This window comes from Schistocerca piceifrons, chromosome X (assembly GCF_021461385.2).
Source record: "Schistocerca piceifrons isolate TAMUIC-IGC-003096 chromosome X, iqSchPice1.1, whole genome shotgun sequence".
Lineage (NCBI taxonomy): Eukaryota > Metazoa > Arthropoda > Insecta > Orthoptera > Acrididae > Schistocerca > Schistocerca piceifrons.
Window position 1 is genome coordinate 418,817,680 of NC_060149.1, and position 144,179 is coordinate 418,961,858.

A 144,179-nucleotide genomic window follows, 5' to 3' on the forward strand; every position below is an offset into this window, starting at 1 on the left:
AAAGGCAAAAGAATTTTTAAGTACTGTAAATAAAAATGAGAAAATTGTTACATTCCATTCATTTAATTTATTTATCTGTTCCACATATAATTGTAAAAAGTATCCTTACAGTAGAAACAAATTTCATTTGTGGAACTATGGGAGCTAATCTGCAATCTTCAGCTACAGTCGGCTATGGGGCGAACGCAATCGGCGTGCGGCACTCTCGCCTTCTGCTAATCACCAACAATGAACAAACCCAACCTCAGATACTTCACTGAAGAAAAAGCACTGCCAATTCCATGACATACATTGGTCAATGAGCATTGTCGTGATGTGTGTGACAATCACTGACTGACAGAAAAACTATTTCTGCTGTTGCATGTTCCGCCGTGGACAGTCAATTTGTTTCTCCTCTGATCTGGGCTACTACCATCCACATTGTTGGCAGGCATTTCCCAACTCATTCTTCTTCTTTTATTACAGTGTGTAAAAATTACTTTATTTAACAGAATCATCATAACTTAATCCTCAGTGTTTCATATGAAGGTTTTCACTAAATGACCTGTCCGCGTTTCATCTGTTATTTGCACTTTTTATGACAGGTAAATATTTCGAAAAATCATTTTCTCCACATGGTTTAAATCACTTCTTTTTTTTCCCCAACACAACTGTAAAGTACAGGTCATTTCAGCTGTTGCACAAGAAAACGATTTTCCAGCAGGTACTAAAATAGTAAGTACTGCAATTTATGTAACACAGTATTGATGAAACTGTACAATTGTTTTATGTACAAGGAACTCTTCTTTAGTTTAAATACCATGAAGATCAAAAATAAGTGAACAATAATTTATTTCAAAATGTGACCAGGCAGGGTGCACTTATATGAAATAACATTTGTTCATTCTGTTATACGAAATAACATGGGTTCATTCTTTCTGCATTATCAGTAAGTCTACATGGACACTAACATAAAATGTTGGGCATCATCCATCTTTAACAGATCTCTTACAGCATGCATCCATACAGGTATTCATGGCCTTTTTCTCTTCTCAACATACTGGCAACTACAATGTAAAGCACGACTAGATACATTCATAGACTCGGTACTTGGGAAATGGAATTTTCAAAAAAATTGTAAGTAACTTGAATTTAATTTACCTTACTCCAATGGCAACCAGTTCTGAATATGAATTATTCGTTCCTTCATTATAACACAACTGAAGTAAACACAAGGATCAGAAAGCCAGGGTGCAGGCCAAGAATAATTTGAGACCATCTCCAAGGTGACACACTTTAGGATACATAGTAAGATGTTACGGGGGAAGGAATAAATAAATTCAATGTGACTGAAAAATGTGAGCTTTTAAATTTCAGTTCTGTCTGTTACAGGGAACATGGTTTAAGCAATCTCAGCAATTACAGGGCCTGTAGGGGTATTCAACAAGTCTTTTTAGGCAGAATATAAGTGGAAATAATTGTTTAACTGATATTCCCACAATTCCGTTAAATAATTCTTCCAACTTTAAAAATAAACAGCTAATTTACAATTTCAAGGACTGTTAGGATATGTGATAGTTTAAAATGAGCTGCTGTGATATTTTACACTGAATCAAAATAGCTGAGAATAATATGCAGATATTCTAGTTCTGAACATAAGAAAACAATAAATTGTAAATACAACACACACACACACACACACACACACACACACACACACACACACACACACACTGTTGTCTTTCAACATTGCCAGCTGACTGTGTGTGTGTGTGTGTGTGTGTGTGTGTGTGTGTGTGTGTGTCATTTCCTCCTAAATTATTTACATTCTGCCAAAACTTTCCTAAACACATCTACAGAATTAATAATTCATGTCATAACAAAAAACCACCTTCAAAGGAGAACCCTATAACTACATACGAATTTTAACTGTGACTAGTAAAAGTCAGTGACATTAAGCTTATGACATGTTCTTCAGTATCAGACTATGATAAAGTACCCACAACACATCAGAGCAGCACATTGCGAGGCTACTTCAAATACTTTAAAGGACACTTATATAACTAAATATCCTAATTTTATAACACAGCATGCACACTAACAGAGAAATTATAAGCAAATGTTGCAATTTCCTATTCACTGACAACACAATAAAAATCAGCAGTTTCACCTAGTGCTGATACTGCTTTTTCCCCACTGATTTTCACTTCTTGGGGGACCACAGTCATGGGGAACTTTTGAAACAAGTTTCCACTAGTTGACGGTAAATTTCTATTCAGCAATTTCACACAACAATAATTTCGGCTTTATACCCAATCTCAGGTGTAAGCTGAAACATCATAAACAGTCGGACATGCCTAAATGACACATCATTGTCGAAGTAAGATATATCTTGTCCCAGATGTCGTATGTACTCATATCTTGTCCCAGATGTCGTATGTACTCATATCTTGTAATATGATAACTGGTTTAAAAGACCAAATATATGTTATTTCAATGATGACATGTCATTTAGGCATGCTGGACATTTTATGACATTTCAGCTTGCACTTGAAAACACACACACACACACACACACACACACACACACACACACACACAATAAACTGTATATATGTCCCTAGCAAGCACATTGATTCTTTAATGGATGAATATTATACCATATACTTCAGATATGTCGCAAAATTGTTTTTTATTTCCACATAACTTCTCGAGGGAAAAAATGCAGTATGGCACAGAATATTGCAAACCTCCGAGCAATATGGAAACACACAACATTCTCATATGGGCATATATTAGTACTGCCTTTCATCACAGGGCTGACACATCACAAGCATCTATTCATATTCACTATCACACACACATATTCCTTAAGACTATTCAAGTTCAGACCATTACAATTATGATCTGAGCATAATTTTGAATGAGCACATAGAAGCTGAGAAATCAGCATTCAAGAAAGACAAAAAAATTAAAAAACCTTCATCAGCTGTACCACAAATAAAATATCACTTTTTTAACAGAATGTTTGAGACCTTGGTAAGTTGACAATCCAGGTGTTGGAAAAGCATGTTGAGAATCACAGACGTCACGGAGCTAGCATATTATACGCAGCTCATTCCTGAAAAGAGATAGCTATGAAGTTCTGTGTTCTTGTACACTTACTTCCTGGATTAATTTGTTACCACACAATACAAAAATTGCAAATTTTTATCTGGTAATTACAAAAAATTCATTCACAAAAATTACACAATTTTCTCGAAACATTCAAGAGCACTATTTACTCAGATATAAACTGTGCCAGTAAAACATGCTCAAAGTAGCACATGTATGTAAGATGAATAACATTATGCACAAAACAATTTAATACAAAGTGTTCCACATTTTAAAAACACTGTGAAAGATGTACATCATACTAAATTACTGTGACACCTATGCCCAACATATGGCTAGTTTCATGCTATCACTGCCCATTTCCTCCAAAAGAAACAGCTGCATAAATGCACACACATATAGCAACAATGAATTTAAATAAGCAACATCCATAACAAAGCAAATTAATGTCTGAAAAGTAATTGCAAACATGCTGAATGGCAAGTGAATCTACTGTAAAGAATAAGATCTTGAGATGTAAGTGCTGCAGAGTAGTGTCGGTTGCCAAAAAGTACAGAATTATCAGATATCTTCACATTATCCTTCAAAAGAAATATTTCTGCAGATCGTCAATATAATATGTGGTATAGTAAAATCAAAAATTGACAAAATAATTGGTAATTATTCAACTCTGAATGTTCTACCTTCTGCATAGTGGTTAGCTTTAAAAACATTAATTATTGCTGTCCTTGTTGCACTACAGATTTCTCTCTCTCTCTTTTTCTAATACAGAAAAAAAACCTCCCCCCCTCTCCCCCCTTCTCTCTCTCTCTCTCTCTCTCTCTCTCTCTTTCGCATTCACAATTATGTGGAGTACAAACAAAAGGATGTGATGTAGATATAAACTGAACATTAACCATTACCAAGATATTCACAGAAAACCAGCAGTTTCCATTGAAAGTTGTCGATGCACATTATGCAGAACAGCATAATGCCTCTGATAAAATTATATCAACTAGTTAATTAGGTGTTCCAGTATAACAAACAAGGACTTTTAGAATGGGGCAATTGTGATGTTTCAAAGATTTTTGTTTCCAAATTAACTCTTAATGACAGGTTTGAGGTTTGTATTGGTGGCCATGGTGTACTGTTATTAAGTCAGTTACAAGAAAAACATTTGTATTTTTGCAAGAATGGGTGAGTGAAGGGTTTCATAATAAGTATAGAAACAATAAAAAATGTTTCTGTAAAGGAAAATATCAGCAGTTTCACACCACTACATCCCAAGAAACTTAAAGAGTTGTAAATGAGGCTATTGCATTGTTTATGGTGATAGCAACAGTTTTTAAGATTAATAAATCACAGTCATTTCACCATCTACTGCAAATCTGGTCAATGAAGAGTGTGAATAGATTTGTGCACTTATCTCTCACTTCACGTGTGGCTTAGTATTTTTACGTTTGATCCCCGGTCAATGCTAGGATTTTTATCCTCATGCTTGATCCTCGGTCAATGCTAGGATTTTTATCCTTCATTTATCACCTATTCCACATCTAGAAATGTTTGTCGATGTGAAAAATTCCGAGTTGCACTGTGGTTTGAAATCCATGTTAAACTGTTGGTCCCCCTATAACTGGCTGGGTGAGTCAGTTTAAAGATCAAAGGAAGGCAATGGCATCCCTCCTCCAACAGGACCATGCCTAGTGAAGCATTGTGGAGTTCAAAACAATCATCAGATTGATGACTGCTTTACTTATGAAAATAAATCACTACTCACCAAACAAAAAGAGTGTTGAGCAACAATCAGGCACATAAAGAAGAAAAATTCTTCAGCAGTTGGACAATATACTCCTCTAAATCATGCTCTCTCTCTCTCTCTCGACACACACACACACACACACACACACACACACACACACACACACACACACACACACACACACACACAGAGAGAGAGAGAGTCACTCACTTTTTGTCTTCTAACATTGCCAGCTGACTGTGTGTGTGTGTGTGTGTGTGTGTGTGTGTGTGTGTGTGTGTGTGTGTGTGTGGGTGGGTGTGTGTGTGTAGGAGGAGGACTTCGGGACTTTGAAAAGTATGCTATCTATGAGCTTGCCCATTGCTTGGAGAGTAGTGATCTATCACTTACACATCAATACGCATCAGCCCCTTTCTATAAGTAAAATGACCACATAAAAAGTTCCAGCACTAGATATTGCCATCTGTTCTCTCTGCTAGTTTATCTGCATCCCAATTTCACCAATTGTTTCAGTAATAGGTTCATAAGCGTGTTTCAGTAATAGGTTAATAAGCACATCTCTTTTGCCTAACATGGTAGTTATCTACCTCGTCTTTTCATCAAACTGAAGCAAACAGCTGTCTGTGATGCAAATTAATTGAACTAAGGCAAAAAATACCTTACCAGCAAAAATCGATCTCAATATAACTACCAGCAAAAATCGATCTCAATATAACCTATTACTGCAATGACACACTACAAATAAACCCATTAATGCTGCATTTTATGGAGCTATTATAAGACAGTAAATGCACACTCAACAATGTAACATAATACCAATGACAGAATTAGGTCATAATGCATGCAGCAACTATCACCCAGATAACATCAGAGCAACCCGCACGTGTAAAATTTTATCTATACTGCAAGTAAACTGCAGTGTATGCAACAGTTATCATGAAGTACAATCAGTGAAATGTTATCTTGGTACAGTTATGTTTAGACATATACAGAGAAATCTGTGCAACCCTTGGTTAAACAAATTACTGCTACCTACTGGAGTGCTTAGAGAAGCTATAATACACTACACATTGTGCAATTACGCCATTAGAAATGACTTTTGCAGTAATAATTTCCAATAACAAATAATTTATGAACACAGGGGAGAAAATTTTACAATTAAAAGCCACCCATTAAATTATAAACAGGAGAAAAATAAATAACTGACTGACATTCACATGGGTAAATAACTATAAAATCACATTCTACAAACAGGAACAATTCACTTCAAGGGGTAAAAATAATTTTATAAGTACGAGTCAGAAAGCTCATAATCAGATGGGTTGACTATTGTACTCCGAGTATACGAAATGCCTTTGCCAAAAGAAGAGACAGATGCGCGCTCGCTAGTACGAATATCTGTGATAATCAGAGTATCTCTACTGGCTTTCAGACCTGTAGGAGGGGCGTCATCCACATGCTGTTGGGGCTGCTGCTGTGCACGATGTTCTGGCTGACTTTGCTGCTGCTGGTGGTGAGAAGAGCTCTGTTGTGCCAAACTGACTCCAGCTGCTGCTTTAGCTGCTTCTCGTTCTTGGAGGCGCAGCTTCAGCATTCTGATTTTCTCTTCTTTCTGCATAGGGGAAACATGTATCATTTGAAATCAATTGAAAGTATAATTATGACCGGTAACGGCCAAATCATGGAAAATGCTTTACATTTTTGCTTACAAGAACATCACCTTGTGCATCACAATCTCAATTATAATTGATGAAGTAAATCTAAAGATATATGATTCAAGAGTAAAGGCAACACCTCACCAACCAGTAGAGGTGTTGAGCCACTGAGAGGCACATAAATGAGACTGAACACTTTGTTGGCTTTCTGAAATATCCTTTTTTTGAGAAAGGGTATGGGAAACTCCCACTCCCACTCCCACTCCCACTCCCACTCCCACTCCCACTCCCACTCCCACTCCCACTCCCACTCCCCCCCCCCCCCCCCCCCCACACACACACACACACATACCTTTATGGGTACATTGTGTTTGCTGAACAATTTGTGCCTGGCACACTTTGTTCAGCTGGCACAATGCACCCTTACAAGTTTGCACGTATACTCTGGCTCGAAATAAGACATGTCCAAAAATTCGTAAATTTTTCAGTCTCGTTCATGTACTGTTGATGACTCACCACCCTTAGTATTCACCGAGTTGTTGCCTTTAGTCTTAAATTATTTATACTCTATCAGAATTTTATGCTACCACATTTAAACATGAAGACAGCTTTTTATTTGAATTTAATATCTAGTGGTCGGTGACTGGAACTCGATAGTAGGAAAAGGAAGAGAAGGAAACGTAGTAGGTGAATATGGAATGGGAGTAAGGAAGGAAAGAGGAAGCCGCCTGGTAGAATTTTGCACAGAGCATAACTTAATCATAGCTAACACTTGGTTCAAGAATCATAAGAGAAGGTTGTATACATGGAAGAAGCCTGGAGATACTGGAAGGTCTCAGATAGATTATATAATGGTAAGACAGAGATACAGGAACCAGGTTTTAAATTGTAAGACATTTCCAGAGGCAGATGTGGACTCTGGCCACAATCTATTGGTTATGAACTGCAGATTAAAACTGAAGAAACTGCAAAAAGGTAGGAATTTGAGAAATTTGGAATTTGGATAAACTGAAAGAACCAGAGGTTGTAGAGAGCTTCAGGGAGAGCATTAGGGAACGATTGACAAGAATGGGGGAAAGAAATACAGTAGAAGAAGAATGGGAAGCTTTGAGAGACAAAATAGTGAAGGCAGCAGAGGATCAAGTAGGTAAAACGACGAGGACTAATAGAAATCCTTGGGTAACAGAAGAGATATTGAATTTAATTGATGAAAGGAGAAAATATAAAAATGCAGTAAATGAAGCAGGCAAAAAGGAATACAAACATCTCAAAAATGAGATCGACAGGAAGTGCAAAATGGCTAAGCAGGGATGGCTAGAGGACAAATGTACGGATGTAGAGGCACATATCACTAGGGGTAAGATAGATACTGCCTACAGGGAAATTAAAGAGACCTTTGGAGAAAAGAGAACCACTTGCATGAATATCAAGAGCTCAGATGGAAACCCAGTTCTCAGCAAAGAAGGGAAAGCAGAAAGGTGGAAGGAGTATATAGAGGGTCTATACAAGGACGATGTTCTTGAGGACAATATTATAGAAATGGAAGAGAATGTAGATGAAGAAGAAATAGGAGATCCGATACTGCGTGAAGAGTTTGACAGAGCACTGAAAGACCTAAGTCAAAACAAGGACCCGGAAGTAGACAACATTCCATTAGAACTACTGACAGCCTTGGGAGAGACAGGCCTAACAAAACTCTATCATCTAGTGAGTAAGATGTATGAGACAGGCGAAATACCCTCAGACTTCAAGAAGTATATAATAATTCTAATCCCAAAGAAAGCAGGTGTTGACAGATGTGAAAATTACCGAACTATCAGTTTAATAAGCCACAGCTGCAAAATACTAACGCGAATTAATTACAGACGAATGGAAAAACTGGTAGAAGCCAACCTCGGGGAAGATCAGTTTGGATTCCATAGAAATCTTGGAACATGTGAGGCAATACTGACCCTACGACTTATCTTAGAAAATAGATTAAGGAAAGGCAAACCTACGTTTCTAGCATTTGTAGACTTAGAGAAAGCTTTTGACAATGTTGGCTGGAATACTCTCTTTCAAATTCTGAAGGTGGCAGGGGTAAAATACAGGGAGCGAAAGGCTATTTACAATTTGTACAGAAACCAGATGGCAGTTATAAGAGTCGAGGGACATGAAAGGGAAGCAGTGGTTGGGAAGGGAGTGAGACAGGGTTGTAGCCTATCCCCGATGTTATTCAATCTGTATATTGAGCAAGCAGTAAAGGAAACAAAAGAAAAAGTCCGCGTAGGAATTAAAATCCTTGGAGAAGAAATAAAAACTTTGAGGTTCACCGATGACATTGTAATTCTGTCAGAGACAGCAAAGGACTTGGAAGAGCAGTTGAACGGAATGGAAAGTGTCTTCAAAGGAGCATATAAGATGAACATCAACAAAAGCAAAACGAGGATAATAGAATGTAGTCGAATTAAGTCGGGTGATGCTGAGGGAATTAGATTAGGAAATGAGACACTTAAAGTAGTAAAGGAGTTTTGCTATTTGGGGAGCAAAATAACTGATGATGGTCAAAGTAGAGAGGATATAAAATGTAGACTGTCAATGGCAAGGAAAGCATTTCTGAAGAAGAGAAATTTGTTAACATCGAGTATAGATTTTAGTGTGAGGAAGTCGTTTCTGAAAGTATTTGTATGGAGTGTAGCCATGTATGGAAGTGAAACATGGACGATAAATAGTTTGGACAAGAAGAGAATAGAAGTTTTCAAAATCTGGTGCTACAGAAGAATGCTGAAAATTAGATGGTTAGATCACATAACTAATGAGGAGGTATTGAATAGAATTGAAGAGAAGAGAAATTTGTGGCACAACTTGACTAGAAGAAGGGATCGGTTGGTAGGGCATATTCTGAGGCATCAAGGGATCACCAATTTAGTATTGGAGGGCAGCGTGGAGGGTAAAAATCGTAGAGGGAGACCAAAAGATGAATACACTAAACAGATTCAGAAGGATGTAGGTTGCAGTAGGTACTGGGAGATGAAGAAGCTTGCACAGGATAGAGTAGAATGGAGAGCTGCATCAAACCAGTATCTGGACTGAAGACCACAACAGCAACAACATCTAGTGGTCATCAGGACAACTGAAATGGTTCTTTGTTTTCTCCATGACAGTGGTTTTTATTCTCAGATATAACATTTTAAACTGCTTTCAGGATGGGGTGGGATGGCTGGGGTTAGGGGCATCTCCTGCCACATGCTTGGTCAGCGGGAACCGGAACCCTGGACCCTGTCTCCTTTGCCTGCTGACTCTGTCACTGCTCCTTTTCTCTGTGTTAATTGGTTTTACATGGTTGGCCTCCTTTTCTGCCACACCCTGTTTTTTTCTTTCTTTTTTTCCCTTATAGGAGTAGCTCTCTGTTGATTTGTGGGTGCAGCCCTCCTCTTTAATGCTTTCCCAATGATGGATCAGATATGGGGCAGCTGTGGGAGGGCCTGCCCTCTTTGCATGGAGATCTCAGGGGGACACTCATAAGCGGCCATAATTATTTCTCTCATTGTGTTTCATTATTAATCATTCAACTTACCTCCATTAAATTTTAACCCTTTCCCTTTTAATTTTCTGGAGCACTTGAATAGAAGGAATTGTTTACTCTGTAGCTGTCTTCGCCCTTAATCAGGCTAGTGGGGATCAGATGCTGGTGGGGTTTTCTCTCATCATAGCTGAGCCCTAAGAGGGACCACTTGTCTGCTCTAACCTACAAACGAATTCAATCCATATTCTTTTACTTCTCTGCAAATAGTTTCTTCAGCTCTGGCATCAGCATTTCCTTCAGAGCCTCGCTTTTACCACTCCTACATACTTTCTGCATCTGAACATATTCCTAGTGGACAGCATCTGTATGAACGAACACTTGACTGAGGGCCTGATGACCTTGCTGTTTAGTCGCTTACCCCTAGCCAACCAACCACTCGTATATTTGTTCGTCTCCTCCTCCCGCTGTTTCATCCATCTCATCCCACCCTCCCCTCTCTCAGTACCCATACCCTCTTTGCCCCATCTCTCTGCTCGGCCATGCCTATCTGCACGTATATCCCTGAAACACATTCCAACATTACCCAGTCATGCAGGCCAGACAAAATGTCAGGTGTTAGCAATTTTTTTCACCCCTGTCCCTACCCAACAACCAACAAGAAAGCGAGTTATTACTGTGTTGTCATCCAGTTCTGAGCTATTTTTAAAATTTCAAGTCTCTAACTCATCAAGAAGTTCGTTTAACATCAATTGCAAAATTTTAACTGAATAGACAGACAGATAAGAAAGTGATGTATAGAGTACATTTTCTGATGGAGGATAGGAGGTAGGAGCATGTCTGGAATAAAGCACTTATCTAAAGCCACTGAATTGACTGATTTTTCGTGTTACTTGTCACAGTTTAAGGACCCAAGTTCAAAGGTCAAAACAAAATCGTGCACTAATACACCAAACAAACAATTTGTTAGTAATGCAATCTGGTTTTTTTCTGTGAACACTGTATAAGAAACATGCACCATTTAACATAACCCCTATGAACTGGCAAGAACAAAATTCCAACAGCATTCTAGCATTTATATATTCATAACATAGCATTTATGTATATATAAATTTCAATATTATGAATGAATCACCATAAATTTATCAGACTTATGTTGTCCAATGTAAAAGTGATAAAAAATAAGTAACTGTTCACACCAGTTCAATCAGATTACTACCAAGCAGTCCTTAATGCCGTGTCATAAAATCCAAAATGCATTGCATATGTTCTTGGGTATTATCTGTCAGCATGTTCCAATACATGTCAAAAACTCAACAGTACTTGCTTTTTAAGTACTGGTTCATATATATTCATTGGTGACATACAAGAAGGAAAGGTCAGTATCTGCTATGAGGAGGGAAAAATGTTTCATAATTGTCAAAACCAATGTTGAATGCTATCTTAACAGGATAATACACAGATTGTTTAAATCTTCAGGATCTGTGGCTTCCCTGTGGCAGCAGCTGCTGAGCATATCCCAACAACAAACGTAGGAGGGTGCTGCCAATATTCATTAATAATCAAATATGCACACTCATACCTTCAGCATACTACAGCCTCAGTATTAAAAGAGAAACACCAGTACATACAGTCCTGAATCTCCAGGTATTCTTCACAGCATGGCAGATCTCACTTTTTACCAGCCTCACAAATTAACTTGATGTGTTACTGATTGGACAGTTACACAGTATAACAACTTGACAAAGGGACTATCATGAACAGTCAGTAACAGCGAACTATATAAAATGAGTTTGACATGCAGCCACCCAGCAACATACTAAATATATGTTAGATACACTTTCACACAATATGTAGGCTATTATTGCAGTTATTACTAGAGACAGAAAATTTCGAGAAAATGATACATGAAATTAGCAGTTTTTAGTGAAATAATGCAAAATTGGCAGTTTTTATGAGATACTGCAAAATTTTTAATTCTGCTGTACAAAAATTTTATAAGTGTGAAGGTGGCAGTTTACTAATACTAGTAACTGATAGTTATTGAATGTTAAAACTGCATTTCGACTTCTAATCTCCTCAAAGGTGAGTTTCACACATAATCTTAAACTGACAGTTCATCCCATGTAATGAGCTTTGATCTGATGACAAAAATGGTACCAAAATTAGCAAATCAACACAAAATTTGAAACAACACCAAATTTGGAAAAATGAACAACAACTAATCTGGTAAGAAGTAACACCGAGTCTGGTGAAAAAGATACTGAATTTGGCAAAAAATAACTTAGAACTTGGCAAAAAATAGTTCCAAATGAAAAAAAAACCTAATTTGGCTATAAATTACAATGATTTTTTCCTGCCCCTAGTTATTACTAACTATCAGAAACATTGAATTTGCACCAGCAATGTGCTTGTATAAATCTAAAACTTTAATTGTGTATCTGATGAGTAACACTTGGTAGAAAATTCATAGTTTTCTGCTTATTCCTTCAATGTATTGCAATTTTTACAATAATACACTTCATGAAGCAAACCTCTGAGCCAAACAGGGATAAAGAGAAAAGAGGCAAGAAAGGTACAGTTATATCACTGAGTCATTCTGAGTTTTGCCAATGACCTCAGTGAGTTTAATCTTGTAACTTCTGTTGAGAATGATAACGTTAGGGTGTATTTGGGTTTGCTGATACATGGAAAACAGTTTTGTCACACTCTCTTGCAAGAGAAGGCACAAAAATGTGGATTTAGACACATTCCCGCACCCTTTTAGGTGCACAAAATATGTCATTTGGCTTTGAAATCAATAATATGTACGTTTGACATTATTAGATATAGTGAATGAGAAAAGAGAAAGAGGGGAATAAAATATTTATTTTCCTCCGTGAAGTCATAGCTTTATTTCGCCATCTTGTTTGCACCCATATCTGAGGTAAGATTTTTACCACTCGGAGGCAAGGTGGTTTACAGTACACATCAAGAACTAAGGGTGTATATGAGTGACATACTGTTATAAAAATGATGTCCTATAAATTCAAATGATTAATTTATACATTTGTTCCAAATACCTATTGTAGCGTCACAGGCCATTATATAGAACATAGAAAATCACACTCAGTGTTTAACTTAGCTAACAAAATATTTCAGAAGATTTCTTAATGTGTAAGATAGGCACAAAGACTAGACAGCCAACTATGTGGGAAATGGGGGAAATTGTGTGCAGAGACAGAGTAAGCCACGGAAGCTGTATACGTGGTGAGTGGTACGAGTGTTAAAACATCGAAACCTGCTGTGATGTGGGACCGCTTTCTCCCTGCTGGTGATTTGTCAGAGATGAGCTCGGTCCATAGAACAGTGCCATGGATGACAACGTATGGCAGGCTTCTTCTCTGTGCAGAGGCATGAAATGGTGTTGATTTGGATCTTGAGTGATGATCTGTCACATACACAACATTATCTACTCTGGTGATTATGATATTAACCTGGTGCTCAGTAAGATGTTAATGTGAAATGCTTATGATGAATATATAAGAAAAAAACTGACGTCTGAGTATCTGTTGACTTGGTGATCTCAGTTGGAGAACAGCTCCACACACAACTTCCAGGTGAACAAGAATGATTAGCACAGCAGACCGGAACTGACTAGCGGGACTCGTCTACTACTGCAAACAGTGACTGAATTATTTAAGGAAATCAGTATCTAAAACATCAGAAGGGACAGTGTATGCACTTGCACGTACTACATACATAAGTACGAGGGGCTTTCAATAAGTAATTTTTTTTCCTGAAAGCAGATTGGCTTTATTCAAGATTCCAGTACACCATATTATTCCCCACTCTTTCGGCCCCTATTTTCTAACATAATCTCCGTTCAATGCAACATCCTTACACCACCTTACTGAGACGGTTTATATGCCCCCACGGTACCACTCTACTGGTTGATGCCAGACCCAACATCTTGCTGTATCATCAGTAAACTACCCATCATCCACACAACACACAAGCAATTCTGCACAGACGGTCCTTCACTGCTATTTATGGTCTTCTGCTAGGTGGCAAGGAACCTAGTGAGCACACAACTTTGAGTGCCCCAACTGGTGGGTGAATATGCCTGCACTACCAACAAAGATGTGCAGTTGTGCAGTGAGGTGTTCGATTGTGACCCGTCGATCACCTCGAATGAGAGTGCTCTCAAATTGCAACACTGGAGGAGTCACAGCTGTGTGCAGCTGGCTGGCACACGGAAGATCAGACAGGTTTGCGTGATCTTGCTGTGACGATGACAGATGCCTTGCCAGACAACTCCCGTGCTTTCGTTCAGTGCCAGGGCTCCGTAGACATCGTGTGAGTGCATATCTGCACATGAAATGCTCTGGTTTCTCATCAAATGAAACTTGATGACAGCTCTCCGCTTGGAACGCATCTCCGTTACAGACGCCACTTTGAAAGCTACATATAGATAGCACTGCCACCGATTAGAACTTCGTGAAACTATATGGGCTGAAGCAGGAATATTCCAGAATGTCCTACAACAAATTCCACTTTTTTTCACTGAAATGGGCTGAGAAAAAACAAAAATGTATTGCATTGCTTACTGAACACCCCTCATACGAGCATCAGTCGAGCTACCACAACACCACACTATTATGTCCCACACATCTGTCGAACTTGGATTTAAGTAATCCCCAGAGCATCAAATCAGAGAATAGAACAGTACACAACAAAATTACAATTTAACTGTTTAATAACAATAATAATGTACTGTGTAAATGACAGTGAAAACATACAAAGAAAACTTGTGGGCGAGGAGCTTCATATAAGCGAGACAGAAAGTGAAAAGGCCCTTTTGTCAAAAAGTTTAGACTTTGAGTTACTGTAATTTTTACTTTCAGCATTAAACTCTGAACAATCTGTAAAAAAATATATATCTATCTCTAAATCTGAGTTATGATAGGATGAATATTTGTGATGGAAATAAGGTGCTTTGAGATAATGTGTTTTAAAGTTTCACTTTATTACCACTGTTTAATTGGGCATATTTAAGAAATAAGTTCTGCATATATAATACCCTTAAGATGTCCTTCGTCAAATGGTACAGAGTTTTTTTTTTTTTAAGTTAACATTACATATTATGTAGTGAACCCCTTTAGACCTACAGCACACTACAGTATACATAAATTTAAAACCAAGTAAATTGGTCTCAAATTTAGAGAAATTAGTGCACCATGTGCTGCTTTCTTCTGGCAAAGTTTTGGTACTTTTATTCTATGTTATGGCCAAATGTTAATTGGCAACATCTGTAAGAATTTATAACTCTAATATAAAACGGGACTACTTGTCTTGTTTGCCATTACTGTAATCACAAAATTCTTTTATGCGAAACTACTCTGAGCTCCTTAAATGCTTCTAAAATTTAAGATATGCTATTTTGTGAAGCATTGTATACATAGCTGTAAGATTTTGAAAACAGGCCTCGTCAGACCAATGTCATTTTGCCATCATGACAAGAGATCTATTTTTAGAGGACTGACATAGAGTTCTTTTAAAGATACTATTGACTCCTGTTGGATTTAAACAATTTTCAAAATGATATGAACATGTACACAATGAAGTGAATTACTATAACACACAAAAAAGCAAAAATGGATGTTCTAGACATTACTGAACATTTTTGTTTGTACTGAGAATTTTACTTTTCTGACACAGCACAGCTCTAAACTGTAATCTCATGAAGTATGAAGTAAAAATGATTATTAAACTGGACAGCCTACCATCTTAAGTTAATTAAATCTGGCATTGTGCTAAACATAATGGCACCACGCAGACGTATGCAGTCTATCAAAAGTAAAACAAAAAGGAAGAAACAGAAATTCATCTTTCTATAACATGTAAGGATGCAAGGAAAAGGAAAGTACACACAAATACTTAGTTTGGGTGTTACTTACAGCAGCTATAAGCTTTTGTAATTCTTCGTTTTCTGCCACCAGTTTCTGGTATTTTTCCTCATCTTCTTTTGTCATGCCAACATCAGGATTGTATTTTGATTCTGCTTTATCACGTGGATGTCTGATCACCTCTATTACCTGTAATTGTATAGATACAAAGTACTGTATACATTCATACTGCAAGAGTATTGTCTATATTGAAAGAAACCTAAGATATCTGGCAGCACACAAAAAATGGGATGAAATAGGTGAAGGAATGAATAGCATTGACTAGCAGAGGAATAGTAGATATCTAAGGAGCAGGAGAAGGGAATTATGAGTCAATAAATAAATAAATAAATAAATGAAGACCAGAAAATTTAATAATGAAGGCAACAAATAATAATACTTGTGCTAATATCTTAAAAGATAGCAGCACTCTATCTTCTCCATAACTACCACCTCTTGACAGCAATTTCTCCACACAAACACAAAAGTGAAATTTTTGATGTAACATTAATAGTAACAAGTCCAGAACTGTGCAGCAAAAAACCTGGTTGTCTTTTAAAACACTCTTTCAGCTGAACTAAACTGAGCCTCAACTACAAATTGCATTCGTTCTCTTCTTTCAAATTCTGCTCTACTGTTAACCAAGTAGGGACATCATCTCTAAGAGAAACAATTTTGTGAATGGCTTAACCACAGCCTAAAAAGTAATTTCTTCACCTTATATGATGTGTGTGTTAGTTTTTTTTGTAAAGCTTGCTGATGTCACTCAGTTGGAAAAGGACTGAAAATTACAGAGAGGAAGAGGAGGAGGAGGAGGAGGAGGAAGAAGAAGGTGGTGGTGGTGGTGGCAGCAGTGATTTTTCAGGCCACACAACTATGATTTCTTTAGCTCTTGTATAAAATACTTAAGAGAAGTGTTATCATAAATAGGTAAAATATCAATTAACATGCACACTAAAATGGAATCTGTTCACACACACACACACACACACACACACACACACACACACACACGTGTGTGTGCCCACAGACAGGCACGCACACACATTCACAACTCTGTTCACACATGCACAAATAAACCTAAATGCATAAACCTAGTCTTGTTGTAAAAGAAAGACTGTACTATAACATAGGAGTGACCACTCATAAATGTGAGAAGGTATGGAGTGATATACTAAATCAAATGCTTTTGTCAGAGCACATAACATTCTTGCGAATTTTTTACCTTTTGCAGCCCCAGTCAAGTGCAATCGAAAGTAGTAGCAACAATTTCTGTTTCTGTTGTTTGGTTTAGTTTTTGTTCATGCATGCTTCAGTGGATTTGACTTTTTTAACTGGTGTTGATTAACTTTTTTAAGTGTTTGCATATTTTATGACCTAAATGAAGTATATGGATAACAAGAAGCAGCATAGCATCAGTACTTAAGACTACATCAAGCAATTGCTTGGGTTAGTGTTATATTCATTGTTGAATAAACAAACATGGACTAAAGATGGATAAAGAGAGAGCCAACTATGTACACAACAAGAGGAATTGTCTGCCTTCTGGAAACAGTCTGAAGCTGTGTTAGGCACAGTGTAGGGGTTTCATGCTGCTGCTCTGGACTGCGGTGGTGTTGAGGCAGCCGACATGAATGCTTTGAGATCTCTGGTGCCTATAGTGTCATCCACGATCCCTGTTGCAGTGTGTTCCCATTCACTCATCCTGATCAGCTAAGACTCACTGTGGTGACTGGCAAACAGTAGCAGGATTTCGAATCTCTGTGCGAAAGGTAAAAGTGTAAGCTGCCCACACAGTTGTCCCTTTATGCCTTAAAAATAGGTTTGAAGTATTGTCACCTGCTGAAAGTACATCTGAACAAGCACAGGATGCCTGATCTTTTGGGACTGGGGCAATCTTCTTGAAAGGTCTTGTTTTAACGTCAAGTTTAACACATATATTTCAGAACGACACAACACATATAAGTCACAGAGTAAGTTGACAAGCAAGACGTGTACACGTTAGCATTCGAATGAGCACTGAGTCCCAGTCTAGCGGCCGTTGCTCGGCTGGCCGCTTAGGTGGCGCAGTTGCTGCATGGCTGGCAGACAGCGCCGCACGTAGAGGACGCGCCTAATTGCGCGGCGGCGCTTTGAATGATCGGCGAGTCACAACACTTTTGCCCCTTTGAAATTGTTGCACTGGTCCTGATGGAGGTGTCCTGGAGATGGCTAATGTCCATAGGCGTTGTTTGACTCGCCGTAAAGTCTCGAGGAGGAGGCTTCCCGTATGGACGGAAGTGTCCCCGATGATAACGCGTCGAGATGACAGGAGACGTAGGGGTCGAATCTGCTGGGGCCCCATGCACCAATCAGTCGTGGCAAGTCCAGTTGATATAACAGGAGACATGGGCGATGTGTCTGCGTCCGTTGGAGGAGGAGGCGGCGAGTAGATTGGCTCTGATAGAGGATGGTCATCCGATTCCTGCATGGGCACGTCTCCTGGTGGCATCCGTTCTTGTGCTGGCATCGCGATGACAGTGAGAGGGCTGCGTTGTGAGTATTGAGAGATGCCAAGATCTCGAGCGTCAGGTAGAGCCGAAGTTGGTGTAGCGGCATTTGGAACAGGCGTTGCCGGCACACGAGGCCGAAGCTGGTCCGAATGACGCACTGCAACACCCGTGTCCGTCTGGATTTCATACAGGCGTCGGCCACGGTGTCATAAGATGCGGCCCGGGCTCCATTTTGGCCGCCTGCCATATCCCCGTACCCAGACGAGGTCGTCAGTGGTGAACCGGCCAAGTGAAGGCACCCGCTGCCGTGAGGTGGAAGGCCGCAGAAGATGAAGTAGCGTGCGGGGCTGTCGGCCATGTAAGAGCTCAGCTGGGCTGTGGTCGCCCATGGGGGCGAAACGGTAAGACTCCAGGAACTGGAGAAGCGCCTCATCAGCAGCAGAAGAAGCCAGAAGTTTCCGCATCTGAGCCTTAAATGTGCGGACCAGTCGTTCAGCCTCACTGTTTGATTGTGGATGGAACGGCGGGGCCGTGACGAGCACAAAAATCCGCAAATTCAGAAATTGCGGACCATTATCAGTAACAAGAGTAGAGGGGAGGCCTTCCAAAGAAAAAATGCAGGCGAGAGCACTTGTGGTTGCCGCGGTGGTAGGCGACGTGCAACGGACAATGAAAGGAAAGTTAAGAGTAGGCATCAATTACAAGGAGCCAATAAGTACCTAGAAAGGGTCCCGCAAAGTCAGCATGAATGCGCTCCCAGGGCTTCTCAGGTGAAGGCCACTGTGACAAAGATGACTTCGGGGCAGCGGCCTGTGACGCACAAGGGCCGCAGGCGGCTACCATGTGTGCTATTTCAGAGTCGATGCCAGGCCAGTACACATGACGGCACACCAGAGATTTTGTGCGAGACACACCGCAGTGCCTTTGGTGAAGGAGGCGCAAGACCAAAGCACGCAAAGACGCAGGTACCACAACACGCGGTGAAGCATTGTCAGTGGAAAGGAGGATAACACCATCCCTAGCCGTGAGGCAGTAACGCAAAGCGTAGTAGTTCCGCAACGGATCAGAAGTCTTAGCGGATGGGCGATCTGGCCAACCCTTCTGAATACAGCGTAAAACCCGGGAGAGGGTAGGGTCAGAACCCGTAGCAGCCGCCAGCCTGTCCCCAGTGATGGGGAACCCGTCCACAACCCGCTGCTCGGCAACATCCAGGTGGAAACACAAAAGCTCGTCCCTATCGAATGCCTGATCAGGACCCATGGGAAGGCGAGACAGAGCATCAGCATTGGCATGTTGAGCCATTGGCAGGAAATGAATCTCATAATTGAAACTAGACAAGTAAAGAGCCCAACGCTGGAGGCGGTGTGCAGCCTTGTCGGGAAGCAACGTTGATGGATGAAACAAGGAAACAAGTGGTTTGTGATCCGTAACAAGATGAAATTTTGAGCCATAGAGAAAAACACCAAACTTATGAAGAGCATAAATAATGGCCAAAGCTTCTATTTCAATTTGAGAATACTTTTGTTGGGCATCTGTGAGCGTTTTGGAGGCATAAGCAATGGGTTGTTCCGAACCGTCAGAAAAACGGTGCGCAAGGACTGCACCGACCCCGTATTGAGAGACGTCTGTGGCAAGAACAAGATGTTGGTCAGGTCCATAAGTAGCCAGGCACGGGGCCTGTTTCAGCATAGTCTTCAGTTTCTGGAAAGCCGCATCGCATGACGCGGACCAGTGAAAAGGCACGTTTTTATGCAACAGGCGATGCAATGGCTGAGCCACCGAAGCCGCAGACGGTAAAAACTTGTGATAGTATGCTATTTTCCCCAAGAAGGCCTGCAGTTCCATAACAGATGTAGGGCGAGGAAGGGCATCGATTGCCGCGACAGTTTGCTGAAGTGGACGAATACCCTCTCGAGAGAGTTGAAACCCCAAGTACGTGATAGATTCCTGAAAAAATTGTGATTTCTGAAGATTACACTTAAGACCGGCAGTCTGTAAGACATGAAAAAGTGTGTGGAGATTTTGAAGATGTTCTTCAGTGGTGGAGCCAGTGACAACAATGTCGTCCATGTAATTGATACACCCAGGGACAGGGAGCAATAATTGTTCCAAGAATCTCTGAAAGAGAGCAGGGGCGCTAGCAACCCCGAATGGCAATCGTTGGTATTGATAGAGGCCGAAAGGCATGTTAAGGACCAGAAACTGCCGGGAAGCAGCGTCAAGAGGAAGTTGATGATAAGCTTCTGAGAGGTCAATTTTAGAAAAATACTGGCCTCCAGCAAGTTTAGTGAACAGTTCTTCAGGATGGGGCATAAGGTAAGTGTCGATGAGGCATTGAGCATTTACAGTGGTTTTGAAATCGCCACAGAGACAAATATCACCATTTGGCTTAGCAACGATGACGACAGGAGAGGACCACTCACTGGAAGTGACAGGAAGCAAGACCCCTGAAGTAGTGAGATGATCCAGCTCCCGTTTTACCCGATCACGAAGGGCCACAGGAATGGGCCAAGCCCGAAAAAACTTAGGCCGAGCAGTGGGTTTGAGCGTAATATGAGCTTCAAAGTCGTTTGCACGGCCTAACCCAGGAGAAAAAAGGGACGAAAATGTCGTCGACAAGGAATCCAATTGGGCATAAGGAATAGCATCAGAGACAATATTGACAGAGTCATCTATGGAGAACCCTAAAACACGAAAGGCATCGAAACCAAAAAGATTCTCTGTGTTACTCTGGTCGACCACAAATATGGGAACAGTGCGAACGACAGATTTGTAAGATACCTCAGTATTAAACTGTCCCAAGAGAGAAATCTTCTCTTTATTGTAGGTCCGTAATTGCCGAGTGACAGGTGACAGGAGTGGAGAACCCAACTGAAGATACGTCTGAGAATTAATTATAATGGCAGCAGAACCGGTATCCACCTGCATGCGAACATCTCGACCAAGGATTTGGACAGTGAGGAATAACTTCCCTGAAAGGGAAGAAGTGCAACTGACAGACAACACAGAATCAGAATCAGCGTCATGTTCATGAACATCATGTATGCGGTCGGATTTGCAAACGGAAGACACATGACCTTTCTTTTTGCAATTGTGACACACAGCCCAACATTGGGGACAATCCTCGCGTGAATGTTTCGTAAAACACCGCGGACATGAAGGAAGTTGCCGGGGGTTTTGCTGCAGTTTCTTAGCGGGTTGTTTACGGTTAGGCCGAGGCTGCATGTGGGAGCGCACTGCAGGTACGTCGTCAACAGCGCACAGAGGTTGTATTTCCCCGACATCACCCCACGCCTCTATTTGCGCCCCAGTGGCGCAAGAAATTTCACAAGACTGCGCAATGGAGAGAACTTCATCTAGAGTCGGATTTGGCAACTGAAGGGCACATTGCCGAACTTCGTTGTTGGGCACCGACCGGATAATAGTATCCCGTACCATGGAATCGGCATAGGATTCTTTGTGAACGTCAGTAACAAATTGACACTTTTGACTGAGGCCGTCAAGTTCAGCAGCCCAAGCATGATAGGATTGATGTGGCTGTTTTTGACAACGATAAAAGGCAACACGAGAGGCTACCACATGCATTTGCTTTTGAAAATAGACAGACAGAAGTGAGCACATTTCAGCGAAGGACAAAGACGCAGGATCCTTCAAAGGAGCCGATTGCGACAACAACCGATACATTTGAAGTGAAATCCAGGAAAGGAACAGAGACTTACATGGTTGTTCGCCCGTGACATGAAATGACAAGAAGTGTTGTCGAAGATGTTTTTCATAATCAGACCAGTCTTCCGCCGTCTCGTCGTAAGGAGGAAAAGGAGGTATAGCCAAAGACAAGAAACGCCCCGCATTTGACGCCACGACGAAATCGCGAATCGCCGCTGTTAGAAGCGTTTGATGTTCAAGGAGATTTTGCAATAGTCGTTCCACAGTAGCCATGGAAACCTGTGGGTCAACGGTGAAAAGGAAAAATCCCATCCTCGTCGCCAATTGTTTTAACGTCAAGTTTAACACATATATTTCAGAACGACACAACACATAAGTCACAGAGTAAGTTGACAAGCAAGACATGTGTACACGTTAGCATTCGAATGAGCACTGAGTCCCAGTCTGGCGGCCGCTGCTCGGCTGGCCGCTTATGTGGTGCAGCTGCTGCATGGCTGGCAGACAGCGCCGCACATAGAGGACGCGCATGATTGCGCGGCGGCGCTTTGAATGATCGGCGAGTCACAACAGGTCTTGACAAGCACAATGGGTGGATTTGCTAGTCACTGGGAGCTACAATGTTAAGTCAGGTGATGGAGCCCCTTAGGGAAATAATGAGCAGGTCATAAAGGAAGGCCAGTCTCTACTCTGCTTGCCAAAGAGTCTCAACCAAGATGTAGAGGATGCTCTGTCAGTGGTCACTGATAGCACTAGGTGTAATGGGCTGCAAATTGTGGATCATTTCATCACAAATGACTCCTGCCACCTGGGTTCATAAGTCATCCTCAGTTCCTACAGTCAGCTTGCTGCTTTTGTTAAGAAATTTTGCCTCAAACGTGGTTTGGAGTCAAGTGGAAGTCTTAAATCAGATTCATAGACAATTCTGTGGTGATTTTTGATGTGGATTTCTTAATTTCCGCTATTGAATGGAGAGCTGCAGGACCCTCTTAACAGGTCAGTAATGCACCACATGCAAGAAGTGGTTACTATGATAACAGTATCTGTGATGTGCACATGTGGATTTTTTATGACAGAGAAACAAAGGATATCAGCTCCCTTAATGAAAGGGTAGCATCTGTCATGGCAGAATGAAGAAAGACAAAAGGCATAGGATAATGATATGCATGAATACAAATAGTGGTAGCTTTTTTATTTTTATTTTTTATTTTTTAGGGTTCAAAACTGCTACAGTCATAAGCACCCATTCTGTGGCTTAGGGAACGGTAAAAAACCGAATGTGAAATCAGCAGCAATGGGAGTGAAACTCAAGGAGGAAGGAAACTAAAAACGGAAGGAAATCTTAGAAAACTACTATTGAAGGGGGAGGGAGGGGGGTTGTATTCCCCAAAACGGAGCTTCAAATGACCGATGTCATCTCACTGACACTGATAAACTGAAGGATGTGATCAGCTGAGCACGTGTCATCAGCTAAAAGGGAAGATATATCAGGTGACAATTGTAAATTGGTGCATAGCAGATTAAAATAGGGGCACTGAAGTAAAAGTTGTCTTGCTGTCTATGGTTGAGAGCAGTGAGGACAAAGCAGGGGAGGATCACCACTTAAAATATGTTGACGGCAAAAAAGACAGTGTCCTATCCAGAGTCTAGTTAAAATTACGAGACCGGGAGGAAGAGGTCCAATCACAGGGAAGAGGTATAAGGCCTGTAATTTATTATCAGGAAGTGTAAACTAATGTGTGTGCCATAAAAGAGTAACATGACGACATAAAATGCTCTGTAGATCAGCAAATGGAACCATGTGAACAGCAGGCTGAGGAAGAGAGATTGCAGCCTTGGCTGCTATATCGGCTGCCTTGTTTCCGCGGATAGCAACGTGCCCTGGGATCCAGAGGAATGCCACAGAGACTCCCCCCAAGTGGAGGCTGTCCTGAATCTGGTGAACCAGAGGGTGGAAAGGATAAAGAACTTGGAGGTTGAGAAGAGAGTTGAGCGAATCCAAGCATATAATATACTGTAGCCGCTTATGGTGATGGATGTATTGGACAGCCTGGAGAACAGCATAAAGCTTCACAGTAAATACCACACTGGTCGGGAAGCTGAAATCTATTAGAAGTGTTGCCAACAATATAGGCACTCCCAACACCAAATGTGGTCTTTGAGCCATCAGTGTGAATAAATGTGGCATCCTTCATTTGTGTGCACAGGGGGTGGGTACTTGAGGGGCAGCTGACAAAGGGCACAGAGAAGGCAGGTCCAGGGACAAAGCCAAGGTGGCACCATACCACCATTTGTCAATGAAGTTTTAGGAAAGTGGAAGGAAAGAGAATGTAACAGATGACGAAAGCGGACTCCCGGTGGTGGTAGAGGAGAACAGCGGCCTCCATACCCCACATCCAAGGAGGCGTTGAAAAAAAGGGCACGAGTCAGAAGGGCAAGCATGGAAGACAGATGACTAGCATAGCGACTCAGTAGGACAGCTCGCCGATTGGATAGTGGAGGTACAGCAGTCTCAGTGTAAAGGCTCTCCACAGTGCTGGTATAAAAAGCTCTAGATGCTAAATGCAATCACTGGTGGTGGACAGAGTTGAGACGCAGAAGAATAGACATCTGTGCAGAGGAGTAAACTATGCTTCTGTACTCCAATTTTGAGCGCACTAAGGCGTGATATAGGTGGAGGAGGACTACTCGGTCCGCTCCCCAAGGTACCACTTAGAACACGGAGAGTGTTGAGGGATCGCATACAGTGAGCTGCAAGATATGAAATGTAGGAAGACCAGCACAGTTTTCTGTCAAACATAAGTCCCAAGAATTTGGTGATATTAGCAAACAGAAGGTCGACAGGGCCTAGGTGTAGGGAAGGCGGAGGAAACTCCGCACAACACAAAAAATTTACACAGGCGGTCCTATTGGGAGAAAAGCGGAAGCCAGTTTCGATGCTCCACGAGTGGAGGCGATCGAGACATCCTTGAAGACTTCGTTCAAGAAGGCTGGTCCGTTAAGAGCTGTAGTAGATTGTAAAATTGTCAACAAAGAGGGAGCCTGAGACATCGGGAAGGAGACAATCCATAATTGGATTTATGGTGATGGCAAACAGTACAACACTCAGTATGGAGCCCTGGGGCACCCCGTTTTCATGGGAGAAAGTACGGGAGTGAGAGGTGTGCACCCGCACCTGAAAGGTGCGCTCTGTCATAAATTCACGAATAAATAGGGGTAGCTGCCCTCGAAAGCATCGAGAGAACAGTGTGCGGAGGATACCTGTCCTCCGACAAAATGGGTCTGAGCACTATGGGACTTAACATCTGAGGTCATCAGTCCCCTAGAACTTAGAACTACTTAAACCTAACTAACCTATGGACATCACACACATTCATGCCCGAGGCAGGATTCGAACCTGCGACCGTAGCGGTTGCGCAGTTCCAGACTGAAGCGCCTAGAACCGCTCGGCCACATTGGCCGGCTGTCCTCCGACAAGTATCATATGCTATCTCCAGATCAACAAATATTGCTAGCGGTTGGCATTTCCTGAGAAAATTGCTCACGATATAAGTGGAGAGAGCAACAAGATGGTCAACTGCAGAATGATGCTTTCAGGAACCGCATTGGGCAGGTGTTAAAAGCCACCAGCCTAAACAGCAATTCACCATACACTCCAAAACCTTACCAACACTACTCGTGAGAGAAATGGGACGATAGCAAGAGGGGAGATGTTTGTCCTTTCCAGGGATTGGAACAGGAATGACGATAGCTTCCCGCCATCTTCTGGAAAAGGTACTGTCGGTCCAAATTCGATTATAAAGGCGAAGGAGGTAATGCAGACTACAGTATGATAAATGCAGCAACATTTGGACATGGATGCCATCCGGTCCTGGGGCGGAAGAGTGAGAGGAAGAGAGTGTGTGTTGGAGTTTCTACATAAAGAAAACAGTATTATAGCTTTCACGATTTTGACAGGAGAAAGCAAAAGGTCACACTTCCTCTGCTTATTTCTTCAGGAGAAAGGCTGGCAGGTAATTTGAAGAGCTCAAAATCTCAGCAAAGTGTTGATCCAATGAGTTAGAAATTGCAACTGGGTCCATAAGGTATCATGTGCGACAGTGAGCCCAGATATCAGGGAGAAACTATACATTCTGGATAACCGTCGAATTCAACTCCAAACTACAGATGAAGGAGTGAAGGAATTAAAGGACAGCATCGTGCACGTAATTGCTTAGAGCGGATACAATTGGCCAATGTAGGATGGTGGCAGAAAATGCGAAGAGCATGTCTCTGCTCGCGTATTGCATCACGGCACATCTCGTTCCACCAAGGAACGGGGGGATGCCGGGGCAAAGGGGAGGTATGAGGTATTGAATGTTCCGCAGCTGTATGAATAACTTCCATAACATGAGTGTACTGATCGTCGATGCTAGGAAAGTGACAGTCATTGAATGTCGCTAGAGAGAAAAAAAGTGTCCAATTGGCTTGGGAAAATTTCCAGCATCTTGGGTGCATAGATGACAGTTGTGGCTGTAATCGAAGGACACGTGGAAAATGGTCACTTGAGTGTTTATCCACTAGAGTGAACCATTCAAACTGTCAAGTTAGCTGAACAGTACCAACCGGAAGGTCCAAATGAGAGAAGTTTGACACGGAGGCAGACAAAAATGTAGGTTCCCCAGTGTTGAGGCAACGAAGATCCGTTTGGTGGAAGAGGTCAATCAATAGGGAGTCTCGCGGACAAGGACGCGGAGATCCCCAAAGCAGGTGGTGGGCATTGAAGTCGCCAACCAGCAAATGGGGTGGGGGGGGGGGGGGGCGACCAAGGAGATGAAGGAGATCGGCTGTTGCAATTGGTGTGAACGATGGAAAACGATGGAATGTATACGGTACAAAGGGAGAAGGTGAATCCAAGTATCCAGAAAGGGAAAGACATACAGTGACAGCTTGGAAGGAACTGTTTAAGGGGATTGCGTGATAATGGACAGTCCCATGGAGAAGAATCATAAGCCCCTGCGTGCCAGAGTGCCATCAACAGAGGGGAGATCAAACCAGACTGATTGTAAATGAGGGAAGACAAATAATCAACATAGGGCGGACAGAAAAGGGGAAAATCTCACCATGTTTGCCGTCAACTCAACGATCACTGAGAGCTGGTGGCTGATGGCGGGGAACAGCATTCAGCCAAAGGCAGAAGATCCTCATCCATAGGTTGCTTGGGGGCCGCTCCTGCCACCAGTGATTGGCTGGTGGATCGGCCGCCAGCGGTGTGTCTCGGCAACATGGAAGACGGCCGAGGGCGGCTACTGCTGGGTGGCGCTGTAGATGAGACACGCTGTGGTGGAGAAGGAGAGGAACTTTGTTTCTTTTGAGCATTCTTGGAAGTAGAATGGTGAGAGGAGGGAGGAATCAATGGTTGGGAGGTCGGAGTATGTAAAAAATCTTTGCGAGTAGGCTCTTTCTTGGAAGTCAGGGTGTCCGATTTTGGGGCCCGTGATTTAGCAGGAGTCGATGAAGGGTGAGCCTGAGAGTGAGCAGGCGATAGTGGGGATGATGAACGGGTGATCTTTGGGTTGGCCGATCTGACGACCGCAGCGCTAAAGGTGAGATCGTAAGTCTGTGTGGCTACCTCCTCAGCAGGCCGAGGAGATGCAAGGTCAGTGCTATATTTACCTGCTGGGAGCACAGTGGGCTTTCTACTGGCAAATAACTTACAAGCAGCAAATGTGAACACCTTTTCCTTCACTCTGATTTCCTGAATAATTTGTTCATCTTTGAAAATAGGGCAATCTCTAGAAGCAGCAGCGTGGTCGCCCATACAGTTGATGCAATGAGGGGATGGAGGTGGACAATCACCCTCATGGGCATCCCTGCCACATGTAACGCATTTGACCAGATTGGAACACGACTGGCTGGTATGATTAAACCACTGACACCGATAGCAACGTGTAGGGTTGGGGATGTAAGGGCGAACTGAAATGATCTCATATCCTGCTTTAAGTAGTATCATGTACACAAGGTATAAAAGCGCAGTGCACTGGCAGAGCTGTCATTTGCACTCAGGTGTTCAATGTGATTATGGTCACACACTGGGAATTAACACACTTTGGAATGGTAGTTGGAGCAAGATGCATGGGACATTCCATTTCGGAAATCACTAGGAAATTCAATATTCCAAGATTCACAGCATCATGAGCATGCTTAGAATATCAAATTTCAGCCATTATCTCTCATGATGGACAATGCAGAGGCTGACAGCCTCTACTTAATGTTTGAGAACAGTGGCATTTGTATAGAGTTTTCAGTGCTAACAAACAAACAGCACTACACAAAATAAACACAGAAATCAATATGGAAAGTAGGATGAACATATCTGTTATACCAATGCTGCAAAATTTGCTATTAATGGACTATGGCAGCAGACGACTGTTGCGAGTGCCTTTGTTAACATCACAACACTGTCTGCAGCACCTCTCCTGTGCTTGTGACCATATCAGTTGGACCCTAGAAGACTGGGAAACCATGGCCTGGTCAAATGAGTTGCAGTTTCAGTTGGTAAGAGCTGATGGTAGGGTTCGAATGTGGCGCAGATCCCATGAAGCCATGGACCCATGTTGTCAACAAGGCACTGTGCTAGCTTGTGGTGGCTCCAAAATGGTGTAGGCTGTGTTTACATGGAATGGGCTAGGTCCTCTGGTCCAACTGAACCAATCACTGATCATTTGCAGCCACTCATGGTCCTCATGTTTCCAAACAACAATGGAATTTTTATGGATCACAATGCATCATGTCGCTGGGCCACAATTGTTCGCGATTCATTTGAAAAACATTCTAAACAAATCAAGCGAATGATTTGGGCACCCACACCAACTGACACTAATCACATTGAACATTTATGGGACATAATCGAGAGGTCAGTTCATGTACAAAATCCTGTACTGTCAACACTTTAGCAATTATGAATGGCTATAGCACCAGCACAGCTCAATATTTCTGCAGGATTTGCAACGACTTGTTGAGTCCATGCTATGGTGAGCTGCTGCATTACACCAGGCAAAAGGAGGTCTGGAACAATAGTAGGAGGTATCCTATGACTTCTGTCACCTCAGTGTAGTATCAGTTAACTGCAGGAGTTTCCACCGAAAGGTCCCAGAACTACTTTTGCTTGTGAACAGTAATTATGCCTACATAGTACTTCGGACAGAAAGCTGGCTGAGGCCAGATGTTAGTAGCAATGAAATTCTAAATTCTGACTGCAACGTACATCACAAAGATAAGAAGAACACCAGTGGTGAAAATGCATTTATAGCTGTAAATAACATCTAACAGGGCCAGTAAAGATTCCAAATTTGAAATAATTTGTATGAAGGTAAGTGTTATAGGTAGATCAACCACAGTAATCATCCACTTTTATAAAAATCTTGCCTCAGGAATGGTGGTGGTGGATTGTTTGACGGAAAACTTCAAGAATATTGCATGTACATTTCCTGGTTCTGCTATAGTATTGGGGGAGGTTATAACTTACCAGATGTAGGGATATGTGTGAAATTGTTCTAAATACCTTACCTGAAAATTACCTTCAGTAGTTTATCAGAGAGCTGACTCACGAAGATAACATTTTAGATCTCCAAACAAGCTCTAACGTTTTGACTCAGTTAACACACAACTGATAATCTATGATCATAACAATACAGCTATAAATATGAATGTAAAGAAATGTATCAAGGTTATTTCTGCTTAGCAAGTGTGACAAGAAGCAGACTTCACATTACCTGAATGGCCGACAAGAAATATTTATCTCTGGGACTGAAAATGTTGAGTATGAATGGACAAAGTTAATGAGCAATATACAATACACCTTACACAGGTATGCTATGTGCGACACAAAGTTGTGAGGGTCGGGAAAAGCTTGCCATGGTTTGATAGCCACATTATAAAGTCGCTCCAAAGGCAAAGAGAACTTCACTGTTGTTTTAAACTTGGCTGAAGTCTCATTGACACAAAAACTGAACAATACCACAATTAGCATAAAGAGGGCCATGCATTAACTGTTCAACTTACGTGAAAGTAAAATTCTCTCTACCAATTTGACAAAAAATCCTTAGAAGTTTTGGTCCTACATTTCATCAGTAAACAAATGTTATCCATCTGTCCAGATACACTGTGAGTGTAATGGCACTGAAATGGAGGATGAGAGAAGGCTAAAATATTATACTTCTTTTCCCGACATTGTTTCACTGAGGAAGATGGTACTGTGGGTCCCCTTTTAAACTGTCACAGCAACATCAACATAAGTGACCACAGGACAGGAAAATAAACTGAAATCACTCAACAGAAGGGGTCAATTGGACCTGATAGGATACCTATACATTTGTGTACAGGATGAGTCAGTAGGGAAGGTGCATGCTTTGAGGGGTGATATTTTTAGTGATTCTTAACAACAAAAGTCATATGAACTCATCTCTTATTCTTAACAGTTTCTGAGGGAACAAATGATAACAATTGGGAACAAGATAAATGCAGGTGATAGTAAATGAAACAGTGTGATCTAATGTTTTGTTTGATTGTGTACACTTCCTCACAAAACATGTTCATAAAGTTCACTATCAGTTGCAATGCATTTTGCAGCCATTGTAGACAGCTGCTGCGTTGCTGATGTGAGCTTATTTGTATGGTCCTTTACTTGAGTACATGCATGTAAAATACAAGGTAGAATTTCCTCCTTTGTGTCCACTCTGTGCTTGTAGACTTTGCTCTTAAGCCAAACCCACAAACAGTAATGTAATGCAGTAAGATCAGCAGACCTCGATGGCCAAGAAATGACATCACGGCAACCAATCCAATGCTCAGGATACGTTTCAGTGATGTCCTCTGTCACTGGCCCTACAGAATGCACAAGTGAAGTGTGCATTGAAATGGTCAGTAAAGACAACACTAAGCACCCTAATGCCACTTTGGTTGTATTCACATGTAAGTGCTGATGATGATGGACATGTGATTGATGGCCGTGATTTTCAAACAGCTGTATGTAGGATACGGTTAAGAAAAGGGCATACGTTCATTTGAAGTTTTTTGTTCGAACTTACTCCTCTTCAAGCAGCACTGTACTGTAGATCACTAAAGGAGCGAAGCATTTCAAGTGATTAGAAAAATGTAGAAATTATACATTTTCCAGAAGGGTTGTTGGACAGATGAACAAAACTATAGGCCTATATCACTGATGTTACTACTATCTGGAAGTCTGAACATGTTTCATGCTCGCATATTACATTTCTGTAGGCCAAAATCTCTATAGGAATCAACATTGATTCCATAAACAACAATCACATGAAACCCAATTGGTTTTACCTGTCTATGACAGCAGTAGACACTGGTATTCAGGTTACTGACATGAGCTGCATCCTCAGGAAAGTGTTCGATACAGTTATGAATTTTTGTCTAATGAACAAAATATAAGTCTACAGAATATCAGACCAGCTTTGTGATTGAATTGAAGAGTTCCTAGCAAACAGAACACGAAACAGAATACAGCATGTCATTCTTAATGGAGAGAGAGACCTTCAGACGAAATAGTAACTTCAGGTGTATTGCAAAGAGAGTGTTATGGGACTAATATTTTTCACAATGTACACACGTGACATAACACATGATATTGGAAGTTCCATGAAGCTTTTTGCAAATGACATTATTGTAGTGAGAGAAATTGCATCCACAAGAAAATTGTAGTGAATACCAGATAGGATTGATACAGGAAACACATGACTTCAGGCAGCAGTTGGCAACTGACCCTCAACACAACTGGATCATATTACACATCAATAGGCAGAAAGACCCATTATTGTGTGATTGCACAATTGCATCACAAAAACTGGAAGCAGTCACACCCATGAAATATTTGGGAGTATGTGCAAAGAGGGATCTGAAGTGGGATGATGACATATAATTAATCGCAGGTAAGGCAGGTGCCAGAGAGATTCAATGGAAGAATCCACAGGAACTGTAGTCCACCCATGAAGGAGGTAGCTTACAAGAGCCTTGTTTGACCAATACTTTAATATTGCTTGTGAGTCTTGGATCCATACCAGATAGGATTGATACAGGAAACAGAGAAGATCAAAAGAAAAGTAACATGTTATGTCACAGGTTCATTTAGCAAGTGCAAAAGTGTCAAAGGGATGCTCATCATGCTACAAGTGGCAGACACAAAGTGGTTTACTGTTAGAGGGGTCAACTAATATACTGTTTCTTCCTACATGTATCTCACAAAAAAACACTGGCAGTATAACAGAGAGACTTGAATTCAAAGTACCCTCTGCAAAACATTGTAACATGGCTTATGGAATATAGATGAAGTTGATATACATGAAATGTATTCGCAGTTGCAAATATGCACAACCATCAGTTGTATAATGGAATGATGAGACTGAAAATTTGTGCCACACCGGGACTCTAACACCGATTTCCAGCCTATCACGAGTTGTCGCCTTGCCATTTGGCTACCTGAATGTGAATCACCGCCAGACCCAAACTTCCATGTCATCGAACATGTTTGTAACAACCTGTGCTCATACATCCATTTTGTATATTCCTGTACAGGGGAGACATTTTACTAGGAAGTTGCTTGCTCGGTGTTGGAAGATAAATACAATATTGCAGTGCCTGTGTTATTCCGAATTATGACGCAAAGTTCCTTGGACATGTACGTATGGTAAAGCAACCACTCATGATAAGTGGGAAACCCAGGTTCGAGTCCTGGTCCAGCACAAATTTTCATTGCATTATACTGCTGATGGTAGTCCATATTCGCAACTGCAAAAACACTTCATGTATTCCATGATGGCTGTAGTGGCCAGAGTGCCTGTTCCTTTGGACATGCATGTCCAAAGGAACCTGGCATCGTAATTCAGAATAACACAGGCACTGCTATATTGTAGATGTAGATGTATTATTAACTAACAAATTTCTAGGCGTCCTCTCAGAAGGACTTCTAAAAGACATTTCAGGTAAAGTTGCTTGTGAATACCACCTGATGGCCTATGTGAATAGTTGTATCTCTACTCAAGAGTTTGCCTGAGCAAAATTAATACAAAAGTGATGCACAGCACATGTTTCAGAGCTTTTTCCACTAATAGTTCTATAGATCCGCTTGAGATTTAGTTCTTGAAACATTTTATTTTCGACAGAGTTGCATAGTCTCCATTGTCTGAGACATTCAGTACTGAAGCATGTTCATAATGGTAACAGAAGACTGGCAAGTTATGACCTGAGGTCAGTTCAGAGAGCCCTTGTTTACGGAACTTGACACTAATCATTGCTGGCTGAGTCCCCCTTGATGATGATTTAGCACTGTCCATGGGGACACATTTAGCTTACCTGACATTGCAGATACAGCAAGCAAGAGACCCAATCATTATTTTGGTGAGTTAACACTCATGTACTGAATGCAGTTTCAATATTAGTAATGTTGAATCTAGCAAATACACTGATTAAGAACATCTCTTATGTGTAATTAAGTCATTCTCCATTAAATGCTAAGACTGAAAGGTGAGCAGAAGAACTTTCTTGATTGTGAAAATCAGTTTTTAGCAATAATGAGAATGGTCCTAAAAGCTGGTCACTTTACAACACCAAATTGTTGTCACTAACATTTACATATAGAGTCTACTACACAGTTACACAACTATCATGAAATCTCCACAAGGTATCAGTAATATAGGTTTCATACCAAAGCCAAAAATACTTGTTATTTCTCCTTCCTCAGTGCCTTCTCCCCCCTCTTCAAACAAACAAACACAAACACACTTCCTTTTCCAATTATTTGCAACATGTATCTACAAAGATTAATAATGTTTTACGTGATCACATTTTCATAAGACTTTACATAGAAAGCTGTAACACAATATTAAATAGCATAGAAATTGCTGCATGCGTGAGAATACAATCAGGTAACATCCTACACATTAAGTGGGCTGAAATAATTCAAATTGCTTTCTTACCTTTGGCACAAATATAAGAGCCATACTCAAGAAGCAACAGAATATTACAGCAAGAGCAACAAATGCAAAACTAGCATCTTGTTGTGATGCTATGACCATTGTAACAGGAGCAGTAATAAGACACAACACGACAACATTGTAAATAGACATTCCCACATAACGAGAGTCATTTATCTGTTTCACTTTGATGCTTCGTGTCTCATATGCCAAAAACAGTCCAAAAACCAGGACTAAGCCTTTGTAACCGTACATAACACCTGTGGAAACAAACACACATATGAATATGTATGGGAAGTCACAACTGAAAATACGAAGACATTTATAAAAAGTAAGTTTTAAAGACTAAGAATATTTTGTAGCAAACAAATCATTTTAGTCATGCATTTTGCCAGTGACTTCCATTGTTGGTTCAGACTTTCATGATAAAAATCAGGACAAGATAAATCATTTTTCAGCTTGGCAGAGAAAGTTTCTGATTGTTTATATCCAAAATCCACTTGTTTTTCATTGTAGCTGCCCACTTTTACCAATCGTTTTCCAGTGAGTAGAGTCCATCACCAAAGTGAAATTCGTGAAGGCCTTCAAAATACCTGTCTATAGCAGCTATAACCTCCTCTTTTGACTTAAAATGTTTCCTGGTCATAAATTTCTTTAACAGATGAAAGTCACTGGAAGAACAATTTGGAGATTTGGTAGATATTCCAACAGTTCTTATTTCATATCCCTCACTTTTCACAGTGCCTTAGCACCTCTGTGTGTAGGTAGTTTGTTCTGATGAAAGATGACTATTTTGTAAAGCAGGTCTCTCCTCACACAGTTTTTCACATAGCTGCTCTAAAGGAAAGAAATGAATAATAGACACAGACCATTAGCTTGGACTGGACATATATAGGGACAGTAACCAGCCACACATCTTACAAGATTTAAGGAAATCCAAAGAAGGATGGCCAGATTGGCATTTGAGTCTGCTTCTCCCACATGCCTGTTCAGTGTCTTAACCAATGTGCCACCTCAGAGATCAGTTGCTACAGAAGACTTGCCATACATACCAGTTAGTAGTTTAGCATTGTTAATTATTAAGAGTAATACTTTTTGCAACCCAGAAAATGCTGCCTATATGTTTTCTAGCAGATAAAACTTCCTTTGTCATTTGTATTGCAATGCTACTGGCTTCCACCCACCTGCTTTGACAGCTGTGTTGTTCCTGAATACAAAGGTGGAGCCAGGTCTCAATCACCATAACAAATTGGCACTTCAAATCAGTAATACTCTCTTTAAAATAGTCCAAACACCGCAGAAAAGTTACGTTTCTGCTTTAGCTTTTGGACAGCGCTCAACAGATGATGCATCCATCTTGAAAAAGCTTTTCCACAATTAATTCTTCTTTATTGAAATAATTAGCAACCAGTTGCACAAAACAAATTTTATTTCCTTAACTATTTTCAGTTACGTAGTGCCCTTCTTTAGAAGGTTATAACTTTTGCATTATTTGCAAGTATCAAAAATAAGATGCATGCAGCATATTTCTGTGGTCATGTGGCTATAGTGCCTGCACAAAAATGACATAAGGAAGCCAAACAACAAGTGCAGACATTACAATGTTTCATCACGTCATTTTTTGTACAGGCACTATGAACCACATAACCACAGCCATATGCTGCATACATCTTATTTTTGACACTCGCAAATAATGTGATAATTAAAACATTTGGGAGAAGGGCACTAAGCCACTAAACCCATCAAGGAAATAAAATTTCTTTTTGTGCAGCCTGTTGTTGATTATTTCAATAAATACACCTACAGTTGCTGAAGATGAATAAAATACTAAAATTAATTCTTCGTACAAAATGTCACACTCTCTTCCTTCTTATATGCCAATGATATGAGCCACTTCATACAGCTTTGCCTATTATACAATATCACATTGTGCAGTTACTATATGGGTCAATTTGTTGTTTTAGTTTTGGGACAGAGTTCATGTGGATTATATCTGATAGTACAACAGCCACAATTGAATGCACCTGGCCATTTCTTAACTGCCAAAAACAAACATACATACTCCATATAAACCTTCATTAACTTAAGTGAACTGCACATGATAATACTGCTTTAAAAAAATAGTTCAAAGACTGATTTTATTCCTGGCATATATGTGATGTCAGCACAGTAACTACATGACAGATTGAACTAACAACAATAAATAACTCGTGTATTCGATCAGTCAATTGTGAACAGGTAGTGTTAAGTAGTGGACATGCAGCTGTAGTATTTCAACACTGTTGTGTCACAAACTGCAACGGAGCAACATGGAGGCTACATAGAGCATCTGAAGCATTAAAACCACCACCTTAACTTTTCTGTACTTTTTAAATGTAGCCTCAAAACTTTTTTGGACCGACAGGGTAAACATATTGTACATACCAATTTGATAATGACCTGCATCATTGCACAGTACGTACCAAGATAACAAAATGAAATTTAATTGATATCAACACAATCTCTATGCTAAGTTGAAAAAATTGTACCTTGTCCTTGTATAAGCTATTTTACAGTTAGTGATACTCTGTGATTTTTAAGTATCCCCAAATTATAAAGTATATTACAGCAGACACACAGCCACTTATTTTAGGTTAAAATCACAAACACTTATTGACTATTAGGACATTTCACAGACTTGGGTATGCCATCTCTTCATGAAGGATGGTTCATGAGAAGCCGGTTATTTCTTTTTACATATCTGAAGTTTTATTTATTTTGCTGAGATGCACACTGGAATCCAAAGCAGTACAATAAAATATGTACTAAGAATTGGGGAACTGATTTCACCTGCTGCATTTCAACAAACTGCAAAAGTTTTACCTCAAATACTTATACAGGTGCATAACATATGATGCACTGAGCTCTTGTTTTCATTCAAACACATAACAAAAACTAAATTAAAATGTAGAGCAGCCACGAGTCACATGTCAATTTTCTTTATTTTACATGTTACACTCGATAATCATGAGCATCTTCAGAACTGTGGAAATACGTGTTACACCACCATACAATAAGATCAATTAAGAGATTCAACTTCCAGCATGACAATTTACACTACATGTCTGAGGACCACTCGTTACAAATATCAGCCTGTGTAAAACACTGCCATCGCACATAAAATGGAGTAAGTTGGTTGTGTACAGTTAACATAAACTCTGTGTTCAGGTGCATTCTGTTTCTTGCTGAGTGGGTCAATGTCCTATCAATATGGACTTTCATTGAAACTGCCTCATGAAACCTTATGTAAAGCTATATAATACAAAAACAACACTAATATCACTAAAGTATGGCAAATATCTGCTGCTTTTTTGGGCATGCACACACCCAAGTCTAAAAAACGCATGTGGTTATTAAAACAATTTTAAAGGGCTTGAGTAAAATTAAAATTATAACTGCCAATTTTACATGGGTAACACACATCATGTGTACAGCAGGTTATTAATGGCATTAAAACTGACCTACATTAACACAGACGAAACATGCCATTCATACGTAATGGCATGATTCCTCTTACATCTACAACTATTAGAGTGCAGTATACAGAGAAGGTGATTACAGCATGCATATTTATTTACAAAGCACATATTTGGTACATATATGTATTTACTCACACCCATGAAGGTAACAAATATAAAATTGCACAGAAAATGGTTCAAATGGCTCTGAGCACTATGGGACTTAACATCTGAGGTCATCAGTCCCCTAGAACTTAGAACTACTTAAACCTAACTAACCTAAGGACATCACACACATCCATGCCCGAGGCAGGATTCGAACCTGCGACCGTAGCAGTCGCGCGGACCCGGACTAAAGCGCATAGAACCGCTCAGCCACCGCAGCCGGCAAAATTGCACAGAAATTACGTACTTAAACCATACGGCAATTGGGAAGACTATTCATATTGGCTCAGCTGATGTCATAAACGTGGTAAGAGTTAGCACTTTCAAGGGCATGAATAAATTTTTAAGATTCATTAGAGGTTAACTTTTAAATTAATATAAAAAGAAATTAAAATTGCCTTTTTTCCAGACACTGACTTATGTATGTCAATTTGTAAATGCTCATTAAAATCATTAAAAACTACCTATTACTAAGTTTATATGATTCCAGAAATCGAAACATAGTGGAATTATTCATCTAAAGATTACAATTTATTAAGATGGAAAAACAAAAAAAATTCCATTTATGGTGCATGAAAGTTTCACAATTAAGCAAGACGGCAGGTACACCATTCAAGTTGGCAGTGATAACAGTGCAGGGGTCGTAATGATTCACCACTTATTGGCATGAGGGCACATATCTAAAATTAATCACTATTGTAACATGACATAGTAAAAAAGAAATCAAAACTGTAATTGCCATTTTAACGGGTATCATGGTGGCAAGCATAAGGTCCTATAACTGACTGCATTGCGCTATGTCTTCCCAGGAAGAAAGCTAATGTCGCATTTAGGACAAGCAACTCATTAGAAATTGTCAAATTACGAATATTGGCCAGACAGGAAGACCATTTCAGGTGCAATATCAAGAACATTGTAATCTGCAATCAAACAATACAGCACTGAGTGAGCACATGAAAGCAAACAACCATACTCTAGGCGACATTCAGGATAGTATGAGAGTTGTCAACATTGCGGATAATGGCCCAACATTGAACGTATTGGAATAACTGGAAATCTTCATTGAAAAGAAAAGAAACACACACACTTTGTTATACAGTCGTAACGAGTTTAATGTGAACGATTTCTTCCGTTTGCAATGATGTACTGTAGACAGGCACTTGTGACCTAGTTATTAACTGAACTTGTAGTTGGTCCCGCATGAAGCAGTTATGCAATGACTGCAGGAATGAATGTTACCCATGATTTAATTCTAAAAAGCTTTTAACTGCCTGCCATTTTATTCTCAAACATGTACAATTTATAGGAATTTTATCTGATACTTGTCTTTACCTAGAAGCATATACGCAAGCTGCGTTAGAAGATATCTCAGCAATTTACTGTATGCAATGCCTTTTACAGCAACTGCTGGCTCCTTGACACGTTGCCATGTTAGGTGATTAAGTAAAAGTGGTTAAAGCAAACCGCTGTTTAAATTGTGTACTTATTCCCAGACATTATTGCCTTGGTTACATACAGTGGAAATATGATGCTTATTACTCTGTTTACCTCACGAATGTTCTTGGTGCTTGCAGTTCAGATCAGTAGATAAAGTGTTGTACGTGTCGCATGCCCTTCATGTTTACATGCTGATAGTATTCGATGATCATAATCATTTTCCTACACTTAGCCATAATGGGAACAAACTATTCCACTAAATATAATCATCATCACATTATAATCATAATAACTGAAGAGTAAGACAGTTGAAACTTTGTTAGTGCCATCAGGACTCTTTTCTTGTACTCTCCACCATCACACCCATTAAAATGGCAATTACTGTTTTGATTTGATTTTTACAATGTCACGTTACAATAGTGGTTAATTTTAGATATGTGCACTCACATCCATAAAAGTGGTGATTCGTTACCACTCCTGCACTGTTATCGCTGCCAACCTGAATGGTCCATCTGCCATCTTCCTTAATTGTGAAAATTTCATGTACCATAATTGGAAAAAAAAATTGTTTTTCCATCTTAATAAATTGTAATGTGTAGGTGAATAATCTCACTATGTCTCAACGTCTGCAGACATACACATTTAGTTGTAGGTGGTTTTTAATGAATATTTACAAGTACGGCATATGTAAGTCAATTTAATTTAAGAGGTATTTACAAGTAGTTATGAATCTTATAAATGTGCTCATGCCCTTAAAAACTGCGACTCTTTACCATCTTCATGACATCAGCTGAGCCAACATGAACGGTCTTCCTAATTGCCATCTGTTTTCAATACAAAGATCCATGCAATTTCAACTTTGTTACCTTCATAGGTGTAATCAAGTACATATATATATATATATATATATATATATATATATATATATATATATATATATATATATATATATATATATATATATATATATATATATATATATATAAAAAAATAAATATGTATGTTGTAAACACTTTCCTCTCCATATACTGTGCTCTAATAGTTTTAGATGTAAGTAGTATTGTGCCACCACGCATGAATGGTATGGTACATCTGCGTTAATATAGGTCAATTTTAATGCTCTTATATACACAACATATGCATTACACCTTAAAAGTGGCAATTATAATTTTAATTTGTAATTTCACTATGTCCCTTATAATTATTTTAATAACTGGGTACGTTTTTAGACATGTAAGTGTGAATGCCCAAAAAAGTGGTGGAATTTTGCCATAGTTTAGCAATATTATTTTCTTTTTTTTACTGCACAGGATTTACATAAAGCTTCATGAGGTGGTTTCAATGAAAGCACATAGTGACAGGGCTTTGACTTGCTCAACAACAAATGGAATGTCTTGCTGTTTAATCTTACAATGTATCTGACTGCAGAGTTTACGTTAACTGTACACAATCAACTTTCTCCATTTTATGTGGGATGGCAGTGCTGTATGCAGGATGATATTTGTAAAGAGTGGCCTTCAGCTATGTAATGTATGTTATCAGGTTATAAGTTGAATCTATTAGTTTATCTTATTGTATGGTGGTGTAACACATTGTATTTCCACAGTTCTGAAGATGTTCACTTTGGTTGAGTGAAACATGTAAAATAAAGAAAAATTTACATGCAACTCTGAAATGGTTGCTGTTCCCCTGCAGACAAATTCTTGCACTTCCTACAAAATACAAACTGACCAAAACACTACTTTAACAGTAATGAGTATATATTCAGATAATGTCAGTATGAACATTTATGTGAAAATGGACAGTAAGATCCTTACTACGTAGTGACGATTACTAAAGATATATTAACTATACTGTTACTAGTATTATTCACAAACAGCATATTTCTTTCTTGTGAAATTCAAATAAATCACTACACATGTGGCTTCTTTAAAGCCAAAATACGTTTTTTGTTGTATTCCCAACATGTTTATCATCTAATTACATAGTTGCCAGTCATCATCAAAATTTCTTGCACATCTAAATACATTAAGGACTAAATTGAATTCTAGAACAAAGTCAGAAAATTGTGTTCTTTCACAAAATTCTAATCTGTTTGAAACAGCGGTAATGCAACATGCAAATTTTTTCACAATTCAGACATGATGAATGCTCTGCAGTCATACTTTACTACAGAACTAGGTCTATGTCATTTATGAAAACTATTATGCAAAAATTTAAAGAGGCAAATTTAGCCAGATCTTCAAGAAACACATAGTCATGCTCATTTATTGTCCAGGACCAGAATTCTGACAGCTGCTACAACCAACATTAGATTACGGAAGATTCCAACTTCTTTATACATACAAAATACCACATGACTACACACATGGCACATACAGGAGAGGAAACAATGGCACTATGGTGATGAAGACAGATTAGTATTGTCAGAATCAACTGCACACTCAGCTTGCATCAAAGGACAGGAGTACAAGTTGGGGGTTAAAGCATATTGTGAAGTGCTAAAAATATACTTTTTGTGCAGATCATGTGCTATGGCAGAGATGTCACACGGAAATAGAACAATGGTTTTGTGATAGCGCATTTTAAAGACTTTTGTGTTCAAATCTGACATGATACAGTTGCAACAACTACGTACACTACTCACATATATACTTTGTGCTACACACTGTAGATCATAAAGATTAGCAGCAGTGATATTCTTTTATATTTAAATTTTACACAGTGTACAGAAATTCACTGAACCGACTCCTAATAAGCTTGTAACGTCAACTGGGGAAGTAAACTCTTTTTTCATATGTCTGTTTCTCTCATCGAGCCTAAACTAACACCTTGATGGGCTGCAGCACATGAAGTACAGTGAGCATATGAAGTGTGGCTTGTAAGGACACATTAAACAATAAGAGCAATGGTGACAAGGTTTTTCACGAAGCACACATCAGCATTTATGCTTGTGGTTTAACCACTTAACTGCTGCGATATTTTATATCTGTCCTTGCTACTTTATTTCAGTTATATACAGCACACACAAATATATATATATCCTAACTTATCTTACAAAACTGGCAAAGACACTTTAGCTTGTAGCTGCTGAAAATTTGTGCATCCAGATTGAATCCTTTTCGCTGAAGTCCACCTCATCACATCAATTTATAGTAATTCTTTATTGAAATAGAACCCACCAAACATGTAAACTTTCATGCTTTGACAAATGGTACCCAAAATTTATGCTGTTAAGCTTTGTAAATTTTGAATGTAGCAAACCTGCTGAGGATCGAGTCTACAGTAAATCACAAGTTATGGACTTAATATTGGCTAAACATTAAATCTTAAGAGGATCTACACAAATGTAAAGTCACCACCCTAAAGCTGAATTTATTTTGAAAGTACAGTTCATAATCCAATTAACATAAATGTTCGCAATAATGTGTTGTGTTTTTGATGAATCTATTTTTTTAAATTTTTTTCTGATACAATGTGGCAGGTGGTATACATTAATGTAGGGGTGGCACGACTTTAATGATCTCTGATACACTATGTACAATGCTCTTCTATTTGTGTCTTATGTTTTTGCAGCAGAAACCTACAATGTGCGGTACTTTTAATCATTTTTGCTCAGTACACAGACAGTTACAGTTTTGCTGTGCTGCAATGAAGATCATTCAAAGAAGCTTCCGTTACCCTTGAAGTGCATAGTAAATTCTAATTCCTGGATGACTGAAAATTTTTGGAGACTTCAGCATCCAATTAGGTTTCCAAATGGGCAAAAAAATAGACAAATAATTCTATTTGTTATCCAAATTTTGATATGCTGAGAAATGTTAAAGTACAAGGGTGGTTTGAAAAGTTCTCGGAACAGAATAGCAAAAAAAAGTGATTACATCACTGAAAATTTTTATTCTTAAATGTAGTCTCCTTGTAGATTAATGCACTTGGTCCAATGATATTCCAGTGCCTTCTTCCCATCTCGGAAACGAATTTCCTACAGGACTGCAAAATAGTTTCAACTCTGGCTATCGGTTCTTCGCTTGAAGTGAATCTTCATCCACCAACAACAATTTTTAGTTTTGGGAAGAGATGGAAGTCTGATGGAGTCATATCGGGTGAATAAGGTGGGTGTGACAACAATTCATACCTTAGTTCATGTAATTTAGCCATGGCGATGATAACTGTGTGCGGGCGCACATTGTCTTGATGGTGGCACCCATATTGCAGATAATTTTTTCATTTCTAATTCTTCAGTTAAAATGTGATATACCCTTTCAGATGGCATCTGGCAAATGTAAGCAATTTCATGCACTTTCAATCGGTGATTCTCCATGACCATTCTGTGAACTTTTGCAATGATTTCAGGAGTAGTGACACATCTTGGCTGACCATTGCGCGGATCATCATCTAAGCTCTCCCAACCAAATTTAAAATCATTTGTCCACTTGGCAAGAGCAGAGTATGAAGGAGCAGAGCCCCCAGTGTATACTGGAAACCAGCATGAATTTTCTTTCTTTACGAAGCACTTAATCACTGCTCGAATCTCGATTTTTTCCATCTTCGCAAATCACTACGGAGGAACAACAACAGAGCCACGTTGCCACCACAGCTCTCTTCCAAGAGCACTGACGTGGCACATGTTTACAGGCAACAGTCCAATAAATATCATGTGAACGACTCGTTACACTTGTGCTGACCTCTTGTGGTGATTCCGAGAACTTTTCGAATTTTCGAAAACCACCCTGGAACACCCCCCCCCCCCCCCAAATTGGACTAGCCACTTGCAGCCTCTAGATTTCGCAATTATTTGTGCTTTTAAATTTAATTGCCAAAAGCAGATAGTGCAGAAAGCAAAGCATATCAGGCTTAATTGTGGTGTTACACAGGAAGAAAAGGAGGAGGAATCTGATGGAGAAATTACCGAGAAAATGAGTTTCTTTCAGGCACTACAGGGCCTAGACACTCTTGAGAAAATATGTGGAGAAATCTGACGTGGATGACACTATCATAGCAACATTATCAAATTTATAAAACATGCTCTATTTACTTAAGCGTCAGGAAAAATCCAAATGAACAAGTATTCTGGAGTGGGTTAGGAAGTGAATATTGTATCATAATTACTAAATAATTAACCTGCAAATAAAACTTACAGTTCTAATCTGTTTTGTATTTCATATACAGACTCTCAACAATTCAATTTAATAGTGTAATTCATAGATGTTGAGTCATGTGACTTTTCTTTCCTGTTTCATGTGCAAGGAATCCCTTCTCTTGTGTCATGTTTCCTATTAACATTTAGAGGCTGCTGAAAGAGCATTGTTTCGAAAATATCATCATCAGATTCAATTAAGGGAACAGACATCATGCAATGTACTGAGTACTGTATGGCAAACTTACAAATGTGATATTTAGAATAGGAAATTACTACAGCAAATGACCACTAACGACAGGCCAATTCAACAATTTATTTCATGTTATATCTATGAGTTGTAATCTGTGTGTTTCGTGTTTCATTTTTGCTATGGTCTGCATAAAGATGTGAGATGGTAGGAATACACAACCTGAAAGTTTATCTTTTTAAATATATTATGATATTTCCAGGTCCACACATTATTGCCCAGTGTCATTTTATGGTTTATAATAATATGTACATACAATATTCCCATCATTATGTTTCGTGCCTTCCCAAGATCTAGTCCAGGAACCTAAATAAATGTTTTTGATTGGCCCGACACCTACCCAGGCAGTTTACGACTTTAATTGCAAGATATAAAACTATATGTACATGACTTTTTTTACCATTATACTTATGATTAATGTCTTTCTGTGTGTGTTTTTTGTTATTCGTTGCCTTCACATGTGTACGATATGCTGCCACCTTGTGGCTATTTTAGTTTCCTTGCATGGCTCTCCAGCCATGGATGTTCAATTCCTATTCAATATGGCACAATGAAGTTAACTCAGTACATTGTGTGGTGTCTGTTCCCTTAATTGACTCTGATGATGGTATTTTCAAAATGTGCCATTAAAAAGAGTGGTCACAAAAATACCTGTGGCTATTTTACTATTATCAGAGAATCCATAATAGCTGTTCCCATACTCCTATCTACCACCTCATTACATTTGGATTACTTACCACTCCTGTCCAGAAAACTTGGTATTGCATTTTACTTTTCTTTTACATTACAGTACGTGAAGTGAAGAACGTGCTCTTGAAATTGCCATCTCTTGAGTGCTGACATATTGTGTAATTTACAGTCTTTGGCAGAGTACTGTCCCTGAGCTGTTCTGCATGAGAAATGTTTTTTTAGCCCTGCACAAGATTCTTTTCACCTCTCCTCAATGCTTATCCCTATTGCCAACTCTGTACCAGCCAACCCCCCACTTTGTTTACTCACTACATAATACGTTTAAAGACCTTTCCCTGCAAAATATTGAAAATTCCTGAAGTACTGGATTATAAAGTACAAACAGGCAAAGAAGCTATAAATCAACGTTGGTGTGAGAATTTCATTCTTCTCCTCCATGTAGCAATTTTACCAACACTCATAACATCAACTGACATAATCAAATTGCAATTTCATAAACAAAAAAGAAAGAAATTTCAAAATTTTCTCAAATAATAAACCTATTATGGAAAAAAGTGGATTTTGACACTAATAATACTCTAGAATACATAATTGAAAAGCCTACACCTTTTGTTTGGTTTGGTTGTTTGGGAAAGAAGACCAGACAGCGTGGTCATCGGTCTCATCGGATTAGGGAAGGAAGTCGGCCATGCCCTTTCAGAGGAACCATCCCGGCATTTGCCTACAGCGATTTAGGGAAATCACAGAAAACCTAAATCAGGATGGCCGGACGTCTACTCGTTTTGTTGATGATGTACGAGGTAATTGACACATTCCCAACACACTACTGTCACAAATTATTCCTAAAAACACACAGTTTTGAGTATTCTTTCAGTTTGTGTTCACCTCACAAATAGCAGAAATTTACAGCCTACATGGTGAAATTAACTGAAAACTGCCAGATTATCACATCTCAGATATTTGTTTTCCACCTGCAGCCAATAGCTGTATAGTATGGTGACATCACACTTATGCAGTGGTTTCTAGCATATAAAATGATAACATAGCAAGCTTACTTGGTGGCTTGTTCCAAAGTATGGCTGATATGATCAGTGTATAGCAAATGAAGTGACCGTGACTTCCACTTAGGTTTAATTTATGCCATTCACTAACCTGCATTATTTTTACTTACAATAGTTCTGCTCAGAGCCTGCCTATAGAATCCAGTATGTATCAAGCCTCTTGTGACGGCAGCCAATGTAGGCAACTCTATTTACTATGTGCACCACCACAATTAACAGGATGTGTTCAGTGAACAGTTGTGTGATGCCTTGTTTGTCTTTGTAGCATTTCTCTATGGTGTTTAATTTGTTGTGATGACAGACAGATTTTTATAAATGTAACGGATTGCTGGGACAGAGAAACACTGAAATCACAGCAGGCTTAAATTTATTTCATATTCGTTGGTATAAATAAATACCACATGCGAAGGAAAACTTGTTTGTATGTTCGTATATATGTGCTTTCACAAAACCTGCTGTGTTTACACAACAGCAAGCAATGAGGTCAAAGTGCAAATGGCATGATTGGCAATATGGCAGAATGCTCCACTTTGACCACTCAGCAAAATGAAAAGTTTTCAAGCAAAACACTAGAGTTCATTGCATTTGCTTCACCAGAGCAAGCTGCACTGCCATTGACTACTGAAGGAAAATGACCACCCTCACATGTTACATTCCAACATCTTTCACTGAACATCACAATTTTTAATTTAATTCATCATGTTTATCAATTTTTGCTTTTTTTCTGGATGAGAACAAAGGAAAAGTTTCTCAACAATGCATGTTTTGATGTATAATTTGTGGCTGTATCATGTTGAACAATAGCTCGATTACTTTTTACCCATATACCAAGTTCAATTTTTTTAATGAGTGTTTCCATACAGATTTTATACAATGTACTGGAGAGGATTGCAATTTTTAATCATATCTTCCAATTACATATGTTTTTGCTCATTTATGGTGGTTTTAACATTTTCTTTGATTCTGTATTTTACTCAATTTCGCATTTTTTAAGTCTTGATTGTACAAAACATAAAACAGAAGTTTCACTGTGCATTTGAAAAGGGAGACTTTTACATCAGTAGCAAATTTTGTTTCTGTGAATGTTATTTCATAGATGCAAGTCTCTTGCTGAAGCATCAACAGGAAAGGTACATGAAGACAGACTTAATAGGGTTTGGAAATTAGAGATATATAAGCACAACTGTATATTTTCTCCATTTTAAGGTACTTAACTATTGGTACTTTTACGAACATCTGAATAATTATCCTTACTTGTTTATATATCTTACATTCTACACAACTTTTATTTTCATGTAACCTATGATTTAAGTTATTAACCCATTTTTTAGTACAACAATATCACAAACAAAGATGTTAATTCAGTATTCTAGTGTGTACACAAGCATGGACAGAGTTACAAGGAAAAGCAAAAATTTGATGCTACTGTCTATGAGTACAATCACTGATAGAGCAAAACCCCTGAAACACTTCTAATGAGCTGTTAAAGCACTTTTGGCGTGAAAAATTAATGTGGTATGTAACAATGTATTTTATAAGAGTCCACTTGTGATAACTAATTTGGATTTGATCTTTAATATCAGCAAATGGGTCTTTTTCTGGCTCATTTTTAATTTCTATCCCAGTACTGTACCATCGTGTGTATCATGAATACAGATAATTGCAACACCCAAAAGAATGTAAATAAGTTACTGTAAACTGTATAGCTAAAATAAACAGAATCTACTCTCACTAATATTCCAGATCATATTAATGTAAGAACAGAAATAAGTCAACAGTTCATTTGAAGGGTTGTTATTATTTAAAATTTAAATTTAAATATAAAGGTCCTGGTCATACAAACAGCTGTATCTAATTGCAAATACAATAAATCTGTATTACTGATTCCTGGGCATTCATGTTAACAACAATCTTGATTAAAATATTTGCTATAACCTGACTGTACTATATGTTAATATACAAATAGAAATAAGATGTTAGATCCAGGGTGTATACACGGACAAGGAAAAGAAATTCCTGGATTTTTCCCAGATCTCCCAGTTAAAAATTCATTTTCCCCCGGGTGAAAATACACTTTTTCCGTGTTAAATGACAGTATACTTTCCCTCGGAACTGTAAAACGTATCCTTTGAATGAATATGGTTTTATATAGCAGTGTAGAATTTCCCGGCACTTTAGAAAACGAAACTCAGGGCAAAAAAACAAGTTTTGGAAAGATCTTTGATGTGCTGCAATATGTAAGCTGTGTATTTTCGTATTACGAAAGTATAAATTCGAATTCCACCAACAGGAAAATCTAATGGTTTAAATTAATATACATAGTGTTGCTACAAGAAAAGCAAAGCTTTCGTATATAATATTTGTCTCAAAGATTAATAAGCTACAAGAGAAGCTAACCTTTCACATGTAATGTTGATTTGTTTAGCGCATGTTACACTTTAAGATACATCACACAAATACGCCAGTAAAATTTTTAATACCGACACAAATCTCTGATCTTCTGGGCTAGAAATTCTTCTAAATGGCTCTTCATCAAAGAGTTGATTTTTAAAAGAGATTTAGGAAATTCATCGTACATTCTCGCACATAGTTCATCTTACGTAAAAGGAAATTTACTTTGAAAATAACGCTTTTCAAACAACAATTCGCAATATTTTCCCGCGACTTGTTAGAAACAGATTCATTTCAGAAACTGCCAGACAGCATCAGATAAGAGGCATCACCGTGCTTACACAGCAACAGTGACATAGGAAGCCAGTATGTTCGTACATGTAAAACATTAAAAGATCTTACATCTTATCATAAAAGAAACAAGACATCAGAGGATACTCCAAGAGCGTCGGAATTTCATGAACTATACTAAAATTCATAGTTCACCTTACATTGCACATTCGTATGTCCAGATTCCCAATGATGTAGGCCTCGATCTGATATGAAACTTTTCAGTGTGGTTTTCGAGACGTAAATTTTCTTCGAGTACCAGTACTCTATTATTTCATGTTTGGTTCTTTGTTATGGCATAATGCCATACGTGCTAGAAGATGAAAACATGCACTTGAAACGCAGCGAATGGTCGAAACTAGCCAATAGTGTGGAATTAAACACTTCGTTTCAAATAAATTCACTGCCTCAGCAGGAAAGCCTAATAAAAGCCAAATATCTTTAGCAAAACGACAAAAATAACTTTATTGTTCTGCAAGGCGATTAATGCTTGGCTGTCAAAAAAGTGGAAATAAAATAAAATCTGAAACTAGTAACATATTTTAGCCTTCCGCAATTATGTGAATATATTTTAATTCACTTGATAGCTCCCACCCATAGAAATCTGTCTTGTTTTCATTTGACGTGAGAGCAGTAAAGGAAGAGGAAACAGAAAAATCACTAAATGTGAACACGGGTCACGTGGAGGCTACCCCCTCTCCCTCTATAACTCAGACTGCTCTGTGCATCAGAACGTAAAAAAACTTTTCAAAAATAAGATCATTGTGTAGCATACATCTTTCTGAAGAGTTTGATACATAAAACATATATCTTTCAGGGAATGTAAGACACGTTATTTGCTCTTAAGTGTGCAGTGCAGTGCAGTGCCACGACTCTTCAAACATTCTTACAGCGCACGCCACTGTATTTCGCTCTGTGGAACTCAAACGTGTATATTTTGTAATGGATGCAATCAAACTATTAGAGGACAGTGGAAATTAATATGTCCTGTAGTGCCTATACTGCTCCCAGTCGGCCCGTTTGACGTTCTGCCCAACCCCTCGCAATTAATACTGGATAGGATTATTTGTAACCAGGAGAACAAGTACTCTTCAGAAAATCTAGACTCTTTATTGCCTATCAGCTAATAACTTGCTCCTCTGTGCAACATAAAATTAAATATAGAATACCTAAAACCAGTAAAGACAGGAGACAGGCAAGACAGAACACATTTCTTCAATCCTTTGGTCCTAGCGATTTTTCTAATCTTGCTACAGCTTTACATGGCGTTCTTTCCTTTCTGCGAAAGAACTATTACCTTATCAAAGTTCGTCAAACGTTTTGCTATGTGAAAAATGGAAATCTCGTCGTCTAATACTGAAAAATCTGTTAATACAATTAGTACCCAAGGCTGGTGTGGTTTCTCAATCTGATTACGTCTATTTTGTCACTGTGTGCCTGATAAAACAAAACAGGCCTTTCTAATATTGCAGCAATTGTACCACACGCCAAATACGCGACACTGTTTTGGCAATAATGATCATTTTTATAATACGACAAAATAATTCACCAAGTACCAATACAAAATACCTATTTGGCCTACTACAAGCAAAAAGCTTTACGTTAGGAAATAGTTTCACATTTCATTCATGCACTCCAGTTTCTCATGCACGAGACTGAAAAATAGAACGAAATTTTACTATAAATTTGGAATCATCATATTCTTCCATAATTTGTGTGATGTCCCTTCTTCTCCTTCCTCATTCTAACAAACAGTCTTATCACTAATTCTGTAACTATTCCTACCACTGTCAAAACTCATTCTCCGGTTAACTTTACTACCCCTGCCACAATCACCGGTTTAGTTATCCACAGATTATTCTCCGGTTAGTCGTTATTACGAGTTCGTACAATGCGTTTCCCGCGCTACTTCCAGAATGGGACTTAAACACCTGCTAGCTGGGGACTGCAACTGGCCCTGTCTAGCGTAGCGATCTGGCCAAAAATTTTCTGTCAAAATTTCACTTTCTTGGATACACCGAGAAGATAATACGTAATCTTTCGTACCTGTTATTCCTGTTAGTCATTTATTTCCACTCTGGTAGTCTGAATCTATGGATTTCACTAGTAATTATGACAACGCTTGACATTCGCAAACCGAATGAACCACATAAACAAGCAGCAGTTGGCATTCTCCGGTTCAGTTTTATTCCGCTCAGCTCGTAAAGCCATGTCCGTTTTGTCTGCAGGAAAGTTTGTTTCTAGATGTGAAGACTATTCTCCTGGCAGAGGCATCACGTACAATATGCACCCATTCAAAAATCAACTTATAATTCATTCGGAAATCAACTTAGAATGTGTTCAAAAACCAGCAGGGGTGTGTTTCAAAATAATATGAATTATCGATAGACTGACGTGCGCTGGATACTAGGTCCTTTGTGAAACAAGGATTTTTTCCTCAAGAATATGAATCCCCCCCCCCCCCCCAAACTGCCGCCCGGTTCATATACCCCGGTTTGCCCTCACCCCCCACTAGATCCGGGCCTGCTGCACACGCGTGAATCTGACAGCTTGGGCGTGCCAGTAAAATTTTTCCGGGTACCATGTAGCTGGTTGCTGCTATTGCAACTTACACAGCCAACAGCCACATTTTTGTAGCCATAATCAGGGAAAGGTACTAAAAGGCCTTTGACACATTCTGCTGTTGGCAGACACTTGTACGAGCACTTTGTTATTTTATATGGCGCATTTCCTTTGCAATTTAAGTTTTATTTTCGTTTTTTTCTCTCGTTCATGTTTTAACGCTGCATTAGTATTCTGCAGTAGTGGGATACAGTAATATCCTTTAGTTAGAGTATTGGTTCTTAGCAGTCAAAATTACAAAAAATTAACTGAAAACTTGATCAACGAAAACTTCTCGGAATTCTAAAAAATTCCCGGATTTTTCCCGGTTGAAAAAATTCCTGGGTTATTCCTGGATCTCCCGGTCGTCCCGGGACGTAGACACCCTGTAGATCACTTGAAGTTTGTTCTTGTAGTAATTTATTTATTTATTTATTTTGTGCTCTCATGTTATCACCAGTCTGACTAAAATATTTGTCCTTATTTCGACTTTAATGCATGTAAAAAAGAACAAATTACATCTCTGTGCAAAATAGGCCTATGCCATACCTTTTTGTCAACATATTTGTTACAAGCAACAGTTGTATAGCACATGATGGATGCTGGCAAAGTTTCACTGTAAGAGTGAAAATTAATACAGATTGTGTAAAAGTGCGTGAAGTGACACCAACTGGTCATCAAAATGGAAGCAGACAGATGGACACTAATGAAAAAAAGCCACCCATACTACCGCAGTAAGTAAAAAACTAAATTTACATCCACATCGACCAATAAACAAATGGTGATACATTAAAGCATGTTTCATCTTCTTATCACAGAGCCAGCACGTAGCATTATCCTAGAAATAATCATGCATCCTCAAGAAACCATCTGAAGGTGAACCTGAAAAGGTTCGAAAACCGGTTCATTGAATAAAACTTAATTACTCAAAAAATTGACTGGTTGCAATTTTATTTAACTTATTTATGCTCAATTAACAGTCATGGGTTCTAAAATATCCCTAATGGATAAGCTTAACCCAAAATAATGCCTGGGTGTATGCAACCTCAAAGGTTGTCTCCAAGAGTGTAGCAGCAATAATTAATTAAGAACTGCAGAAAATTTATGCACACAAACTGTAAACATGTAAGAGCCACTGAAGTGGAGATATGAAAGCAAGTGTAAACGCAAAGTTATGGAAAACTAATCCTTATGTAGACACAAATGAAAATATATTTGATGTGGGATGGAAGGCAGATTAATGTTTAAGATCCTGTTTGTCATGAGGTCATTAGATTCGAAAGAACAATCCTCTTGTTTTCCTTAAGTGGAAATCATGAAAAGCCTAAATCCAGATGGCAGTATGGGGATTTGAAGAGATAAGGTGACGTGGCCTAATTAGTCTCTGCACACATGAAAACATGTCAATGGTGGGGAATGAGTATTGTGAAAAACCACACAATGAGATACAACTAACTTGTTAACAAGGAACCATTCATCCACCGGCAACTGATACAGTAACCTACATCTCAGTAATGTTCTTTCATTTCTCCACACCATCCTGCAAGGCAACATTTAACTTTCATAAAATAATGAAACTATCTACTGTTCTCCATTTTTGTCTCAATGGTTTGGGAATACTCCATGAACATGAGAGTGCTCATGTCACAACAGAATTCTGTTGATAGGGTGTATATGCAAACAAGGAAAACAAATTCCCCGGCTTCTTTCCAGATTTCCCGATTAAAAAATACACTTTCTCCCCGGTGAAAATACAGTTTTTCTGTGTTAAGTGACAGCACACTTTCCCTTGGGATCGTAAAACTTATCAATCCTTTGAATGGTTAAGGTTTCATACATCAGTGTAGAACCTCCTGCCACTTAATTCCACCAAAGACAGAATGTTAGTTTCCGGAGCACTGAAATCGAGATCACAATACGCTTTTGAAAGTCAATCATATGTCACATCACATGATCTCACCAGCCGATGATAGCAGATATTCATCACATTTAAACAGGGCTCCCAAAACCAAATTTCGTAAACCAATCTCTCAATACTGCTTCTGGGTTGTCATATAGACACTTCAAAATAGATTCTGGCAATCCGCTTCTGGTTGCTGGTTTTCCAGTTCTGCAATTGATTTTCATTGCCATGCATAAGCAGCTGGTATTGAAACATGCTTGGACTGTTAGGTTTCGTCTTGTTTTTAAAAATCTCGGCTAATATTGACAGAGTGGCTTTTTGTACAGTGAAGGATAAGTAGATATATTAGACTGAAGCTGTTTACAATTTGTCTAACTGTAAAGAAATAGCGATTGTGCTGACTAAATCGTAAACTGTATCTTCTGTTTTCCAGGTGCCGTTGTTAACTGAGCTAGCAAATCTGCTTCAGACCTTAACATGTAAACACAACAGCGAAAAACAGCTTCCGAAATTCAGTTTTCGCCTTTCGGGAGATGTGTTGCATGTAAACATAGTGAGTCAGAGCACAGGACATATAGCAGCATCACTGTTAAGTAACATGAACAAACAAATAGGAAAAGTTAATGATTTAAATTAACATACATAGCGCAGCTACAAGGAAAGTGAAGATTTCACATATAATATTTGTCATTTTTGCATGTGGTTACACTTCGATGCATCACACAAATGTGCTAGTAAAATTTTGAGTAATGATGTAAATGTCTGGTCTTCTGGGCTCGAAATTCTTCTAAGTGGCTGGCCCCCAAAGTGTTAAGCTTTCAAATGAAAATCAAACACTCTGTGATTTAAAAAATTCAAAGCACGTTCGCACCTGTAACATAACTCACATTGCGTAAAATGAAATTTACTTTGAAAGTAAGGCTTTTCAAATGACCAATTGCAATACTTTCTCGCAACCTGTTAGAATTCATTTCAGCAGTTATTAGAGAGTGCCAGAAAGCAGCATTACTGTGTCTACATGGCTACGATGACGTAGGTAGCTCACATGTTCGCACGTATATGGCATTACGAGATCTTACATTATGTCATAAACAGAACAACACAGCAGAAGATACTCCAAAAGCATCAGAATTTCATAAACCTTACTAAAACCCATAATTTGACTTAAAGAGCACATTCGTATGTCCAGATTCGCAAAGAAGTAGGCCCCAAGCTGATATTAACTTTCCAGAGTGGTTTTCGGAACGCAAATTTTCTTGAAATACCAGTATTGTATTCTCTCATGTTTAGTTCTTTATTGTGGCTTAATGCCATACATCCCAAAAGGTAACAATGTGCACTTGAACTTCTGCATACAGTTCATACTAGCCAATAGTGTTTCAAATAAACTGGCTACCTGTGGGGAAAAGAAAGCGAAATTATTTTTGTAAATTGACAAAAATAACTTCATTATTCTGCAAGGCAATTAATACCATACTGCCAGAAACCTGGAAACAAAATAAAATCAGAAAACTGAAACTAATACCATATTTTAGCCTTTCATAATTGTGTTAATATTTTAATTCACTTTATAGCTTCCAGCCATAGAAATCCGTTTTGTTCTTGACAGCTGTAGACCACGAGGAAACAGCAAAATCACTACACATAAACAAGGTTCCCATGGAGACTACCCCTCATCCCACTACAACTCTGATTACTCTGCGCATGTGTGAATCTGGCAGCTCGGGTGCATCAGAAAAACGTTTCCGGGTACCATCTGGCTGCTTGTTGTTATTGCTGATACAGCTCGTGTCTAGTTACCTTGGATAAGCTTACAGATGCACTTCAAGTAGCCAGAAGCAGGAGAAGGTACTGCTCATACGTGACTCAACTGCACATGCGCACAAGCCTGCTGGCAACTGCTCAAATGAACACAACGTTAACCATTGTGACGTCACTTCCATTGGGAGCAGTTTGTTGTTATGAAGTATTGCATAGTATTCATCCAAAAACCTTCAACACATTTTGCTGTAGACAGATGCTTGTGTGTGCACTGTGTTTTGTTACTGTAAATGGGGCATTTTCTTTGCAACTTAAGTTTTATTTATTTTTTTCCCTGTATGTTTTATTGCTGCTGCAGTATTATATTGCAGTAACGGCTAAAGTAAAATTCTTTGTTAGAGTATCAGTTCTTATGAGTAAAAACTACAGAAATTTAAATGAAAACTAAAAAAAAAGAAAAAAGAAAACAAAACAAAAAACGAAAAATTCCCAGGTTTTTCCTGGTTTTCTCCCAGATGAAAAAATTCCTGAATTTTTCCAAATTTTTTGGTTGTCCTGGAGCATATACACACTGCATTGAGCAAGTTTGGGACATCATAATATGATATGTGCATGTCCTAGACAGAGCTGTGTTCACTCTACATTAGTTTTGCATGACAGTTAAGGTGTCATGAAGCAATGAGGCTCCTCAATGTTTCTGATGACTCATGAAATTCATGCTATAATCCACTGCCACTGACATCAGGGTAAATGATGGGTGCTATTAGCTACTAGTCTCTGGGAAAGTGTGTATTAATTTGCTTGCTCAAGAATGTCAGCAAAATAAATTTAACAATGACTTTTTTATGTAAGAGTTGTATTAATCTAGGTTAGCCCAGCTTATTGCAGGTATTTCCCTCTCAGTACAACACATGAAATTATAATTTAACAAGACATAGCTGACAGCAACTCACCAAGCCAAATGTTGTTATTTTCACTCTCACAGTGTTCTAATTCAGGTCTAATTTTGACATCATCCTCAGTTGAAACAGGATCTTCCAATGGAAAAACCTCAATTCGTCTCTGAAGGGGATCGTATATTTGCCACGTGAGTAACAACACCACATCAACAAGTAGAAATCCAGTTACCATGAGGTACAGTTTCCACGGTTCAACTTTCTACCACAGAAAAAAAGAAAACATACTTAAAACATTTTAGCTAATAATTTGAAGAAACTGCAATTTTTAACTGCATTAAAATTTTATTAATTAAACTAAACTAGGGCATAGATTAAAGCCCATTTTCTTTCCATTTGTCACTTTGTGTGTGTTTAACCTGGATTTTTTACTCAGGTTTCAAGCTAATTACTTTTTTTAATACAAAACAACAGGCAAAAGTTTTATACAGAGGAACAACCAAACCATGAGTAACTGATTGCATAATTTAAAAAATTATGAAAGTGTGTGTTAAAAAAGAAATGACATTGTTCATTAGGTATCCTGTTCTCCACTAATGCTTGCTTTTGCACATGTGATGTAAAGTTTACAAATACAAAGCATTGCTTTAGATAAAGCAGAGCCTGACATTGAATCCATGAAAAAGAATGTGTTAGGTCCCAATTCTGACATCTTGGCTAACAGTAGAGTACAAAACTGCAACACAGATGGCACAATTGTTTAATTTCTGAATATATTTTATGAGCATTTCTATAAACAGCACAAAGTACAGGTTCATCATACATTGTTCTATAACAACAGGTTCACCATACATTGTTCTATAACAACAAGCTGTCACAAAACATACCTTAATATCAGTCTTTGCTTTTGTAGTAAGACGATGGACTCTCCACACTTTACTAAACATGGCACCATAAGCAAGTGTAAATCCTGTACAAAGCAGCCAAGCACGAGCCTGGCAAATTACTGGGTACACATTAGGACTCACAAACTGTCCATCTAGGCCTAACAAGAAAACTGACCACAGGCAAGCACAGACACCAACCAGCATAATTGTGTTACACACCGGATGTGATGACTGAATGACCCTGTAGAGAGAAAATTCAGTATCAAGTCTAGTGAACTTCAACACCGTGACAGTATTTGAACTATACCTCTGCAATTATGACAGAGCTCACATTTCATCTTCCTTTTCACCATTCTTACGCCATATTCCTCAAGTATAATCTATACCTCCCTTTTTATTGTCACTCATAGCTGAAACAGCAACTAAGCAACTGAAAAATATTTATTAGAGAAGCATGTCCACAAAATGTAGGGCAGTGGGTGAGAAAGAGGGTAGTAGAGGGGGGGTGGGGGGGAGGTACTGGGAGGTAGTGCTATTGCTGTACATGATCCAGTAAAGTACACCTTTCCTCTGACTATATCCCGCACCCTCAGGAATGACATCAAAGAAAAGAAGTTTAAGGAATAGTCACATGAAAATGGGTCAGCATACAGACCTGAGGGTCCCCACAAGTTCAAAAATCTTTTACTCACAACAGATACAGTACTGAAATATGTGTAAGGTAGTCAGCATAACAACAACTTGCTTACACGTTTGAATTCATTGAATGTGAGCATAGCTGCCAACCTTGAGAAGATGATCTCAGTAATCACCCAGCAAATGGCAGATTTCCATACTCACCAGAAAATTTTAAAAATTAGAAGCCTCATTTAGGCCTTTAAACATTTTATTTCAGACATTTTCCAACCCTAAATAAAGAAGATATGTTTATTTGATCACATATTTATTTTTGCATTCATTCTGAAATTAATGAAATTATCATTCTGAACTAAGAAAACTTCATTTGCCATAATGTCACTCAGGCTTCCAATGAATGTGATGGGAGAATCTGCAGTTGATGATTCTCCTGTCACATCCTAGTTTACTGTCAACTGCTGCCTCCTACATACATTCATTTCTGCCTCATAGAAAGCTTTTTGCCGTCCTTTCATATGGCAGGAGGCCACATAACTTGCTGACAACAACAAATCAGGTGACTTGTTGTCGTTGTTGTTGTTGCAATATTTGGAAATGAGGGACTTAACTTTTTTAAAATCTATGTCACTGTTCCTGGTGAAAGGTAAGGAAGCATATTTTTTGCACAGAGTAATATGTCTGTTTGTTATTTTGATAATCAGGACTCCTGAAATTCCAAGGGCACTCCTTTGCCTCATAGAGAGTGACAAATTCATAAATTTTGCTTCTTGCCACTCCATTTCATAAAGGAACAATCATAAAGATGATACACAACACTACAAACAGAGCAAAAACAAACACTAGTGCTGCATAGTGGCATTTAGTGGTAGCAGCCCAGGAAAAGTGTACCTTTTATGTGTACGTACACAGCTGAGGAACACTGGTTCTGTGTTGCCAAGATGTTCACAACATGTTGCAAACATTGGTAGTCCAGTACTAGCCACAAACAATGCTGCAGAATGTGTTTCAAATTCAGTGTAAAGGTGCCTTTAGTAAGCTGTGGTGGTAAAATCATTTGTAGATAGGTTTACTGTGTACTCAGGAAATCATTACCATCTACAAGACATTTTAGTGACATATTATTAGTGAAATGTACATAGAACTTTTTTTAATTTTTTAAAACACCAAACTGTGCAATGTCTATTACTGTAATTTTCAGTAACTTCTCGTGACTCCGAAATTAAGGTGATGAATCCATAACAATTACTGACAATCCTTAATAGTTGGCAGCCATGTGGGAGTGAGGATAGTGATAAGTGTACACATTTGATTTCTGTTGGCATACTACTACCCTGCTATGGAATAAGTGTTAATTACAAGAAATGAGTGACTGCTTCATTCATTAACAGCAAAACCTAGTGAACATGTCTGAAACAAAATCAGCTAATACTAATATTTGGCAAGTCAAAACTTGGTCTGGCATGCCACTTCCTGACTAGTCACTATTTATGGTCACAAAATAGTTAAAATGGAGAAATCAATCAAAAAGAAGTCTACACTGAAAATCAACAGATAAATTTATTGCAAAAGCCAGTAACAGTAACATTTTAGCAGCAACAGGCATTACTATCTTTTTTGTGACTATAAGAGAAACAGTTACATATCTGGATTAGATAATTATAAATTTTTAGAGTTCTCTCTCTCTCTCTCTCTCTCTCTCTCTCTCTCTCTCTCAAAATTTATAATTATCTAATCTAGACATCAGCATTAGTCACACTAAAACAAGCAATTCATATAAAATGATAGAGGCATAATAACAATTATGGTTATGAAATATGTGGAAATCAGGGTGCATTAACTGACCTCCTATGGCGATACCAAACATTAAACACAATTAGAGCAATCGCTGCCATGATGCCCACACATGATATTGTCCACATGCATATAAAAAGGGGCAAAGAAACTGTACGGAGAACCCTTCGAACTATTGTACGGTCCTGTGGAACTTTCCCACCTGCAATAAAAATATAAGTGTTAATAAATAAAAAGTTTGATGCACATGTACCGATACACGCATGCACACACCAATGGCAAAAGGCATGAGAGAAAAATAGTGAAGCCAGTATCTGCATATCTTACCTATCCAACGCTCTTTGTTCAGCCAAGTCAAATTATCACTCTGTGTGTCATAGTAGCCCAACTTCACATAGTTCCCATCTATCACCTGTTCTATTTGTGTCAGAGCAATTCTGTCACCTTGAGAGCTGAATGCAACAAAACCCTGAAAGAGGATAAAATGCCAGTATCTCCATAATTAAAAGTCAAGGTGAACAACAAAGATAAAAATCATGCAAATTCTACCCAAAACTACCACACATAATTATCAACATACAACTGAGTATGATAAAAGTCACAATATAAAAAATTGTATGATTCATTATTTAAGCACTTGACTTTTTTGCTGTAAACAGTGAATTGGACTTTCATAAAACACAAACATAGTATTTTACTGTAAAGAAGTCAGAGACCCTTCTATTTATTTATTTATTTTCTCTCCAAATAACAGTCAGTTTTTGGACATTGTGATAGATTTAGTGCACGCAGACAAAACTTAAGTTCACATATATATAAATTCAGACATTGATATAAAGAATGAAGATAAGAAATTATTGGTTTTATGGCTATGAACACAGCTTTATAAAGAGAAACTACAACTTTACATCTTCTACTGAATAACAGCTTTTCTTTATTAATAAATGCTTTGGTTTATTCTTGAATATATTTAAATTAGCTATCTTGATATCAGATGGTAGTCTCTGTTGATCTATTGTGCATAAGGAAGAGTGACCAGTCAAATATTTACCAAGGAAAATTGCCAAACAGCCATATGTTTCGAGAAGTTATTTTATTCAATCAACCAGTTTCAGCATCTGAATAATGTCATCTTCAAACCCCTATGCACTCCATGCACAGACAATCATACATGTCAATATTATGAAAAGGATAGTTGCTACTCACCATATAGCGATGCTGAGTCGCAGATAGGCACAACAAAATGGCTGTCACAAAATAAGCTATCGGCCAACAAGGCCTTTGTCAAAAATGGACAAAACACACACACACACACACACACACACACACACACACACACACACACACGTGCAAATGCAACTCACACATACTTGACCACAGGTGTGTGTGTGTGTGTGTGTGTGTGTGTGTGTGTGTGTGTGTGTGTGTGTGTGTGTGTGTGTGCGTGCGTGTGTATTTTTGACGAAGGCCTTGTTGGCCGAAATTTTTGTGACAGTCTTTTTGCTGTGCCTATCTGTAACTCAGCATCTTTGCTACATGGTGAGTAGCAACTATCCTTTTCATAATATTATTACATTACAGCCTGGATTTTCCATTGTTTGAGATGTATCAGTACTTGCATAAATGGAGCCCTCAATATCTGGAGTCCATGAATTTGTTTTAGGAGTGTTTACTTCACAGACTTGAGTTGTGGTCATCTTTGAAATAAACACTCCTTCAAACGAATTCACGAAATCCAGATGTTGAGGGCCCCATTCATGCAAGTATTGATATATCTGATTGCCTATACATGGAGTGCATGGAGGAATGAAGATGGCATTATTGAGCTGCTGAAATTGGTTGTCTAAATAAAATAACTTCTCAAAACATACGGCTGATGGTGATTTTCCTTGATATACAGATGGTAGTATGTTGTAAAAAAAATTGTTCCTATTGTATGTGGGCTATGTACTGTTTATTATATTATGTTCTGGAATTAGTTTCACAAACACGAATGTCTGCAGGATGTGCATAGAGAATACAGTAGGCATTTTATATTTTCTGAAAATTTCTCTACAAGGATCTCTCTTGTTTACCTTAGCTACCACTCTTATTGCCCTTTTTGTAGTCTAAAAATCCTGCCTGTATAGACTGCTGGTGCCCCACTCCATAGCTTAGTATGATATGGAAGATCTGAATGTACCAATTTGAAACATACTTGTCTTAATCTATCATGGTCCAGGAAGGCTTGGACCTGTTTCAGCTGATACACATTTGTATTCATTTTCTTATAAATATGATCTACATGCTCGTTCCATGACAGGCGATCATCACCAATAATAGCAGCTTATTGTCAATGGAGGTATAAACTGAGTACTATTTATGTTCTGATTATAGCTCAGCATGAACTACATTGCCACTGTCTTCTCTTTCTTTACAAGTAGCTATTTACAGTAAGGTAGACAGACAGAAAACTGTAATAGATTTCACTACAATTGGCAGCAGTTGGCATATCATTGCCCCAACTGACAAAAGATTTGTCATCGGCACAGCTTAAAACCTTGCAATTTTGGGGTCCAATAACATCATTAACACATGAAAGGTACAGAAAAGGCCCTATTATATTTCCTTGAGGCACAGCATATTGAAGTATCCTGTAGGTCGATTTAGATGTTACCAACTGTTCATTCCTTTTGTAACTTAGCTTGACTTTAAAATAGGCAGTAAGTAGTTATAAGGCTACTCCTCTCATTCTTTAGTTTTCCAAATTATGCAATAGAACTGTATGATTCACAGTATCCAAAGCTTTACTCATATCCACAAAAGTGCGTTACCTTGTCTCCTTTATCCAGCTGGTTTAATATTTTGTATTTAGAAATTGCAACTGCTGTTTAAGATCTTTCTCTTCTAAAACCATGTTGTAGATTGCTGAATAGACTGTGTTTGATGAAATATGCCTCTAACAAAGTTAATGATATTGGCCTTTAGTTTTTTGTGTCAATTTTCATTCCCTTCTTACACAATGGTAGAATTTCAGTGACTTTCATGTGATCAGGGAATCTCCAAGGCAGAGGGAGCCATTTATTAGGTGTGTCAGATGATACACTCTGCATTCATTTAGCAGCTAAGGTGAAATTTCTTCCCAGCTGCAAGACACTGTAGCTTGAAGTTGTGAAACGAGTGCTAGGAGGTCCCTCTCAGTAATGCCATGGGTGAAAAAAGATTGGCTAGTGTTTCTAACATTAAAATTGGGTGTCAGTCATGTTCTCCAATTGTAATAAACTTCCGTATGAATGTGTCACAAGATTTATTATAATTAAATTTTCTTCTGTACATAAAGGTATCACTTTTAGTTATGTCTGCATTCCCCATACCAATTTCCATAGTAAGAGCTCTGTGGTCGGATATGTGGTTTTCTAAGGTAGTTCTGTTTCCATTCTCCTTTTGTTACATTTGTAAGGATGTGGTCAATGCAAGTCTGTACACCTACAGCAATTCTTGTAGGTTCAGAGTTTATATGGTTATAACTATAACACTGTAATAGGTCAACATAATACAAATAATTAAAGCTATTATTTAATGAGTCTATGTTGATGTCTCCAACAAACAACACTTTTTATACAATGATGTCTTCTCCGATGAGTCCTCCAGGGAAAAAAAAATTTCAGTGTTGTTTCCAGATGACCTAATCAGGCCATTGTCCCCTACTTTTAAATATTTTGCTGTAACCTCAAGTACCATTTTGGTACTCAGATCATAAATCCCTTTGACTTTTTCACGTGCTATATCACTTCTACTCCAAATGCCCACCCTGACACATTTGTGTGTCTTTCTAAGAACAGGTTTATGTGTTTGTAATTATTTAGCCTGTATCCATATGCTTCCTCTTCCTTTGCAACCCAATTCACTCACTATGAAGAAATGTGGTTTAGTTTCATTAAGAGATATGCTCAAGAGTTTGTTTTTATTATTACTGAATACTCTGGTATTTAAGGGTCCAGGTTGCTCTAGAGAAAGGATTCCTATTACCTTTGTGTTTGAAGATTTTGTTTAAGTCATCTTTTTCTGCAATAATTGTGTGTATCTTGTCACGTGAAAAATTTTTTGCCTTCAAAATTTAGACGCTGAAACAGGTACCCAATTGGATTATACTGACAGGTATCAACCTGTACACTTTCTCCATTTATTTACTGCTGCTGAAAGTACCTGTAATTTGTAGCAATCAAGGAGTATCCCACACAATTCAAACTGTCAGCTGTTAAGTCTGTCGACATTGGAACACGACATGAATCCTTGATGGATTGGCTATAATAACAGTGTAACTAAAGAGAATGTCATACACAATATGAGAAACTTGCAGTTCACCTAATTTTTACCATTTTTCTATGGCACATCATCTCAAATGCTTTGATTTGCCTATCTCCTAGTTTTTTTCACAGACCATGATTCACTTCCATACAATGCTGTGCTTTAAATGCACATTTTCAGAATTTTCTTCCTCAAATTAAGGCTGACGCTTGATAGTAGTAGACATATTATGGCCAGGAATATCATCTATGCCTGTACTAGTCTGCTTTTTACATCTTCCCAGCTTCATCTGCCATGTGTTATTTTGTTTCCCAGGTAGCAGAATTCCCTCACTTTTTCTACTTCATATTCATTAATTTTGATGTTAAATTTATTGCTAATCTCATTTCTACTACTTATTATTACTTTTGTCCTTCTTTGGTTTATTCTCAATCCACAGTGTGTGTGTGCTCATTAGTATATTCAATCCAGATCTGTCTTCATGACCATAAATAATGTGTGGCACTCATTTTTGCACCAGAAGACAAGCAGTCTTTGTAGTTGTCCTCATGATTTTCGATTAAATGCAGTTGGTTTTACACAATCCGGCTTTACTTGCTGAGCACCCATTTCGACAGATTTCTTTAGAGCAGTGCTGGATTTGTCACACATATCTGAATCGGTTTGTGGTCACTGTAGTGTATATCTCTGTATACATATTGTAGGCAAAGCTAAAACAACATTTCAAGTTACTGATGGACATGAATGATTCTGGGGCAGCACTGAAAGGTGTTCTCTGCCAGTTGTTCAGAAGACATACAACTTCTGAACAGACAAAGCTCTTAACAGTTTGACACTTAGGTGTAGATGGTGGTAAATTTCTATGGCAAATTATGAGCAATAAAATCCTTAAAAATGAGGAACGGTTTGGCAAGCAGTGCAATATCGTTGAGGGGCTCTTGATGCAGACTTCCATTGGAGGGAACATGCAAAGAACAATTACCCTATTTGATACAAGGGTACTAACCAGAGACAGTTGAGAAGCTGGTGACAAGGGAGTGAGATGATAAGTATCTGTTGCTGACAACTGTAGTGGTTCAACCTTTACCTCTCTCCAGTGATACCCTTACTATGAGGGACTTATCCACCTAGCAAAGGAGTGTCATGTGCCTCCGGGGTAATCAACCAAGTTCTTCCCTGTGCTAAGCTGAATTCAGTTCCACATGGGTCCTGAGCCCATTTATGTCCCATTGAACCATATTTCTTTCATCATACACTCTTGACATGTTGGTCACACTGGAACATTTGAGGGAGTGTCTGAAGGATCTGTCATTTATTTCAAGCATATATCAAATATGCATACTGTCTGTGGAAAGGGCACCTGATTCTTCAGGTAGTACCTGCAACGCATGGATGGATGGATGGATGGATGGATGGATGGATGGCTTGACTAACTTTCTTTTGTTTTTCCCTTCCCGGTACTTTTTTCCCTTCAAAGAGGATGTGATTGTCTTTCTATGTGATATGGAATTGCCTGATCACAAGGTTTCATGTGCTCCGAGGTACTATTTTCTGACAGTTTCTCTAATTGTATGGAAGAGACAATAGACTTAGCAAGTCCACCACCGCAAGTTAAATTTTAGCTGAAAGTGTGTGCCAATTTGAGCTGAGTGAGTTCAAACTGTGTAATCCATCTTCTGCACAGTTGTTTTGGTTACGGACTGTAATGAAAGTACAGACACACAATTTTTGAGCCTATTACTTTCTTTGTTCAGAACAAATCACTTTCTTCAAGACATTAATTTCCTGAATGTTCTACTCTTCCATAAATAATGGGCAGTCTGCACTCCAAATAACATGATTCTCAGAGAAGGTTACACATGTTTGTGGTGATGAACAATGTCCCAGTATTATGTGCAGTTGTGGCACATTTATGCCATGTTGCCTCAACACTGCATGATATGGTAGTATTTCCATGGTACTGACAATGCTACGAAGCATCTCCCTAAATTTGGAGCATAAGGTCTTACTTTAATATGGAGGAATACAGCCGTTATGGTTTCTGGCAGCACAGGACAGCTAAGTGATGGTGTAAAAATTGCAATTTTATTTTCTACTGCTGTATCAACTTGCAGCTGTTACTGCTGAACAACTGGACAATTTACAATTATGATAAATACAGCCCCTTTGCATCTTTATTACTTTCACAGCACAGCACTGCAGCAGCTTGCAGAAAATTAAATTTTCCAAGAAAAGTTGTCATCTGTTTAAAACACACAAGTTTTAGTTCTATGCCAATGGCCTTGCCATAGCAGTAACACCAGTTTCCATCATATCACTGAAGTTATATGCTGTCAGGCTTGACTAGCACTTGGGTGAGTGACCATCCAGATCTGCCGAATGCTGTTGGCAAGCGGGGTGCACTCAGCTCTTGTGAGGCAAATTGAGAAACTACTTGATTAAGAAGTAGCAGCTCTGGTCACAAAAACTGACAATGACCAGGGGAGTGGTGTGCTGACCGCATGCCCCTCTGCATCCACATCCACATCCAGTGATGCCCATCGGCTGAGGATGACACTGATCGGTCAGAAACACTGGGCCTTCCTAGGCCTGTTTGAATGAGTTCCAACTTTTAGTTCTATGAAAACTTTGACGTATGTATCACACATTTTCATTTTGAAAAGAGGCACAGTAATTTCAATTTTACCAAAGTATGTGAAGTGAAATTAAGGCTACTAGAAATATATAGCACAGTTGTTCTTATAGACGTAATCAACTGTTGAAAACAGCACCAAGAACATTTCCAACAGATTTCAAAGCTTTATAATTTTTCTGACCTTCCTTAAATACCTACATTCTTACTTTTCTTAGTTGAGGGGATTCAAGCAAGGACACTGACATTTCCATTCCTATTCCTTGATTTGAAAGCTACAGAAATTATCAAGTTTATTATGTGCACTCACTTTAATTGTTGAGATTTTTGGAAATGTATATTTACTACAACTGTGTGTATCCAATCTTACAGCTTCTATTGTTATTACTAACATATTGTTTATCTACTATCAAATTCTGAAATATATAGGTATTAACTTACAGATACTCCTAAGAACTGTGTGCTGTTGATTGCAGAGTAAATGTCATTTGCTATTTCTTTGTTGGTGTAAGTAAAATTTTTTAAACTCATCCCACGGTGGTGAAGGTGTTCCATTGTCTTATTGAAAGCTAAGAAAGAAACAGAAAGAAAGAATTTACTTAAACATTAACAACATTAGAGACAATATAAAATTATCCCTTTTATATAAATCACACCACACACACTAACAATAGCTTAAATAAATGCACACAAAAATTATGTAAATATGTGATGAAGAATCTACACCTCCACAACTTTTCAGATTGCTAAAAGAAAAGTGTTTACAGATGCAGAAACAGTCAGTTTTAATTTTTTGCCTATTTATTGAACAAAATGACTTTATATTCAATATAAGAAGTAAAAATTACAAACTTTCAAAATTATGGTGTTCCCATTACTGTATGCACACTTACAGTAATTTGTCATAAACAAATGTGCAATTAAGCCATGCTCTGCAATACGTAAAGTAATAACAGATGCAAACTAAGTGCCTCAGTAAAACGTAGTAAGGTGACGGTACTGGTGTGATGACATCATTATGCACAACTGCCAATCTTAACAGTTGGAAAATTCACTTCATTAAGGCAGGTGCAAATTTCCAGAATATGTCATAACTGTATATCAAAAATTGAACAGTGACACTTTTTGCTTAAGAAGTGATCTTCATTGAAAGTTTATTCATAAAGAAGTATCAATAATGTTTGGACAGTACAAATATAAAGTTTCCATACTTAAGTATTATGAAACATCAGAGAGAAAAAATAAAATAAAACAGCATTTCCACAAACCATCAAGCAGATACAACACTAATTAAGAAAATTTTTTGAGTGAAAAGTAAAATGTCTTCTCAACAAAGCTCTTCTAAAACATAGACGTCTTCCATTTTAGAGATCTAACATAAATACTGATCTCTCGGGGAGAAAACTGTACTTATGCTTTCAGTGGCAATATCATAAAACAAAATGATTAACTTCTGCCTGCTCTTGTAGAACCACTCTAGACTCACTATCCTTCTATTCTTATCCTACTTCACTGCTTCTCCAACTTAAATGTCAAACAGTCATAGCTATCACAAGCAGCTTCCTTGACTTACAAGATAACTGAAAAGAATGCTTATGCATGAACTTCTTAAATAGTTTTACATTCTAATTATGCTATGATCACCTAATACACAACTGTGATACTATGTTTCCAAAAGGTGCAATTTCCAGTCAGTTACTGTAGCACCGGCTAAATTTAGTAAGGGAACATTATCTATGCATAGTCCGCCCCCAGTAGCTGAGTAGCAGCACGACAGAATGTCAATCCTAAGGGCCCGGGTGCAATTCCCAGCTGGGTTGGAGATTTTCTCCGCTCACGGACTGGCTGTTGTGTAGTCCTAATCATCATCATTCATCCCCATCGACGAGCAACTCACCAAAGCGGCATCAAATCAAAAGGCTTGCACCCAGCGAACGGTCTACCTGACGGGACGCCCTAGCCACATGACATTTACATTTATCTATCCATAACAAAGTTGTGCAATTACCTTTCCTCCACTCTCAAATTCTTTGGAAAATATTTCTTACTCGCAACAAACACGTTTCTTCAAAATATTATATTGCCCTCTAGTTTTAAATCTAAGGTCAGTTTCCTGGAGTTCTTAAATCTTACTTTCTTCATCTTCCCTTATAGATCATATGAAGAACAACATTTTCATCAAATCAGCTGACTAGCAGGTTTTCAAATAATTTGCTTACAAATTTTCTGTAGAAGTCAAGCACCTGCTTCTTCCATTTCTGCATACATTCTTCGCCACCTGTGCATTTGATTAGTCTTCACCAATGTGTACTTTTTTCAAAATAGCGTAAATAAATTTAAAATATGGCATAACCATTGCTGCTGAGAAATAGTTACATATGACAATAAAACGAGAAAGAAAATTTATTCCCAGCATTGTCAAGTAGCGTATTATGGCAAATTTGTAGTGTTCTTCCATGGAAAATCATAATGAATCTCATTACAATGTGCATCCAATCTAAGAAAATATGGAAGATAATAAGTTATCAGATATCAAGTGCTAGAATTTAAAGCTCATGGTGATTTGAATCATTTCTCTCTTGCTTTGATGCTACTTGTGGTGCAACAAAAAATAAAGTGTAGTAACTGTGCACTGTGTTTTGGTTACCTTTGCGGACTACTAAATGTTTCTGGGTTACATTTAAAATTACAGCAGATTAGATAATTTAGTGTGGGTTTACCTAAATATACAGAGTAGCACCAATCACGAGTTCATCATTTTCCTGTGCATTTGAAAACATATTGACAGGAAATTCACAAATCATTTGCACTATCTGGCCTGTTTAAACAAAAGTTATTTTTAATTTTTATCAGGTCTTACACTTCTTAGAGTATTAAAAATGCTGCATTTCCAATTATTTTGACATCAAAAATAAGACAAGCACACCTATGCTATGTCACTCACTATATAATTTTATTTTCACGGGGAATCAATAAAGCATATCTTTGCTCAAAATGCTTCCTTTTAATTCATGGTTTCAGCTGAGATAAGAAGCAAGCATCATGAATTACATGCATGACAGCACAAATGCAGTGAATGCAACACATAACCAAAGAAAGCCATTCCCTTATTTAGGGGATAAAATTGAAATACCCCATTTAGAAAATTATATTGTTCATAAAGCTGGGAAAATACTTTACACTGAATACTTAGAACATTTTCAATGGTGTGGTAACATAAAAGAAAATCACAGAAAATTTGAGCATATATAAGAATTGGTGCACTTATAAAAGGGAAAATAGGGTGACTTGTTCACTACTTTTTATAAGCTGCAATCATGCTCATGAACTAAAAGCAGATGCATAATTATTGAAGCTGCTTTTTTTTTTTTACTAGTGGAACAAATCAAAGGCTCACCTAGAGCCACAGCCCACACCGCATCATATGCCAGAGGAGCTTCCTGGTAGCCTTCAGGATAGCGCATGTTAGCTATGTCGTAGCGTGAGCTCAAAGCTTCATTAAGCCTCTGGCGGAAGTCTTCTGATGTCTGTAAGTCAGCACATTCAATTGTGCTTACACTTTGGAAAATATTTTGTGTGTGTGTGTGTGTGTGTGTGTGTGTGTGTGTGTGTGTGTGTGTGTGTGGGAGGGAGGGATGGAGGGAGGGGGGGAGGAGGGGAGGGGGGGGGGGGAAGAGAGCGCTGAAGTCCAAGTGCATGAGCTCATTTGATTATGCAGAGTGACCAGTTTCAGTGTTTCAATATAAAAGTAGCTATAACAAAAGTGATAAATCTTTGCATCTGATACACATTTCATACACCACATACTTAGGAAGCATAACATTCTAAACACAAAAAGCAGTTAATGTACAAAGATGGTTGCAGAAAGCTTAGTAGTTACTATGTGATCTTACTTATAACTCTGTTATAGCTCCACTAGGAATGGCATCAGTGGCGCAGGTGACATTATCTCAGTATATGTAAAAGGTTATGTCAACCATTAATGACCACATGCAAATGGTTAGTAGGGGTACAGATACGAAATTTAAACAAAGCTATACACTTATCGAAAAACTGTATAACCTCACTTTTTTGTTTCTGGAATTAATGTTTCCCTGCCATTTATGACATTTCTTTTTTATTGCTCCCTTCTAATTTCCTATGTCCACAATTTTAATTTACACCATATTTTGCATCAAAATATTTGTAATTTTCCTACAATTTATGCTTTATGAAAAAATATTCGTAGAGAAAAAAAATGATGCTCGCACGGCATGGGCCATCAAGTAGTGTTTACAAAGGTTACATGGTTCATTTTTTGACTCTAGGGTGCTCTATTTATTGGATTTGAACTGGTAAATGGGTAAAAGTTGGAACAATTCATGCTGTATCTCCTGCTGCTGCCAAGCTCTACTTGGCGTATTGGCTGATGGAAGTAACTAGGTTTGTTCGCATAAAAATATCATGATCAATTACAACTATTTACAAACTGTCTCTAATGTGCTTGTGCAGTTTCACGATTGTTATGATCATCACATGACACCTTTGTCAAACCATATTTAGCATGTTTCGCCATTTGGCCACTTGTAGTGCTAGTTGACACCTTCACTCACATGTTTTTGGTTTAAACACAGTGCAAATTATGATTTTTTTTTTTTAAATTCTGAGTGAAATGTGCTTAGAGAATTTATTCTCATTGTCAAATGCAGTATTTACGTATGTATCTTTTGTGATGTTACACAATCAATCAATGTCAGTGATAGTTTGCATGTGTGTAGTTCTCTACATAACTCAGGAGGCACAGTACCTTATAACCTAAAAAAAAAAAAAAAAACGGCTACAATGCAAGAGATGTAGAACAACACATATGCAACCACCACAAAAAATACTTATGCAAATATTTGCAATTTACAATGAGAAAAATTTCTTGAAATGTGTTGTGCTAAGCACAAAAAAAATACATAATGGATGCAGTGTTTCATTTTTTAAAATCCTGAATAACAGCTGCAGGCTTTCCAAAAACATAGATTATGATGTATGAAATTGAGTCAAATGTTTCTACTTCACACACAGTTACCAGTTCCAGTTATATTAGCAGTTTTTATTAGATAATAAACTAGTCCCTGACAAGTAGTTTGATACCTATTATGTACATATATCATGCAGGAAGTGCCAAAATGCCAGGAGTATCCTATACACAACTTTCACAGCTTAAAACATTATTTCCCACATTCAACATTTTCCCCTCAGTTTACACCACTTTTTTGAAGACCCTTGAAAAGTGTAAAAGCCAGGTTTCATTTTAAGTACACAATGTCCACAACTCTCTTCAAACTTGTTATTACCACGAGAAAAATCATATCTGAGCTACGCTTCAAAATTGAACTGACAATCACCACGTCCAAGATTTTCACTCATTTGAAGTGATTTTTTAAATGGGAAAACAAATGGGGATGTGAAGAAGGATTTTATTCCCACTCCTGAGTACAAGTCCAGTGTCCTAATCAGCTCAGTCCATTAACTATATTATGAATACATTGGCAGATCACTAAACACACACACACACACACACACACACACACACACACACACACAAAGTAGTTAATTGGTGTCCACCCAACTCCCACACCATTCTTTCCTGTCCATTCTCATTCCACTCCTGCTTCCAACCTCCTACCGCAAGCTGTTCCAATGCTGCACCATCAGGAAACAGCACCTCTGACTGCCCCTAATCTCACTCACAAACATGTGCAAATAATATGGGCTACATGCTGAAAGGCTCTATTGCAAGAGTTCTGCATGTGCAGGAGCTGCTTGGTCATCCTTGCCCACATATGCTCAGGCAGTGCAGTACAGTCACATACTCTGCAGCCCGGCTCTAATACTGCCCCTGCACCAGCTGTCTGCTCATCACTGCCCATCTATGCCCATGGGCATCTGGCTGCCCCCCAGGCAGGCAGGCATACGAGCTGGAACAGCCTATCCTCCCACATAGCTCAATGGTTAAGCCACTAGCCCTCCATTTGGGAGGTACGGCACCCTTATCTAATCTGAGTTAGTGCTTTATCTATGATGATATTGTCATCAATGAGATGTTAAAACTCTAATCTTCTCTCCCCCAGGCCCATGGGTTAAAGGCCTGTGGAAGCCCCTTTCACCCGTCCACCAGCTCCTGTTCCAGACTGGTGATTGTAATCTTAAACAACTGACTTGACGATGGATGTATAATCTTTTGGAACACACAATGGGATGACAAATAAATGTCAATTGTTACAGAATACCGATTTATATTTTTTTTATCCTACTGGATCAAGAACCAACCATGAAAGCAGCCACATCATAATACATTTTGTTTGAATCACTGCACAGCATTCCACAAGGATGTAACCAGCGAAGTATGTACCTGGATGAATGGCTACTGCCAAACTGTTGACTTGTGTCGTTCAAATCCTTCTCCCCTCTCTAATTCAACCCCAACTTTTCAAAATTGCATATGTGACATCATGGTGCAACATACCCTCCACTCCTGTAACCCCCCCTCCTCCCTTTTCCATAATCTGTGCCAGCACCTGTCCTCTAAATGCTAACACCCCCCCCCCCCCCAACTGGCCACCGTTCCCACCATACTTCATCCAATTATACTTACACTAGCCCTGATAACCAGCTTTTTTTCTGATCTACACTATCTCCCTATCTGGAACACTTTCCTTACATCTTCCCCTGTTGTCCTCCATCTTCACTGTAGTCTCCCTCTCCATAGTTATTTGTTTATCTAGTAATGTTATTCCCAGCAATCCTCTAACACTCTAACCTTCCCTGCACCAGCTACTTTTCCCTAATATGCTTCAACTTTCCTAACTTTCTCACGTCCCATTCCACCCTCTCGCAATTTCACGTTCCTTCCATTTCCTCACCATTTACTTCATCCTGTGCCACTACTTGCCTCACTTAGGCAGCAGCATCTGGAGACAACTGTGGCTCTCTGTGTGAGGGAAAATATGCACACATTAATTCCATGCAAGATTTTTCAGAATATTGTATGGCACTTTTGTGTCCGGATCATACTTTCTGCCCAATGAAGATTATTAAATTTTTTCTTCTTTAAAACATCTTTCCACACAACTTGTAAATATCGAAAACTGTTAATCACAGAATTCTTTATTAAGCATTAAGCATTTCAAAATTTCACCATCTGACAGACTCTGTGGGATAAAGTGTACAAAGAAATTAACAACAACAAATACATATATAATGTAAGCATGCAAACTAGTGATCGATAAACAGAATTTTCAATTTTTACAATTGATATCATACTGCATCTGAATCAAACTTTAGTAAAAGGCTTGCAATAGTGAGCACACAGACTGAATACAATACACATCTCATTTCATATAGGCATATTTGAAGAAAACCAGTGCCAAACTGATCTGCACCTTTAACCAAGATATGCATGGATATTTTTTGGTATTTTCACACATCTGCTTCAAGTACACTGATAGTGTGCTCCAGTATTATCTCCATCTGCTCTTTTTTTAACCTTTATAATTGTAATACTAACTTCAATTTAATTTCAAGTTGTTGCCAGTCATCTAGGCTTACCCAAATGGTTGTGCTGTAAGCCATTTATTATATGTTTGACTACTGTAATAATACTACATTTCGTCATACTCGTGCAACATTTTAGCTTGTGATGATTGTAAATTTATTCTTTTACAACTTCTACTATATTTTTATTCTGTGATTTAGATCCACTGCAGAACAACAGTTAATTATTGCAAATATGGCTTCTGTTATAATAAGGACTAATGAGTACCTCTGTTACAGCATTCATGACATTGCCTTTTGACACATATTTCATATTAAATAAATTTGATCTAACGTCAACATATAAGTTTCTTCTCTATAAAAATAGCATAAATGTATCTCTGTCAAGTTGTCTACAATTTTATATAATGACATGTAGTTCATCGCTATGTAAAAATTATCCATTGTCAACAAAAGTTTTTCTTTTACAAATAACATAGGTGTGTTTTAATATATTACATTTTAATGAAGGCATTGTTAGTATAGCGACAACACAGAGAATGGTTGCTTTTTTAAGTAATTTTTTGATTTCATTTCTACGGTGAATGTTACCACCAACCTACTGGCCTTCATTTACTCCTCAGATAGCTTATCCACCACAATCAGTTTAGCTCTGGCTCTCTTCAAATAGGCAATGGCACTGTCAAATAGGCCTATATAAGATGAGATCTGTATTATATTCAGTCTGTGGGCTCACTTTTGCAAACCTTTTACTACAGTTTGATTTAAATGCAAGTAAAAATTGAAAATTCTGTATATCGATCACCAGTTTGCACACTTACATTATGTATGTATTTGTTATTGTTAATTTCTTTGTACATTTAATCTTACAGATTCTGTCTAACAATGAAATTTCAAAATGTCTAATACTTGATACAGAACTGTTCAATCAAGACTTATCCATATCTCCAAGTTAATCCGAATCTGAATGGTTACGTGCCTCCACCATGGATGTACTGCTCCATCAAGTAAGACAACTACATAACAGGATTTCAGAATGCTTAAACTGCAAGTGCTGTTCATTCCTTGAGAAATCTATGAATGGTACAAAAAATGTGCTCATAAAGAGAAACCAAGAATTCTCTAATACCATATCATAAAAACAGTGTTTTTCAAACTTAAAACAACCAGTTTTAAAATTTTTGAAATGACAGGCTGAAAGTGATGGCAATTATCGTTTGTTTAAAACCTGTTCAGAGCAAAAGCATATTTGTTCAGCGGTATGTAACCATATTCACTCATACACAAAATAACACATACAACTTCCAGTGCCAGTTTCGTTCTTATGTATGTTCATTTTGTAGTATGGTGGGACTACTGTTGTTTATGCTTTAGTTTTTCACATGTTGCATCTCCACTTCCACCACAAATACAAAAAATTAAACAAGGTGGAAATGCTAATCACCAGTGGCCTTAGACTTGATTTTAGGTGCCAAGCAACTAACTACAAAAGTTTCTGTGCCACAACCACAATACATATGAATTTTGTCACTTTTAAATTTTCCTATTGTTGAAGCTTTACTTTAAGTGTAGAATTCAAGACTATTTGAAGTTAAAATTTCCCCTTTCTTCATTCATTTATCATGTTTGACCATTGATAATGGTCAATTTCAGTCAGATAAGGTGTAATAGTGAATAAATTATAAATTGTTTGTACTGAGTTGGAGAAGAATTTCAATTTGGAGAATGGTAATACACATCTCATCCCAATCTTCCTGGAGAATATCACTTTCAAAAGAAGCTACAACATCAATTGAAATGACAAAAGTTGTAGCATCAACTCAAATGTCAAGAGCCATATCTGCACAGTATTACCAGAAGACAGAATTCTCTTACCATGCCTGAAATTGTGCGCTGATTATTTTGGTTCCACATCAGTGCTTCTGTTGTCAAATGTCCTTCAGCAGCTATCTTCATTTGTTCTTTAGTACATTCTATTTTTTCTTTTTCCAAATTTACTTCAAACCAGTTGTCTTCATACCAACCTGCGATAAAAAAAGATTATTACATCCGATGTGTCAAGAAATTATATTTACTAACTCAAATGTGTCTCAAATATACCTGAAAATGTGTGAATATACAACAACGGTAAATGAAGAATAAACAATCTGAAGTAATGGATGCATGAGAAAGTTTTATTTACATATTATGCAGGATATATATACTTAAAATAAATGAAATCACAATGTCTTACACTTACAGACAAATTGTATTGACAACGATTTCAGTGTTTAATACAGCTCCCTCTAATTAAAAAGCACTGCTATTCAGCACTGTTCTGGCATATATACTGATCTGGCATGTACACTAAGGCAGTAGATGTTCACAGCAACTGATTACTCTTTCAGTAAATCGAATCAGAGTTATTACTGTCTCAGTATTTTTATGCTTAGTACACTGTTCCTACTCTGTTCACAGCACAGAAATTTGATTCAGTGACTACTGCTCTATCTGTGCTCCATGCAAATGCAGTGTTTCTATGTAACAAATTTAAAGGGTTTTACTTCTCATTTTCCACTAATTTACTTTGTTCTATTAGGTATTGACTCAGAGCAGAGCTGTTCACGCAACAGACATTTGGGTCTTTGTATCTTCAGTTTTATGGATAACGCATGTGTCAGCAACTCAATAATTTTACACACAAACATAATTCTCTGATTGTTATGCTTTGTTTCCAGTAACTACTCACACAAACTTGTAAGAGATAAGGATGTTACAATAATATTCAGATTTTGCTATAGTAGGAAGATATGGTAGAATGTAAATAATTTAGGAGCCACTCATCAAAAAACAGAAGCAATGGGTTGTTGACAGGGACACACAAAAAAGAAAGAAAACTTCCTAGCTTTTCAAGTAAACCCTTTCTTGGCTAGAGTACAAGTACACACACACACACACACACACACACACACACACACACACGCATTTGTGCCCCTATATAGTGGCGACTGGATGTACAATGCCAGGATTGAAGATCGGAAGGTGGATTAGGATGGTGTGGTGGTTGTGCTGGATGGGATGGGTAAAGGAGTACAGAGGAGGAGGCAGTCCGTTTGTTGGCTAGGAATGTGGGGGGAGGGGTGGCAGTTTTACAGGCTAGGCAAACATGTCAGAACCACGTGAAGTGGTGCACAATTAAGGTAATGTAGAGACATGAATTGGGAGAGAGTGATAGGGCAGAGAAAGAGACACTGCTGGGTGGAGGGTGTGGGACAATGGGTTAATGGAGATCGCGGCCAGGAGGAGTATGAGAGCAAAGGATGTGTTTCAAGGATAACTCCCATCTGTATAGTTCACATCCTTCTCTTCTGTAACCTCCTGGCCTCCATCTCCATTAACTCAATGTCCTCACTCCCTCCACCCAACAGTCTTACCTTCCTCTGTCCTTGCACCCTCTCCTAATTCACGTCTCCATGTCACCTTAATCGTGCACTACTTCCCCTGACTCTGACATGAGTCCATACCTAGCCTGTCCACCTACCATCCCTCCCTCCCACATTACTAGCCAACAAGCCAGCTGCCTCCCTCTGGGCACCTAGCTGCCCACTCCAAACACCTCTTCCAGCCTTCCACCCCTCTTCCCCTCTACCAACCCCACCTAACATGACTACCACCCTACCTTAGTCCATCTACCAAACTGCAATCCTGAAATTGTGCATCCGAGCAAGTTTTCTTTCTTTCTTGCACATCCCCCTTGATGACTCAATGCTTCTGATTTCCAGTGACTGGTCTTTATTCCTAAACTATACTCATATTTCATATGCACGCACTACACATTATGGCATTTAATTGTAAATGGTTTAAGGTCACACTTCGACGATGCTCAAACGGTGAGGTAACGCCCCCAATAGCAACAGCCAGAACAGGACACAATTCCTTATGAGCATAAAGTCTAATATGGAGAATGGTAATCTAGAAGAAAAGTCTACGGCAACATAGCTGGACTTTTTTTAAAAATTAAAGGACATCATATTCATCAGTGATGGTACAAATTATTTATTTCAAGATTGCAATTTCAGCCTTTGGGCTATTTACAAGTGATACTGCAAAAGAGTTTCCTTCAGCATACGTCAGCCTTTAAAATCCTCCAATATGTATACATGTCATCCTCAAAAATAAGCCGTTTCACAATGTTAACATCATTCACGTAAATCACTACAAACCACTGCTCTACCACACTGTTTACATGTGAATTAAAAATGTGCACAGGCAGTGTTGGCTTGTGAACGTATTTTCGTGCCAGTGGCCGTTGTCCACACATAAACAGTGTGCTATAGCACTGATTTGTGAGAGTTTGTGAAAAAGCATATTTTTGTTGACAACATGTCTACATGTTGGAGGATTTTAAAGTCTGTCGTGCTGAAGCAAATTTTTTTGCAACACCACTTAAAAATGGTCCTAAGGACAAAACTGCAATTGTGAAATAAATAATGTCCACAGTCAATGGGATTTATGAAATCCTTTTAAAAATTCTACACGAATGTGAACCCCGACCATGAGAAGCTAATCAATTGCTGGATGATTGTAGAAGTTTCTGTGGTTACAGAGAAAGTAATATAGCTGTCTTTAAGAGCCAATAAAAGAAATCAATTAGTAACTAAACAAAGAAATAAGTTATCCTACCTATATTTAACTGCTTTCAGCTGAAAAACACAATGCAAGCATGCAAGGACATAAGAACCATAAAGAGGTATCTCAAACAGCACTATCACCTCCGTACCAACCAGCAAGGATTCTGAAAACATTGGTCACACAAAAACCAACCTTTACTTTTGACTCATGACATCCTGAAAGTCTTAGATCAAGATAAACAGGTAGTTTCTGTATTTCCTGACTTCCAAACAGCATTTGTCTCAGTAACACACCTATGCCTATTAATGCAAGTACAACATATTGGAGGGGGGGGGGGGGGGTATAGAACTAAGTCTGTGACTGGATTGAGGATTTCTTAGTAGGGAGGATGCAACATATCATCGTAGATGGAGAATTGTCAATAGATGTAGAATTAACTCAAGACACGCGCCGCAGAAGGGTGCTGGGACTTAATTGTTCATGTATATAAATGACCTGGCAGACAATATTTATAGTAGCCTCAGACTTTTTGTACATTATGTAGATATCTATAATGAAGTATTATCTGAAAAAAACTGTGCAAACATTGTGAAAGCTTGAAAATATTTCAAAGTGGTGCAAAGATTGGAAACACACTTTAAATGTTCATAAATGTAAAATCATGCACTAGATAAAAATACAGAAACATAGCATCCTGTGATTACACTGTCAATGAGTCACAATTGGAACTGGTCAATTCTAACAGCTCTGCAGTATGCAACCTGATAATCTCACCATCATTCAATGATTTTTTTCATAATATGTATTGCTGTCACCTTTCACCACATTCATCAGTGATGACACTTCTTTAAAATGGGAATTAACGGTGCCTTTTTATTGATCACTTGGAACACTTCTTTGCTAATGCAACATGCAGTAAACTGTTGCTAAGCAGAAATGGAGTATATTATTTGTGATAATCTATGTTTAATTGAACATATACCACATCCAATCCAATAACCTGTCCTTTACTGAATATTTTTAGGTGATTCTCCGTTTGCTTATGTCTATCTTCGTCATTTCAATATTTGCCAGAAGATTAAAATGGAGGCACTGTAATATTCTCTCTTTTATTAACATGAGTTCAGAAGACAATATTCAATATTTCTGTCTTCATTCATTTCACTTCTGATATGCTCAGTAAGTAACAGGATATGTGACTCATCTATTAGCTGATTTTATGTAAGAGCTAAAATTCTCAGGATTCTTTGCCCATTCACGAGTTAAAATACTGCTTTCAAAATCATTGACTGCTTGTTACAATCATCTCCTTATGTTCAGTTTTTTTGACAATGCTTCAGCTTTGCTAAGCTTTGTGGTGAAGCTCTCTCTGCCTTAACAGTAAATTCATAACATGGCTACTGTACAACAGCAGGTCTTTCCTATAGCTCAAAGTTTTGCATGGCAATAATCCAGCTAATACGTGTTGTACAGTACTCTTGAATTCTTGCCATTTACTCTCCACATTGTCAGATAAACAGATGAGTGCCTGATGTTAACTTCTTAGATAAACGGCAATCTACTTTATGCTTAGTAGAAACAGTATCCTACCTTTCATAACAGCACTTTCAACTACCATCCTCTCTGATATTACATTAGTCTAACTATCACCGATTCCTTTCACTATGCTAACTAAAAGAGTAAATTCTGTTCTATTCCACCACTTTTTGTGCATGCATCTGTGACAATACTATTTCTTATTCTGATATTTTGGCTAATAACTGTACTGCTATCATGTAGGTAAGTCACTGACATACAGATAGTTAAGTTAGCTGTTTCTGTTAGTGAACTCGTATCAATCAATGAGCATTACCAGATATAAGACAGCCAATAACAAGACCATCGGTCATAGGTAGCATCTAAAAATAATATTTAACTAACACACAGTCAACAAATCCATTGTGTTTATGAATCCTAAGGCTATTTATTAAAATGGAGCACATATGCTGCAAAGTCAGGCAGCCAGACTCAGAAAAATAGTGCCTCTAAAAGCACACAAGTAAAATGAGTGGTTTCCATGATTTATTGAGCTGGAAACCCTGGTCTTGGCTGAGCAAATGTCTGCTAACTGTATGTACGAGGTGCATTCAAGTTCTAAGGCCTCCAATTTTTTTTCTAATTAACTACTCACCCGAAATCGATGAAACTGGCATTACTTCTCGACGTAATCGCCCTGCAGGCGTACACATTTTTCACAACGCTGACGCCGTGATTCCATGGCAGCGGTGAAGGCTTCTTTAGGAGTCTGTTTTGACCACTGGAAAATCGCTGAGGCAATAGCAGCACGGCTGGTGAATGTGCGGCCACGGAGAGTGTCTTTCATTGTTGGAAAAAGCCAAAAGTCACTAGGAGCCAGGTCAGGTGAGTAGGGAGCATGAGGAATCACTTCAAAGTTGTTATCACGAAGAAACTGTTGTGTAACGTTAGCTCGATGTGCGGGTGCATTGTCTTGGTGAAACAGCACATGCGCAGCCCTTCCCGGATGTTTTTGTTGCAGTGCAGGAAGGAATTTGTTCTTCAAAACATTTTCGTAGGATGCACCTGTTACCGTAGTGCCCTTTGGAACGCAATTGGTAAGGATTACGCCCTCGCTGTCCCAGAACATGGACACCATCATTTTTTCATCACTGGCGGTTAGCCGAAATTTTTTTGGTCGCGATGAATCTGTGTGCTTCCATTGAGCTGACTGGTGCTTTGTTTCTGGACTGAAAAATGGCATCCACGTCTCATCCATTGTCACAACCGACGAAAAGAAAGTCCCATTCATGCTGTCATCGCGCGTCAACATTGCTTGGCAACATGCTACACGGGCAGCCATGTGGTCGTCCGTCAGCATTCGTGGCACCCACCTGGATGACACTTTTCGCATTTTCAGGTTGTCATGCAGGATTGTGTGCACAGAACCCACAGAAATGCCAACTCTGGAGGCAATCTGTTCAACAGTCACTCGGCGATCCCCCAAAACAATTCTCTCCACTTTCTCGATCATGTTGTCAGACCGGCTTGTGCGAGCCCGAGGTTGTTTCGGTTTGTTGTCACACGATGTTCTGCCTTCATTAAACTGTCACACCCACGAACGCACTTTCGACACATCCATAACTCCATCACCACATGTCTCCTTCAACTGTCGATGAATTTCAATTTGTTTCACACCATGCAAATTCAGAAAACGAATGATTGCACGCTGTTCAAGTAAGGAAAACGTCGCCATTTTAAGTATTTAAAACAGTTCTCATTCTCACCGCTGGCAGTAAAATTCCATCTGCCATACGGTGCTGCCATCTCTGGGACGTATTGACAATGAACGCGGCCTCGTTTTAAAACAATGCACATGTTTCTATCTCTTTCCAGTCCGGAGAAAAAAAATCGGAGGCCTTAGAACTTGAATGCACCTCGTATTTCCACAGCTTATTTGATCAGAGAATCCCAATAGGATAAGGTTGTGGAAATATGATTAGCAGAGGAGGAGGAGATTGGTGCTTTATGTTCCGTCGACATTGAGGTCATTAGAGAAGGAGCACAAGCTCAGATTAGGAAAGGACGGAGAAGGTAAGAGGCCATACCCTTTCAAAGAAACCATCCCCACATTTACCTTAAGCGATTTAGGGAAATCACAGAAAACCTAAATCAGGATGGGTGGACGTGGGTTTGAATCCTCCTGAATAATTAGCAGATAGCCTGCTCAACTGACAAGGGTTTCCAGCATGAAAAGTCATGGAAACCTCACATTTCACATCTGCAATGTCAAGGAACTCTTGTTCTGCCTGGCATTCCAGCACATGCCATCCCATTTAATAACTAAGCACCATGGATGTTTATTTACATACACAAAGTTTTATATATGACTGGTGCTCTTGTTACCGACTGTCTTATCTCTGATGCACACACATTTCCTCTACAGCAAGGGTTGGCACCACATCGATAGCAATCTTCTGGTAGGTCGTGAGTGCTTATTAGGTAGATCGTGCAAGTACTGAGAGTGTAACACAAAAATTGTTAAATAAAAATGACAATTGTTTTTTGTCGTATTGAAAATGTACTCTCATTCAACACAAGTTTGTTTTTTGTTTCTTAACAAAATCACAGAAATGGTACCCACATCTATCTTGAACCTCTAAAACAATGTTAACCATAACTAGTAAAGTTTGCTGCATTAGTTCAATCAACCGCTACCTACACATCACTCCTTGCTACATTATTTCATTTATCTTTGCACATTATAGGTTCAGTACATGTTGGCAGAAGTCGGTGAACTTCATAGCATTATGATGGTAGTCAGCCAACTTCTGCAATCTAATAGCGTGTAGAATATATGTATGCAGACCACTGCAAACAGCTTGTGTTTGCTGTCAGCACTGAATATGCAGACATGCCAACACAATAACAACAGGAATGTTATATCAAAGTTAGTGTTTAGTAATCATTTTGTGGCTTAGATCTTCAAATGTGATACTGTATAAAGAAAATAATACGTAGTGCAACAACTTCACACATAATGAGTTGTGTATAAGAAAAACATAAATTTTATCGTTTTCATACTGAATGGGAACATCAATTTTTTGTATCAGAATGATATAGCACATACATTTGTTTACTGTGTCAAGCTCTTACTGCACTTGTGAAAAAGACAAACGTGAAGAGATGTTTAAAAACTGTGCACACAAGAGAGAACCCCAAGTTTCCTTTAGACTGTGAACTAGAAAAAGAAAAAAAAATTAAGAAACTTAAAAATCAATTAACTTTTCAGCACTATCTGTTTACAAAACCAGTAGATAAAAGTGTTGCCACTACTCTTGCTTCTTACTGTGTTTTGAATGTATTGTACAGATGGTGAATTCATAAAAGAAGCATTTTGAGAAGCTGCTGATGAGTGGATCCAGAATTTCAAAAACAAGTCTGAAATAATGGCTGCCATCTAATAGCTCCAACTTTTATCAAGAATGGTCACAAGAAGAGTTGAAACACCACCTAATGACGTTACCTCTAAACTGAAAACAGCCTTGGATGTAAGTTGTTATTTTTCATTGCAATTAGTTGAGTCCAATGATGCAACAGACACTGCCTAGCTGCCAGTTTTTGGAAGAATAATTTTTAATAACTTTACTGTCAGAGACGAACTTTGAAAAATAATTTGTTTGAAAGGCCACACGACAGTAGAAGATATATTTTTGTCATGGAGCAACTCATGCTATCTGATAAAATGGTTATCCACAAGTTTTTAAGCATTACCACAGATGGAGCTCCAGAATTAGAAGGTTCTAAAATGGGTTTTCTTGCTCAGTGTCGAAGAGCTGAAAGTTTTTCACAATTTTTAACATACCACTGTATTTTATACCAGCACTCTGTGTGTGGAAAGTTTTTAAATTTGAATGAAACAATGAAAACAGCTATGATGACAGTCAGAAATATTAGGTCTCACTCTCATCAAACAATACTTTTCGAAGACTTGGCAGATGAACTGGAACTGCAATATGGAGAATTACTTCTCCATACAGATGTGCGCTGGCTCAGTAAGGATAAAGTACTTCAATGCTTTCACAATATTTTACCAGCCATCAAATTGTTTTTGCAAGAACAAGAAGAGAATAATCTATTAGCTTATTGGGAGAGCATCTCTGGTTTATGAATTTTTGCTTTCTTAATGACCTAGGAGAACAACTTAATGAGATAAATCTGAAAGCTGACAAATATATTGCTGATATCTGAAGTAAATTCTTTTACCCATAAATTTTGTTTATGGGAGTGCTGCCTTAAAAACGGTGGGTTAAGACAATTTCCAACTCTGAAGACCCAAACAGAAGACAGTCAGATACCTTATGACAGTGAATAACATGCAACAATGATCTCAAATTTAAGGGATGTTTTCAATGAATTATTTTCACATTTCAAAAAGATTTCAGTGGTAATCCAGTTTGTATCACTCCCTTGGGCTAACCCTAAAGTACTGAATATATCTTCTGCCAGTGAGAATATTTATGACTTAGAGAGGAGAGCTGGTGAGCTCAAAATAACATCTTTTAAAAAAGGATTTGTATCTTAATAGGTGTTGCAGAGCTCAAAACCTGTTGGCCTCTAATGCCTCAAGAGGAATATCCTATATTATTTAATGAAACACTTAAGATAAAGGCCTTGTTTGCTTCTACCTAACTTTATGATTCATTATTTCAAAATATGAATTATACTAAAAATAAGCACAGAATGACTGACTGATGAACACCTGGACACTCATATTCATCTACTAACAAGGGAACATTCCCAAATGTCAATAAAAGATCTTTATGAAACTTGGCAAGTGCACAGAGAGGGCAAAATAATGCAACACAACAGGTATTATTTGTTTGTGCCCAATTTCACTTTCCAGGTGTAAAACACAGCCTGAAAGGTAATTTGGCATATTGGTATCTTTGAAACCAGGATATTTTTCTCATATAAAAGTTTATACATAACTAACATCCTTTAAACTGTATAACCGAATTTTGTTATCTAAATAAATAAATGCTTGAAGCATAATGTTTTCTTTCTTGAAACTTCCATGCACATAAAATGAATGAAATTTCTTCTCATAATATACGAGGGCAGTTCAATAAGTAATGCAACACATTTTTTTTCTCGGCCAATTTTGGTTGAAAAAACCGGAAATTTCTTGTGGAATATTTTCAAACATTCCCGCTTCGTCTCGTATAGTTTCATTGACTTCCGACAGGTGGCAGCGCTGTACGGAGCTGCTAAAATGGCGTCTGTAACAGATGTGCGTTGCAAACAACGGGCAGTGATCGAGTTTCTTTTGGCGGAAAACCAGGGCATCTCAGATATTCATAGGCGCTTGCAGAATGTCTACGGTGATCTGGCAGTGGACAAAAGCACGGTGAGTCGTTGGGCAAAGCGTGTGTCATCATCGCCACAAGGTCAAGCAAGACTGTCTGATCTCCCACGTGCGGGCCGGCCGTGCACAGCTGTGACTCCTGCAATGCTGGAGCGTGCGAACACACTCGTTCGAGATGATCGACGGATCACCATCAAACAACTCAGTGCTCAACTTGACATCTCTGTTGGTAGTGCTGTCACAATTGTTCACCAGTTGGGATATTCAAAGGTTTGTTCCCGCTAGGTCCCTCGTTGTCTAACCGAACACCATAAAGAGCAAAGGAGAACCATCTGTGCGGAATTGCTTGCTCGTCATGTGGCTGAGGGTGACAATTTCTTGTCAAAGATTGTTACAGGCGATGAAACATGGGTTCATCACTTTGAACCTGAAACAAAACGGCAATCAATGGAGTGGTGCCACACCCACTCCCCTACCAAGAAGAAGTTTAAAGCCATACCCTCAGCCGGTAAAGTCATGGTTACAGTCTTCTGGGACGCTGAAGGGATTATTCTGTTCGATGTCCTTCCCCATGGTCAAACGATCAACTCTGAAGTGTATTGTGCTACTCTTCAGAAATTGAAGAAACGACTTCAGCGTGTTCGTAGGCACAAAAATCTGAACGAACTTCTCCTTCTTCATGACAACGCAAGACCTCACACAAGTCTTCGCACCCGAGAGGAGCTCAAAAAACTTCAGTGGACTGTTCTTCCTCATGCACCCTACAGCCCCGATCTCGCACCGTCGGATTTCCATATGTTTGGCCCAATGAAGGACGCAATCCGTGGGAGGCACTACGCGGATGATGAAGAAGTTATTGATGCAGTACGACGTTGGCTCCGACATCGACCAGTGGAATGGTACCGTGCAGGCATACAGGCCCTCATTTCAAGGTGGCGTAAGGCCGTAGCATTGAATGGAGATTACGCTGAAAAATAGTGTTGTTTAGCTAAAAGATTGGGGAATAACCTGGTGTATTTCAATGCTGAATAAAACAACCCCTGTTTCAGAAAAAAAATGTGTTGCATTACTTATTGAACTGCCCTCGTACACAACACAGAACACAGTATAAAACAAAATTCAGCAGGAATTCAAACTGTTGTGGGTGATTCTCTAAATATCTTAATTTGTATCAGGCACATTTCAGTACACTGGTAAGCCATGGCGAAAAGAATTGATTATACACCAGCGACTGCAACTTAATTATATTGTTTTTGAAGTGGAGATTCACATACAAAATCATTAAATAGAACTACACCTGAAAATTTTCTCACAAAGTTCTTTCAACATCGAAAGCCGTGTACATCTCATGACTGTGCCTGTGCTGTCAAGCCCTTTGGGATTGCCAGATGAACAAGTCCCTTGTCCTCAGATATGATGCTCTATACAGTTCTTTCTGACTGGCAGCTCTAAGAATCTAACAATACTACAGATTTTTCTCCCTCAATGGGAGAGAGAACATCTCTCAAATATCCTTTGATCTAATCAGACATTTGTTAACCAGATTTTGATGCTTCCACAAGGATATCTGGGGCTTCAAAAACACATCTGCCAATTCTCTATCCAAATTCACCATTTTTCATTTAAAACTATGAAACAGCTGGTAGTCAGTGTAAAAGAACCATTTTGACCATCATATCCTGAAAACAAGAAACTTGTTCATCTAGTGATCCCAAAGAACTCAACAGCAAAAAAATGGCTCTGAGCACTATGGGACTTAACATCTATGGTCATCAGTCCAACTCAACAGCACAGGTACAGAGGTGGTAAGTATAGGAACCTTATGAGAAGATTTTCAGATCTAGTTCTGTTGAATGATTTTGATCTGAATCTCCACTCGAGAAACAATATAATTAAGCTGCAGTCACTGGCACGATTCTTTTTGCCATTGATTACCAATGTACTGAAATGTGCCCAATACAAATAAGGATATTTAGAGGATCACCCAGAAGAATTTGAAATCCTGCTGAAGAATGTTTTATATTGAAACTTCCTGGCAGATTAAAACTGTGTGCCAGACCGAAACTCGAACTTGGGACCTTTGCCTCTCGCAGGCAAGTGCTTTACCGACTGAACTACCCAAGCATGACTCACGACCCGTCCTCACAGCTTCAATTTTATACTGTGTTCTCTGTCATGTGTATTATGTGAAGAAATTTCATTCTTTTTATGTGCATGGTGTAAGAAAACATTATGTTTCAAGCTTTTATTTATAGATTATCATTATTGTAATGATTTGTTTCATAATAATGAGTTACTTGTTATTTTCAATTAACAAAATACAGGTATGTGAAATAGTACTGTATTCCTCACATTTTCCAAAAATGGTATTTCAGTAACCAGCTTTATTACATATGGATGTATATAGCTTGAAAGCTTCTTTCAAAAATTTTCGTTTTTCATAATTAATTTGTGGTGGTGGGGTATTTTGCAAAATTTCAAATTATTACAAAATTCAATTACACAGTTTTTAAGAATGTTAATTACTTATCAACTTTTATGTGAGAAACATTTTTTATATATCATTGTTTTGAAGATATTCCCTCCAAAGCTAGTATGCCAAATTACCTTTTGAGAATGTTCCCTTGAAAGTGTAACAAGTTATACAGCAAATATCAAGAAAATTGTTAACAGAACATCCACTCAAGTTTCACATTAAATATATGATAGTTCTTGGGTTATGAATATAAGAATATATTGACAACATATTATTAAATAAAGTTCTTATGTTTTGAACAAATAGTGAAGATGTAAACATTTTTTTTGTTAAATGGTTGTTCTTCAGCATCCATAAATTAAAAATGTAGCAGTTTTTAAAAGAAGTAGATAACTCTGTTTGACATTTGGTTTGGAACTGCAGATCACTACAGCTTCATGGCTGCCTAACCCTGTTCAACAGTATTGTGTAAGGTGGTTTTAATTCTGTCACCAACTCACCTAGATTATGGCTGAATGATTATCAGCCAAAATATTGGAAGAAAAAATAGTACTACTTGGGACACCTGACTGAAAGATGAGGGAATATTTTATCCACATGGAAAACTTCAAGAAACAAATTTTGATACGTTTGTCACCAGGATGTCTAAGGCATTAATATAACAAGACATTTCGCTAACTGATAACTGCTCAATGTAAACTTTGGAGAAGTTGCTTAGCACAATATCACACAAATTCCTATCCCTACCATAAGTTCTAATTGTAAGGATAATTAAGACAGTTGTTTCTGTTAGTAAACTCATATCCAAATGACTGCATTGAGTGACACACAATTTTTACGAAGTTCTGAAACATTCACGTCAACTTATTATTACAAATTAATCGCACATTAAGTAACTAATCTAAGCATTATTTATCCCACATAGTACAAGTATCTAAAGCACTGTAATTAAATAAATAAATGTCATACCTATAAAGAACCAGACATATGACTTCCCATAAATATTCTGCTTATACATCTCACAAAGCACCCTCCGAGCTGCGACAACATAGAAAAGACCAACTATGATTCTTGCATCTTGCCTTCGTAAATTCCGTACAGCATCTGCTGGGTCACTTAAGAAACTTTGCCTAGTCACAATTTCAATATTACTCTCTTTGCAACGTGCTTCCAAGTCTTCCACAGTCTGGGAAAAAGTGCATAAATTATTACAGAATACAAAAGTATAGTAAAATTGCAAATGCACAAAATGTTAATTTAGAAATAAATCAGAAAGTGAGCATTTAACATATTATTTAACATCACTACTTATTGCTGCAATCTCGATATTGTTGCTTCCTTTGCCTTTACCATGTATCTCTTGAGCTAGAGCTAAGTTTCTAGATAAGAAGGTCATTATTCAGTGCGGAGTGCTGCTCAAGTGGTTGGGAAAATGACACATACATACCAGCATACAATAATAAGAAGATACAAAACTGTCCAAGTGGAGCCTTGCTCAGATATGAACATCTGATATACAACAACTTCAACTGCGAGGAAATTCAACAATGCTTGTATACATGGAGTAACTCTGGCACTCTTACAGATTCCTAAAGTTCTTGGAAACGAATGGGGTATAAAAGAAAAGCCATCTGTAGTCCATGATATGAAGAAGTTGTTAGCTGCTTTCTAAAGCATCATTAGTCAAAAGAGCAGAAGTGCTGATGATGGTACGCCTGTCACGGGATTACAAGGTACAGAGGACAGTTTTCTTATGTACTCAGTACTCCGCAACATTCACATGTTGGAAGATCATCATTTTGAGTTACCTATCGACCAACGCCGTCACATATAAAAATTATTTTATTGCTGAACTGGTCTCGTACTTATGTCCATCATCAGTGGCCCAGTTAATGAATGACAAACATACTCTACAAATCATTATAAATAGGCATAATTCACTGTGTGTCAAGAAATACAGAAGACAATAATATGAATAATATTACTTTATCATATATTGTCATGTTGATAAATCATTACATCTCACTTTGTGTTTACACTCAACATGATATGCAGCATACAACATGCTGATGACAACAACAAATTCCCATCATTAGCCTGTGGCGCACACACAGAGAGATGTATGTATTTATCAACATGACACCAATTTGTAATTATTTCATGTTACTGTATTCTGCAGTTATTGGAATTGACAATACAGTGTGCTGATTTTTATTTCTAGTGTATGTTCGGTCTTCCATAAAAAGGGCCACTGATGAAGAATGTAAGTCCAATATCAGCTGGCAATAAAATAAATTTTACATATTGTCACTATTGTTTTTGAGACCTCTCTTCACCTGTCACACTTTTACAAGTAATATGGGACACACTGTAGAAACGGTTCTCAGGCGAGGCGTTGGATGTCATCACGAAAATCCCTCAACATTTCAATGGCACAACTGATTGACATCTTCAGCTGTCCTGGACGTATTGCTGAACTATGTCTGACACCTCCTATTTATGCTGGTCTAAGTGGGAAATACGCAGGCTCGAAGGCATCACATTCAGTGGCCAATAGCGAAGATTTCATGATTCATGGCAGGAAGGATACTATGCCACCTGTTGGACAATGAACCAAGGTTGTCAACCCATGCACAAAGGCTATTGTTCCTACCATGAGCAGCTGTCAACAACCCCAGCACTCCATCACAAGCCACATGCCAAAATACTTTCCTCTGAGGCAAGTGACCATCCTTGCCATTGTCATCTGAATATCTAAGTCTCCGCTGAAATATAATCCTTTGGATACCAATAGTTTCCCTTTTCGATCACTTTGACTTTAATATTAGCAGCACTGAATCCCATGATGTGTTAGGCTGGAAACCCTTCATCTCTGTTCACAAGATTTGTCGAGATGCAAATTTCCATGGCTTCTTTAATTACGCTGTCCCAGAACGAAGACCTTGTTGAGAGAATTTTGTTACTTTTGTAGTTCATACTGTGCTCCATACTGGAAAAATGCTCTGCCACATCAGATTTCTCTGATGTTCAAAGTGTGTGTTGTCAACATTCGATGCATCTGTCTTCTAATGTGTGACAAGTTTTCGTCCAGTGCACAACTTCCTGTGGCTACAAGGCATCTTATAAACATTGGGCTTTCTCAAACCAATAATGTCCTTCACTGAGCCTAGAAGAGCTCCATGTTTCATCAGCAGATGGATGATGCATTTAGCTGTAAGCTTTTTCAGTATCTTCCTATTTCCGAAGAGAGACAGCTGACGTGTGGCACAACGACCATTCCTCTTTGTTATTCACTTTCTTCTAGCTCCCCACACTGTCTGACATGCACCAGGTAAGCCATGGCGAATCTCCCATTGCAGGGAGGAAAGAAGAAGGGAACATCCCAATGAACCCCTGTTCAGAATATCGATTTTGCAGGAATATGGTATGGAGGTGGCGTAGTGCATCTGATAAGTTGTATGAACCTGGAATGGTACATTCTCTTTGGACCAATGTCCTAAGCATGTAACTTCATTGCCAGTGTGGTAACAGCTGGTGATCTGTAAGTATAAGTCAGTGCGGGTTTGTTAATGGTACACAGTGTGACCAAAGGTGCCATAGTTTTTACTCTGCACCAATATGTCCAGGAATGATTATTACCTGTTCTTCTCCATCTTCATTGTAAACCTGATGTTAGGAGGAACATAAATGAGATGTTGCAGTAACGTGTCCAGTAATGCAATGTCATTGGGACAGTTAACAAAGCTGTCATCTACATATGGTTCACAGTAAATGATGACAGCCAAAACAGTTGCAGGATAAAGATTTATTAAAATTCTTGACCAAAGTTTCGGTATATATAAATATACCTTCATCAAAAGGAAATCTACATATGGCCAAAAGCATGTACATTTTAACTCATGATTACAGAAGCAATGGAATTTCACAGCTCAACAGATCCTATAGACAGAGATACAGGTTCCCAACTCAGCATAGCATGGGGTCTGGCACTGGCAATATTGAAGTCACAGGAATCACAAAGGTCATACAAGGGATGAGACTTTGGTGGCAGCTTAAACATTTGGATGACAATGACGAGTACGGTCACACACCAGCAACAACATGTATTTCTGCATGTGCCTTCCAGCAGAGGGAACTGAGGTGGCTGATGCCATATGTCAAAGTCCTTGGTTCATCATCTGACTGGTGGCCTACCTGTCCTTCCCACTACTGATCTTCACTGTTATCTACCACATGCGCATTTCTCACTTAGACTGGCATAAATAGGTAGCTTTAGTCATAGCTCAGCAGTGTGTTCATTGCACCTGAAGATATCCATCTGTCGCATCTATGAAATAGTGTGGGCTTTTCACAAAGATATCAGACATCTCGCCCAAGAATCATACCTACAACTAGTGTCTGAAAAGCATTAATCACAACAATGTGTGATATATTCATCTCTTGTGACTGTAATAAAAGACCTGTATTAAAGTTGCAACCATTTGTAAAATGAATTTTAATATACAGCAGCCTTGGTTCGTGTGAGATTCAAAATGATGTTCATGCACGCAAAAGGATTTTGTACTTTAGCTACTATTGAGAGGCTGCACAGTTCAATGTGTGCTGTATAAGTAATCATTATGAACCAATGTGAAGACAAAATCACTCTTGCGTAAAATTTGATGAATGAGAAAATTAATGAATTGAGTAATTACGTGCTGCTAATTTAATCTATGCAGCACTTGAAGGTAACAAATGTATAGAGAAGAGTTACAAACAACAGAACTGGAGACTTCAAGCACGCAATCAAACACACAATCAAATAACCAGAGTGAAAGATTGCTTGCATAAAAATTGACAAACTATAGTTGCCACGTGCCTCTTCGGTGATGCCATTTAGCATAAAACTGGAGCTGTTATGTTTTCATCTTTTACTGAATAAAATAGTTTTCACTGACAGGTTGGTCTACCTGGTGGTAAAAAAAGAGAGATACTATATCAAAAGTAATGAAAGTCTTGAATGAGTTGTTCATAGTGGACATTTACAGTATTTCACAGTGAATGTAAAAAATGGGAATAAGGAGAGTACATGGATAAACTCTACCATCAGACAGACATTGAAGTCATAAGAGATACAGTATTAGCTCAGTTTGTCCAGGAAGTGAATCAGCATCATCTTGCTGAAGGAATCATCACAGCATTTTAGTGTGATAACTTTAAAAAGTCACATAAATAATAAGTCACAATGACTTTACAGATATTTGAGGCCCGCCTTTCCTGGATCAAAGTAAACTACCATCATCAGCCTGTTCAGTAATAAGTGTGCAAACAATGTGAGGCTAAGTTATTCAAAGTTAGAATAGACTTCTTTTAATGTGTAAGAGAGAGAACAATTCTCCAATTTTGTAAATTCAGTAACTTACTAAGTAATTTCTCTGTGGATTAGACAAGCAAAACTGTGAGCTTTAATGAGAAAAAGACAGAATACGAAAATCATTTTACTCCACTGACATAATTCACAAATATCAGAATGATAAATACAAATCCTGTATGTAAACTTACTGAGATAAATACTTCTTCTGCTTGCTGCAGTATGGCAACACGAGACCAGCCAAATTTTTCCATGAGTTTTATTCTTGTTGGATTATGCACTGTAGCTGATGGATGAGTACGAAACAGTGTTGGAAAGCGATTCCGATCGGATAGGGCTGGTGAGCTGGCACCATAACAAAGCTGAAAAACAAAACAAAGTTTACATAACACTCATAAATATCTATTTATAACTCTTTATGACAGCTACTACCCCAGTGTATAGTTTTCAAATTAGAATCATTACGTTTAGTGTGTCACAAGGCACCTAATGTATTGACAGGTGACCACTAAATATACATAAAACAGCAAGAATTAAACTTCTTTTCATCAGAATGAAGAATTTTTTTTAGGTAAACAAAGACTTATTTTATGGTATTCACCCGTGTTAGGTCAATACACTTTTTCCAATGTTTTTCCCGCAAGTAAATTTTATCCCTGAAGTGCAATTCTGGAAGGCCCGAAAATGCCCATGTATAGATTCCATAATCTCTTCAATGTAATCAAAACATTTTTATGATAATATTATGAAAACGACAGTTGCTACTCACCATATAGTGGAGTTGCCGAGCCACAGATAGGCACATGAAAAAGTCTGTCAAACACAAGTAAGTTCTCGGTGAAAAAAGCCTTCATAGGAATTCACCCCCCTCACACACACACACACACACACACACACACACACTCTCTCTCTCTCTCTCTCTCTCTCTCTCTCTCTCTCTCTCTCCCTCTCTCTACAGCACACTTTCTTGTTCTTGTTTCACAATCTTTTTGATGTGCATATCCGCAACTCAGAATCTCCATTATATGGTCGGTAACAACTGTCTTTTTCATGATATTGTCATTATTCCATCCTGGAGTTTCCAATGTTCACATTTTTATGCCACACATTTCTTTAGATGTAAGAATAAGTCAAAGTTGGATGGAAGTAAATATCTGTATGAGCTCTAATTTCCCTTATCTTTGAATGGTGGTAATTGGGCAATTTGAAAGTTGGCAGTAATAATATATGCTCTACATCCCCAGCGAAGATGAGAGTTTGGAATATAGTGAGCGACCCCGTCTGATTAGCGTGTCATCTATCTGCAAGTGTGACCCACTTCAAACTTTCTATGAGATTTGTAACGCTCTCACGATGGCTAAATGTACCAATCATGAATCTTGTCACTCTTCTTTGGACCTTCTCAATCTCTTGAATCAGACCCACCTGGTAAGGGTCTCGTACAGACGAACAATACTCCTAAGACTGGATGAACTAAAGTATTGTAAGGAATTTCCTTCATTGAAAGACTGCATCGCTTCTGGATTCTACCAATAAACTGCAATCTAGAGTTCGCCTCACCTGTTACCATCTAGAGGGTAAGGTAAATGTTCATAAGAATAGTACTTAAAATCCATACATTTTCCCGCACACATTTGTGGCCATGTAAGAAGATCATCTTTTGCAGTCTAGAACTGCATCCATGTGACTATACAAGTCTTTCTCAATTACTGTTTTACTATTTGCAAGGTAGCGAATAAGATGACTACCTTCCGCTTCTCAGAAAATGGATGTCATAATCTATCCAGCAGTGAAATTTCTGCTGCAGGGTCACTGCTTTGATAGTTGTGTCATTTTGTTCAGAAGTGAGGGCTCACTGTTCATTCATAGTAACAACTAAGTGCACAAAAATCAATTTGATTCTTTTTAAAATGACTAAAACATTGCAGAGCAAATATTATCCATATTTGTTTTTGGTCAGTGCTCAACCAATGAATACAGTGATCACCTTATACACAATGTTTATCGTTATTTCACCATATAAAATGTACCATGCACTCCCTTCTGGGTGTGCCTGTAGTGTTTGCTATTTCATACATCTTTAATCTATGATTATCCAGTATCATATCTCAATGTTTTCTTGGGTGACTGCTGTTCTGGAATGCCACTCATAAAGAATAGCTTCAAGAGAATTAGTTATAGTTTGAATCTGCTTCCTTATACTGAACTGTCAAAACTGAAGTTTATATTTGTATTTTTTCCCCCACATCAAAATTGTATTGTGCAACATGTACCAAAAAACTACTTTTAATATCATGGCAATCTTTGTGTCACCCAGATAAATTCTGTTGTTTCCTTCACAAAATCTACCACATCATGATAGTAGTAGTCTATAAAACTAGATATAATGCTATACCAAAAGGAAAAATTCACAACAGTTAGGTTGTGAGTGATCTGCCTTTCCTTTCTAGCAATCACCAACATATCCCTTTCCTCCTTGAGGAATGACCTAATAGTCTGACAGCTAGAAGAGTTTCTTGTACTGTGTGTGGTGCCGTGCAGTACTTAGAACTCTTGAAGGTAAGTACTTGCCAGAGACTCTGCCACAATTTTATACATGTTGCCGGCAATTCTGTCACAATTTTACGAGGAGTGTTCAAAAGGGATGCATCACATTCTCTTCTCAAAGGAGGAGGTTTTTATTCAGGATTCCAATACACCGTATTATTCCTCATTCTTTTGTCAACATGTTCCAGGTTTCCTGTAGTGTGTTCTAATGCAGTATAGATAATAGGTACATTAAAGTGCGCGACTGAAATGGCACAATTGGAAACCTACTCCAAGATTAAGAATGTGGGACAATATGATTCTTGTGGACAAAGCTTCTAAATTGCACAGAGATTTACTGTAAAATTATGGCAGTATATGGACCAAATGCAATTTTGCATCCAGCCATAATGAGATGGTACCAACAATTTGACCTAGGCTGCACAGAATTTGGGACGCTGACAGGTAATGAATGTCATTGACATTGACATTGACCACATATGACAACTTCAGGAAATTGAGGAACTGATTCACAGTGATCAGAGATTTGCCAACAATGAGGACATTTACACAGAGGTTCTCAAATGGTTCCATGACCAAAGAGCAGATTTCTACACTCATGTTAAGAAACAACAGAACACCCTGAACAACTACAGACAGAATGTTCATATTCATATTCACAATACATGTACATTAGTATGTTCTGCAGAACTGATTAGCATTTGAACCATGTTGGCCCATGGGTTCAAGATAAACACAAATATTGTGTCACACCACTACCTATTGGTAAAATGTGTCTGTGGCTCTCGTTGTCACTATAAACTGAAGGTAATGGATCAGGCGCATCATTGGCAGGAGAGAATGTGATGTGTCCATCTGGGAAATTGCTGTTCGTGTCAGACAAAGGAATGGTTGACAGGAGGCAGTAGAACATGAGATGGGTTAGATCACACCACCCAGACCACCACCTTGTCCCTCAACCCAAAAGATCGACACCTCATCCGAATAGCATTGCAGGACAGATCTGCATCCTCCTCGGCTCTGGTGCAGTGGTGGAACAGTGTAGCACAGCTAGAAGAGTTTCTCGTACTGTGTGCGGTGCCGTGCGTGCAGTACTTAGAACTCTTGAAGGTAAGTACTTGCCAGAGACACTCTATCAAGGGTGATAGTTCACCACCATTTATTACGGCATGGGTTACATGTGTGTCGTCCACTTCTCCGCTTACCTTTGATGAAAGAACAGAAACATGCTTTATGGCAACAGTGTATGGAATGACATCACTGGGGACAGGAATAGCATCAGATAGTGTTTTCAGATGAATAGAGGTTTTGTTTGTTTCAAAATTATGGCTACATTTTGGTTCACCGCAGATGGTGGGAGTGGCATCACATTGACTGCATTTGCACAAGACATACATCCCAACTCAAGGCTTTATGGTGTGGTATGCTATTGGGTACAACCACAAATCACAGATGGTGTGTGTCCAGGACACTGTGACCAGTGTGACCTATGTGAATGAGAACCTGAACCTGTAGCCATACTCTTTCTGCACAACACCCCAGACGCCATTTTTCGGCAAGATAATGCACGACAACATGTTGCACAGATATGGCCTTCTTGGTGTCACAGGATGTCAGCCTTTTGCCCTGGCCCACCGGATTTGTTGCCAATCAAAAATGTGTGGACTATGGTGAAACAACGGGTGCAGCGATGTGACCCAATGCCGAGCACCAGAGGTGAACTTTGGAACCAGGTGAATGCAGCATGGATGGCTATACTACAGGACACCATTCATGCATCAATGCCATCACACATGGAACATGTTATCTGGGTCCATGGCGGATCCTGTTCCTACTAGGCAACAGAACACATGCTGAACCAAAGGTGACTGAAATGCTAATCATTTCTACAGAACATACTAATGTACATGTCTTGTGAATATGAACGTCCTATTTCTAGTCATTAAAAGTGTTGTTTTTTCTTAACACTTCTGTATTTTTAAGGAACTCAATGAATAGCAGAAAGTTCCAACCATTATTTACAGAGACTTGGTGACTACATTGAAAAATAGTGTCATGTATTTGTGGCCTGTCAAAACAATAAGTAATTAACTTTATTAAACTCTGCAATGGTATATACAATGAATAGTATTTTACACTGCAGGACTATAAACTACTTCACCGAATTCCTGTGTAGAAGAAGGTAATGAAGCTTTTCAACTTAAATTTGAAATCTGGAGTTCATCACTCAAATTTCTCAGTTCTGCTGGAAATCTATTGGAAATGAAACATGCAGAATATTGCACTTCTTTCTGTACAATGATAAGAGAACTGTTATTGCTGTGCAAATTGTTTTTCCGTCTAGTGCTCATTGAGTGAATGTGGCAGTTCCACTTGAATGAGTGATATTATTAACCATAAATCCCATGAGACAGAATGTATACTGGGACAGCAGAGCTACAATACAAGATGCTTAACAACTTACACAGTTTGTGAACTAATACTGCAGATGAATTCCGCTGTCCTTTTCTGGGTTAAGAATAATCTTTGTGCGTCAAAGTATGAAAATTAAACAAGTTTTTGTATTTCAGTCTCTGAGACAGGACACATTATCCTTTAGTAACAGAATTTAGTTTCTGCACAAGATCCTTAGTGCGATACTTCCAAGAGAGCTTTTCATCAATCTTCAGTCCTAAGAATTCAAAATATTAGACTTCCATGATTATTTGATCACCAGTGATAACAAAAACATTCTTCTGAAACTTGTTTCACAAAGTTACATTATCCGTCACCCTATTTGCTAAATCACTGACATTTCTCTCATGTCTTTTGCAGCGTCACTTGTCTGATCTGTAAATCAAGAGATTTTAGAGTTGCCTTCCATGTTTAACACAAAGACTGTCACATGCACTGTGATGGATATTTCAATGCCAGGCCACAGCATCAGGAGCGAGGTTCTGCTGTGGCTGCAAGCGGGCACGTGGCATCAAGCCTAAGGCTCCACTGTGCTTGTCGGTTGCCTTGTGGCAGTGAACATGTTGATGGCAGCTCACTGACACATTCCAATTGGTGATTCGGTCATTTTAAGATATTCAGTGCTTTGCCGAATCTTTTCTTGAAATCTCTTACATGTGATAAGTATGGCAAATAGTAATTGGATGTAAGGCTCAGAAATCTCTAAACTGTTCTTCATTTGTAAATCAGATTTTTTTTGTTACAAGAACGGCGAAAAATTCAAAATTTGTCTCCAAATCTATTTATCCACAAATGGACTCCTTACTGTTGTTATAATACAATAACTTTATTAATTATTAATGGCAACAATAATAATGGTTGTATTTAATTTAATATTTGTGTTTACCATTATACAACCAATATTTAAAACAGTTACTATTCTCCTGCTGAAACACCTTAAAAACTAGTTATCTAAAGCAGCATTAAGATGATAAGGGCCATATGAAATTCAATAGGTGAGCACTGACCCCAGTGTTGTACTGTATATCCTTTTGATGTAAATTGCTTCAAGAGAACAAACAAAATGGCTACCCTCCACAAGTAGAGAATTATCTCGACTGCCAGATTCTATTAGAAAGTGGAATGGGGATTTCTATTCAGTTCCATTGTAGGTATAGCAATATGTCGTACAAGATTTAATGAGGTGCACTTTCTTGAGCATCAGACGCTGAGGCATCCAGCTCACATATGGGGAATGAGTACGTAACTCATTACTGCTTAAAGTAAAATGGAAAATTTGGGTTTATAGTGTATCAGCAACTACTTCATTAAAGACTGGGCAGAAGCTCTAGTTCAGCGTAAGTGTGAAAGGAAACTAATCACTTCCTTCTCATAGAGACTACCTTGGCAATTTACTTAAGTGATTTAGGGTAACCACTGAAAACCTAAATCAGTCATATGAGGGCTTTACTCATTCTCCTCCTAAATGGGAGTCCAGACTGAGCCAAAGTACTCCATATTGCTATACTGCCATAGTCCAGGCCACACCACTGCCCAACTGTGTCTATAGTGACGATGGAGTCTTGGGTCCTGGCTGGCACTGGTAGAGCAGCTTTGTCAAAATGTTCTGTCATGGGCAAGCTATACCTCAAGGTTGTCTTTGGATATAGTTCTTTTGTACAGTGTTACAGGAAACAGTGTTCAGCAAAATTCTTCCTGATTACTTTCACACAATCATCTTGAGTTAGCAGAATAGAAAATTAAGGTCAGGAACACTTGCTACAGCTTTTCCTTGATCTGATAGTTTTTAATGCCTTGACCTTTGGGGTGGACGAGTCACACCTCTATGCTGTCTTTATGTTCAGAAATCACTAACTGGCTGCGCAGCATCAGCTTGGTCAGTTCATGCTTCAGCCACTGAAACTGCCGTTTTTTTATGTATGAAATTTCTTGCTCCACACTGCATGTTGTGCAGAACACAATACAGCCGTAAGGACCACTTAACTATAAAGGTCAGACTGTCTGAAAATCTTTAAGGTGTTCCCCTGGTACAGTCAACACATTTGTAAATATATAGTTAAGGAATTGTTAGTGCTTAAATTTTCTGAATATGGGTTTGCAGTGTGCCTGTGGAAGACTGTTTTTCAGACAGCCCTCTTCTGTAGAACAACAACAAAAATTGTTGTCACTGTTCTTGTTTTAGGCAGCAACTGGTAGAATACCAAAATATTATTTCGTGTGTTGCAAATAACTGAAAACAGATGAAGTATACCATTTTGACATGTTCTCAGGTACAAAGGTTTTCAATAATCCATAGAGCAAAATGGGCAGAACTGAGTTTCTGTGTGGACCTTATTTCCTGGCCATTAAAAGCTGGTTTCAATTAACATGAATCCTCAGCAATTTTGTAGATCTTACTTTACATGTGTGTCTTTATCACCCCAACACCAGTTCTACATTTAAATTTTGACTCATTTTCCCAAATTGCATGTAATTTTTTCTACTTACATTTAATATCTACCTGTACACATTGATCCAAGAGTGGACATACTTGAGGACTTCATCAGTAACTGTATGCAGCAGTTGCTTTGGCACACTTATAACACTAATATAATGTGAAATTAGCACAATACTGGCTGCATTGTCTGAGGTGCATGTCATTTTAAACAGGAAGTAATATGGTACCTATAACAATACCTTGTGGGGACTCCTATTTTCACATTTTTGTACCTGATACTAGACTGATTTTGTGACTGGAGTAACCTGACATCAGCCCTACAGTCTGTATTCAGTTCTGTAGGCATGATTCAAACCGCTATTTTCCCCGCCATCGAACACCTATTTCTTTCAATTTTTTTTTTTTTTTTTTTTTTTCTAAAAGGATGACATGACTGACAGAAGAAAACCTCAATTAACCCTTACTATACTAATGAGAAGTCGGCAATGTATGGAAAGGGCCTAAGTAACCTGTGTTAGTGTTGATTATGATGGACACCAGCACTCATCTACACTTGTTGACATCTTAGGTTTCAAGTTTTTTATCACTTTTAACACCTCATGTTCATTTGATGGAACCACCCTCATGCTACAAAATAGCCTTTGAACCTTGTTTTTTCTTTATTGATTTGTGAATCTCGAGTTTAAGTTTTGCATTTATGAAATAATTTCATACAATGTGGAAAATCTTTTTTAATATTAACATATCCTGCATTTTTGAGAATGATATCCTGTTCTTCACGTCTTCCCCGATTTGATCTTCACAATTCCCCCACACAGTTTTTGACTTTCTATGTGTCTTATTAAACTACCATATTTAGAAATGTTGCACTAGCAATTACTTTTTCATGTGTCCTCCTGTAATTCTATATACTCTACAAACTGTTGATTTGTGGATGTTTTCATTTTAGCAATTAGTCTTTTCATAGTTCTACAAAAACTTTTAATGCCAGCTGTAGTGCAAGAATTTAGCTTCGTGTTACATTGTCAAGTGAATCTTGGCATCTATGGAAAGCACATCTTGAAATATCCCATAAAAATTAAAGAAAATGAATTATACACATCACTGGCATTTGTTAGGGGCTACCCTTCTACCCATGACTAATTACTTGGAATATTTACAAAGTTTATATAGTTTTCTGTAGATAAATTTCATTTATAGGTGAAGCATGCTTTTATTTATTGCACCGACACTTACAGAATTTTGAGAACCAGAGCACTGTGGCCTGATGACCCAAAATCAATATCTTACTTCTACTTGTGTAGGTCCTACACTGAAAACATATTGTCTGTAAAACTATATTATTCTTGCAGGTTCTTATATGTGAGGAAATACACTGAAGCTACATGAGAAATTTAGGAACTGATCTTTCAGCCTACTTCATCTACAGGATTTACATGGAAGTCCCCACAAACAAGTACAGTGATTCTTTCAGTAAATAGAATTTTGGTAGCGTTTCTAATTGAGTAACGAATACTTCCTGTATCTCCACAAGGTGGTCTGTATATTGTTACTGCTGACTTTTTCTTGCATTTCATACAACTGCACAGCTGTTTGAAAATATTTTTCCACATACAATGATTCAGCCTCACATCATCTACACCTGACACCTAATTTGATAAGAATATAAACATCTGCCATTCCTGGTAATCTTTCTACAATACTAACCTGAAAACCCATACAGTTGAGTGTAAATGCTGCTTAGTTTAAAATTTCTGCATCAGCACTCCATAATGCACATGCAGTCAGTATTGGCACCAGTCATTGCTACCCTAAGTTCTAAGAATTTCTTTCTAAGACATGGAATGTTTATGCTTAAAATCTGCATGTGATTAGGATGAGACTACATTTGTATTTACGTTACACAGTGTCATGTTCCGTCCTGTGTCCTGATGAGGTACCAAAATTCCTTGAGAACCACAGGTTGTGTGTGCTTCATGGGTCATTTAGTGCTGTGGTGAGTTGCTTACTACTGTTGCTGCTAATGTTTTTGATGCTGCCATTTCTGTTGTAGTTGTTGGGGTGGTCATTGATTTTAATTGTTCTTGTCAATTTGAAGCTGTAAATTTTAGACCTACCTTTGTTGTGCACATTGTCTTGTACTATCTATTTCATGCTTTATCACAAAAGCCAATAATTCATAAGAACAACATTTTAAGGTTGGCAAATTTATATGGACAACATTCGATTTCTCATTTATCTGCATCAATAAATTTTCTTGTCCTGTCTTATTCACACTGGCCTTTTCCGTTTCATATGACTCATGAGAGCCGCATACTGCACTTCCATAATCTACAGCAGAGAGTGCTATAAAGAAGTTGCCACGGACGAAATTTGTGTTGCTGTCACAGTTTTGCACTTTATGTTTGAAGTTATTGACTTCACTTTTCTGAAAGTGTGAACTATCACGAAAAATTTTTGCACATTCAGTTCACTTTTTTCTTCTCATAGTTTTGACTCATTTACAGGATAATTATAAACTCTAAATTATGTGTGTTCTTTACGCTTGGTAATTTGTCCTTACAGATATCATGTATTTTCTTCTTTTGCAAGAAAATACACATTTTTATGGAGATATGTTCTGAATTTTTACCCCAGCCACAATCTTGTTCAGGCCAATTCTTATTCATTACTGTTAAGAGGATGTCCTCTTGTCAGCCATATTTACATAAATCACATAACCCCATAATGATAAAATTAAGTTAACCAGGTATTTAAGCATGAATATGCTCAGTGTATACTTATTATAAAGATGTCTATAAAATGTATGTAAATACTGCAACCCCATTTATCGTGGTGCATGTTCTAGGTGTAATATTTGTTAATTAATGCTCTGTGAACATACCGAGTACTACCATCTAAAGCTCATACATGTAGTGCCAAAAACACATTTTTACCTAAGGTCTACCATCACAGCAATACCTAATTACAAATTTATTAATGTCTTTAAAATTATATTATTTCTGCGTCCATCTACACAGAATGGGAAAATACCATTTTCTTATGTATACAACATGAATCATGTAAATATGGTAGACACAAGGATGATGTTCTCTTCTCAGTAATAGATGTGCATTGATGTACTTCATGATGAGGTGCAGAATGGTGAACTATTTTAAAATAAATTTGTTTTTTTTACAAAAACACAGAATGTACCCCTGAAATTGAATTGGTGTTTTTAGCAAATTGTACATCATTACAGCTGTCATTTGAGAAATAACAATCCAAGCACAACATGTCATTTATAAAATACTGCAGGATGGTGGACACAAGTAAATAGAAGAAATGAATGTGCACAAGGGCAGTTACACACAGAGTCTTTACTGTGCGCTTCTGTTGCATGCATCTATGTAGAGATGTAGATCTGTCATATATGGCTATCCCATCACTGATACAGAAAAGGATTTTTCAATTGTTAGAGGATGTAGTAACATTTTCTTTGCCTCAACAAAAAATATTTGTTATATCCAGCTATTTTTTCTTCAATCTATGGCTCTCCTTTTTGAGAATGCAGATTTGTGGGGGTAAACGAGCTGCAAACACACACTTAACACACTTTAATCTGCTATTCAGTGCTTAGGAAACCATCTGAACAACTACAGCAGCATTATCTATACAAAACCCAAAAACAAATACCTTGTCAACACATTCAACATGTGGCAAGATGTGCAACATTGCTCTGAAGACTAACTACCACATTCAGTGAGCTCTGATCTGCAGTCTCTTGATTCAGACATTACAGGCATAAGTGCTGGTCATAATTTTCGAAAGTGTATGTGTCCATTTCAAATATCCGTATCTTCACATCCACTTGAAATTGGACACACATTTACTTGAACTTTTGACAATTTATACAACTGTTACATGAAAAATTTATCAGTCTTCCAGAACCATCTTACACAGAATGATGATGTTCCCTCATATGCTTTCCAGTCAAAATTACAAGCTGGACATTTCAGTACAGAGACTGGTGCTGTTCTATCAGTAACAATGAACTTCTGCATTCTTTTAATTTGTTTAGTATTAAATCTCTAAAAACAGCATCCAATCTTGTTATTCCTATTTTTTATGTCAGTGCTAATCTCAAAAACAGCTCACGAAGGAACAGTTCTCTCAGGCAGAGTCCCTTTATATCTCAGTATGTCTGGCAGCCTGGAGGCTGTACACTATTTAGCATTTAGTGTCTACACCAACAGTTTTTTCATGTGTTGCTCATCTTGTGGTATTTTGAGTTTTCAGTCTTCCTTTTCATCCTGATGTGATATTTTCATTTAACATTTATTGAAGTTATCGATTTATGTGACCTGCTCCTTGGTTGCCTGCAACACGCCAAACACATGCTTCTGTTTAAATATTTTAAAATTGGTAATATATTTAGCTCAGTGTAATACCATACTAACGAAGAATTTAGAAAAGCAAAATGGTTAGAACTCTTAACATTGCATATTTTTGTATTCTTCAGGCACAGTTCCGTGTTTTAATAACTGTCTATAGATATTTCCTCTGTCTTTAGTATGGATAGGGACTGTGATTGCTGTGTTCAGATGTGAGTAGTGTTGGTGACCCTTCGCTCATAGCTCCAGGTAGTGCTGGCTTTGGTCATGCAGCTTGAGGCTGTTACCAGTGGGCATCGCTGTGGGGTGCCAGACGTGGGATCCAAGGTATGTCCAGCATGCCCCAAGTGCCCCCAATCAGTCCAATACTATGGCCGCCCCAGGTACAATCTCCACTGAAGATGACCCCTCAGCCAGGGTCGAGTGGGAGGTCATTCCAAGGTGTCGCAGACAGCAAGACGACAGCAAGACTTTCCACGGGAGCCAATCTGAGAACTTCCTGGTCCGTCTCATGAACAAGTTTCAGGTGCTGTCTGCGTCTGATACACACTCTGAGCCAAATGCAGACACTTGTCATGTTTTAGAGGAAGCCTCTTGGCCTGCACGATCCGAACAGTCAGAGGGTGGGGTTACTGGTAGTTGGGAACTCAATCAGGTGCACAGTCAAGCCCCTTGGGGATATGGCTGCCAAGGAGGGGGAAAAATCTAGCATGCACTGTGTGCATGGCAGGAAGAGTAATCTCAGATGTGGAATGGATGCTTCCAGGTGTCATGAAGACCACATGGTGCAGTCAGCTGCTATGGGTGGCTCATGTCGATACCAACGATGTGTGCCACTTTGGGTCCAAAGAGATTCTCTCTGGTTTCAGGCGGCTATCTGAAATCGGCAAAGAGTGCCAGTCTTGCTTGTGAGGTGAAGGTGGAGCTCACCATCCATAACACCACCAACTGGACCAACTGCAGACATGTGATACAGAGCCAAGGGTCTGAATCGGAGGCTCACGAGGTTCTGTGACCATGTAGGCTGCAGATTCCTTGATTTGTGCCAGAGGGTGGATCTACATGAAGGGCCCCATCTAAAAGGATGCAGAGCAAACACAGGGTGTCTGTACACCTAGAAATGACTGATATTGTAGTTGTAAATTGTCACAGCTATGTTGGGAAAGAACCAGAGTTGTTGACTCTAAATAATGAGAAGAGTGAAATCATTCACATATGTACTAAAAGGAATCTACCAAATTTTTGTTACACAATAAATCACACACATGTAACACTTGTGAATTCAGCTAAAAACTAAGGGATTACAATTACAAATACCTTAAATTGGAACTATCACATAAATAATTTTGTTGGGAAAGTGAAACAATGCCTGGAATTTATTGGCAGAACACTCAAAAGGTGCTCTTTTTTAGTAGACTGGCTGCTCTATGCTTGTCTGTCCTCTTCTGGAATACTGCTGCACAGTGTGGTAGCCACATCAGATAGGATTGACAGAGGGACAGAGGGCATCAACAAAGTGCTAATAAGGGCAGCTCGTTCTGTACAGGGGAGGGAGTGCTACCAGTATGACAGGAGAACTGAGTTGTCAATCATTAAAACAAAGGCATTTTTTGTTGCAGCAGGATCTTCTTATGAAATTTCGATCACCAACTTTCTCCTTCAAATGATAAAATATTTTGTCAGCACCTAACTACACAGGAGAAATGATCATCATAAAATAAGACATCATGGTATGATTTTAGTATTCATTTTTCCCACGTGCCATTCAAGAGTAGAATGATAGAGAAATAGCTTGAAGCTGGTTTGATGAACCCTTTGTCAAATAGTTAAATGAAATGGACAGCCTGATCAGTCTTAAATTTTCTGGTGATTGCCTACAAAATCAAAAGCTGGTTTTTAGCAAAATATAAAAAAAATATCATTGTGGAACATTAATGCTGTGTCTTTTACTTTTAGTACATATGCCTTCCCCAATTTTCAAACTAATTTTAGATTAAGACTACTATCCTCTAGTTTTGTGGCAGACACATTAAAACTTATCACGGCACCCTTGATACTTCCTTTAGTGATTTCTATTTTAGAAATCAATCTGAATGGTTTTCTGAGACTGTGTAAACCATAAGTCTCTAAATTCCACGTGAGATGCCAATTGTTTAGTTTCACAATATGAAGCATGAACAAAAATTGGGTAGTACACACAACGTATTGCATACTAACTGGATCTATCAATACTAATAGTAAATGCAATATCAAATATAATTACAACAATAATAGAAGGAAAACAGAATTTAATGTCAAATGTGTGTATTCAAAGTATTATGTAACAATCCTTCTGTTCAACATGAAAGGACCAACAGCACAAAAAACTGCAGTATCACAAAAATGTAACTGAGATAACTAAAGAAATGTGTGATGCTTGAAGTATGTGCATTCTTTTGTCCTCTGAACCTTAGCACTTACCTGTAGGATATTTGGTTGTCAATGTTATTTTATGTTGCTCAGGAATCAGGGTTCCTTAAAGCAAAGAGAGGCTTCACATCTACATCATCATCAAGAGGATACTATGATGTGGTTTATCGATCTCTTATGACTCACGTTTGCCTGACTGTCTTTCACCGATTTCATATACGCAGAGAGGGTAAGGGACATTTTTCATTATGAACTGGACCACACCTCTACTCATATACAACAGTTAACTTCAATGATCATTTGGTCCCCACTGATGTCGTGCATTTTCATGCCCCTACCTGCAATCAAAAGCATGCATCACATTGAAGAAAGCTCCACCATTCTAGCCTTGAACAAGCCAATCAAGACAAACGACTGCTGTGCTGTATGGATGATGAAGTTTGGTTTGTGGGGCATTCAACTGCGCAGTTATCAGTACCCATACAAATTCCCAACCTTTGCTCAGCCCAATCTCACCACTTTTATGAATGATGATGAGGACAACACAAACACCCAGTCATCTCAAGGTAGGTGAAAATCCCTGACCCCACAGGGAATCGAACCCAGGACCCCATGCTCGGGACGCGAGAATGCTACCGCAAGACCACGAGCTGCAGACGTGCTGTATGGAGGGGTGTGGTGTCAGCAAACTACTATCCTACCTATTGTCAGCTTTGCAGATCTTTGAGCTGATACTTCTCATTCAAGCAACTCCTCAATTATCATCACATGGCTGAGTGGACCCTGGTCCAGTACTCTCACTAACGACAAATCCCTCGCAGTGTTGGGAATAGAACCCAGAGCCTCCACATGGCTGTCAGCCATGCTGACCACTCAGCTATGGAGGAGGACACACAGAACTGAAAGTGTGCTTAAACAATAATGTTACTTTTTATTTACACGCACAAATTATTCATGATGTCTTTAAACAACAATGCCATTTGCAAACAATATTACAGAGCTGCCAACATTAACTAAAAATGTTTGTATATGGCCAACAGCAATGGCCCGTGTGGCATAGCTCAGGTTACATTCACATGACTGGCTAAGGCAGTAAATGAAGTTCTAATTGAAATAATCCTACAACTTCATAAACATGGACTTTAGTTGCAGAGTTACACAGCAGAACTATACTGATAGTCTAGGAAGGATTAAGATGCATTAATTAACCAAAATGTAATTACTTAGTCTTCAGGCTCTCACTTATAAGAGTTCACAGAATCTTACAGCCAGACACTTACAAACTTCTACAGAAATTTCGGTATAAGAATTATTTTTACCCAAAACAAAAAGGAGAAAACTAACCTTCTGAAATACAATATGTTGCAGAAATTTATTACACACTGGCATTATTAACACCATATTTACCCCAGTATAAAATGACACTGAATATAACATGGATCCCATTTTTTCAAGAGGCTCCTTGAGAAGAAAATTTATTTTTTAACATATTCTGACTAATCAAATTTATTTTGATGTTAGGTATCCACCTAAAACATTACCATTACATCTATTCTAAACTTACACCAGTTCTTGGATGTCTCCATTTTCATAATACAAAGTTTAACAGAATACACAAAAAGAAATGGTTTATATTAATTTTTATCTTCACTACCTCTTTCATTTAGCCTGTCATCTGTGGTACCACTATTTTTAATCACCACCCTAACAGGGCAACTGAGAAACTTATATCTTCATTGTCACAAGTATCTGGCTGGTTCTTCCAAATATGATGTGATGTTTCTGTGATACCTCATGGTGAGCATCAACAACATTACTGCATGAAACACACAAGTATGCCACTTCCCCAGTCTAGAATTTAGTGTCTCCTGCAGAAATTTATGTTAACGTTGAATATTTGGCCAATTTTAAAGTCAACTTGATTCAGACTACAAATAGATTCAGGCAAACTGCAGTTTAAACATGGCAGATGTTCATAAAAAGCCAGTGCATGCAGTATACATTCCTATGGTTGGCAGCATGATGAAATATGTTGCCCCTTGCCATTCACTTCCCCACACTCAGTTGTCAGCTAAGCTCATGTCACTGTTCCCCCTCCAAGCCTTCAATAGTGCTGTGCTTGAGCAACAATCCTCTGACTTTCACTTGTCCCATGATCTAATGCCATCTGTTGGTACCATTTCCAAAACAGGTCTTCCCGCTGTAATTTATTCTTGCAGTAATAAGTCCGTTTACTGCAATTTGTTTTGTTTGTTACACATTTAATTCTAGATTAATTTTCTTTCTTGTTTTATCTAAATGTCACCGTCTTGTTCTAAAGCTGATTAAAAGCTGGTAACATTTTCCCTGAGTATTCTAATACGTGAATAACCAAATTTTCATTTGCAATGCAGTTCATAAATCATTACTTTCTCATAATCAAATAAAATACTGACTACGGTTCATAATCATGTAATGGTTTTTGGAGGACAAGATTTTTGCCTTTGGATGTTACCTTTACTTAAAAGGCAGCATAAATGTATGTATATGGTTACTGTACTTTTATGAGAACTATTGCAAACCCATTCAAATACTACAGAAGTTTGTAAGTTGATACAATTTATTGCTGTTTCCTCCTGTGTTTCATAAAATAGTCAAGTTTTTAAGCAGAGTAGTAGACTGTTGCTGTGCCCAGTTCATAGTTTCTGGCATATCCATCTGTTGAACTAGTGCCCCAAGTCAAATGTCACACAACTGATCAAACAAGATTGATTATGTATTAAGTGTATCTGCATTTTGGAAAATCTCGAGTCTATTCAAACGAACATATTGTTTACTAAGCTCTACCCTTCAGAACACTTCAAAATAAATTTGTACAATACCTCAATAGCCAAAGCTTCATCTGTAAATGTAAGAGGAAAATTATGTAAAAACATTTACCTCAGCAACAATAGTTTAATCTGCAAATACAAGATGACCCCATATTTTTCGAATGACAAATTTGGGAAGAAACCTCATTTTATATAATTGGAGAAAAGGGGTATATGAAGATAATTCTAAACATTTGTGCCTTGACTTTTTAAAAAGTCAGACAACAGTTATTTTCTCATCCTCAACTGGGACGTTTCACTACATACAATAGACAAAGTTACTAGAAATACCAGTTCTGTTTCACCCACTATATCAAACACAGCCTTAATAAAGTCAGTATTGAACACACATTTTTTCACCTACACTCAACATGGTATCACAAACATAATACAAAACCCACTCTTTCCAGGGTCCCAGTTTGTCAGTCGAGAGCGTAGCGATTTTGCAAATGTTCTTTCTGAATACATTTACACAGTTCCTCTCTTTCTGTCCATATGACAGTTGATAAAAATCTTCTTTCAAAACATTCCATTATCACAAAACTGTGAAAACTAACTTCAGAATTTTATGGTTCATTTTGCTGCCTGTTAAATCCCTGTAGTGAAAAAAAACCTTAAGGTATGATTCTAATGTTACTGAAGTCCTCTACGACTACCTCACTTCTGTAGATAGCCAATACAATTAACAATTTTCCTGGATCTTGTGAAACCTGTGAAGGCTTTCACTGGTGCCCTGTTTGTAAAGTAATACCAGAGCAGAAACATGACCACTGGAGACGAACCATTTAAAAAAAAAGTTAGTGTCTTGCACAACAGTTTTGCCAATAGAGCAGTAAACATAAGGAAGTAACTTGGAAAGGTGTATATTACTTTTTGCTAATTCCACTCATTTTCATGACAAATCACATCCTTGACATGATGGTATTTGTATTTGCATAATAAATATTCAGTCATATTAATCGTTCAACAGTACAGTATTTTGTTTTGGGAATCTCTCAGTACTGACTGACAATGTCACATACATTTTTCAACATGTGGATGATACTGCAAACACAAACATAAAACTTAACAGATAGAAACAAATAGTGCACCACTGATTATAAAAACTGATCTCTCAAAAAGTGAAGGTTAGGAAAAATTTTGTCTACTCCCTGATGGATCTTACCTTCACTGAACTTGATCCACATTTGTATTGTGTTACAAGCATACATTTAATGTTAATTACCAAAAATGCAGTTGTACTTTCCAAAAACTATTACACTCTTTGCTGCTACAGATGCGCTCTCTGCATTCCATGCTCATGGCAGCTTTCATTAGGACTGTATTACTTACCAAATGCTGGTGCCTGTGCTGAGGGATGGCATTACGGCCGATATGAAATACTTATATAGATTTTTGGAAACTTAGTTGAAAAAGAAAAATGATTTTTGCACATCTTACAGTCTGATATCTCTGCACAATAAATAACTGAATTTCTTTTCATTGTGTGCCATAGTTCCTAAGATTTTGCAGAGGTAAAAGCACACTGCGTAACCTTTTCATATGGTTGACTAATTCATACATTTCAGTGAATGAAACAGACAAGATATTGGAACTTTACTTAAAACAGAGCAGAATGATACCTCATTTCGTTCGAGTTTTATATCCAACAGAGGTTGCGAAAGGGGCACTCTTTCACGAACTTGCGCATTGCAAATAATGTGGTCATAACTATCATCACATCTCAAATGATTCAAGATATTGAATTTAGGTTTTTTGGAAATGATAGCACACAATGAGATATATATGTTGTATGATAAATAAATATTCTAAACTTTTTATTCAACGACATATGGAAGTAAGTCATCCGCAGCAGTAAGAGGTCAGCAGCTCAGGATGCATACAGATGTCTGTAGCACTGTAGGAAAACACAAGCTGCATGCATATACACGTACACAATGCCCAGAGTAGCAAAAGGGTTAAGAGACACTTCAATATTCTGCAAGAGCAATTTTCATTGTCTGATGTCTATCTTACAACACAGTTATTAAGTAATTCTGCTTTGGGTGCTGCTTGTGTTAGTGGATCAGAGTGTACAATAATGATGATCAGGTTCAGCAGTCTAGCACTAATATGGTGTTTCCAACAGACACCCAATGAAATCTAAGACTTCAAATGGTCATCAGATCTGAAGAGGCAGTCCAAACCATTATCCACCTCAATTTATTTTTCTGGAAAACCCAGAGGACATCTAAGGAATTTGATATTGCCCAGACCATGTAGTGCTCCAAGCATGTATCAACATAAATGTCCTATCCCATATTTCTTGTGCTACCTACAACAGCCATCTAATGGCTTAATTTTAAGTACTGATCCCATGACACTTACACTGCCAACAACTGATATGTATAACTGTATCCAAACTTATGTTTAGTAAAACTTTTACAGAAGAGTATCAAAAATTAATACTGAACATAATAATCCCGTAGCACATAGGAATGATAAAAACAAACTAACACCACCTACTAAAAAACTGTCACAAGAAGTGGTGTTGCTTTAAAACATTTTATATTTAGTGATATATTTACTCTGATATTCTGTGCAGCTCCAGTTCAAGAGATATTGTAATTAACTGTGCTATTTTTTTGACATGTTCCTCAATTTACTTGTACAGAATGGACCTTTTCCTAAGGCTTTCCTCTTGAATTGCTATTGTTTTTCCTCTCCTTAACTATGGAGATTGATAGCAAAAGCTAAAGAAATAATACGTACTTATTTACCTGCCATGTTCGTAAACTTTTGTCTTCGGGAAGAGGTCCCACTCGTATTTGTCCTCGCATCTCTTTTTAGAATAAAATAGTATTATGCTATATAAAGACTATCTGACCTTAGATCAGAATAAATGAATACAGAAACTTAGTGAAACTAGAAACTAACATCTGTCGATATGAACAAAACAATGACAACCTACGCCAAACACAAATCTCAAAATATTAGCCTTCACAATGAGTTAAGTAAATTATTTTCCACAATAATTTCATTTTATTCAATAAAGTACTATGCAACATATTTGAAACAAAAGTGAGTATTAATATGAACACTATAAACAAACTTATTATTGGTACTGACAGAGGAACAACTTTAGTACGGAGAGCAAAGATATTTTCAATTTAACCTTGTAGAAAAAGAATTTTTCAACTTTATACAGAAGCAAAATGAATAGTATTTTGTATGGTTCAATATGTTGTCCCTTTTAGTTCATTTCTTTATTAATCACACACATTACTTCGCTGTTCTAAGGTGTCAGTTAAATAATGAGAACAAGATTTGGAAAGAAGTAAATCCTTTTTCATAAAAATCTCTTCTTTGGAGAATTCATTACAAAAATCACAGTGTATACAGTTCTGGGGTGCTACAAATTGGTATATACCCCAGTTAAAATAGTTTGATATTCACTATATCTCTGTCACCAGTACCATTTTGGTATGGTCATCTTTTGTGAGTAGTTATCGCATTAATAGTGCTGTCACATTTTATACTATTCAGCAAAGCACTTATTTTTATCACCTACAATAAAGTAATAATAGCACAGTGCTGACAAAACTTAAAAATATTTCAGCAGAGTATGTTCATTCATCAGGGGTAATACAATAGGGTATGGGGAAAAAATAAAAAAATTATATTTTCCTAGAAGTAATTTTATAATTCCATCTGCAAACATTGGTCACATAGTCTTGGAAGATGAAATCTGGGTACATGGCATAACTATTTATCATGCTCCCAGTTTCACCATGCCTAACTACTATAATTGCAGAGACTTCACAGTTGACTGTATAAACTGAGTCAACTTTCAAATAGGGTTCATGGGTACTCTACATACAGCATCTGTGTACAAACTCTACTTTCAGAATAAAAATTGAAGGGATACTACTAGTTAATTATTTTGACAGTTGCACAAACTCCATACAGAGGCATTAACATCAAACATAGCTCAATTTTTCAGAGGAGGCATATGTAAATTGTTAGTGAGATTTTTTTACTATAAATAATACATCCATTTTCAATTCTCCTGCTCGATTTCATGGATAAAGCATGCCACAGAGGACTATAAGCAACAAAAAATTCACCCAACTTTTATTTAAATTCAAATGAGGGGAGGGAATTACATCCATGAGTATACTGTAGCATAATATTCAAGTATTCCGGAGAAGTTCGCACTTCAGAAATAAAAATTATATTGTAAGAACAGTAAAGACTCGTGGACAAAGATTGGTATGTAAATATTAGCCGACCTTGGTTTCGCAGTGAGAGAAATTCATACCACTAATATGCATTTCCATTCACAATAAGGAAAACAACAGTCCACAGTTTCAAATGAAAAAGGTATCACTGTCTGAAAGCACTAAAATACCTACTACTTACAGAAAATATGCTGAACGTGGTCACTATTCCTCTGCAGACTAAGAATTTGTATAGAAATTTTGTCAACAACGAAAATGTACTCACTACTACAAGGTTCCACATTTTTGCAGCTTCTGCAACAGTTGTGCATACTGTGCTGCAGCCAGCTAGAAGCATCACCTTCTGGGGATTATTGTACAACAAGTTGTACATGACTGATGCTCCCAAGCCAGGTTCACACTGCAACACAGAAAGTATTCCCATAAAAATTACATGATCAGCAGAGAAACTTTTTTTGGATGTGCCATTAATAGTGGGGGAAACAATTCTGCGAGAGAGAGAGAGAGAGAGAGAGAGAGAGAGAGAGAGAGAGAGAGAGAGAGAGAGAGAGAGAGAGGGAGGGAGGTAATGTAGCCTATGTATAGAAAATTACTTCAGCTACAAATGTTTACAAATGTTTAGCACTATTGTAGAATGGATGACAAAATGCAATGCAAAATAACACAAAAATTGTTCATTTACAGATTTTGGGAGATTTCCACTAACAGGAGCATTTTATTTTACTTTTTTATTTAGCCATCCAATGAACTGAAGGAGATACATGTTGTATCATTACATACAGGCATTGACATTAAATATACAATAACAATTTACTACAACTTAGTGCATTTATAGCACAGATTACAGCCTAATACATTTATAATTTTGTACACTGTATTTAGCTCTTTTTCCCAGTACATGAATATTTCCCTTGCATTTAAATTTACATACATAAATTTTTATTTGACTGGTGGTTACTTCTTATCACATAGTTGAGTGTTCTTTGCAATACGCAGTAAATTCATTTACCAAATAAAATTGATATTTCTCCATTATTTCTCTGGCTGTGTTCTAAAAATATGAATATTTATTTTGCTAGTACTGTTCAGAAGGCAAGTGAATAGATACATCCCCCACATATGTCTCACTTCTCTCATAGCAACTTATTCTGTGTTGGATTGCTTACAGTTTCCAACAGTTTGTTTCATGTTGATGAACCTCTTTATCTTAAGATGTTGTTCTTAGCCTCTGCAATTATTTTATAAAAAATGGTTAAAATGGCTCTGAGCACTATGGGACTTAACATCTGCGGTCATCAGTCCCCTAGAACTACTTAAACCTAACTAGCCTAAGGACATCACACAACACCCAGTGATCACGAGGCAGAGAAAATCCCTGACCCTGCCGGGAATCGAACCCGGTAACCCGGGCGTGGGAAGCGAGAACGCTACCGCACGACCACGAGATGCAGACTATTATTTTATATATCTAAATATCTGTTACTGTTAAAATGTTTGGTCTAAATTTTTATCTGCAGCCTGTTCATCGTTTTACATTGGTCATTATGCATATAGCCCTTTTCTGTACGATGTGTACCTTCTTCATATGTACTGAGCTTTCCCATAGTTCTTTTCCTAATGACATTGATTCAAAGTGGGTAAAGTAAAATATTTTGAGAACTAATTATTACAGTTTTGGCTAACTTCTATAGTGCATAGCAGCCCGATTTAAATGTACTGCTTATGCTGTTGACGTACTCTGTCCAATTTATCATCTATATGGAAACAGAAATTTTACACATGGTACTTGTTCAAGTCTGTAGTCCTTAATTTTTTAAGATTATCTCATCATTTTGGTCAACTGTTTTTACAGCTCATGATTTTTTCTAAATTTATTATCAGTTTATTATTTCTGAACCCATTTTCTAGTCTGCATAATACACTTTCTGCTTCAAGTGTAGCCTCTTCTACATCCATTCCCTTAATTAAAATGTCTGTGTCACCTGCAAATAGTATTGAACTACTCTGGTAGTTCATTAATATATACCAATAACAGCAGTGAGATAGTATCAGGGAAATACGGAAGCGTCCGATCCCGCCCGTCTTGTTTGACCCATGAGGTCACAAATATGGCGGAAACAAAAACACACACACACACTTTCCACAAGAAGCCTAATGACACTAACGGGACAAGCGCGGGAAATGGGGTGTTTTGGGTGGGGGGCAAACTAAATATAAACAAATTTAGACGCCTGGCGTAGCTACAGCGTGTAAGTGAAGACAGCCATGCATGAATACCCACCCACCTCCCCAGGGGTCATAACCCCTGCAACCCATAGAAGATAAAGATGCTTCAGTAGCTGATTAGTGTTTTTTGTCTTTAAAAAAAGAAATCTCACGGGATAGAACGAACAGATCAGAAAGATAAATATAATAAACTAAAACAGAAATTGAAGGAAACAGATAATTAAAATAAGTAATAAGTGTTTTTAAATTTAAAAAAATCTCACAAGATAGAACGAACAGATCTGAAAAGTAAATAAAATAAGATAAAACAGAACTGGAAACAGCCACACTCAAACCAAACTCTGCACCGTCATGACGTCACACACAACACCCTTAAGTCACGGGTCAAAGCTAACGCGTGGGATCGGACGCTTCTGTCGACCCAGTATCAGCTATTATTCACAAATGACCATGAATGTCTTTGCCTTTCAGATGGTAGTTATATAGATCTACTGACCACGATAACTGCTTCAAAACTGTCACTCTGTTTTCACGAAAATAGTTTTTCTATTTTAACTGTAACATTTATTTGCAACCAGCTAATGGTGACAACTGTTCAGACAATTGTTTTGTACCATGACTTTTAAACATAAATTATGGGTCTAGTGTAGCAGGGGATACAACCCGTCGGCTTTGGACAATGACGTCACAAGTCGCCAGAGAGCAGTTTACCATTTTCGCTTTTGCTGTTATGTTTGTTTCGTTTTTTTACTGATTGCTTAATAAAGTGGATCTGTTTATTCTATCTCGTGAGATTTTTTTTAAAAAAGCCAAAAAACACTTATCAGCCACTGAAGGGAGCTACAACACTAAGAAGAATCGTTTCTCGATTGGCGACTTGTGACATTGTCCAAAGCCGACAGGTTGTATCCCCTGCTACACTAGTCCCTAAATTATACTGTATGGGTGCTTACCTCACTGTCATTCCAATGTAATTTGAGTGTGAATCCTGGCAGTAGGTCTGGTCTTGCATTTACATCTTCCAGGGCAAGATTAGCAGCTGGTTCACATGCCTACAAAGAAATACAAGTCTTCAATTTAAAGAAAGTAGAAGTCTACAGTAGCCAATTCAGTCTAGAATATCTTACACTTAAAATCAATCTTTTAAATATGAAAACAGATTTACAACACATACAATATACATAGAACACATCCAAACACACAACAATCACCACAGATTATGTAACAGACACCTAAGAAGTAAAAATCAAGGGAGATGCTTTCAACCCTGCACTGTAATCCTGTAACAGACTGCTACATCATTATTTCAGTTATAAAACAAGGCAATTATTCGGAAAAATTCTAATTAAAACTCATTTTGCAAAACTGAGTCCCATTAAACAGTTTCCAAACCTACAACTCGATGCTATCAGCTACCAATTATGCTGTGACTATCTGAGAAAGAAAAACTGTTTTAGAAATTATGACAAACACCCTTTTCAAATGCATGCACAGCAAAAGTTACCTAGTTAGACATTACTAGTCCACATTCAATATTCTCTCTCTCAAAAAAGCACACACACAGGAATATGTCTATACCTTCAACATAATGCTTCAACAATGACATCTAATAATTCACAAACAAAATATTTTGAAAGTTGGGTCTGTTGAAGGCTTCTCTCTGTTGAGACATGGCATTCAGTGTCAGTAACATCAGCATCTTCATCTCTCTTAAAAATTGCATGACTGTTAGTTCATCTATATTACACATTCACTCTTCATATTAAATCACAGATTAACTAACTAGTTTCTCTCCCATTAAGGTTGTGCTTAAACTCACAACTCGGCAACTCAAATGACCTGAAATCATAAGGGGAAAAAATACTAACTAGGTTAAATCGGAGGTTTCCCATTCATGTATTTCAAATTGACTGGTGCACCTTCCCAAACTGCACAGCCTGGTAGCAGAAATAAATGTGAGACCCTGAATATGACCACACTGTTCTCAATCGGCCTGTGTGGATCAGTGGCAGTTTTATACTTCCCTAACTTAACTGGCTACAAAAATCACAGGAAACAATACACTACTCACACATTAACAATACTTTTTCATAATGCGTGTTACCTGACCACCCTGCCAGCCACCTTTTCCTCCAATAGGAAATATTCCTCCTATGTGTAGCACATTGTCGTCATTCTCGATATGTGCCGCTGAGTAACAACAGGTGACAACAGCACATAAGATTAAACTTAAACTCCATATCTTAACAGATGGAAAAACCTGAAAAATTAAAATTATATCAAGATACCGACAGAAAGACTACATGCTAAAATGATGAAAACTAATTCTATTCCAAATAAAGCACACTTGTCGTTACAACTATAATTCAACATCTTGAAAACTAGTTCTATTTCCAAATAAAGTACAAATGTCGCTACAACTATATGTCAACATCTTGGTGTATAACAGAAACTTCCTTGTCAGTTTGTTCACACGTATTGTAACTGTATTACATGATAACTATCACAAAATGTTACTTACTTGAGGCATTGCAAATTCTACACGGCGCCAACCAAATCCCACATATTGATCGACGTTTAAGAAAACAGCAAACACCACGCACTAGCAGACGAACTCCACCTTAGCGTGACGTCTTTGCTCATAATTATCTCAGGTCGATGCGCAGCAACAGATAGAGGTCGAGACACTATTGTGTTTCAAATTCAGTTGGCAATAAAGAAAGTAAACGTTTTCACATTAATCTCAAAATGTAGCTTGCCATTTGGCGCCAACAAAACGTCGTGCATCAAATGATGTGAACTTTCGATATGACAAGAAGGGCCATAATCTTTCGATCCATAAGAACAGCTCAGGTCAGTCATTATCAACTTTTCATTCGAAACGTTAAGTTTCAGAAACAGTTTTTGTAACAGTTATACTTCATCTAGTATAACAATATCGCAGGGAATATAGGGTTTGTGACAGTACGGTGTTGTACTATCTGAGGCATTAGATCGCAATACGTCTGAAATTATAGCTAATTATACTGTTCTTGGGACCACTGAATAGTCAATATGATTATTTAGAGGCATAAGAAATCAATAAAACATCCAAGGCCATATCAGCAAAATGAAAAAACCGAATACAAGTACAAAACACATATAAAGCGTCTTAACAAGTATAATCGAACGTCACCAGTCCAATAGCGTGTAAATGCCCCATATTTTCTGGCTTTATCCCAGTCTTGGTTTCAAAATAATAGCTGCATCACTGGGGGATTTTCATTCACATATTATGAAGCATTACAACGCGCTGCAGTTATAACAGCCCTGAACGGCCACTTAACACACAGAACAATTCTGAGAACAAGACCTTAATATGCCCTATACACCCGACATATAGGGGATGCTCTTTGCAGGACAAACTGTCCTACACAAAATATGTACAGGTCTGGAGACAGCTAAAAAAATAAATAAAAAAAACACCTGTGAAATATTGAAGAACGTGATGTAAGTTTGGCCCTTGATGTACTATAGAAAAAAATGTAATGCAAGCTTTTACTGATCGAGTTACAGATAAACCATACATCGTAATCAAATAAATACTACATTTTCGCATCAGATCTTTTCAACATCAAAGTAAGTACCGCTGAAAGATACCATTAATAAATTAGCTCGATGTCCTGGAATTTGAAGATGTACATGAGGGTGGTTATTATGCTACTAAAGATGTATTGGCACATCTTTTTGACAGAAATACTGTAACACAGAATTAGGGATCAATTACCGCTACTGGTTGTACGAGTAGGGCTGTCAAGAAAAAGAAACACTAAATACCGAAAGCACATTTATTGAACAAAATTAAAGTACAATCAGAGCTGAACTGTTTGCTACATCAGAGCAAAGTTCATATATATGTAGACCTGTCAAGTAAATTACAAAGTACCATAAATAAGCAAATTTCACAAACAGATAATCCCATTGCAACCAGCATCTACAACCGCTAAACCACGGCGAATACTACAGATGAACTGGTATTTCTCCTCCTCCATCCCGCAAAACAGTGACAAGAAAAGAGAAGCGCAAAGTGGCACTATCTTTCGCGGTTGGAAATAGCTCCTTGTATGTGCATCCAGTGGGCTTCTTTCCTCGACAAGGCACAAGTACATTCTATTTCAAAGACGGGTTTCGATAGTCCAGTCAACCAATGAGAACCAAGTTACCATCAGCCAATGGAAGCGTGCGGCGCGAATCGATCGGAAATTAACTTCTGACTTTTACAAAACATTTATGTGATAGTGAATGATTGGAGAAACGAAAGAAATATTCGCCACGTGACGGCTGGGAGCTGCAAAAGCCACAAATCGTACCAGTTCAGCGAACCGTGAAACTTTCTGTGTTGCCTCCTTTTATCCCCACAAAGCTATGATTCACCTTGACATTTAATATTTCATGTTCATTAATTTTGTAATGTGGAATTCATTGAATCTGTGAATATTTGCGCGCCAGTGAAATACGAAATGAGTATTAACGCCCCCACAAAACCAAGGTTCGCCATGAAATTTTATATTTTGTGTTTGCACGCCTAATTTGAATTTATACGGTGGAAGTCACTAAAACCTTGGATATAGAGTGGTTGCAGTGTTGCGCGTGGTTTTTTACGTAACTCGTAGTGAAACTTTTGAATTTGTGCCCTCTGTGGCTTTGGTGAATTTTCTAAAAAGCTAATGGTAAAAAATAGTGATATTATCCTTACTTACAACTGGTAGTGAAATGTATGTTAATGCTAGAAACTACCAGGTATTTAGATAAGTAATTCCGATCTATTACTTAACTCAAATCCAATCGGAGTACAACCAATATTTGATTGTCATTTTACATAGCTACATAATAAATCATACAACTTTTAACATGTTCAAGGAATATATAAGGTTTATCCTGGAGACATTCAGCTGTCATTAAATATAAATGCATCATGCAGAATGACAAAAGGAGAAACAGTCTGTGTAACACTCTGCACATGCTGAGGAAAACATCTCAATGAATATAAATGAAATGTGTTTCATACATGTTAAACATTAAGTATGACTGCATTGCGAAAATAAAAGGCAACATGAAGATACAATAATACTTTCGGAATAGTCCAAATCGGAAACCACCCGTGTGCCTTGACCTGTGGCGCAAGGGTGGTGTAGTGTGTGACGTCATACAGCACGGAGTTTATGAGTTTGTTGTGTTGTGTTTGTGGTGCCCTCTGGTGGTGGTGGTGGTGTGCGCGCTTGTGTGTGTGTGTGTGTGTGTGTGTATGTGTGTGTGTGTGTGTGTGTGTGTAATGTATTGTACTGGGTTCATTTGAGCTTTGGTGTTGGATTTGTGAATTCATTGGTAGTGTTTATAGTTCTGGACGTGAGGTTTGAAAGTTTTTTCAATAATATTTTTTGTTTATGTGTTTGGTGTTTTCGTTAGATGTTATTGGTTTGCTGTTTATGGTGTAGTAAGACGTTTTATTTATTGTGTGGCTTCTGTTGTTAGGTATAACAGTGCTATGTTGCGGTCGGAGATGGAGAAGGACATGTTGCATGTTATTGAACTCTTGCAGTTATTTGGACTAATTGCTGAGATTGTGAAGTGTAGTATTTGTCGCAAGAACATGAGGTTGACCAGAATTCCGGCGTCTCAGACCAGAGTACATATGTGTGTGTATGTGTGTGTGTGTGGGGGGGGGGGGGGGGGGGGGGTTGGCGGGGGGGGGAGGTGGGGGATGGAGTGGCTGACCTAGTTTGCAGTGCCTGAATTTGTTGGTAGTAACTGTTTTTTCTGTGTCTATTCTATTCGGGTTCTGTGTTTTGTGTATTGATTGTGTTTTATTTTATGTAGAAATGTTTAATTCTTAGGTGTTTGAGGTGTTGTGGTTTCGGTTTTATTTTTTGTAGTTATAGGTGTTGGTTTTCTGGTATTAATAGTTTTGGCTGACCTATATAGGTCACGGGAAATGACCAATTCAAATTTTCGTAGTTGTAGCTATTGGTGTTGTGGTATCATCAGCTATGGTTGACCTATATAGGTCAAGGGTAATGTCAGATTCCAATTTTCGTAGCTGTAGGTGTTTTTTGTGGTTCGACTGTTGCTGTTGAGCTATATAGATCAAGGGAAATGTCCGATTCCCGTAGATTATATTGGTGTAGCAGAATGTTTTAATTTTTTTCCGTCATTTTGCGGGTTTTGGGATCGTGGTGTACCTTTGTACTGTTATATTTAGCTTGTCTCCACTGTAAAACTCCCCATTTCCCGTGGTTGTCCCGTTAGTTTGATTTTATTTTTGGGGGGAGATGTTATTGTCTTATATATATGTATTTTCGTATTTGTTGCCGTGTTTTTTGTTATGACGTCATAGGTGCCATATTAGAGACTCTTAGAATGGCCATTTCCGCCATATTGATGACGTCATGGGCCCACACAGGCGGGTGCAATCGGACTCTTCTGTAATCACAGTGCTTATATCGTATGGCAGCTTCAGTAGGTTAGATCATTTTTATTACATATTTTAAATTCTTCTACACTCCTGGAAATGGAAAAAAGAACACGTTGACACCGGTGTGTCAGACCCACCATACTTGCTCCGGACACTGCGAGAGGACTGTACAAGCAATGATCACACGCACGGCACAGCGGACACACCAGGAACCGCGGTGTTGGCCGTCGAATGGCGCTAGCTGCGCAGCATTTGTGCACCGCCGCCGTCAGTGTCAGCCAGTTTGCCGTGGCATACGGAGCTCCATCGCAGTCTTTAACACTGGTAGCATGCCGCGACAGCGTGGACGTGAACCGTATGTGCAGTTGACGGACTTTGAGCGAGGGCGTATAGTGGGCATGCGGGAGGCCGGGTGGACGTACCGCCGAATTGCTCAACACGTGGGGCGTGAGGTCTCCACAGTACATCGATGTTGTCGCCAGTGGTCGGCGGAAGGTGCACGTGCCCGTCGACCTGGGACCGGACCGCAGCGACTCACGGATGCACGCCAAGACCGTAGGATCCTACGCAGTGCCGTAGGGGACCGCACCGCCACTTCCCAGCAAATTAGGGACACTGTTGCTCCTGGGGTATCGGCGAGGACCATTCGCAACCGTCTCCATGAAGCTGGGCTACGGTCCCGCACACCGTTAGGCCGTCTTCCGCTCACGTCCCAACATCGTGCAGCCCGCCTCCAGTGGTGTCGCAACAGGCGTGAATGGAGGGACGAATGGAGACGTGTCGTCTTCAGCGATGAGAGTCGCTTCTGCCTTGGTGCCAATGATGGTCGTATGCGTGTTTGGCGCCGTGCAGGTGAGCGCCACAATGAGGACTGCATACGACCGAGGCACACAGGGCCAACACCCGGCATCATGGTGTGGGGAGCGATCTCCTACACTGGCCGAACACCACTGGTGATCGTCGAGGGGACACTGAATAGTGCACGGTACATCCAAACCGTCATCGAACCCATCGTTCTACCATTCCTAGACCGGCAAGGGAACTTGCTGTTCCAAAAGGACAATGCACGTCCGCATGTATCCCGTGCCACCCAACGTGCTCTAGAAGGTGTAAGTCAACTACCCTGGCCAGCAAGATCTCCGGATCTGTCCCCCATTGAGCATGTTTGGGACTGGATGAAGCGTCGTCTCACGCGGTCTGCACGTCCAGCACGAACGCTGGTCCAACTGAGGCGCCAGGTGGAAATGGCATGGCAAGCCGTTCTACAGGACTACATCCAGCATCTCTACGATCGTCTCCATGGGAGAATAGCGGCCTGCATTGCTGCGAAAGGTGGATATACACTGTACTAGTGCCGACATTGTGCATGCTCTGTTGCCTGTGTCTATGTGCCTGTGGTTCTGTCAGTGTGATCATGTGATGTATCTGACCCCAGGAATGTGTCAATAAAGTTTCCCCTTCCTGGGACAATGAATTCACGGTGTTCTTATTTCAATTTCCAGGAGTGTATAATATAGAAGGCGTTTTGTCGATGCAACCTTTTTGTAATATTTCTGCAGACATTCAGTGATGCAATGTGCGCTGTAGGTGGTAACATATTAAATAATTGTATTCCTGTTTATGCATTACACACAGAGTCTCTGATTTGTTTTTGTTAATATGTAAAATTTGTCTTCTCTCACTGAGATAAGATGTAATCAGAGATAGAACTTCGCCTTTAAAACCGTAAGAGTTAACAGAATTCTGTGGCTGACAGAGTCGGAAGATTTTTTTCACGCCTACAAGTATGGCATTGACAGAAACAATATTTTCTTCTGCTTTCACAGTCGATAAGCCAGGTCTGACTCCATATTGAGAATCACTAAGAATGTCGTTGGCAGATAGATGCTTATGGATTTGGAGTTGCATACAGTGCTCTACTATAGAATGAGTATTAGAGAAACTGATCGATAATTACTTGGACATGACTTATCTCCTTTTTTGTGCAGTGGTGTGACCACTCATTTTTAACATAACTCAGCTGCGATAGAGGAACGTATGTCACAAGCATTCACAAAATAGGCATTGAATTCATCTGGTGTGATATAAGCATTACAGTCGCCACTTTTATTATTCTTGCTGGTGCCCAGTTCAGGTTTTACCTACAGCTTTACACTTGTTGTGAGACTTACTAATGTAAATGTCATTTGCTTTACACTTTGCTAACCTGATTTCTTATCTGTATTTACTATTTAACTCAATGTAACTCGCTTTGTCTGCAGAGTGGGTATGAACCACTTGAATGTAGAGTCATGTTTTCGGGTGGTTGCACTATTTCTTTTCCAAGCTCTGTTCAACAGGTCTTGAAAATGTCTTTGAATACATTGATAGAAACTGCAGAGGCATCCTCAACACTCTCACTTTCAAGCAGGATGTGATGCCATCTAATAATCCGCAACTGTATCCTGTCACTGTCAGTATTTTGATGATACAGTAACCTAATATGCTTTAGTTTGAGGCAGTCAGATATAGGCTTATTAACTTTTAATTTTAACCATATACTTTCACTGTCTGAAAGGAAATTAGTATTGAATAATATACTGACATGTTGGATTGTTATTAATGCAGTATAGGTCACGTGATCGTAACATATTTTATAGATAAAGTTGTTTTGCTGTCTTTAGCCTTATATCAGTGTTCACATCTCCAAAGATTAATATTCTATATTTAGATAATTTTTCAAAGTGGAATAGCACTTTTCCTAAGAACTGTGTAAAAAATTCACAGTCACGATCTAGAGTATGGCATACTGATACTATTATGAGTTTTATTCTTGGAAGTAGCATTTATCATCCTCAAGCACGCTTTCTATACAGTAATCAGCAATGTTAAGGTCACTACATTGCAGATGTAGGTCACTACTAATATATAATGAAGCTTCATCGTGCTGTTGTGGTTTTCTACAGAAGGCTGTGACTAAATCAAAGTCCCCCTGCAGGTTTGGGGCTTAGAATAGGCCTGGGGTATCCCTGCCTGTCCTAAGAGGCGACTAAATGGAGTCTCACACTATTCGGCCCTATAAGTTCAGGTCCCATTTTATGGTTTGACCTGCCACTTTCCAAATTCTACAGAAGAGCAGCCCATGTGGGGAAGGATGCCTTAACGTGTTGCATGAGTTATCCATAGTGCCCTTAGATTCGATCTCCTGAACCTCTTGTCATGGCTTTGCATCTCCACCTGCAATTCATCTCTTTGGGTGAGGACACTTTCTGGGGTATGTCATCTTCTTCCATTATCTCCTGTCCTCTTTCGTCTTCATGACAGTATTGGACTTCTCTGCACCCAATATCCGGCACGGTAGCCAGTCTGTTATAGTGGGGTCGCCATGTACCCAAGGGTCGCACTGCTGATGACTGAGCTGTAAACTTCCTATGTATGCCAACGAGTAGATGCCTGTCTTCCTGGGATATCAGGACTCCCAGCAACGGCCATCAAGCCAGGTGGCCTTTGCTGTGGCTGGGTGGCGCCTGTGGGGAGAGCCCCTGATCAGAGTGGGTGGCATCAGGGCAGATGACTCCTGCTGGTGACCATACGGCGCCAGCAACCTCTACGAAGGGCAAGATCGCGTACAATGCTGACAAATATGACTGTAAATCGTTTCCCTCCCTCACTACACCATGGTAGGAACGTAGGGCTACAGAAAGAAGAGAGCCATATTCGCCGCGGTATTTAGTCTGTAGCAGAATGGACGGGAATTCCTTTCTACCTATGAAGCCTCAATTTTTTGTTGAACATCTTGAGGATAAGTTTGGAGAACTGACAGTGCTGTGCAAGATGAGAAGCGGTGCAGTCTTGATTTAGACAGCATCCCCAGCCCAATCCCGGGCGTTACTCGCTTGTGACTGGCTGGGTGATAATCCTGTTTCCATCACTCCCCATAAAACCCTCAACATGGTCCAGGGGTTTATTTTCCATCGCGACCTCCTCTTGCAGTCTGACGACGAGCTCCACGCCAATTTAGAAAATCAGGGTGCTCATTTTATCCCGCGCGTTTATGGGGGAACGAAAGACAGCAGGGTTGCTACCGGTGCCTTCATCTTGGCATTTGAGGGTGATTCATTGCCTGAAAGGGTCAAGATGATGGTTTACCACTGTGAAATTAAACCATGCGTCCCTCCCCCTTGTAATATTTCTGGCTTAATCAGCCATCATATTAGGCTCCAAGAAGCTGTTCCCAGAGCAGTGGAGATGCAAGAAGTATATAGATGACGAAATGTGGTGTGAGGTACCTGTGACAGATGTTAGATTCGGTACCATTCCCGTGAGAAAGACCGCCTGCATAATGTTCCTGCTCTGTGATTGGCTGCTGTGTTCGGAGCAAGGGCGCCAAAACGTTGAAGTACAGTTATTCTTATTAGTTAAACTACTCATTGGAATGACTTCACTCAACAGCTGACTATCAATCAGTCATTTTAGAATTATTAAAAACAATTTAAATAAAAAACAAAAGACTGACGAAATTGCAGACGAAGCACTTCGGAAGCGTTCGGGTCACACCTTTTCTGGTATAGCGTGCGAAGTGTTTCTGGCTGTTCGTCACTCTGGATTAGGCAGTCGAGAAGAACCGACATGTTGTCTGTCGTAGGATGTGTTTCCAATTTTTATTTAAGTTCCTGTTCGTCACTCTGGATTAGGCAGTCGAGATGTACAGTCTGTTGTCTGTGGCAGGATGTGTTTGCCAGTATTCAGTATTAAAAGATTCACTCCGGCAGTCATGAGGCACAGACACGTGCCACAAATAGTGCAAAGATACATTTTCGTAAACATTGTCTTTGATCACGCACTTTGCTGTATCGGAAGGTGTTGTATTAAGATAATATAGTTTAATACGCGAGTGGCATCCCAAAGAAGTGATACATTATTTCAGAATAGAACCTCGCTAAAAGTCAGTTTCAGCCTCAAGATACCGAACCTACGACCTGCGTGCTGTTTTCTGCGCTAAGGACATCAACTTGAAGACAGCAGGTTAGTGAACTATAACAGAACCTTCATATTCCACACAGTACAATGGAAACAACTAGGCGCCTCACGTGTACTGCTTGCACAGAACAAATGTGCTCAGTGACACGTCATCTGCAGTAATGCAGAGGAGGTAAAGGAAGATGATCGTTATTAACACCAACAATCAATTCATTCTTCCTTTCTTGCCGTACCCTATGCGGTGCTTTAAATGCTGGAAATTCGGGCACATGTCTTCCTGCTGCACTTCCAGCACCACATTTCGAGACTGTGGACGTCCACTGCATCCAGATACTCCCTGTGCGCCTCCTCCCACTTGTATCAATTGTGGAGAGCAGCACTCGCCCTGCCCGCCAGACTGCACAGTACTCCAAAAGGAGCAAAAAATCATTGAGTACAAGACCCTGGACCATTGACTTTCCAAGAGGCTTAACATAAATTTGAACTATTACCCAGTTCAGTTGACATCCACATATGCTGCAGCTATATTACCATCACCGTGAAAAGTACATCTACATCTGCATTTATACTCCGCAAGCTACCCAACGGTGTGTGGCGGAGTGCACTTTATGTGCCACTGTCATTACCTCCCTTTCCTGTTCCAGTCGCGTATTGTTCGCGGGAAGAACGACTGCCGGAAAGCCTCCGTGCGTGCTCGAATCTCTCTAATTTTACATTCGTGATCTCCTCAGGAGGTATAAGTAGGGGGAAGCAATATATTCGATACCTCATCCAAAAACGCACCCTCTCGAATCTTGGACAGCAAGCTACACCGCGATGCAGGGCGTCTCTCTTGCAGAGTCTACCACTTTAGTTTGCTAAACATCTCCGTAACGCTATCACGCTTACCAAATAACCTTGTGACGAAACGCGCTGCTCTTCTTTGCTCTTCTCTATCTCCTCTGTCAACCCGATCTGGTACAGATCCCACACTGATGAGCAATACTCAAGTATAGGTTGAACGAGTGTTTTGTAAACCATCTCATTTGTTGATGGACTACATTTTCTAAGGACTCTCCCAATGAATCTCAACCTGGCACCCGCCCTACCAACAATTAATTTTATATGATCATTCCACTTCAAATCGTTCCGTACGCATACTACCAGATATTTTACAGAAGTAACTGCTACCAGTGTTTGTTCCGCTATCACATAATCATACAATAAAGGAACCTTCTTTCTATGTATTCGCAATACATTACATTTGTCTGTGTTAAGGGTCAGTCGCTACTCCCTGCACCAAGTGCCTATCCGCTGCAGATCTTCCTGCATTTCGCTGCAATTTTCTAATGCTGCAACTTCTCTGTATACTACAGCATCATCTGCGAAACGTCGCATGGAACTTCCGACATTGTCCACTAGGTCATCTATATATATTGTGAAAAGCAATGGTCCCATAACACTCCCCTGCGGCACGCCAAAGGTTACTTTAACGTCTGTAGACGTCTCTCCATTGAGAACGACATGCTGTGTTCTGTTTGCTAAAAACTCTTCAATCCAGCCACACAGCTGGTCTGATATTCCGTAGGCTCTTTCTTTGTTTATCAGGCGACAGTGCGGAATTGTTCCGAACGCCTTCCGGAAGTCAAGGAAAATGACATCTACCTGGGAGCCTGTATCTAATATTTTCTGGGTCTCATGAACAAATAAAGCGAGTTGGGTCTCACACGATCGCTGTTTCCGGAATCCATGTTGATTCCTACAGAGTAGATTCTGGGTTTCCAGAAATGACATAATACGCGAGCAAAAAACATGTTCTAAAATTCTACAACAGATGGATGTCAGAGATATAGGCCTATAGTTTTGCGCATCTACTTGTCGACCCTTCTTGAAGACTGGGACTACCTGTGCTCTTTTCCAATCATTTGAAACCTTCCGTTCCTCTAGAGACTGTTAAAAGGGGATCGAGTTCTTTCGCGTACTCTGTGTAGAATCGAATTGGTATCCCGTCAGGTCCAGTGGACTTTCCTCTGTTGAGTGATTTCAGTTGTTTTTCTATTCCTTGGACACTTATTTCGATGTCAGCCATTTTTCCGTTCGTGCGAGGATTTAAAGAAGGAACTGCAGTGTGGTCTTCCTCTGTGAAACAGCTTTGGAAAAAGGTGTTTAGTATTTCAGCTTTACGTGTGTCATCCTCTGTTTCAATGCCATTATCATCCCAGAGTGTCTTGATATGCTGTTTCGATCCACTTACTAATCCAACGTAAGACCAGAACTTCCTAGGATTTTCTGTCAACTCGGTACATAGAATTTTACTTTCGAATTCACTGAACGCTTCACGCATAGCCCTCCTTACACTAACTTTGACATCGTTTAGCTTCTGTTTGTCTGAGAGGTTTTGGCTGCGTTTAAATTTGCAGTGAAGCTCTCTTTGCTTTCGAAGTAGTTTCCTAACTTTCTTGTTGAACCACGGTGGGTTTCTTCCCGTCCCTCACAGTTTTACTCGGCACGTACCTGTCTAAAACGCATTTTACGATTGCCTTGAACTTTTTCCATAAACACTCAAGATTGTCAGTGTCGGAACAGAAATTTTCGTTTTGATCTGTTAGGTAGTCTGAAATCTGCCTCCTATTACTCTTGCTAAACAGATAAACCTTCCTCCCTTTTTTATATTCCTATTTACTTCCATATTCAGGGATGCTGCAAAGGCCTTATGATCACTGATTCCCTGTTCTGCACTTAGTGAGTCGAAAAGCTTGGGTCTGTTTTTTTATCAGTAGGTCCAAGATGCTATCTCCATGAGTCGGTTCTCTGTTTAATTGCTCGAGGTATAATTTTGGATAGTGCACTCAGTATAATGTCACTCAATGATCTGTCCCTACCACCCGTCCTAAACATCTGAGTGTCCCAGTCTATATCTGGTAAACTGAAATCTTCACCTAAGACTATAACATGCTGAGGAAATTTATGTGAAATGTATTCCAGATTTTCTCTCAGTTGTTCTGCCTTTAATGCTGCTGAGTCGGGAGGTCGGTAAAAGAAGCTAATTATTAACCTAGGTCGATTGTTGAGTATAACCTCCACCCACAATAATTCACAGGAACTATCCACTTCTATTTCACTACAGGATAAGTTACTACTAACAGCGACAAACACGCCACCACCGATTGCATGCAATCTATCCTTTCTAAACACCGTCTGTGCCTTTGTAAAAATTTCGGCAGAATTTGTCTCTGGCTTCAGCCAGTTTTCCGTACCTATAACGATTTCAGCTGCGGTGCTTTCTATCAGCGCTTGAAGTTCCGGTACTTTACCAACGCAGCTTCGACAGTTTACAATGACAATACCGATTGTTGCTTGGTCCCCACATGTCCTGACTTTGCCCCGCACCCTTTGAGGCTGTTGCCCATTCTGTACTTGCTCGAGGCCATCTAACCTAAAAAACCGCCCAGTCCACGCCACACAACGCCTGCTACCCGTGTAGCCGCTTGCTGCGTGTAGTGGACTCCTGACCTATCCAGCGGAACCCGAAACCCCACCACCCTATGGCGCAAGTCTAGGAATCTGCAGCCCACGCGGTCGCAGAACCGTCTCAGCCTCTGATTCAGACCCTCCACTCGGCTCTGTACCAAAGGTCTGCAGTCAGTCCTGTTGACGATGCTGCAAATGGTGAGCTCTGCTTTCATCCCACCAGCGAGACTGGCAGCCTTCACCAAATCAGATAGCTGCCGGAAGCCAGAGAGGATTTCCTCCGATCCATAGCGACACACATCATTGGTGCCGACATGAGCGACCATCTGCAGATGGGTGCAACCTGTACCCTTCATGGCATCCAGAAGGACCCTTTCCACATCTGGAATGACTCCCCCTGGTATGTACATGGAGTGCACATTGGTTTTCTTCCCCTCCCTTGCAGCGATATCCCTAAGGGGCCCCATTACGCACCTGACGTTGGACCTCCCGACTACCAGTAAGTGCACTCTCTGCGACCGCTTGGATCTTGCAGACTGAGGGCAACCTCTGGAATAGGACAAGGAGCCATGTCCGGCCGTAGATCAGTATCAGCCGGAGACAGAGCCTGGCCCTCCGGAGTGTCTTTCACACCCTGCCACACCTCGAGAGGACCTCCCACTCTACAATGGGTGAGGGGTCAGCCTCAATGTGGGCAGTATCCCGGACAGCCACAGCCATAGTCCGATCGGGGGATGCGTGGGGCGAGCTGGCCGTCCCCGACAAACCCCTGTCCAGACCGCCACAGTGACACCCATGGGCAACAGCCTCAAGCTGTGTGACCGCAGCCAACATTGCCTGAAGCTGGAAGCGAAGGGATGCCAACTCAGCCCGCATCCGAACACAGCAGTCGCAGTCCCTATCCATTCTAAATACTGTTGACAAAGAACGTCTGAACTAATCTACAGAGAGCACAAACAATTCGACACAAAAGTTAAATGGTTATTAAAATACAAGACTGCCTAGTAAATGCAGTAATGCTGCTACTTGCGCACTTCTGACACACCGCTCGGCGGCAGAAGGCTAACTGTACTGTCAGTAACGTACAAAGACTATTTAAAATAAATAAACAAATGAGAGACGACTACGTGACTCTACACATCACAGATATTAAAATGCAAATCTGCCCCTTCTAATTACGAAACTACACAACGATTTGACGGATTTAACTAAACAAGTGCGCTTATAACACTCAAACAAATTTTCAACTTGACTAAAACACTTATATGACCTCTAAATAAGCCACTTGCTGCTACTTGCGCACTGCTGACACACTGCTCGGTGGCAGAAGGCTAAATCACCCAGTACCAGTCGTACCACACTCTATGCCACAAGCAGTGGGTCCTCTGGGCCTCTAGAATACATCTGCCCCTTGGTGGTAGGGAGAAAATCTCCTTCCATTGCTCCCAAAGTACCTACCCTCCCAAATGCAGGGGACATCTGAAGCCCAGGACCTTTCCCATCTCTCCACTGGCGAGCCCACGATGACTTGTGTTGTAGTGACAACTTTCCCATCTTCCTGTCAATCCCCCAGCGCCATTCCCCTGGACGTCTACCAAGATAGGCAGACTGGGAAGCTTTCACCTCTGTAGTCACCGTTGAATGTCCCCCACATGGTACCATCATGTGGTAGTTGAGCAGGTCACTAGAACGATCGTTTCTGCGGCGGAAAAGACGATCCATTTTTCTTTAGGGTGCCCCCAGCAAAAGTCAGTACCTTGGTGGTCGCCGGAAATCGCTGAGGCCATTAAAGAGCGTCGGCGAGCTCTACAGCGACATAAGGGGCACCTTTCCCTAGAGCACCTAATAGCTTTTAGACGGCTCTGTGCCAGCGTTCACCAGCTTATAAAAACACGGAAACAGGAGGGTTGGGAGAGGGACGTATCGACCACTGGGTGCCATACATCACCTTCCCAAGTCTGGACGAAGATCAGACGTGTTTGTGGGTACTAGACCCCGACAGGTGTTACTGGCATTAACATCAATGGCCTGTTATCTACCTACGCAAACGCTATTGCCGAGCACTTTGCTGAGCACTATGCTCGAGTCCCCTAGCATTTCGCACCCTCGAACGGCAGATGGAAAGGAAAGCTGTCTCGTTCACTGAACGTCACAGTGAACCCTATAATGCTTCATTTACAGAGTGGGAGCTCCTCAGCGTCCTTGCACATTGCCCTGACACAGTACCTTGGTAAGGTCAGATCCACAGTCAGATGATCAAACATCTGTCGTTTGACCACAAGCGACATCCCCTTGTCATCTTCAACCGGATCTGGTGCGACGACGTCTTTCCATCGCAGTGGCAGGAGAGAACCATAACTCCAGTGCTCAAACCCGGTAAAAACTCGCTTGATGTGGATAGCTACCAGCACATCAGCGTCACCAACGTTCTTTGTAAGCTGTTAGAACGTATGGTAAGTCGGTGGTTGTGTTTGGTCCTGGAATCACGTGGCCTACTGGCTCTATGCCAGGGCGGTTTCCTCCAGGGTCGCTCTACCACTGATAATCCAGTTTCCCTCGAGTCTGCCATCCGAACAGCATTTTCCAGACGCCAACACGTGGTTGCCGTCTTTTTTTATTTACGAAAAGCTTAGGAGACGACCAGACGACATCATATCCCTGCCACATACGAGTACAGTCTCCGGGGCCCACTCCCGATTTTTATCCAAAATTCCCTATCGCTCCATACTTTCCATGTCCAAGTTGGTGCCTCCCATAGTTCCCCCCATATCCAGGAGAATGGGACCCCGCAGGGCTCTGTATTGAGTGTATCTCTATTTTTAGTGGCCATTAACGGTCTAGCAGGAGCTGTCGCGCCCTTGGTCTCACCTTCTCTGTATGCAGACGACTTCTACATTTCTTACTGCTCCTCCGGTACTGTTGTTGCTGAGCGGCGCCTACAGGGAGCCATCAACAAGGTGCAGTCATGGGCTCTAGCCCACGGCTTCCTGTTTTCAGCCGCGAAATCATGTGTCATGCACGTCTGTCAGCGTCATATCGTTCATCTGGAACCAGGACATTACCTTAATGACGATCCACTCACTGTAGTGGAGACATATCGATTCTTAGGACTGGTTTTCGACACCCGATTGATGTGGCTTCCTCATCTTCATCAGCTGAAGTGGAAGTGCTGGCAGCACCTCAATGTGTTGTGACTGACAATTCGAAATTGTTCATAAACGCAACTTTATTGATGTAATTTCACAAGGTTGACGACTGAACAAGAAACGAAAGGTAACAATAACGATGCCAGTAAAAGTCTCCTAATTGTGCAAACAAAAGTTCACTTCTAATTTTCCACAAAGGTTCGTGGTAACACACACGCACACACACACTAGTAACAGTCCAATTCAGAGACGAAGAGATAATCTTCAATGTCGTAGTACACGAGGTCGACACATGGCGTGAACTGAACTTCGACGTTGGTTCTAGCCCCTAAATAGCTGTCTCCAGCCAATCATGTTTTGGCGTAGTGGTACTTCCCGCAGGCTGTGGCTCGAGCTCCCCCTGCAGGAAGTAGTGCTTGGAATGTATGTTTCCAATATCTTGTATGTAAATAGTCGGTGTTTACCATGGTGCTTTTGGTACAACTTGGTCATAGACAACCTCATCCTCTGTGGTGTAACATGGGTTGCCGGCTCTCAGGGCTATCTTGGCTCTGGTATAACACCCCTCCCTTCTGGGAAAAGCTGGTGCGGCAGGGGCGACCACGGAGGAGAGAGTACCAATATAGCCTGGTGCCGTAGGCTGATCTGCCACTAAGTCCTCCCGAAGGAGGTGGTGGAACCCAGCTGCCGGAGAGTAGGGCACCGCTTTCCGTGCGAGGCGGCTGGAACGCCACAGTGGTGGCGGTTGCGAGGTGACGTTGGGCTGGGCAAGTGTCATGGGGACGACCGCATTGTCCGACTGAGGTGGCGCCAAAGACGGGCCAGGATGTGGGTTGATGGGAAGGTCCCGGAGCTGTCCTGGGCCCAGAGCAAGCAGCGGCACAGGGCTAGCAGCCAGCACCCACTGGATATCTCCAGGAAGATCATCCACCAACTGTAGAGAGAGCATGAACATAGGTTCCAAGGAAGGGACCAGCGATGGGAGAGAGAGAGGAGCCGGCGTTTGAGGCTGTGGCTGCTAAAGGAAACAAGGACACAGTTGGTTGCAGTGACGCAAAACCACCCTGTCATCCAAGCATACCTCGAATAATTGTCGACCACGGGGCCAGATAACGAGCCCCGGAAGCCAGCTGGGCCGGGGCCCGAAACCATGAGCCCACACCTTGGAGTCAGATGAATATTGAGAAGCGCCTGGCAGGGCTCGAGGTCCAACCTGTGGCAGGGGGAGATGGAGAAGGGTCCAAGGCTGGCGACCATGGAGTAGTTCAGCTCGACTCTTTTCACCCACCGGCGTGGCGTTGTTGGTACTGAGAAATAAGGTAAGAGCTTCTACCAGGGAACGGTCCTCCATGTACTTCTTCATCTGAGTTTTAAAAGTGCGAACAAGGCGCTCTGCCTCTCCTTTGGATTGGAGATGGAAAGGAGGGGTAAAGACGTGGTGGATACCATTATCGTGAGAGAATTTGGCGAACTCTTGACTGTGAAATTGCGGGTCGTTGATAGAGGAGCATCAAATAATGAAAGGGAAATGGGAGTAGGCATCTGTGACGAGTAACTAGTAAGTGCCGAGGAAGGGTCCCACAAAATCCACATGGATGCGTTACCATGGGAGGGAAGCGGCTGGCCATGATTGGAAGGACCTGCACAGTGTGTAAGGGCCTGGGTACACTGCTGACAACTCCGAAAAATGCGCTCCACGTTGGCTGTCATGCCTACCCAGAAGACATGGCGACGTGCGAGGGTTTTTATCTGGGCAATACCCCAGTGACCTAGATGTAAGATGTGGAGAATCCGGGACTGCAGGGAAGTTGGTACGATGACTCATGGAGTGGCGTCATTTTCTGCATGGAGAAGCACCCCGTTTATGGCAACCAGTTGATGGCGGATGGAGAAGAAGAACCAGAAGTCAGCCTGGGCGCGAGGCAGAGGAGGCATTGGCCAGCTGCGGAGAACATAACGACGCACCAGGTGGATGAGCTGATCTGTGGTCGTCGCTGTGGCCACCCTCTCAGCTGTGACTGGGAATGCAGCTAACGCATCCTGTATGGCGTCATCGACCTGGAAAATTAGGAGGTCCAACAAATCGAATGCCAAATCCTGGCGGGAGGGGAGCCGAGACAAGGCATCGGCGTTGGCATGCTGGGAGGTGGGCCGGAAATGGATGGTGTACATAAAATGTGAAAGGAATAGAGCCCATCGCTGCAGGCGGTGGGAAGTCTTCGTGGGTAAGTGGGCTGACGTGGAAAATGAGGCCACAAGGGGCTTATGATCAGTGATTAAGCGAAAAGACCTACCCTAAAGGTATGGGAGGAATTTGGTACAGGGAAACACGATGGCTAGGGCCTCCTTCTCAATTTGAGAATAACTGCATTGGGCCTCTGTAAGGGATTTAGATATGTACGCCACCGGGCATTCCGATCCATCCAGTAGACGGTGCGAAAGGACAGCCCCAATACCATAGTCTGAGGCATCTGTAGCCAATAGGAAAGGAAGAGAGAGATTATATGGCATGAGACACGCCGCAGAGTGCAACCTCCGCTTTACCGCTTTAAGGTTTGGAAAGCCGATTCACAAGCCAGGGACCAATGAAAAGGCACGTTCTTTCGGCATAGGTGATGGAGGGGTGCCGCAATGTGGGCGGCAGAGGGAATGAACTTTTGATAGTAAGCAATTTTACCCAGGAAAGACCGCAATTGTTGGACGCTGCGCAGATGAGGAAGGGCCGTAATAGTGGCGATGTGGGAGGAGGTAGGCAATATGCCATTGTGGGAAAAAATGTGACCCAGGTAGGAGATAGGAGGTTGAAAAAAGGAGCATTTAGCAAGGTTGCATTTTAGGCCCGCAGTCCGCATCATAGGAACAATTGTCACAGATGACTGAGATGTTAATCTGCGGTACAGCCGGTAACAACGATGTCGTTGAGTTAGTTTATAACCCTGGCACATCCCGCAAGAGCTGTTCCAAGTAATGCTGAAAGATGACTGGTGCACTAGCGACAGTTCAACTGGAACAGCCCAAACGGTGTGTTGACAACGGCCAAGTGAGTAGAAGGCTCATCTAAAGGTATTTGGAGGTAGGCCTTGGCAAGATCGATCTTCAAAAAAATTTGTCCCCGCCGCGAGCTTGGAGAACAGGTCCTCGGGATTCGGGATGGAAAGTCTTCAACCTGTAGCTGAGGGTTAAGCTTTGAAGTAGCTTTGAAGTCGCCACAAACTCGAAGACGCCCATCTGGTCTCTTGAGGACGACCAAGGGTGTCGCCCACGAACTGTAACGGACTGGAGTGACGACTCCCTCCATGGGGAGACAGTTCATTTCTTGTTGAAGAGGCTGCTGGAGGGCGTGGGGAACATGCCGGGCTCAGAAGTACTTCGGGCAGGCAGACGGTTTCAACTGGAGCGACACATGAAAATCTTGAGCACAGCTGACACCCGGCGAGAAGAGGTCCTGGAATTCCATGCACAAGGTGTCAACTGGCGGGAACTGAACCTTTGAAGATACCAGATGAACACTGTCATCAATGCCATAGCCAAAGACCCGGAAAGCACCCAACCCAAAGAGATCTGCCATGGCTGCATTGTTGACCACAAGGAAAGTAACTTCCTGGCTAACCGATTTATACATGATGGAAACCATGAACTGACCCAAGAGGGCGATTGCTTGCTTATTATAAGTAAGAAGGCACTGACGTGGGCATCGGAGGGGGGGGGGGGGGGGAGGGTGCCCCAATCTCTGCATAAGAGGAATAGTTGCTTAGTGAGACCCCTGCTCCAGTATCCACCCACATCTGCAGTGGCTGACCTTTGACCTGAACGTTGATCATCAGCTTGGAAGATCCCAAAGACTGCACCTGGTTGACATCCATGGGTATAGGCCCCCAAGGGCCATTGGCTGAATGAGGCAGGCACTGCCAAGATCGGCAGACCGAACTGACATATCCGTTATGGGTACACACTGCACAATATGTCCACATGTCAGGGCAGCCTTCCCATGCATGGTTTTTAAAGCATCCTGGGCAGGACGACAGCCAGAGGGGCTAGCGGCACTGGCAAGGGCGTGGGGGCCTCCGTGCACTGATGGTCTGTGCCAGACCCGCGGAGCCATCCGAGGGCACAAATTCCTGGACAGGGGCGCTGCTCTGTCGACGCTGTGCAGAACAGGATGGCTGGCTCTGGTCATCAGAACGGACGGAGGCAATGTCTTTGACCTCCACCAGCGATGCGATGGGCTCCAAGGCATTGTGGTCGCGGAGGGCTGCCACTTCCGCCCAGGATTCCAAACGCTTGTCGGCCACTGTAGAGACTTCGTACTTGAATGCTAGATCAATGATCTGGTCCAGAGTAGGATCATCGAATCTGAGGGCGTCGCGCCGGAAATCCGCATCAGGGGCGGCCTGGATGAGGTGGTTGCGGACCATCTCGTCTGCAGAGGATGCTTTGGAGACTTGTGTGTTGAAGTGACATTTTCGGCTGAGACCTTGCAGTTCCGCTACTCACTGGCGATAGGATTGGGCAGCCTTTTTGCGACTCTGGTAAAATTCGACATGGGCAGCCAACACGTGGAACCATCATCGGTAGTAAGCTGCGAGAACTTCACAAATCTGAGAGAAAGTCAAAGAATCCGGAGGTCAAGGTTGGAGTTTCGTCAAGAGAACATACACTTTCGACTGGCTCCAGGACAAACAGTAGGAACGACGAGCAGCCTCCTGGACAACATGGTGGATTTAAAAATGCTGCTGGAGCCACTTCTCGTTTGTTTCCTAGTCTTCAGCATCCTCGTTGAAAGCGGGAAACGTCGGGGGCGACGGAACTGCGCGACTTTGTAAGAGTTCTGTAAATAAACTTTCTTGTGCGTCCTGAGAGTTCTTGTAAAACTGTTGAAAACCTTGTTGTAAGTCGTGCACACTTTGGAACAGCTGCTGAAGGACAACTTCAGCCATGAGCACCGTAGCATCGCCACTTGTGTTGTGACTGACAATTCACAATTTTTCACAAACACAACTTTATTGATGTAAGTTCACAAAGTTGATGACTGAACAACAAACGAAAGGCAACAATAACGATGCCAGTAAAAGTCTCCTAATTGAGGGAAACAGAAGTTCACTTCTAATTTTCCACAAAGGTTCGTGGCAACACACACACACACACACTAGTAACAGTCCAATTCAGAGACGAAGACGTAATCTTCAACGTTGCAGTATACAAGGTCGGCATCTGGCGTGAACTGAACTTTGGGGTTGGTTCTATCCCCTAAATAGCTGTCTCCAGCCAATCAGGTTTTGGTGTAGTGATACTTCCTCCAGGCTGTGGCTCGAGCTCCCCCTGCAGGAAGTAGTGCTTGGAATGTATGTTTCCAATATCTTGTATGTAAATAGTCAGTGTTTACCATGGTGCTTTTGGTACACATTGGGCATAGACAACGTCGTCCTCTGTGATGTAATATGGGTTGCCGGCCCTCAGGGGCTACCTTGGCTCCAGTATAACACAGTGCCCTCCGCTGCCTGAGCAACACCAATTGGAGTGCAGATCGCTCTATGCTGCTGCAGCTCTACAGAGCCCTAGTTCAATCCCGCCTTTACTATGGGAGTCTAGTTTATGGTTCGGCGGCGCCCTCAGCGTTGCGTTCACTCGACCCAGAGCACCACCGTGGCGTTCGACTGACAACAGGAGCTTTTAGGACGAGTCCGGTGACCAGCGTCTTGGTGGAGGCCAAAGTCCCTCCATTGAAGGTTAGGCATGCACAACTGCTCGCCAGTTACATTGCACACATTCGTAGTTCTCCTGAACATCCGAATTATTGTCTCCTTTTCCCATCCATGGTGGTTCATCTCCCGCATCGGAGTCCCAGGTCAGGGCTTAAGATTGTGGTCCGGGCCCAATCTCTTCTGTCTGGAGTCCTTGCCTTTACCACCTATGCTCAAGGTCCATTCACATAGACCTCCATGGTGTACACCTAGGCGGAAGCTTTGCCTGGACCTTTCACATGGTCCTAAGGACTCAATTAACCCCACAGCTCTCTGCTGTCATTTCCTCTTGATTTTTGACATGTACTGGGACGAGGAAGTGGTTTACACTGATGGTTTGATGGCCACGTTGGCTTCGCGGATGTTCATGGAGGACATATTGAACAGCACTCTTTGCCAAATGGCTGCAGTGTTTTCACTGCAAAACTGGCGGCCATTTCTCGTGCTCATGAGCACATCCGCTCATGCCCTGGCGACTCGTTTCTCCTTTGTACTGACTCCCTGAGCAGCCTGCAGGCTATCGACCAGAACTACCTCTGCCATCCTTTGGTAGCGACGGTCCAGTCATTCCATGGTGTTTGTGTGGACCCCAGGCCACATCGAATTCCCAGGAAATAAACTTGCTGACAGGCTGGCCAAACAGGCTACACAGAAACCGCTTCTGGAGATTGGCATCCCTGTAAGTGATCTGCAATCATTATTATACCGCAAGTTTTACACCTTTCGGAGACAGAATGGCATAATCTCACTACGCACAACAAACTGCATGCCCTTAAGGAGACTAGAATGTGTGGACGACCTCCATGTGGGCCTCTTGCAGGGTCTCTCTGTTACTCTGCCAGATCCGCATTGGTCATACGTGGCTAACACATGGCTACCTCTTCCGTCGCGAGGACCCACCTCGGTGTCACTGTGGCTCACATATGACTATCATCCACATCTTGCTGGACTGCTCACTTTTAGCAGCTCTGAGGCGGTCTTTTAACCTTCCCAGCAGCCTACCTTCTGTGTTGGGCGACAATGCCTCAACAACAGATTTAGTTTTATTCTTATTCATGAGGGGGTTTTTATCATACCATTTAAGGGTGGGCATTTAGCCTTCTCTCTGAGGTCGCCACCCTCCCTCTATTTCAACTCTGGCGCAATTTCTTTGCATTTGTTTGTCTTGGTGGTAGTCTTTTCCCTACATGTGTTCATCTCGCCTTGTCTTTTTTGGGCGGACATTTTAATGTGCCGTAGAGTGGCTGGCTCATCCTCTTTTATTATTGTGATCAGCCAGCCCACACCATATGCTCTATGGTTTTAATACCTTCTTCCACTTTTCCTAGTGGTGTATGTTGTCCCCGCTTTTTTTCATTCCATTTGTTTTCCTTTTTGGTGTGGTTTTGGGTGCTTTTGTACCATGAGCCTTGTTTGTGTCAGTGAAAAGGGATTGATGACCCTGTAGTTTGGTCCCTTTATACCCCAAACCAACCAAACAACTAAATCAAAGACAGGCAGTGCATACAAATCCAACTGACATTCACTGAACCATTGTTCACTAACACGTAATGTGATGTTTTTGCTCTTTCCTTAAAGGAAATGACGACAGAAAAAGAAGACAGAGAAAAGAATATATCAAAAATCCAAAGAGAAAATAAGTGACAGCATAATTATTAAATTATCATTGCTTGAAAATGGATGCTACATATTCGTTACTGAAAGGAGATTTACAAATCTCTAAAATAAATAAATAAGCAGCTAACATTTGTCCAGTCTCACCTCGATAAAAGAGTAGAATAAGGTAAAGATTGCTGATGCGAGCATGCGTGTGTTTGTGTGTGTGTGTGTGTGTGCTATTTTTATGAAACAAAGATTTGACAGATCCTTCCACATAAATCCATGATGATGTAATTCAATAACTGAAGTAAAAAGCACATAAATTGTTGATGAGATGTGATGAAACCAAAGTCAAAAGATCCTAATTCCCTAAACTGAAAAGATATGACATTTGCTAAAATGCATGCTGATACTACATTAAATATCGAAAGTATGAACATGTCCGCATAAATGCAGATGAATGCTAACTTCTGACATAGCAACACATTTGTAAAGATTTGATGTAGCACTATGGGAAACAGCGGAGTTACTCATGTAGTTTTGTGTTTTCCTGCTAAAGTTTTGGGACTTCTTAGCAGCATTAGCTATCACTGGTACACCCAGTTGTTGCATTACAGTGTTGTGTATTCCTCTCACTGTTTTATAAATATGATCCATAGCAGAACCTCTAACCCTGAGTTTAGTGTGCAAAACAAGAAGTGTCTGTAAGGGATAATAGTTGAGGACAGTAAGAGTTTAGATTACTGAGTTTTGCTGCTTTAGGGCTAACGCTGTCATGCAGTTGTAACTAACTGAAGGCAGCAGTCACTAAGCAGTGGCTGTATTAGTTATATGTCACAAAGTATGATCAGTAGGTCTGTAATCACTGTTCCACAGTCTGTGCCATTCTGCTTCAGAAAACTTTATCTGTGCTGTGACAGATTATCGTCTTTAGAACAGCCTGAGTCTTCTGAATTGTGTGGATTACTGCCTCTCATGGATTATTTCCTCAGTCATCTACTTTGATGCTTGATGTAAGGAAAAGAAAAAAACGAATTTTACAGTACCTGGGGCAAAGACAACTTTGGTCAATGTTTCTGTGCTGCCTTCTTGCATCCTGTTCCCACTCTTGGTACACATAACAGACAGCTTCATGTGTCAATCTAGGTGTGTATGTGTAAATCTCATCTAGAACCTACATGCTACAAAAGTATATATAGCTCAAAAACTTAAGACATCAGATATTTTTTATGTATATCTGTGCACCACAAATCAGTTACCCACAGATGAGTAATTGCCTGTCTTCAGTTTTTGTTTTTGTTGTCAGGCTCTTGTAGTTAGTAACTGGTTGCACATTTAGGTAACAGACTAAGAACTAACTACCATCATATGTGGGTGGAAGAATAAGCATATGTAGGCAGCAAGTGCCAGTAGAGGAAAGACATGGATGACGGATGCTTTCAAATACTTGGTCGCACTATTTTCTGTTGGGCACCACTTGATAGCTGATTCATATGCAGGACAAAAATCCACATGGAATCAAACCTGATGAAGATTCATATGTGTCAGAAGGGGTATGCAGCTGAAAGATTTTAAGATTTTATGGAATCATATGCTATCAGTCCTTTGCTGTTACATTTGGTTTATCCCACGTGGCCCCACTGGAAAGATCATATAATGGACAGTTGTTTTGTCAGTTGAAATGGAAAGCTTGCTAATCGCAGGTCACATATTGTACCAAAAGTCTGAAATTGATTATACTCAGTTGTTCAATGGCTGAGGATTCTGCCAATGTTTCTGTGCTGCCTTCTTGCAGTCTGTGATCCTGTTCCTGCTCTTGGCACACAAAACAGTTAGCTTCATGTTTCAGTCTAGATGTGCATGTGTAAATCTCATCTACAGCCTACATTTTAAAAAATGTGGCGTGTGTTGTTTTGGGCCATAAAGAAGGAACTTGTGCCATATTTGAAGTTGTTGTTGGTGTTGTGGTCTTCAGTCCTGAGACTGGTTTGATGCAGCTCTCCATGCTACTCTATCCTGTGCAAGCTTCTTCATCTCCCAGTACTTACTGCAACCTACATCCTTCTGAATCTGCTTAGTGTATTCATCTCTTGGTCTC

At 39.5% G+C, this 144,179-nt stretch overlaps 1 protein-coding gene across 1 annotated transcript; it reads right to left on the bottom strand.

The window, feature by feature from the left end:
- Positions 1–1,924: 1,924 nt before the first annotated feature.
- LOC124721311 (gamma-aminobutyric acid type B receptor subunit 1) lies at positions 1,925–120,051 on the bottom strand. Its single transcript, XM_047246224.1, has 17 exons — positions 119,257–120,051; positions 118,840–118,995; positions 117,689–117,787; positions 114,775–114,909; positions 93,412–93,582; positions 88,840–89,056; positions 75,797–75,945; positions 69,795–69,924; positions 66,839–66,966; positions 59,806–59,947; positions 59,530–59,680; positions 57,052–57,292; positions 56,222–56,426; positions 34,049–34,305; positions 15,928–16,065; positions 6,266–6,443; positions 1,925–3,100 (listed from the first exon to the last, which is right to left on the bottom strand). The coding sequence occupies exons 1-17, from the start codon at positions 119,263–119,265 to the stop codon at positions 3,084–3,086; spliced, it is 2,523 nt and encodes an 840-aa protein (XP_047102180.1). The 5' UTR covers positions 119,266–120,051; the 3' UTR covers positions 1,925–3,083.
- Positions 120,052–144,179: the final 24,128 nt, after the last annotated feature.

Bases quoted from the DNA above. Each gene is read 5' to 3' on its own strand.
- LOC124721311 (XM_047246224.1), bottom strand. The intron at 117,788-118,839 runs GTAACACGCATT...ATTTCTTTGTAG, and splicing joins GTGGCTGGCAGGGTGGTCAG to GCATGTGAACCAGCTGCTAA. The intron at 114,910-117,688 runs GTAAGCACCCAT...TCTGTGTTGCAG, and splicing joins TACATTGGAATGACAGTGAG to TGTGAACCTGGCTTGGGAGC.